This window comes from Ictalurus punctatus, chromosome 7, assembly GCF_001660625.3.
Source record: "Ictalurus punctatus breed USDA103 chromosome 7, Coco_2.0, whole genome shotgun sequence".
NCBI lineage: Eukaryota > Metazoa > Chordata > Actinopteri > Siluriformes > Ictaluridae > Ictalurus > Ictalurus punctatus.
Genome location: NC_030422.2, coordinates 21,450,687 through 21,594,865, shown reverse-complemented (window position 1 = coordinate 21,594,865; position 144,179 = coordinate 21,450,687). Strand labels below are relative to the sequence as shown.

General features: G+C 39.3%; 7 protein-coding genes across 17 annotated transcripts in view; 2 read left to right on the top strand and 5 right to left on the bottom strand.

The window, feature by feature from the left end:
• Positions 1-42,086, bottom strand: part of nhsl2 (NHS-like 2) — an 86,650-nt gene extending 44,564 nt beyond the window's left edge. The window contains exon 1 of one of the 5 annotated variants that reach the window (XM_053681414.1): positions 40,221-42,086. In XM_053681414.1, the coding sequence (XP_053537389.1) occupies positions 40,221-40,584 (364 nt within the window). In that variant the 5' untranslated portion in view covers positions 40,585-42,086. Of the gene's footprint in view, positions 1-28,379; positions 29,962-40,220 lie in introns of those variants that run through there. The other 4 variants (XM_053681415.1, XM_047156844.2, XM_053681416.1 and 1 more) reach the window with 4 other exon arrangements.
• Positions 42,087-45,251: 3,165 nt separating this feature from the next.
• rps4x (ribosomal protein S4 X-linked) lies at positions 45,252-50,302 on the bottom strand. The gene is given in 7 exon segments (NM_001200140.1): positions 45,252-45,415; positions 45,906-46,063; positions 46,292-46,463; positions 47,160-47,257; positions 49,358-49,538; positions 49,670-49,747; positions 50,292-50,302. Coding segments are annotated over 7 exon segments (792 nt in total). The 5' UTR covers positions 50,295-50,302; the 3' UTR covers positions 45,252-45,313.
• Positions 50,303-53,740: 3,438 nt separating this feature from the next.
• Positions 53,741-57,469, bottom strand: cited1 (Cbp/p300-interacting transactivator, with Glu/Asp-rich carboxy-terminal domain, 1). 2 transcript variants are annotated; one of them, XM_017471496.3, is made up of 2 exons: positions 57,209-57,469; positions 53,741-55,497 (listed from the first exon to the last, which is right to left on the bottom strand). In XM_017471496.3, the coding sequence occupies exon 2, from the start codon at positions 55,482-55,484 to the stop codon at positions 55,017-55,019; it is 468 nt and encodes a 155-aa protein (XP_017326985.1). In that variant the 5' UTR covers positions 55,485-55,497; positions 57,209-57,469; the 3' UTR covers positions 53,741-55,016. The 2 variants fall into 2 exon arrangements, with proteins under 2 accessions (XP_017326985.1, XP_017326987.1); XM_017471498.3 differs by lacking the exon at positions 57,209-57,469 and adding an exon at positions 55,976-56,723.
• A 5,566-nt stretch (positions 57,470-63,035) lies between these two features.
• On the bottom strand, positions 63,036-84,423 carry hdac8 (histone deacetylase 8). 2 transcript variants are annotated; one of them, XM_017471483.3, is made up of 11 exons: positions 84,168-84,423; positions 83,817-83,869; positions 82,379-82,509; positions 80,883-81,024; positions 79,538-79,650; positions 79,317-79,394; positions 78,062-78,170; positions 77,769-77,941; positions 76,907-77,001; positions 68,220-68,325; positions 63,036-63,780 (listed from the first exon to the last, which is right to left on the bottom strand). In XM_017471483.3, the coding sequence occupies exons 1-11, from the start codon at positions 84,279-84,281 to the stop codon at positions 63,758-63,760; spliced, it is 1,137 nt and encodes a 378-aa protein (XP_017326972.1). In that variant the 5' UTR covers positions 84,282-84,423; the 3' UTR covers positions 63,036-63,757. The 2 variants fall into 2 exon arrangements, with proteins under 2 accessions (XP_017326972.1, XP_017326973.1); XM_017471484.3 differs by lacking the exon at positions 84,168-84,423 and adding an exon at positions 83,958-84,074.
• Positions 84,424-84,429: 6 nt separating this feature from the next.
• Positions 84,430-91,612, top strand: cnpy4 (canopy FGF signaling regulator 4). Of its 5 annotated transcripts, none has more exons than XM_053681629.1 (7): positions 84,430-84,482; positions 85,182-85,228; positions 88,475-88,601; positions 89,112-89,208; positions 90,110-90,232; positions 90,482-90,599; positions 91,026-91,612. In XM_053681629.1, exons 1-7 carry the CDS (start codon positions 84,463-84,465, stop codon positions 91,133-91,135), a joined length of 642 nt encoding a protein of 213 aa, XP_053537604.1. In that variant the 5' UTR covers positions 84,430-84,462; the 3' UTR covers positions 91,136-91,612. The 5 variants fall into 5 exon arrangements, with proteins under 5 accessions (XP_053537604.1, XP_053537603.1, XP_017326977.1 ...); XM_053681628.1 differs by lacking the exon at positions 84,430-84,482 and adding an exon at positions 85,021-85,082; XM_053681627.1 differs by lacking the exon at positions 84,430-84,482 and adding an exon at positions 85,066-85,088.
• Positions 91,613-97,231: 5,619 nt separating this feature from the next.
• Positions 97,232-116,113, top strand: ntn5 (netrin 5). Its single transcript, XM_017472286.3, has 7 exons — positions 97,232-97,614; positions 105,968-107,361; positions 107,536-107,724; positions 110,663-110,812; positions 112,274-112,327; positions 112,533-112,613; positions 112,753-116,113. Exons 2-7 carry the CDS (start codon positions 105,981-105,983, stop codon positions 113,505-113,507), a joined length of 2,610 nt encoding a protein of 869 aa, XP_017327775.1. The 5' UTR covers positions 97,232-97,614; positions 105,968-105,980; the 3' UTR covers positions 113,508-116,113.
• Positions 116,114-120,988: 4,875 nt separating this feature from the next.
• On the bottom strand, positions 120,989-138,176 carry si:dkey-33c9.6 (active breakpoint cluster region-related protein). The gene is made up of 22 exons (XM_017472287.3): positions 138,000-138,176; positions 137,312-137,415; positions 136,317-136,421; positions 133,520-133,747; positions 131,919-132,026; positions 131,751-131,805; positions 131,620-131,672; positions 131,338-131,475; positions 129,223-129,344; positions 128,867-129,023; positions 125,924-126,049; positions 125,717-125,792; positions 125,495-125,590; positions 125,072-125,146; positions 123,967-124,064; positions 123,534-123,626; positions 123,216-123,382; positions 122,586-122,725; positions 122,061-122,195; positions 121,873-121,978; positions 121,424-121,565; positions 120,989-121,303 (listed from the first exon to the last, which is right to left on the bottom strand). The coding sequence occupies exons 1-22, from the start codon at positions 138,049-138,051 to the stop codon at positions 121,217-121,219; spliced, it is 2,463 nt and encodes an 820-aa protein (XP_017327776.1). The 5' UTR covers positions 138,052-138,176; the 3' UTR covers positions 120,989-121,216.
• Positions 138,177-144,179: the final 6,003 nt, after the last annotated feature.

Here is a 144,179-nt window from a genome sequence, read left to right as displayed (position 1 = left end):
GAGTGTCCATCAATCTCTCTCTCTCTCTCTCCACACACACACACAAACACACACACAAAAAATGATATCAATCTGAAAGGGATACATGGGCAGCATAGTGACACAAACCTGAGCTCTGGCTCACTGTGCAGAGTTTCTGTGCGTGATCTCCATGTGTCCACATGGGTTTCCTCCCATTTCTCTGGTTTCCTCCATCATCATAAAATCGAGCCAGTAGGTGGATTAGATACGCTAAATTGCCCCTAGATGTGGATGAGTGTGAATGGGTGCTATCCCAGAATAAGCTCTGGATCCACTGCAACCCTGCCCATGATAATGCACGATGAATGAATGAATGAATGAATGAATGAATGAACGAGATACATTAACATCACTGATGTGATATCTATGAATGACTGAGATGGAACAAAGAGAGAAATCGATACACATTGACAAATCAATCTAACGTTTAAGAGCAATAAAAAAATGGCATCAATTTTTAAAAGTTTATGATCAAGATCATGAACAAAAGACACCATTTTGTTTGGATAATTAAGAAGCCAGATTGTGGGGGAAAAGACAGATATCTAGTAAATCAAAACGCTACGATGCTATTATGATGACGTCCCAATCAGTGGACTGTTGAGCAGCTAATTTAAATTTATTGCCTACATATAGGCCCTGAATCCCAATCCGACACCATTTCACCCTTTTGTGTCTTTTGCGCAATATAAAGACGACTGTGTAAAAAATAGAGACACTTTACGGTGTGTGTGTGTGTGTGTGTGTGTGTGTATATAAACATGTAGTGTGAAGGAAAGCTCTGGGGTAGCAGCCATCTGGCCTGCAGAGATTATGGATAATTAGTCCCAAATTAATAATCCCACAATCACACACTGAATCTGTTGTTTTGTCAGAATAGATACAAACAGAACACATATGCTTAGAGTGAATACAAATAAGGGAACGTAACCTTAAATGTCTGTCTTAAATACACACACAGATGCTTACTATATGTGTGGCATGGGACAACTTTGGACTCACAAATTAATCTCAAATGTGCCATTGTCAGAGTTGCCTTAATAAACATGGCAGCAATCAGTCCTCCTCTAGAGACAGGGGAAGGAAGGGGCAGAGGACATAGCACAGGACAGAGCTGCTCCCCTCCCCTACACACCACAGGCCAGGGGCAATGTAGGGTCTCACAATCATACAGAGTGCAGTTATTTCACACACACGCACACACACACACACACACACACACACACACACACACACACACACACACACACTTTATTCTAAACAGTAATGTTATTGCTCTGAGGCACACAGTATTATTCCCCATGTCTGCTGTACCTCCTCTTTCTCTTCATGTGTTAAAACAGAGACATGCAGCTGTAGATACTCTCTAAGCTAACAGCATTGATTTACAGCTTTGTTCAGATCTGAAATTGTGGGAAAAAATGAAAGAAAACTGTGTCATACCACACTATTAGGTGGGAAAGTGCTAGTACACTCTGTAAGTAGGTGCATGGTGTAAATATAGCATATACAACAGAGCAACAGAAAACAGTGATCAATTAGAGATCAATTAGAGACTTCAGAAATGTATCACCTGTTTTCCAAAATCAAATTAACGAGTGCTTGATATACAGTATGTAGTAAAATATGTCATATGCAAACCATTTGTATTAGAGCAATGGGTTTTTATAATAAGCATAAAACTATCATGTATACACATACTCACTGAACGACAGATACGCATGCAATATCATTAATGACTGCTGTTTTAGGACAAGGGTTTCAAGTCTGCAATCCTTCCATGTCTCTTTTGTATTTTAGAACAATCTTTGTTAAATTGGTAACACTGTCGATTCATACTTACTTAAATATGAACTCCTGTAATGATGAGTTAAGGCACGTACTATTCACAAACTAACGAACAGCTAACCTTATCTATGACATGAGTCTTAGGAATTCGTGCTTGAATAACAACCACCTTAAAAATGTTAATACATGTTTGTTACTTAACGTATCAATTAACATGCGGGGATAAACAACATCAAACATAATCTATAAGAACGAATACGAATTCAACGTGCAGAGTTTCAAATTGTTTATACTGTATAAGTTGCCATATGCCATATCACTGGATGGTGCTCGATTACTTTCATAACTTACATTAATCCTATTTATCGAACATAGAAAGACACACTAATAATAAACACCAGTCATTTCATTACGACCCGTTTTGCATCATTCTCCATCCCTTTCCCTTCAAATCCCACTGCTCTGGGTGGCTAGGGCTCGGGGGCACTGCTCCTTTGCCCACAAGGATGACATTATTATAATAACATTTATTCATTTAGCAGATGCTGTTATCTATTAACATTTAAAGCCAGTGCTGAATTAATTTACCCCTACGTGTTAATTAATACATTACCTAACAAACATGTACTTAAGGTGGTCGTCATTCTCACATGAATTCATAAGACTCACGTTGTAGTTAAGGTTAGCTCTTCATTAGTTTGTGATTAGTACGTGCCTTAACTCATGATTAGTTCATATTTAAGTATGTATCAATCCAGGTATTAGTGCATGAATATTCACATACTGTTGTAAAGTGTTACCGTTAAATCTATACACTTCAAGTTTCTCCTTCAAAGGAATTTTGAAAAATGGGTGATCTAGGAAATAACCCAGCTTGATCAAGTATTTTAGGGGCCAAGCACCGAAGGTGTGTAGTTACACCTGTTATTGTCTTTCACATGCACCTTTTCAATGACTGATGATGCTGATGACGTGTCAACAAAGTGGGGATTATATAAATGAGCCCAATGCACATGAGATGTATGGAGAATTTCACCAAGTGCAATCGTTTGACACAACGGTCACTGATAGGATGTGTGAATCTACAGTCTGGGCTGCAAAGAAATCAGCCCTAGCCTCCACTTCATACCATTCAGGTTATATAGACGTATGATTGTTGGTGGTGCTGTTGTTCTTGGTTCCACAAAAGTAAAAAAAAATAATAAAATTAATCCTTTTTATTATTTGTTAAGCGCCAATAAGATGATGTGTAGATTTGATATATTTATGTATTTTTTCCCCCTTGAACAAGACAGAGTGTTTAACCATATTAACCCGTTTATATCAGCTGCCTCTGCTCAGTACCCCTTGTATACAAGATGAAATAAAACAGTCACATATAGTGGAGGTAGAAATCTGTGAGCCCATATGATTTGTGTCTCAGTGTGCCTGCAGTAGTGCGGTCAGTATGACAGAAAAGGCTGGAAAAAGTGCAGATGATTGATAGCAAAGCCGACTTTCATCTGTAATCTGGAGGCAAACAGGGTCTTGCTGAGGAACTGCGAGTAAAAGAATAAGAACAGGACAAACAGACAGATTAATGCTTTCAAAACTGATCACCTTTCCTGACTTCCAGAAGTAACGGCTCCGTGTTGTGGGTTACAATACAAACTCCAAGAAAGCTATCCTTCTCTCTGTCCCTGTTTCTCAGACTCACAAACTCAACACCGCATGGTATGTAGCAGCTGCTCTCACAGCTGCACTCACACTCTTGCTTCCAATCAAGCAATACAGTGTGGGAAAGTAAAGCAAGATCCCAAAGTGTGTATCTGTTCTGTCCCTCCCTTTGTTTCGCAGAACAATAACCATAATAACGAAACGAATCCCAGGACAGATTCTATCATGCGCTGACAAACTTAATCTGTTTGCACTGCACTACTTCTTTTCTTTCACCATCATCAAACTCTCACTATCATTTAGCCTGAAGAACGAGCTGTGGACACATTAGAGGCACAGACCAGCTCTTCTAGACACTGCCAAACGCCACACAGTAGCAGATCAATCACAGTTACCGTCAGCACCTTTAACCCACCCTGTTACAGGATGGACCATCAAATCAAGGGGGTTTACAGTACACACCACTCAGCCATTTAGTCAGAATCATAATGCATGGTCAGAACTTACATTGCCACAAAGGGGATATCTATGACAAGCTGAAATGAGATGATGATACATATCGCTAAATCTCATGATCAGGATTTACCGTCTTGGTGCTCAATCACAATCTAGATAACCATGACAGGTATCTTCTACTCATCGTGTGCTACAGAGATTATAGGCATAGTGTGTATATGTGTGCGGAGTTTATATCAGACAGGCTAGAAGGAAGCTCAAGAAGCAGCCATCTGGCCTGTGGATGAGGATTACAGATAATTAGTCTCAGATTAATAATCTCACTCCAGGATGGACTGCATGGAGCCTAGCAATCACAGCATGTATGTATATATATAAATATAAATCTCACAGACGGCTGGATTACACAGCAAAGCAGCTCCAACACTTCTCCAAACATCACACCATTCTCTCCTTCTGTTATCCCACTTTACCCTCACATTCTCTTCTCTCTTTCATCATGCAGTCTTATTCTGTCACACCCAGTCTATCTCGCTCTTATTATAGTCAGCCATGCAGTCGAGGATTAGGGGATTGCAATTCAATCCACAATGTGTGCTTTATTGGAATTAAAAGCTAGCAGAAGTTGTCTAGAAGAGCCAGAGAAGTTTAGAGAAGGGCATTTGGTCTGCTTTTCAGATTGTGTGATGATGTAGCAAGTAAATGTCACACTAACTCGAATTGAAATAATCCAACAGTTCAGCAAATGCTGTGAAGCTACATTAACCAGTTCACTGACGGATTGATTATCACATATGTTTGAGTTTAGGCCACTGATCCCCGAAGCTGAATGTTTCATACAGAAGTGTGAAGAGAGGAATGACCAACTGAGACCAGCTGCTCTGGAAAAGACAAGCTTTCTCATGAAATCAAGAATCCACACATTCCTCTGAGATCTGTACATCTGGACTCTTCTTCCAAGTCTTGAGTAAAGGAATGTTTACAACAGTTGAAGTGATCGGTGTATAGAAGGTGGTCCAGTAGTGCTGTTATATAAAGGGAGCTATGGATTTTTTTTCCCCTTTCCACACACACACACACACACACACACACACAGTATTACATAAACCCTGTGTGAGCAATGACAGACTCTGTCTTATTCGCCATGTCTTTGGTCGTCAGTGTCTCTCAGCTTCTGCTCTTTATTTCTCTCTCTCTCTCTCTCTCTCTCTCTCTCTCTCTCTCTCTCTCTCATACACACACACACACACACACAGACAAAATGTCTTTTTCACCCATCCCAGCACTTCTGATCGTCTGATGTTCCTGAAAAAACTTTCAGTAACAACAGAGGTGTCAAAATTCATTTACACTTTGATGCTTGCTTTAACTACATAAGTAAGTAGAGGATGTTTTTTTAATGCTCTAGTAAAATATTTACTATGTTTTTCAGCTGAGAACTGCCTTCTGAACTTTATTCCATTTTGTATGAGTGTTAAATATGTGTAAGACTGCTTAATGAAATGTGAAGACGCCTAATGAGTGTGTCCTGGAATATGCTGCCTAAGCTCTGTAATAGTCTGTGTTTCCAGGGGTATAATTAGGGCTCCATCTTGAAACTGGACCCCCAGCCAGGTCATTAGTCTAGCACCATTTACATACACACACACACACACACACACACACACACACACACACTTTTCCCCACAACCCTTTTAATCAAATGTTCGCCTGGTTAATCACACCTCAATCAGTGTGTAAGGTGGGAGGTAGATCTGGGGTGTGTGCACATGGGTAAGGAGCTAAAATTCATGAATTTGTCAAGAAGATCATCTATTTTTTATGAGTTTTACTCACAATGTGACCTTGATGAGCCACAAACTTGAACACTTTGTCAATAATACTCAGAGCCATATGCCAAGGAGCTGAACATTATCGCCATCTGGAATTTAAAGGACCCCTCATTCTGCACAAAGATAATATGATTAAAATGTTATTGTAACGTATCTACAAATTCTACACATATATACATTTTTTAAATACATTTCAACAGTTTATTAGTTATTAGATTTTGTATGTCCAATAAACTGCCAATTGCATTATAGTGCATTATTTTTGGGAACTGAAGCAATTTAGACCGCGATGTACTGCCTCGAGCCAGTGGGGAAAAAATTCTAAACTAACAAGCAAACTGATCAGTATTATCATATTTAGTGTGTGTAAATATGCTAATATCACCTTCAAATATGGTTTCTGCTAACAATCTGACTCATGAAATAAAGACATATTAAGTAATGTTAAAGTGTAGACTGTCACTGGAAAAAAAAAAAAAAAAGATATTGTGACCCAAGGGGCAAACAACGTAATGTGTGCGGTCCATTTAGGGTATTTAAATGAGTTTTAATGGTACTTTATACCCTCTAGGTCCTCTATCTATCTAAGACCCTACTCAGAGGGATAAAAATTAGTACCTTTATCTCTTTCACATCCAGCATATACTGTAATAGATCTGTTTATCACATAAGAATATGAAGAAGCCAGGTAAAACAATTCATTAACCAGAACAGAGTGGCGTTTCTATCCTGAGAGAAAGCCAGAAAATAAACAGACCGAACACACAGATGTGTATTAAAACACTCTGCAACTGTCTTACACTCTGTGTGTGTTTGTGTGACAAACGCGCATTACATGTGTTTTTCCAACCTGCTTATCTAGAATTGCAGACTGGAAATATTCATGCATTGCGATTTTTGGCACATTCAGTGGGGCTCGGTTCTGTGGTTCCCACAAAGGGACAAGAGTGGAAGCCAAATGCACCAAGATTTACCACGAATATATGGGTTAACTGTAACATGTAGTAATACACTCACGCAAGGAAAAAAAAAAAAAGACAGATGAAATCTAAAACTCTTCTTTCTTTCCTACTTTATGGAGGATTCCACACTTGAAGGTTTCAAGTATAATTCCTTTAGGAATTTAACCTACCTAAATAACCTACCTAAAGAACCTTTGAGGAGCCATTTACTTTCTATGAGTGTATACAGAAAGCGAGTGATATCGATATGTCATGCCACAGTAATCCAGTGTGATCTCCTGCATCTGATTTCTCACTTCTCTGATTTTCACACTACTGTAGCACTCCATCATCTAGATCATGTTATACAAACTCTTATCATTTATGAGCCATCTGATTCAGAAAGCTAATATATTAAAAGTACGCCCCCCACCCCCCACCCCAAAAAAAAAAAATTTTTTTAATTTTGCCTTAGAAATAACTGTAGAATCTGGTAACTGAGTCTTTAAAAAAATATTGGTTCTGAAAACATTCCTTCGGAGAGATGATTCTAGGTGCTTACACTCACCTGTGGCTAAAAGCTGAATCCACTTGAGATTAAGAGAGAGAGGAGAGAGGAGAAAAGTTACGTTCTGTCCTGTCCCTGATATGGAATGGTGGGAGCAGGGTGCAGACAGAGGGAGAATGAATTTGGGGGGCTTAGAGGGAAAAGAAGGAGGGGAGTGATGGGCAAGAAGGAGGGGAGAACAAAAAAATTGAGGGAAGGAGGAAAAGAAACCTTGCTCTTTCTTTTTTTCCCCCCTGTCCCTGACAGACTTAAAATTAAATCCCTTAAAAGTTAAATCCCTGTGGGAGTGAGTTTGTTAGAAAGACACTGACTCGATGTTTATCCCTCCTCTTTCCATCTCTTCCTTTTTCTTATTGTGTTCACTCCATCCTTTTTTAGCCACTTGCTGAGAGTACTGAGGGCAGTGCGTGTGTTTGTGTGTGTGTGTGTGTGTGTGTGTGTGTGTGTGTGTGTGTGTAGACAAGGGGTACAGTGATTCCTCTACCATTCACAATGAAGACAGTGCAGATGACAAAAAAAAACTTGACAGACATTCAAAGGCATCCTACATTTTGCTTTACATTCTTCCTCAACTGAAGGTAAAAATTACTTCTGCCTTCCAAAGTTCAAATTGATGTGCACCCCTCTGCCTCTGCGCATGCACATTTCCATCACTATAACACACCAGGGCTCTACCTTGTTGTTCTAAGACTCGAATAATATTATTTCACTGCGCTCAGGGTTTAAAGGGGAAAAAAGACAACAACTACAAACCCAAGCAGAGGAGGAAAAGAAAGACGGGATGCGTTTAAGCAGAAACAGATGAGAGAAAGGACGGATAGAGGGGTAGAAACAAGATTTATAGACAAACCATTCTATAGTAGCGATGGGGAAAAAAGTGTAACGAGCCAATCAGAAGTAGCCATCATGGTAAGGAGATATTAGCTACCAAGTACACCTCAGCTCAGTGATACGAACCTCACCCACCCTCACCCACCCTCACACACACACACATGGTATGTGTCTTCAGACTCACATATGGGGTATTTTTCATCAGAGTGATTTTTATGGCTGAAGAAGAGAAAGAGAGGGAGGTAGCGAGGGTAGAAGTGCAAAAAAAAGTAAGTTCTAAAAGTCTGTAGAGCATACTGTTTGAGAGAGAGAAAGAGAGAGAGCGAGAGAGAGAGAGATTGAGAGAGAGAGAGAGAGAGACTGAGCAACACAGCGTCAAAGGAAATTTGAGCTCAGTAAAGAAGCAAACTGCCTCATGGAAAACAAAGGGTGTCTCTGATCGAGCTGGGTTCTAGCAGACACATGAGAAACGTCATGGGTGGGCGAATGGAACCCAAGTCTGTGGGCAGAGAGCGAGTCAGAACCATGTTACGGTGCTCTCTTCTCCACCACAACTACACCTGGCTCTTTACTCAACCACAGAAAGTCTCAGTTGGCAGTAAAAGGAGGGAAATGTGAGAGGGGGTTAGATGAGGAGAGGGGGATGCATGAAAGACCGCCCTTTCCTTGGCCATTTGAGAGGATTAACATTAGGGAGGAGATTTCTGCCAAATCTGTTTTCCCTGTCTCTTGTTCCACCTCGTCCTCTTCCTTTGAAGAAGTACTCAGCGATTTTGGAAGAAGTTGGCTAATGTTGCGTCTGTGTCATATGGGAGTAGCTGTAATTACTACAGTTTATATCAACATCTAAATGGGATTGAGTTGGGAATTTGAATTATCTGAGCAAATACGGAAGTGAGAAAACGAGAATGTGCCATGCATCCAAGGAAGTAAAGTCTTAAAATATTTATAATTACAGTGAATTACAACTGATGTATGTTAATGCTAGCTCTTTTCAGGTGAAAACTGCAGTTGGCATTTAACCTAGTAAATAATGTGACATGGCAGGAATGCTTTTAAGAGGGAATAACAGGAAGTTTTCCTCTACTCCTTTTTAAATTTTTATTCTTTTTTATATAACCCTTACTTGTTTTTCTGAAAAAGGATCTAGACATATTGTTAAGATACATGGCATCATGGACTCTATCAAATATCTACAGATGTTAAATGAAAATCTGACTGCCTCTGCCAGAAAGCTTCAAATGGGTCATGGTTGAATCTTCCAGCAGGACAATGATCCAAAACATACATCAAAATCAACACAAAAATGGTTTACTGACCACAAAATCAACATCCTGCCATGGCCATCCCAGTCCCCTGACCTGAAACCCATAGAAAACCTGTGAGGTGAACTGAAGAGGAGAGTCCCCCAGCATGGACCTCGAAATGTGAAGGATCTGGGGAGATTCTGTATGGAGGAATGGTCTCAAATCCCTTGCCATGTATTCTCCAACCTCATCAGGCATTATAGGAGAAGACTCAGAGCTGTTATCTTGGCAAAGGGAGGTAGCACAAAGTATTGACTAAAAGGGTGCCAATAATTGTTGCACACCTACATTTAACAAAGAATTTTTTTTGATAAACCTATGATGTGTTTGCAAATTGTTTGTCATCCATGAGAGCAGAGTATTTTTGTGAATTGTTTTGAACAAAAGATCAAAAGGTTCAGCAATAAAGACAATATTTTCACAACCTTCTTTGCTCATATTTACCAAGGGTGCCAATATTAGTGGAGGGCACTGTATACTGTACATGCTACTTTGACTAGAACACCTGAATGCTAGTGCTGCAACTGCCTCACTGACTCAAGAGGCAAAATGATTGACAAGCAAGCAGAGACACCTCTTTGTCCTGATTGGTTGAACATTGGTGGTCCACATTATTATTTTTTTTCTCTTGATTACAGAGCCTGGGGCACCACGAAGTCTGGAGCTTTTTCCCCTCGTTTGTAATAATGCAATAAGATATGCACGCAGTAATTTAGTGATGGTTCCTTGCAGTACTTTGGTGCTATTCGAAACAGCGGGGTTGTTATAACGAGGTCGCTTGGGACTCGTGAGTCACCCATGCAAAGTCTAGCACGTGTTTACAGATTTTAAAACAACATAAGTTTACTACAACCCCGCGGTAAAGCTGTTTTAAGAACTTTGAGGGAATCAGGCATGTTGTTCGATGCACTCTTCTGTGTTAAACACATTTTATTGTGCTTTTGCCTTAGGAATATGAACTGTCTATTAAAACTGTAAAGTCCCAGGACCTGTATTTCCCACTCACCGTGTCTATTTAGTTTCACTGTAGTTTTTGAATAATTCATAGTCATTGTTATATAATCTGCTGTATTATGATATGGTGAATAACTGAATAATAAGCTTGGACTTTTAAGAGTCAGACATTGCCTAGTTAAAGAGCTGACAATGACCAATGAATGCTGAAAAGGATCTGTGAAAAAAAGCTCACTGCCCAAGGCTTCAACCAGCAGTGCTCTTCTGCCTCTTAGTGGACACTAGTGGCACTGCAAGTAGCATTACATCACAAGAAAACCTCATATCCACGTGTCTGGGCTTGATAATACAATGCAGATGAACAGATGGAGATGAAGTGTGATTCATGGTGAACTGTGTTCACTGTGTTCAATTGAAGCCAGTGCACTTATTATGCACATGTTGAATAGATCCATTTCTAGTTGTGGAAGCTGTGAAACTTTTTTGTGTTAGGACTCCAATCCTATCCTTTTAGGGGCAAAGACAGAGAGACAAGCATCGTGCGTTAAAGCAAGCAGCTGCAGAGAGACAATGCCAAATCACAAGCAACTCAACAGGTTTCAGCATTCTACATTCGAATGCACCCGTCCTTTATTCTTTCCTAACTTAAACAACTAACATCCTGGCCCATCTTTATTCAACTCATGAATGAAGCAAAAAAGAAAAAGAAATGCATAAATTAAAGCAGCTAAGTCAATTATTGCATATCAAAATACAGGGTGTCCCAAAAGTCTCACACACAATATAAATAGTTTGGAAGACATTTTGCTAAAGACGTTCATTTCCACTATGTATGGAGATTTTTGGGACACTCTATAATTAAATATCAAGGTCAAATAACTAGCTTAAAAAGGCCATGTACCAAGCATTGAACATGTGTACAGTTTAAGACAGACAGAAACAAAGCAAAGCCAGATTCAAAACATCTGATTTGACTGAGAGATAAAGTGATAAATCAAGAGAGGTGTAAAGTCACAAACACGAAATCTCCATCTCAACAATAGCCTCTTATTTACCTGTTAGTGACACTGTAAGGTGTTCAAGCATCTGTTCTCTCATCAAGTGCAGTGTGAGTGACGGAGAGTGTCACCACATGAATGCTGCTGAACATACAGTATCATGTGTTCTAAACAGATAAAGATACAAATAGGAGGAGCACTATGCGTTTGTTTAGTTTCAAAGTTTAGGGTTATAAAGGTTCAGTAGAGGTGTGCACGGGGACTGTGCATTGAGCGATGCATTTACAGCGTTCATTCAGTGACCATTAGTAACTGCCTGTTAGTATGCTACTAGTTTGTTTATATTTTGGAAATAGGCAAATTTGTTAGAAAATAGTTCTGACAGGTAAAAGGAAAAAAGATTAAGCCGTCCTGCTCACATCCTCAGTTATGACCTTGAGTGATGTAACTGAGGTGGAGGAACCGTCAGATCCACAATTCACATACCCTGCTGAAAGGGGTGGGGTTTCAACATCTGGGCTTTTTCACTGTTTTCCAATCTTTCCAGGGGGAAAAGGTTCTTTTTTTTTAATCCAGTTTGGGGGACGGACGGACGGACTCTCTCTCTCTCTCTCTCTCTCTCTCCCTCTCATATTTGAAAACTCCTGAAACCACCATATGGATCATGTATGCAAGAGAAACAACTTTGCCTCCACATCATTTAGTGAAAGAGATAAAGAGACTGCAGGCAACTCTAGATCATGTATGTGTGTGTGTGTGTGTATACACATGTATACACACACACACACACACACACACACACACACACACACACATATATATATATATATATATATATATATATATATATATATATATATATATATATATATAGAGTCTGCGATCTGTTTCACTGAATGACGTGGAGTCAAAAGTTATTTCTCTTGCCTACACAGGAAGCATGAAAATAGATACACTCACACTCACCTGTCCACACCGATGACACAATCAGTTTAAATCAGGACTGCATCCATCTCAAGACCTAAAGACTACAACAGTTCCAAGTCAATACACACACTCTCTCACACGAGCACTTATTCTGACACACTGAGTAAATGAGGAAGGACACATGAGATTATAGAACACACAGATACAGAGTCTGGGTGTCAGGCAGAATATATGTGCCGCCGCCTCCACATTCCCTCGCACACACACACACACACACACACACACACACACACACACACACACAAACATTCACACGCACACACCCTCTTCATGATGTCTTGTTTAGCTGGGTTTTGTGCAGGCTCCCAGCTGCCTTCTCTTTCAGAGAAGCACATAAAGCTAGCTCTATCTCCACTCTCAACTCCCTTTAAACTCAATTAGCCTGTCAACTGCTCTTTCTCTCACCACATCCGCCGCAATCCCGCTCTCTCTCTTCACCATTCTCTCTATCTCTCTCCATCTCCGTCTTTATCTCTTTGATTTATCTTCTTCTCATCAATTACGCTAATCCAGGAAAATAATAACAAATGCAATTGCTTAATTTTTCCCAGCTCTTTGAATATTCTGCCAAAACCACTTTCTAAACTGTAGTTTTATTCCTAGAATTTCCAAACTCCTCTCCTGGTCTAGTGCATAAATCAAAAAGTATGGCCAAGTGCAGTGCAAGAGATTAGCTTTCCACCAAGCAGCTTTCTAAAACATGTGGGGAAAGAGGTATGCATTTATATATGGAGTCTGTTCAGAGACTATTATGAGTGTAATTGTGCTGTGTCTGGGGGTCTTAGGTCTGTGAACTGGAAAGAAAGGCGGGAAAGAGAGATCCTCAGAAAAAAAGATAGAAAAAAAGTCTCACTGTCTCACTGAACATTCACAGGGGTACACCTACCGAAAAACCTTCAGAAACCTACTTCATAACTGACATAAACCTAAACATTAATAAATTATATTCCAATAGACAAATATCACCTCTCATAAAGACCGATTATGGCCATTTTCGTCATAGCTTTATGTTATGACACTTTCCAGACTGGCTTAAGTTCAAACATCATGACAGCTGACTTTCTAGGTTAGTACATTTACATTTATTCATTTACATTTCCATTTATTCATTTAACTGACGCTTTTTATCCAAAGTGACTTACAAATGAGGAAATTCAAGCAAAGTGATGTATCAAGCGGAGAACAATACAAGTAGTGCTACCATACAAGATTTTTTAATTGACTTCTAGAAAAGCAAAGTGTACAGAGTAGAGGTATAAGAGCGAGCGAAGGTTTTTATTATTTATTTATTTATCTATCTATCTATTTATTTATTTATTTATTTATTTATTTATTAGGATAATGTGGGGTTGGCATGTTAGGGATTAATTAAGTGTTCAAGGAACAGGTGGGTTTTTAGCTGTTTTTTGAAGATAGTGTCAGATTCTGCAGTCTGGAGTGAGGTTGGAAGTTCATTCCACCACTGAGGGACAGTTAGTGTGAAGGTTCTGGAAAGGGATCTTGAGCCACGCTGATTAGGCACTACTAAGCATCGGTTGTTAACCGATCGCAGATTGCGTGAGGAACGTAACCTTCAGGAGCGTGTTGAGTATACTTTAGATTATACTTTAGATTTATGAGTCACATAATGATTATAAAGTGAGCAAGCTTGCCATTTTGAGGTAAATTGGAAAAATGAACAAAAGCAACATCACCAAATTATTCCTCACTTGGCAGTAATATAATATTATTCGTCACTTCCTTACTTGGCAATAATATAAACATGAAAACCACATGTATTACACTGTAACATAGTGAAGGTTAGGACACTGACCCTCATTGCAGAGTAATGACAATGAGTTATGTATTTTTATTTGGCTCTTAATTAGAGGAGTTTATTCTACTATTTATAATAATAATTACTAATGACTAGATCATGACACACTAATGACACTTAGGTATATTTCCCATAACTAAAATGACTTTATTTTTACTATTTCTAAAATGTTTATAATAACTCATGACTACACCATGACACCAAAACGACAGAGTTATCTATATTTCCTCCTTCCTTCATTTAGCAGATGGTTTTATCCAAAAGCGACTTACAAATGAATACGTACAAGCAAAGTGATATATCAAGCAGAGAACAATACAAGTAATGCTAACATGCAAGATCTTTAATTGAGTTCTAGAGAAGCAAAGTGTGCAAAGTAGAGGTGTAAGAGCCAGTGTACTTTTTTTATTTTATTTTTTTTAAATAACTTTAAGGGTTAGTTATTTGTTCATGGTAGAGTGGGTCTTTAGCTGTCTTATGAAAATAGTGACAGGACTACATAAAGTATCTGCACTTTATGTAGTCCTATGTACTGTCCTATAGTATTGTTATGTGTTGCACCATGGTCCTGGAGAGACGACATTTCGTTCCAATGTTTACATGGAGGAATACAGCAGAATGACAATAAAAACCCACATGTAGCCTTATGAACACCACGCTAAGGTCAATACGAAATCTAATTGATTCTTTTGAATGAATGGCTATACCTGTTAGGTAACATACTTTAGATGTTGCTGTGTGTGTCTTCGTAATTTTCTTTATAGTTTCTCTGGTTTGCTGATTCTCAGGAACGAATGATGATGAGCGACACTCTTCTGCCGTATTTAAAACACACAAACATTAAAACACACAAACTGCTGCAGGCTTGAAAATCCAACACCATCGTCAAAAGTCCGCTGTTCAAACCTACTTTCAGAAATGGGTGATTTTTACTGAGATAACATTACTCAGTAAAAGTTATACACACAGACACACACACGCACATGTATGCATGCACATACTGCATTGCTTACCCTAATTCTGTTACTCTAACCACTTCACCCTGACCTACAGCTAATGGAGAGCCTACTGAGTGATGCCTTAAAGAACTGTGTGTGTGTGTGTGTGTGTGTGTGTGTTTCTTTCAATGTCAAGCCTCTGGGCAAAGACTGTAGCCTATCCCACAATGCCTCTCTCTACCCATACACCCACTCATATAACCCTCTGCTCTGTCACCACAGTTAAATCTGCTACAGATCACTTTGTGTGCATAAGAGAGAGTGGGGAAGAGAGAAAAAATGAGAGGAGAGAGTGGCAGCACTAGAGAGGCAGTGAATAAAATGATGAGGTCCCACTTTATATAACCGAGATAGTAGTGTAATATTTATATTATAGTGAAACTGGGAATTAAACATTATAAAAGATTGAGAGTGGGTGAAAATAATTCATCTCTTGTTTAATGTAGTAAGCAGATATGAAGGATGACCCGATGCACTCTGCATGTCGTATTTTGCAAACGGAATGCATGGGTTTGTATTTGTTTGTGCTCTTTATCTAAAAATAGATTAGATTTGCGATCAGATATAGTAATGCTATTCTCTGCCCAGATGCTTTAGAGTCCTCTACTGGAGCTGCCATCTACTGTACCACAGGCTATGAGAAACTCCTGCATTAAAGCAGCAGTTTGTAGTTGTTTAGCAACATCTGCTGCCTGTGAGGTGAACTGCAATTGCAATGAAAACATTTACAAACTTTTACCTCGATCAACCCCGGCTGCTCTTTTGAGTGCTCTACACATGTCATGTAAGGGGGCAGAGCTGAGACGTTCAGGGCGGAGTTCATTTCAAAGCTAGAGAAATGTAAACAGAAGCCTGAAACAGTTAAAGGAACTAGTCATTGCCCAGCGATATTCTGTATCATAGTTTTTAAGTATTTTTTGGAATTATATGATTATATTATGTATCTCTAGAATCACTTAAACACTACAACGTGCACATTTTAAACAATACCCACTGAATCCCATTTCCTAACTGCAGACTTGTGACATCACATTGTGAAAAATAATACGGCATTAAATAGTGAAAAACACGTTGACTACAGGCCCAACTCTGCTAAGACCTGGTAGTCTATTAATATTAATAGACTATTTATAATTTATCTTCAGTAACAGCTGTATCCTAGTCAAGGTTATGGTGGATCCTGAGCCTTTCTGGGGAATCCACAGGTGGGAATACACTCTGGATGGGTGCCAGTCCATCGCAGGGAACCATGTGAACACACACATTCACACATTCATTCACAATAGTGGCAATTTTGAGGTGCCAATCCAACTACACGCATGTTTTAGTAGGTTGGTGGAAATCAGAGAACTCGTAGGAACACAGAGAGAAACCTGAGGTCAGGATTGAACTGGGGACCCCGGAATTGTGAGGCGGCAATGCTATGAACAATCTTGATACTGATAATAGATTTTTTTCTGTGTGGATTGTGGTTGCAGATAAATTAATAATAGGTATATTTACCAAAAGACCAGTGTTCTGACATACCAATCAGAACATAGCAATGTGACATGTTCTTGCTTCTTAAACGAAGAAATCAGGCAGCAAAAGTAAAGTATCTACTGTAGGCAAAAGTAGCAGTGTATCTACTGCATGACTAACAGCTATACTAAACGCTTCTTTAGCAGGCAGTGAGTGTCGTGGGCACAGTTGCTCTTCCACAGCTGTGTTCACGTTCTCACTCACTTAGGTTTGGTTATTTGCTGATGTACATCAAAACTGTAGATAAGGTGCAGTTTATAATGTTTTCTAGACTTGTAAATAAATAAATCTTTCTAAAGCTATACTAATCATTTGCAATAATGGATTTATTCTGTTTACATTTTTACAAACCTAAAATTAGCTCTACCTCAGCTGGAACAGGTAAACTCTGCCTACTACTACTACTTCTACTACTACTACTACTACTACTACTACTACTATTAGCCTACTACTACTACTACTACAATTAGTCTACTACTACTACTACTACTACTAGCCTATTACTACTACTGCTGCTGCTATTAGCCTACTACTACTACTACTACTGCTATTAGCCTACTACTACTATTACTACTACTACTACTATTACTACTACTACTACGACTACTTTTAGCCTACTACTACTACTACTACTACTACTATTATTAGTGTACTACTACTACTACTACTGCTATTAGACTACTACTACTACTACTGCTATTAGCCTACTACTACTACGACTACTAGCCTACTACTACTATTAGCCTGCTACTACTGCTATTAGCCTACTACTACTACTACTACTGCTACTATTAGCCTACTACTAGTACTATTACAATTACTACTACGACTACTTTTAGCCTACTACTACTACTACTACTAATACTACTACTGCTATTAGCCTACTACTACTACGACTATTAGCCTACTACTACTATTAGCCTGCTACTACTACTACTACTACTACTACTACTGCTATTAGCCTACTACTACTACTATTACTACTGCTACTATTAGCCTACTACTAGTACTACTACTATTACTACTACTACTACGACTACTTTTAGCCTACTACTACTACTACTACTATTATTAGTGTACTACTACTACTACTACTACTGCTATTAGACTACTACTACTACTACTGCTATTAGCCTACTACTACTACGACTACTAGCCTACTACTACTATTAGCCTGCTACTACTACTACTACTACTACTACTACTACTATTAGCCTACTACTACTACTACTACTACTGCTACTATTAGCCTACTACTAGTACTACTACTATTACTACTACTACTACGACTACTTTTAGCCTACTACTAGTACTAGTACTACTACTACTACTACTGCTGCTATTAGACTACTACTACTACTACTACTACTAGCCTACCACTACTACTACTACTACTACTACTATTAGCCTACTACTACTACTACTACTACTACTACTACTACTATTAGCCTACTACTACTACTACTACTACTACTACTAGCCTATTACTACTGCTACTACTAGCCTACTACTACTATTACTAATGCTACTAGTACTAGCCTACTACTACTACTACTAATATATAATCATATACAAACAATCATCATCATCATCATAATAGTCAAGCATCATGAGAAAATAAGAGAAAGAATCAATAAAATCCAGAGGAAATTCCATAAAATTAAGCATGAGGGACGTAGGTTGGGCGATGATGGTGAGGTCAATTGCCACTTAATTTTTTTTTTTCAATTCACCTCAAAGTGAACACAAGGTTCTAAAAATTATAAACTGCTCCTTTACATACTGACATTAGCAGAGGTTGAAGTGAAAATATTGGTTGGTGTATACTGATAGTTCTACACACACACACACATTTAATCACTCACCATTACCACTGAGAATAACTACTACAACTACAACAGTTTTACCAAACCTGAGTAGTAGGACAATCTGGTAAACCACAGCTGAAGTTTCATTTAACTGAAGGTGGATTAAACAAATGAACTGCTCAAACTGGCCTTAAAGCAGTCGTTTACAGGACCACTGCAAATTAGAGTATGAAGGAAGGTCCAACAGCAAATCATGAAGCAATAGAGGAAGTAATAGAGAAATAAGATTGCTCTATGATGTGAGCTGTGTTCTTGGCAGGCGGGTTCCTGTTACCACATGGTTACATAAGCAGGCAGGGCTGTGGCCTCTCTGTAGCACTGTGAGGTGTGTGTGGTCAGTGGAGAGACTCCTAATGTGGGCCTGCAGCATCCAAGATCCGAGTTTGTGCCAGAACAAGCAGCTGTCGCCAGAACACACGCACTACAAAGGGCAAGTGGAATGTGCAGAACAGCATTTAGGTGCAAAACACGGGTTACGCAAACATGCAGAAAAGAGTAGTGCTGTATTTGTATTAAATAAATAAAATAGTAAAAAAATAAAAAAAAAAACACAAGCACAGGCACATGGTCAACCAAAGAATCACAAACCTCACTAACTAGGGCTGAATAAACGTAGGTGAAGTATGCATCACATTGACAGTATGAGCTAGCACAACAATGTGGCCAGTTTAAATCCTCTGGAACAGTTCAAAGTGCTCTGGAAGACAGAGCGTTTTCCACAGGCCTGCACCACTGGCAGACATCCACAGTCTGTAAAACTTCACTCGATCTTAACCGAGACCTGATTTCCGTATTATTGCTGTAAAGATGCAGCGTGTTAAGATGAAGACAAAAATGCTCCCAGATAGCAATGGCACCAGAGACAGCCTGTAAACATAAACCAAACTCTCTGAGTATGTAAACAAGACTAATGTGGAGGAAACAGTCTGGCTTGTTAAAGATGATGAAATATGGTTGAAGAGCTGCAGGCCCAGAGGTCTTCTATATTCTAAAGAGGATGAAGGCAATCTTGCAGACAATTCTACACAATAATGTGGTCCGTAAATTTTAAAAAATATATATATATATATAATTTTCTGAACACTTTTTAAAATTCTCCTCATTCTAGCAGCTGTCAGTACAATCTGATAAGAGTGAATACTCCAGTCTCTGTGGTACCCCAGGCTCTGTAAACAGGAGAAAACAGCAACTGACATGGACCACCAATGTCCAACCAATCAGGACAAGGATGCGTGATTGTCAATTCAGAAAGCTCTGTGTCTTGCACTAGCATTCTGACAATGTAGCATGTGAGGATATGGCTTCATTCAAAACAGCTAACCCCTGCCAAAGTTCCTCAGGCCGGCCTCTGGCTGCTCTTGAAGACTCGTTTCGCGCTGGAGTAACTTTCAGGCAAACGGAGAAAGGAGTATTCTCTTAGTGCAGAGGGGGTTTGGATAGTATTGCATTAAATAAAATAAAAAAAAGAAAATGTTGGTTTGGAAGAACGAACAGAGATTACAATCATTTCGGTACAAACCGGAAATGGAAAGATAGGTGGAGAGAAGGAAGGAGTGAAGAAACTCTGAGAAAACTGCATTGTATTAGAACAGTTTGCTCACTGATGGGTCACATGACTGTAGATTAATAAGAGAAGGGGGGGTGGAAAACATCTGCTGAGAATTATGGGCCACTTGGGGAGATCTCACACATCTCACCTCAGAGAATGACAACCCCTCCCACCCCCCACCCCACCCTAATCCTGTCCCCCACACCACACCACCCACCATCACACCCTTCACACACACACACACACAAACACACACGTACGCACATGCACCAGTCAACACAATACTCATTTCCTCTACTAAGGAGCAAAGTTGGGCCATCAGCACGATTCCTTAACTTCTCCTCACCTCACTCTTGCTCAACCCCTCTGCTTTTCTCCCTCCATATTTCACACCCATATACGTGCAGGAAAGCTAAATAAAAAACAGAACCACAGTGAGTTGACCATGGTGGAAAACCATAAGGTTTTCATAATACGATGAGATAACCCGAACCGCTCTCATCAAATACATTTAAACCAGCGCTCCGATCAATATGAACTCAGAAAGATGGTCAGTGCAAATGGTTTACGTGAAGAGGAGCGATGACATCACACCACATGGGGAAAGGAAGACAAGCGGCAGACCAGAAAAGTGCTTTACAGCTCTCATTACAGCTGTGAGACCATCATAAAAATCTGATTAGGGAGAGATTAAAATGTACAGTGAGACACCAATCACTCTGCTGATCACAGGACTGGATAGGAAGTGTAAGGTGTTTGCACTACTTCAGAAACATAAGTGGACCTCACTGATCATCTAACACATATTGAAAATTTAAAGGGATAATCCAGCACCTTTTTACCATAATCCATATTTATTGCATCTGCAGTCTACATGTGATTATTACTGTTCAGATCGTTTGACACATTTCCCTGTAAAGAGAGAAGAACAAAAACATGTTTACTTTAAACTCACTTATAATAGAAGACTTAGAGCAGTTCTTGAGTTCCACCAATAAGCAAATATGCTTATAAGCGCTTGGACTTCTATTAATAGTGAATTTTAAGTAAACTAAAACATGTCAAATCCTTGTCCATGATAATCAGACATAAACTACACATTCGGTGGACAAAGACTGGGGTGAAAAACACTGACGTATTCCATATAATACTCATCGTTCTTAATATTTAATACATTTCTTATGACCTTGCCATTGAATCCCTCTGAGCAGATTATTAGTCACCAGCCTCGGTTGGCATTTCCTGCAGTGAGTCCCTACAGAGCGGGAACAAGAGCCATCCAACTACGAAGCCTAGTTCAGGAACTGCAGGACACAAGCTGCCCTTTCTCACAAGCTAACACCACACCATAAATCCTCACCTTCATTATTATTAGAGAAACCTCACAGCACGTTCAGGGGAATTTTATTAACATGGATACAGAAACTATTGGCAGGGTCGAAGGTGCAGCTCTCCCAGTATGCGCCTGGCACGACTCCTGTCCCCAGGAGCAAAACCACGTCGCTGAGAGAGCAGAACAAAACCTGCACATGCAGAGTTACCTTCTCAGCAATCCGTGCTAAAAATAACACCGATAAACAAACAAACACAGAGCGAGCGGTCAGGTGAATCTGCCAAGTATGAGCTAATGTCACCACGCAGGAGGGCAAAAATCCTCAAACACACAGCATATAACATCAGCAGGTGTATATGAGTAATGCAAAATGTGTGGGTCCTTAAACTGATCCTTATGCAACGCGAACATTACAAAGATTTGGGCAGTGGGTGAAGCCGGACACACCTCTGTGAAACAGGCAGAGCTCAAATCATTTAAAGCCTTTATATGAAACAGTTCCGTAATCAGAAACAAACTTTTAGTGAGGTCCACATTACAGAAATGTGTCATAGTTAATATATCACTATGCTGAATGCATACTACATCAACTGCTGTTTTTTAATCAATTTCATGCTATCCTTCTACCAGTTGCTCTGACTCATTTTAGACCATATCATTTTATTGAGATAAATATTTTGGTTTACAAGCAGTTACTAAGTTACCAACATCTTAGAGCTTTTTACTAAATTTTGCTTTCCTATTTCTTATAAATAACCCAATGAATTGACTTCATATTAAAGGAACACATAGAATAAGAGGTCCTTTAATAATAAAAATAATAACAATAATATAACTGAGATGTTCTTTATTATATATATATATATATATATATATATATATATATATATATATATATATATATATATATATATATATATATATATATATATATATAACTACCGGTCAAAAGTTTAGATACACTCATTCTTTATTTTTATTTTTTTATTTTCCACATTTAATAATAAAGTCATCTAAACTCTGGAATAGCAAAAATGGAACTATGTGAATTATGTTGTTAGAAAAATAAATACATAATAATAAATAAATAAAAATTACTTAGTATTTTAGCATCTTCAAAGTAGACCCCCTTTTTGCCTAGAATTTCCAGAAATGTATTCTTGGCATTTTCTCGACCGATTTCTTGAGGAATTTCCCTGAGATGCTTTTTATCCAGTATTAAAGGATTTCCCACCTATTCTGGACACTTATTGGCTGCTTTTCAGAATATTTCTCTCCAAGTCGTCCATTTAAAAAAGATTTCGAATGAAAGAAATGAATACGTTGGCACAATTATATTTTTGTCCACCGATTTCAAACAATTAATCATACACCATGAGATCAGTATGTTTTTAAGATCATGAGAAACATTTCAGTCAAGTGTCTCCAAACTTTTGACCAGTCGTGTAAATAAAAAAAGTGTAAAACAACTATTCTAGTGTCTATATTTTAACTAAAACAGAGCTGTATTTTTTTTTCCAAAGCACCTTAGTGGCTACTGTTAAACGATATATACGATCGCAAAAAATAGCACAACATTCAGAAACTACCACAGTACAGACCTGTGTCCTCATAGCTAGTTATGGCCATGATATGAAATAATAGTTCACTGTTTAGACCATTGCGTTTCCCATTAATCTGTTCCAGCAGTGGAAACAGAAGAAGTGAAAGCATCAAAGAAGAGCTCAGTTGTATCACTGAAGACTAGTCCCTTGGACCGCTATCAGACACATCCGAGAACCAAGTTTCATGAAATATGGATCAAGTGAAACACTTGCACTCCACCCAGGGACCCAGAAACATCCTGTTTTCAAAGAGCATTCGTTTACTAATGAATTAAAGGCTTCAGTGCTACAGTACAAGAATATTATTTTATCTAGACACTGCTAACACTCTTGTTTGCTAAATTATTTGCAAAAAAATTGAGCCACAAATAAATTGTAAGTCAAAATGAGATCCACAAATATTTTCATGTTTTACAAATATGTTTGAAATCCACAAACACGTTCGCCTATTATTTATTTGTACAGTGGCTGTATTTTTTGTGGATTTTGGACGCATTTCTCATGTCAAATTGTACAAATCTGTCTATGAATATGTGCTTTTTCAATTTAAATTTCACAGGTTCGCAAGGCTTGGTTGCCAGGCCAGGGACAACATGCAAACTCCATGCATGTGTAGGTGGGTTTCAAATCCCCAACCCTGGAGGTGCGAGGCAAGCGTGCTAACCACTAAGCAACTGTGCACCCCAATTTATTTGCATATTATGCAACACAAATACTTACCTTACAGTCACATGAGTTACAGGAAAACCTACTCTATAAAGTAGAACATGTTTATTTTAAAATAAATAAAGATGAATACCTAGACATCCTTTTCAGCAGTGAAGGCGGAAGAATTCATAATATTCCGCTTAATGAAACATAACCTTTAAGTCTGGCCCTGTCATGTGATGACAGAAACAGAGCGACTCCATGCCCATAGGCCAAACGGCATGGCTGAATGGCTGAATGTCTTATTCTTCCATCCTCTCTTTCAAAAAAGAAGTGCAGATGTTGACTCAGAGTGCAGGCATGCAGGAAGACAGCACACATAGCTGAGTGTAAGGCAGGCCTAAAGTTCAACAGTAACAAACACATCAGCTCAGCTGAAGATTCCTTCTGCGCTGGCATTCAACCAATTCAGCTAGAGTGTAAGCTGCACACCGCTTTACAATTCACATCACCGCTTTCAGGAGACATGAGCCAGTTAACAACTATACCATGGAACTCAATATTTAATGTCCATATCTAACTATCTCCATTCCTCCAGTAGCCATACAGAAGGAAGCTGTATAGAAGCCTGTAGGTTGTCAGTAAACAGATATCACAGGGAACAGTTTGAAATTACAATACCAGTCAAAAGTTTATACACAATAAATATTTTTCAGTCATTTAAATATATGTAAAGATATTCTGAACTAAATTATGGTTGGAATTTTTACAAGACAAATGCATATAGTGAAGTTAAGGCCAATGTATAAGGTGATTTCTGATTCAATATGTATATATTTTTTTTTACTTAAAACAAGTACAATGCATCCAGAAAGTATTCACAGCGCTTCAATTTTTCCACATTTTGTTCTCTTACAGCCTTATTCCAAAATGGATTAAATTAATTATTTTCCTCAAAATTCTAAAAACAATACCCCATAATGACAACATGAAAGAAGTTTGTATGAAATCTTTGCAAATTTATTAAAAAAAAAAAAAAAAAAAAGCACATGTACATAAGTATTCACAGCCTTTGCTCTATACTTTGTTGAAGCACCTTTGGCACCAACTACAGCCTCAGTCTACAGTCTTTTTGAGAATGATGCTACAAGCTTGGCACACCTATTTTTGGGAAGTTTCTCCCATTCTTCTTTGCAGGACCTCTCAAGCTCCATCAGGTTGGAGAGCGTCGGTGCACAGCCATTTTCAGATCTCTCCAGAGATGTTCAATCTGGTTCAAGTCTCGGCTCTGGCTGGGCCACTCAAGGACATTCACAGAGTTGTCCTGTAGCCACTCCTTCGTTATCTTGGCTGTGTGCGTAGGGTCGTTGTCCTGTTGGAAGATGAACCTTCGCCCTAGTCTGAGGTCCAGAGCGCTCTGGTGCAGGTTTTCATCAAGGATGTCTCTGTACATTGCTGCATTCATCTTTCCCTCGATCCTGACTAGTCTCCCAGTTCCTGCTGCTGAAAAACATCCCCACAGCATGATGCTGCCACCACCATGTTTCACTGTAGGGATGGTATTGGCCAGGTGATGAGTGGTGTCTGGTTTCCTCCAGACATGACGCTTGCCATTTAGGCCAAAGAGTTCAATCTTTTTGTTTCTCATGGTTTGAGAGTCCTTCAGGTGCCTTTTGGCAAACTCCAGGTGGGCTGTCATGTGCCTTTCACTGAGGAGTGTCTTCTATCTGGCCACTCTACCATTCAGACCTTATATAGAGAGGTGTGTGCCTTTCCAAATCATGTCCAATCAACTGAATTTACCACAGGTGGACTCCAATTGAGTTGTAGAAACATCTCAAGGATGATCAGTGGAAACAGGATGCACCTCAGCTCAATTTTGAGTATCATGGCAAAGGCTGTGAATACTTATGCACATGTGCTTTTGTTTTTTATTTTTAAGATTTCAAACAGACTTCTTTCATGTTGTCATTATGGGGTATTGTTTGTAGAATTTTGAGGAAAATAATGAATTTAATCCATTTTGGAATAAGTCTGTAGCATAAAAAAATGGGGGAAAAGTAAAGCACTGTGAATACTTTCCAGATGCACTGTAGGTTTTAATTTAAAAATAAATTGCATTCCCAAATGAGTAGTTTCCATTTACATCTGGGAAGAAGTTAAGAAGTGCTGAGCCTACTTGGGAACTTTACGAAAAAACATCATCATACAGCTGGTTGAGAAGATGCCAAGAATGTGCTAAGCTTCCTTATGATTACTGAAAAATTATCCATCCATCCATTTTCTGTACCACTTATACTACTATGCACTTATACCGCCCCTGGATGGGGTTCCAAACTTATCGCAAGGCACAATCACACACAGTGGACAATTTGGAAAAGCCAGTCTGCCTACAACACACGTATTTGGACTGAGAGAGGAAACTGGAGTACCCAGAGGAAACCCCGAAAGCACAGTGAACCTGGAGTCTTTCCCAGGGAGCATCGGGCACAAGGCATGCTACACCCTGGATGGGGTACCCATCTCAGGGCACGCTCAGGGTGGAGACAGGATTCAATCCTCCAACCCCGCAGGTGTGACACAAACGTGCCAACTACTAAGCCAGCCCATTGTACACTTTCATATACAAATCCATATGTGCCATTTCATAGTGTTAATGCCTTTGTTGTAATTCTAAAATAGTATAAAAAAGTTTTTAAAAAAATAATAATACATACGGATAATGGCACTGAAACATGTCTCAAATGTGACAGGTAAACACATTTGAAAAACAATGTTTTTGTAATATTATAAACAGTGATCACATGTTAGGCTGTGCATATATTAAATGTCAATACACTCACAAAACATAGACTTTCAATGGACTCATTTTACAATCACTATGATTACATAATTCATGTATTCTCAGTTGCTGTACTGTGTGTGTGTGTGTGTGTGTGTATCATGGAACATGGGGCTGGATCATGGAACCTGCAACCTTTTTTAATCATAGTCCCATGTTTCCACTCATTTAACAGCTGAACTGTTTCATCATCAGTTGTGCAAGTTTCCTAACGCACAGTGTAAAAATAACAACTGTGGAGGAGTTCACAAGTCATACGTTTGGCTTTGAGAACAGATTTTACCATCCACAGTCCAATCGTTCACCATCTACACACAGCACAGCGATCTCATCATAGACAATTATTACTGCCGAACTACAGGCTTTTAGCTATTGCTAGTAGTAGATTAGAACTCACGGCAATGAAATTATGAACTATGCTGGATTATTTGTTATTTCTTGAATACAAACGCTTTATTCATCTGGCCAGTCTACCAAAAATGGTCATCCATCACCCATTAATGACATCACAACCAATATGTCAATATGTCTACTAGCGATTACATTTCAGTCCCATTAACATATTTTTACAAATTAAAATATGGTCAATGTCAATATTAGGTTCACACTCTATTAATTCTGAGTGTGTTACTGTGCAAACAAACTTTTGTTAGCATTGCTATTCAGCCATTTTCCTTTCTTCTTTAGACTGCTGATTCCTCACAACGGTTGATTTGTGTGTATATAAAATAATACAACTATGTTATTTTTAAGGAACCCTTAGAATACCTGATCCATAATATGCCAAGTTATGAATCGCACTAGCATCTTTATTTGAGGTTTCTGTTCGAATTAAACGAGCTGAGCTATGCCCATAGACACTCCCCCACACACACACACACACAAAACCCCACCCACACAGAACAGCTGCTCAGTCCTACCCCCTTTTTTAAAAAAATGCCATAACCATATGCAGCTGGTGGAGGCGGTGAGGGGAAGTAGTGAATGTCAATGTTTAATTGCAATTGTAAACGGAAAATTGCGCACTGCTCCTTTACTGAAGGTCATGTAGAGGTGTGAATACGTAAAATACTTCACAAGTCGCACGTTCAACAGGAAGCTGTATCATCCAAATTTCCTGAAGATCATGTGAAGAAGAAAAGTAAATTCCCTCATTCTTTTTCTCTTTTTTTCAGAGATTCTTTGATATTGCCTGAAGAGGACCCTTTCAACACACAACCTACTGCACACATTATAGACTGAAAGTAAATCATTCATTTAAAAATCATTAGCATGTTTCTAATGCTAATTGACCACAATCTATATATTCAATCATTCCATGCTAATACTCATTATTGCTATGCAGCTGTTGAACCTTGTAGAACACGAGATCGTTGTCTGAGATTAAATGCATATTTAAATGAGTTACATGGGTTAAATAACATCCAATTGTGGAATAGTCGGTTCCTGATCAGCAATGTTGGGGTTTTGGGATTTTTATTTTTTATTTATTTATTTATTTATTTATTTTTGGAGAATTAGCCCTTTTGTGCTTGGAAAGTGTGATAAGAGCACCAGCAACAGTAGGGGTGTGTGTGTGTGTGTGTGTGTGTGTGTGTGTGTTGTGTGAATGATTGATCACCACTAGTACTTTGAATGAGCAGTGTCTACTCTTGAGACAACACACCAGTCACCACAGTGATATTAGTTACCATTTACAGAATACACACACACACATACACACACATACACTCTAGCAAAAGCGCAGTAGTCAAAGCTATGAATCACTCATTTATGTTCTCACATGGATGCAACTACAGAATACCACTGACTTTTTCTATATCAAACATCTCAATCATACACACTGGGACTAACATGTTACCTCTGAAGAATGGTGCGGTGAATGAAGAATTCGAACTCTTTGCTTCCACCTGCCTCCCCTGACCTGGAGATCTCCTCCGCTTCCACCGCATGGCTGTATGCATCCGAAAACACACGCACGCTCACTCACAGCCTCGCTCACAGACAGAAACACATACTCACACACTAACACTGGCAGTTCATTTCCAATCTGCTCGATGTGTAGTCGGAAAAGAGTGTTTTATTTCCTCCTTTTTGCTCTGCAAAATAACAGAGTTTAAGTCACACAGCGAGGATGCGGCTGCATGCATCTCCCTCCATCCCGTTCTATCTCTCTCTCTCGCTCTCTCTCTCTCTCTCTCTGTCTCTCTCTCTCTCACACTCACTCACTCGGATCAGCTTCATGCCTATACATACACACTGCAGCAAATTCTGCAGTATCAGGTCGTTGCCACATCTCTCTCACACATACACACACTCGATCACTAGTAAAGGCTGGGACTCTACTCCATCCTACAGCAATTTACAATCCAGTACAAAAGGCAAATACGCCTAAAGCTTCCATAAACACACACCAAGAGTAATTGCAAAGGTGCTTAGGGTCAGTGTAAAAAAGCTGACTCTCTCTCGCTATAGTATTATTCGCTACACCAAAGGCATATTGCTGCAAACTCTTGGTTTATATTAGCATATCTTACAAACATATACAGAGAAAAACAGACGATAACAGTTCTCAAGCTCTCGAATTTTTTCTTCTCCACTTTCCTTCCCCGAACACCCCAGAGACTGTAAATCAGCAGGGCAGGAGCGATTTACAGGGAACAAATTTATAGGCTCCAGCAGTGAGTGATTTTGAGTTTGAGGTTACGCTTCTCTTCTAGAGGGTAATTCTTAATGAAAACAACGAAATGACAAGGCATTAACAAACCGAAAGCTGAGCAGCGCTCGTGTCTTTGAGATGTTTACCAACAGATTTAGCAGGGGAATGTGGAGCTGTGAGTGTGTCCATACGCCAGGTCCGGGCAGGGTGGGGCTGGGAGGCCTGGGGCGTGCTGGAATTCAGGGGTGCCTTCACACATACGGTCCCCATCATGCGAGCAGAATTAAAACTCAGCGTGAGCTTCAGAGGCAGCACTGTTTGTTCTCTTATTGCCCACTCACACCTCACTTCTCGTGCTGAGTAATGAAATCTGCCAACTCTGTGCAGCACCGTAACCGCATCCATTCCATATTACGTCTAGTGTATAGAGACACGTTCCAAGGTATTCTCAGAGGTGTTTTCTCATAAAACACAGTCGGAGCATAAGATAAGATGGAATAACACAGGTATATTAAATCAGAGCACCATAAAAAAGACATGGCTTCTATTTAAAGTACCAAATGCAGGCACTCATATAGGACTAATCAGAGATCAGACTGACCATGTTCCTCGTCTCTCCTCTATTCTCCTCTCCTCTCCATGTTTCATCTTTGTTTTGATTTCTTACTCCTCCCTCCTAACCATTCCTCCCTCTCTGAGTCCATAACCATCTGGAAATAATTCCCCAAATATTACAACAGGCAGACTTGGCCTGTTTGTTGATCTTGACAAGGAGTTATTCTCTAATTAAATATAAATTTCTTTCCCTGTTAATGGTATATTGATAAAAACACCCCCCCCCCCCACACACACACACACACACACACACACAACCCCAACCCCACAACAAACACATGCACAATCATGTCCAGTCATAAAAAAAAAAAAAAACCCTTTAATACTAGTATTCCTTGATGGTTCTTTGAAAAGATCATGGATCTAGATTTCAAAAGCATGATATACTTGGAAACTTTTCTAGATGGGAAACCCTCTGCTGTTCTTTCTTCATCTGTTCATCTATTCAATCAACTTCTAATCAATGTCTCATCCTCCAGACAGACTACTGAGCATTCGGAACGGTACGCATTATTTCAGACATCCTGCTAACAAAAGTGTTTTAGAAGTGAAATCACACTGAAGCTCTTTTTGCAGTTTTGCAGTTTCTGCCATTCGATGGTGTATTTCCACTATAGATACAGGCATGTCGAGGTGAGCATGGCTGTTTTTTCATTCTAAATAAAACCCGCTCAGCAGTTATTTCTGTTTGTACCCATGTGAGATATTTTCTTGTAAGCTTAAGGCCAACATTTCAATCTAGAAATTTCTAGGCCAACATTTTCTGAATATAGATAAATCTGTAGGAAATCTAACTATAATTGTAACTATATTTCACACGGCGATGGTGCTGCCTCTTGGTGGAGGAGCTTCTCCAGGGGCAGGATTCGAGAAAATCTTCTTAAGGAAGGTGTTAAGAAAGTTCTTCAGATAAATTCTAAGACGACTGTAAGAATGTTCCTAAGTGCAAGTCTTGACAAAAAATCTTAAGACGTTCTGAAATATTTTCTTGAACACATAACTTTTTTTTCTTAAAAACAAATTCAATATTGCCAAATAATAAATACCAATTTATTTATCTTTTTTTTTTTTTTTTTTTTTAAGTAGCAATCACTCCCTGATTATATAGTCGAATGTACAGGGTTTAAGATGTGTTCATTTAATGACATTAACCATTATATTAGAATTTACTTGCTGTAAAGTGGAATTTGTCTAATCTGACATGGAGGAGAAGAAAATAAATAAAAACTTCAGTAGGCAAGAGCTAAAATATTGTAGTGGTTATACATTATTTATTATATTGTATGTTACAAGTTTTATCATTTTCTAATGTTTAATATTAAAAAAACAATAAATTAATTAAAAACCTTATATTTTGGGGGATCCACTTTAAGAAGTTATTTACGAAATAAAAATAAGAATTGTTTTTTTTTAAGAAGAATTTTTTGGAATACAAAAAATAATGAAGTTTTTTCTTAAGTTAGAAAATAAGAAGAAAATGGTGAAGAAAAGATTCTTTTTTTTTTCTTAAGAATGTTTTGTGAATCTGGTCGCAGATTGTCCCGTTGAATTGAAAGTATTTGATATGTTTCTCGTTAGATGACGTGATTCTACATAGGCTTCCTTTTTTGAGACCACAACAAAAATTGTCAAATGCCAAAGCAATGCCATTTTATTTAACCGTACAACAATAAATGTGCACTTTTGCATATTACAGATTCTTGTTTACGACCGCTACATTGCTCGATGGACAGATAAGGTCCTCCTGTTCTGATGGACTATGAAAGCTCTGGGCTTTCAAAAGTTTGTTTCTATCAGCTTTCAGTAGCAGCTCTGGAGCGAGCCCTTTCATTGGTTCTTTTTCCCCAAAATATAACTGTAACCATACCATGAGATCCCGATGCACACATCTTCAGGCATGTACCAATAGTAAATTGTCTAAACATTTACTAAGGTTTATATTATCACAATATTGTTTTTTAAAAGTGATCATCATGTTGGGACAGCCTTGCCAAGCTTTTCATTCAGATGCCTTTCCATGTCTTTACAGATGACGTCTTATCTTAAGTAAACATGTATAAATATGGTTTCTCTTATATTAAAGAGTAAGCTAACTAATGTGTCTATTGTGTCACATGATACTTGCCAACACAAACATGACTGTTAATCAAAACAGTAAAGGCAATATAGACATGCTGTTCAGTTAATTAAGAAACATGCTGCAATTTGACAAATGACAAATGGCAAATTTGACATTTCTGTCCACCCAGAACATTTCCGTTTTCAAGAAATCCAGGAATTGCTTGTGAAGTGAACAGAATTATGGGCTTGTCTTCGCTGAAAAGACTACAGGCATAACTGCTTTCACAGTTTGCCAAAATAAAGTACTGCTGTCTTATGTTACATTCTAAATGAGATGGCCTTGATCTCAGAAGTGTATAATAATACTCTCTGAATAAAGCATGGTGATATTTTGTTAATATTTCATGATATTGTTACTGTGGATGAGACTGTAATTGGTGAAATGATGAATGTTCACAATAAGCACATTATGCTTGGTGTCATGTCACGGCAAACTAGGACTCCGTTTCCCAGAATGCACCACAAACTATAGTCTGCACTTATACAGTGCTTTTTTAACCCTAGCGGTTCCAAAGCGCTTTTACACTGATTCTCATTCACCCATTCACACATACACACTTGCAGAGCTGTCATGCAAGGCACTAGCTTGCCATCGGGAGCAATTTGGGGTTCAGTTTCTTGCCCAAGGACACTTCGGGATGTGGAGTCACGTGGGCCGGGAATCGAACCGCCAACCCTACGATTAGTGGCCAACCTGCTCTACCACCTGAACCACAGCCGCTACAAACATGGCCGCCAACGACTACAACTCCCAAACTAACACACAGAAGAGACTGATCATTCACTAAACCTTTGTGAAGTAAACGCTCAGTTGATCTGGTCTCTGTCATTATCAAGCCATTCTATTGTGCTGTGATTCTGGTACTGATTCTGTTTTGCCCTTGACTCTGATTATCTGCCTTTACCTGCTCTAGTCTGTTTGACTGATCATTTGACCTCTGCCTGTCCTCGTTGCCTTGCCCTTTGGATTATATTCTCTTCAATAAAAGCTCTTAACCACACTTGCATCCATCCTAAACCTCATTACATGACACATGGTGGTAGGGCGTGCTTGTTAAAGGGAAATAATCAACAACAGGGTGGCATATGTTACCACCTCAAAGTTTTATTTTCCTATAACAGTGTGCAATGAAGTGTTTTATTCTTCTTACACAACAGCAATTTACCAATGAGTACTAGTTAGCCCCTATATAGCTTATGTTATAATAGCTATAATCTGCCATCCCTTACATTAAAGTTAATTAGAGAAAATTATGTGAATGACTGCCAGCACTATTGTCATAGAAAATGACTCAACACATTCAAACCAATCAGATTTAGGAAATGTAGTGTTATATATTTAATATACTATGCCTCATGTTCAGCAGACGCCTTGTCAATACACACATTTTAAGAGCTAAGGCCAAAATAGTACAGTTCACTGAGCAATGTGTACAGCATAGCGCTTAATCTAATAGAATGTATTAACTTAAATCTAAGACATGTTTACGCATGATGATATACATTACACATCTTTGTGCATCTTGCAGATGAACACTATATTAACACAATGGAGCAAACTCTGTGTTGGTGGGGAAGGGGGTGTTGGGGGGTTCCTAAAGGAAGCATAAGTCTCATGCTGATGACAGAAATCTGAGGAGTGGACAGAGTAAACACTGAGCAGGATCCAATGTGTGAAAGTATGTTTTCCAAAGTACTGTCAAAATATGTAGAAGGGAAAAACAAAGGAAACAGTATTTGGGAAAGTAATGGAAAATCTGATACAGAGATATATCGAAAGTACGCAAAACATTCCCGTCCACCTGACTGTTCTGTCCGCCATGTATTTTACGGTATGCGTAGTAAGACAGGACTAGAGCCGCTAGTCAACTAATCAACAAAGTAAATTTTGATTAAAAATAGTTGCCAATTAATTATAAATATAAACAAATAAATGCTATTTGCTCTATGTTATGAATCACGCTGTGGTGCATGCTATGTCACTTCACACCATAAGTACTGAACCTAATTGAATCAATAAGTTTAAGTATCAAGTAGTTGAATCAATTGATTCAGCTTTTTTCAGCTTTTTTCTACTCAGTAGAAATATATTTTTTTATAAACAGTATGTTGTATGTCAAGACAACAAGTCACCAGCCTCACATTACTGGAAGTCGAACTTACAATTCCAAGCAGTGAAAACTTTAGAGCTAGCCAGTGAAGTTTGGACTTTTTGAATCCATTATTTTTCTTTTGAATCCAGGATCCAATAAATATGTTTGGTATACTAATGGATTATTCATTCGGAAATGTTCAGGGTTTCAGGCAAAGTTTGACAGGGGTGCTGTAGTTTGTCTCAGACCCAACAGCTACTTCTATCTTTAAGACTGTATATTACAAGAGCATAACGGCAGTCTGTTACATTGTTATAGCAATGTGTCAGAGTGCGAGTGGGAAGACGGCTGTGTTGCAGAACTACATGGTCTGTGTCATAAGATGCAGAGCCAAAAACTGAGCAGCCAAGAGAATCTGAGGCACTGCCCAGAGCAGGAACAGGAAAACCAATCACATACTGCACATGTTTAACATAAAACACACACATGGTCTCCCGTCTGTAAAAACGCTTGCGATTGGGTGAATACAAGCTCACAAAGACTGGACTGGACACTGCCGAGAGAAGCGTGTGTTGTTATGAAAAAGGTCCCTGAGGCGAAATGACTTCATGATCACACTAATGTGGTTACTGCTATAGTCAACATGAGAGTGCAGCCATGAAAAACCTACTCCCATCGTTCAATCCCAAACATGACTTTCCCACGGGATGCCTGAGTGAGAGAGAGAGAGAGAGAGAGAGAGAGAGAGAGAGAGAGAGAGAGAGAGAGATGTGAACCTGTTGCGTAACTGTTTCTTTTCATTTCAGCTGACAAATTGATTCCTTTTGTGCTTGCATCTTGTATCTTTGAACTGGACATCGGGAGAAGGGGAAATCCAAAATTACAGAGTAGAGTAGCTGGGAGAGTTTAATGTAGCACTGCATTAACTTGTTCTTGAGACATTCCTGTGCACATGATGCCTCAGTTCAGCTTGACTGGGTTTCTCTTGGCAGCTGGAACTTTGCCACGACAACTAAACTCCCAGCCAAGAGAGCAACAGAGGCGCAAAAAATGATTTAAATTATAGAAAAACGTTCTGTGGCGCATAAGAGGGGACTCAGGCACACGGCCAAGGCAGGAAGTTGTTAATAGTTTCTTCTGGATTTCACCTGAATTTATCTTTCCCACTAGAATGATTTCCCTCACTCTATTCAGACGCTGCCTAATTTTCCCCTCTCTCCCTCCTCTCTACCACTCCCACTGTCTCTCCTAGTCTCCGTCTTTCTTTCTCACTCTACTCTTTTTCTTCTCCTCTACTTTGCTCCATCTAGTATTTTAAAAGAATAGTCCCATTTTAAAACCTCAAAACTATATTCTATTGAGCGTTCAGAGTTGTTTTTCTTTTTCGCATTTTTAGTCAAATTCGTCAACAAATTATTTCCAATAGACTCTAATAAATCATATATTAGTCGCATTTTTTCATTCATATCTTCCACCACTTTCTGGGAACCATCATCAACCAGGACCTCAACTGAGAGCTGAACATCAGTTCTTTGCCTAAAAAAGCACACCAGAGGATGTACTTCCTGTGACAGCTGAAGAAGTTCAACCTACCAAAGATAATGATGGTGCACTTCTACACCTCCATCATTGAGTCCATACTCACTTTCTCCATCACCATCTGGCACGCTGCTGCCATTGCCAAGGACAAGGGCAGACTGCAGCATGTCATTCGCTCTGCTGAGAAAGTGATTGGCTGCAATCTGCCACCTCTTCATGACCTGTACACGTCCAGGACCCTGAAGCGGGTAGTTAACATTGTGGCTGACCCCTCTCACCCTGGACACAAGCTATTTGAATATAATAACTATTTGAAGCACTCCCCTCCAGCAGGAGGCTGAGGTCCATCAGGACCAAACCCTCACGTCACAGGCGCAACTGGCCTCATTAACAATACTCAGGACCCACCATGGTCTCTTATCCACCACCACAGACATTACACATTACGTTAATGAACATCCCCACACTGTTGTTCCATATGCGTTACATAACTTTCTCTCTTGGTTATTCTATTAATATTATTTTATTTCTTGTATTTTACTATTATTGTTAAGCACCAGTACACCAAGAGGAATTCCTTGTACATGTAAATCACTGTACTTGTCAATAAAGGTGATTCTGATTCTGACATTTGGTTAAGCTAGTTCACATATTTAGAGAAAATTGATGACATGCAGAAACATGCAGGTGCACAGCAGTACAACAATTCCAGGTAAATTTGTAGAATTTAGAACCATGAAATTAATAGCACAACTTTGGTATGTATTATGTGTATTACGTGGTTGCATTACCAATATCATGAAATTTCGTCTGTGGTGGTGAGGTCATTTCTGTTTTGTCTGTAACTCTAGAACATCATACTGGATTATTTTTCTTATTTTAAACACAGGAATACACTAAATATTTCCTGACTATATATATATATATATATATATATATATATATATATATATATATATATATATATATATATATACACACACACACACACACACATAAACCACCAGACACTCTGCTTAGCCAGACAAAAGTTATAGTAACACGTCTACATTATGTCCAGGCCTCCTGTCACATTTTAGGCCTTTTACTCCATGCATTATTAATCTCAAGGCTAGACTCTCTTTAAGCATGAATGGACTAAAGACTGTAAGTGCTTCGGTGTAATTATTCAAGGGAGAAAAACAATTTTTTCTACATTTCTAAATGTTACACTATAAGAATAATGAAGGCTTGCGCTGGTCATGGTACACTAGCACAAAGATATACTTTAGCACATGAAGAACAAATTTTCATATTAAAAGGGCATCTGCAATGGGTTGGCACCCCATCCAGGGTGTCCCTTGCCTTGTGTCCCGAGTCCCCTGGGATAGCTTCCAGGCTTCCCGTAACCCTGTGTAGGATAAGCAGTATAGAAAATGGATGGATGGATGTTATGGATGGATTAAAAGGGCATCTATATGGGTCAAAAATATAGTCCTGATCTCGCTGTCATCTCTGCATGTACTGTATATATGGTTTGTTGGCATGATTTGGCTCCATTTGTCCCCTTAGAGCAAAGACTCACTGCAAATCATATAAAGTTCTTCAGCTTTATCCTATGAGGAAACATTTCTATCGTGATGGAACAGAGTCTTTCAGGTTGACTCCACCCCATCAACAGAGCACGAAGGCTCACTGAATGGTTTGATGAGGATGAAAATGACTTACATCATTTAAGCTATGACCAGTTCACAGTCACCAGAACTGGTCGAACCAATTCAATGCCTAATGGAGATTTTGGACAGAAGGGTTAGACAGTATTTTCCACCACCATCATTAAAACAATAACTGAGGAAATATCTTTTGGAAGAATGGCATTCTTCATTCCAGTATAGATCCAGAGATTTATAATCTACCAAGAAGCTACACCTTATTCTGGTTCACAATCCCTCTCAACTGCAACATGTTAAATGTAGTCTCACTCCCACATGCCTTGATTTCTGCAAGGATACCTGATTCCAAAAAAAATGCTCTTTAAAAACTGAAGACTGGAATGGTAAGAAAAATTCATGGTATGATAACAGTTGATTCATGGTATGATGACAACAGTTGATACATCAAGTTATTTCACAAAGAGGATTACATAAAATGACAAAAGACTGCTGCTGTAAAAGAATTCAATTATTTTGGCATGGGAAGTTGCTGAAATATTTTTAAGCAGTTAAAATATTTTTCTTAAAATGGTCGCTCTTCAGTAGTGAACGTATCAAAACAATATAGAAATACTTGTCCTGAAAAGAATGAGAAAAACCATTTAACAAATCCTGGCGTTCATTTCAAAACGACTTTTTGACTCTTATTATTATTATTATTATTATTATTATCAACAAATATCAACACACCAGGAGCCCATCACACTCATAATAGTATCTGCTTGTTGCCACCCAAATAGTTCCACCATGAATAAGCAAATGTGCCTAATATAGAAAGTGTTTTGCATCAACATCAATGGCTAATCCTAGTCTAATAACACAATATAAAAAGTTGGTTAATATTAAGAGTCTATCAGTTTCATAATGTCTGATATATTCAGTCAATTCAGCGAAAATGATTCTGCAGCTCTGCTCAAGGCTAAAGATTTCAACACAAGGCATGTCGTAAAAGCTTGCTCTATCAAGCATGATCTGTGTTGTGGTTGTGACACAAACATTTATTTGTGCACTTGGGAGCCATCTACCAAACATACATTAATCCTTATTTGAATCCCTGCCTCATTTTTTCCTATCATGCCCTACATGGCTGTTTTTCTTGAAGGAATGACCGGCATCCGTAAAGAAGTACATTTCAGAGCCGTGTTTTTGTGTGTATGTTAAGGCTAAGTATAACATGAAGGGATAACTTTCTGAATTTAAGCTGCTCCTTCACCCCATGTCCTCGTCAAATGCTGGCACGCACTCTCCAGTTGGACCTGAACTCCAGTTACCATGCTCTGAAGAAACAAATGTCCCTGCCAAATAATCTGCTGCCTTTCAGGAACTGCTTCAGTTATCTTGAACTTGTCAGAGCAAGGGAATTATCGCACAATTAGGCCATGATCCTAAGCAAATACAGGTGGGTTATATATTAACAAAATAGTCTAGGCCTATGTACTAGAGAAGTTCGATAAGCTCATGGTGGGATTAAGGGCAAAGTTGGGGAGCTGCTTCCTCTGCTAAAACAAAAGGAAGTGGACAGAGGAAATATTCTGCTCTTCTTCAGCTTAGCAACACAAAGTAGCGTAGGAGGCGTCGTAGTGATTGCATGCCAAAACTGTGGAGCAGGAAAAGGAAAGAAGAATAAGCGCATGATTGATTTGACAGATGAACCTGATGAAGATGAATACGCTACAAGGAACATCCCCGTGCAGTTTGTTTGCTGTTGATTATTATCTGACAAGAGTCCATTCAGCATGATTTCTGGATAGCTGTCCAGTGACCTCGCTGGCCACACAGATTTGTCTTGTTCATCTGGGTGAATCTCTTGATTGTACTGAACTCTACTCCTATTCTAGGTCTAAATCTTTTGTGGACTCATAATACAGCCTTGTGGCATTTCACTCTCTTGGTCTGGAGATTAGTTACAATGGAAATCCCACTGGAGCCAATACATGTAAACAGTACAGCTCTTCATTTTCATTAACACCACTCTGTGACTGGACTCACCAGTTTGTTAGGACACTATTCATTCTGCTTATACCTCTTATATATATATATATATATATATATATATATATATATATATATATATATATATATGAAGTGTGCCACAGAAGTAAAGCAGAGATACTTAGAACCATGGTTGTGAAAGAGGGGGGTCCTGCAATCTACTAATATTGTTAGTCAGAGGAAAGCCGTAATGACCAGTCATTATGCCTATAAATAATGTCAACTGTCAATGTCTAATGCCAATCTAAATGTAAAAAATGGGTTGTTTGTGGGGAAAGTACCAAAAGGTTGAGCTATTAGGGGTCCCTGACTGTAAAAGATTTCAGAACGCCTGACCTAGAGAGTGAGCTTAGTAGTCTTATTTAAGGGGAAAGAAACTATTCTGGTGCGCTCACGTGTAAAAATCTGTTTGAGGCAATAGAATCACATACACACCCCTGTTACTCTCCTTTATGAGTTCCCTTTCTCAACAGCTGTGTGAACAGTCTATAATAGATCAACTTGTTGGGGTAAGAGAGGTAGCAATGTACTGCATATGAGTGCAACACAGACCTGCTGAAAGAAAAAACATACAAACAAAAAAACAATAGAAACCCTCATCAATTCATTAATAAGGGCTTTAATTGTTATAATAGGAAGTGTGTTGGTTTTAATCGGAACTGTAATGGTCCCTATTGGTTTCTACTGGTAATTTGTTGCCTTCTACTGGTGGCGTGTTATGTCTAGTGGATACCATTAAGGACCAGTTTAATGGTTAGCTGATGGTTTATAATGGTATTTGTAGTGGAAACCATTACATTTTCTGTAATGGTTTCTGTTGTTGTTGTTGTTTTTCCAGCAGGAGACTACAACACAACAGGCTCATTCTGTAAACAACAATTTGTAAACAGCAGTCATGCTGTACTGCCATAAAAGTCACGCGCACGCATACTTCTCCTATCTCACACGCCTGTGAAGGGAAGACATTTGACCAAGACAAAACCAACACCGACCTTGAACTCGGTTTAACGGCGTAACAAGTGATCCATCAGAGCTCAGAGGCGTCCGCAAACGCAAAGTAACAGAGCGCGGCTTACTTTGTAGCGGCGGCTTGCTGGCTGTGAGAACCGAGACGTGTCTTTGCAAGCTGAGAACTTTGTTCTCCAGTGTTCCCGAGCGATGGCAAATGGAGACGATCTCTCCTTCGAGTTCCTCCAGGATGCTGACGGACTGCCTGCATAAATCGGAGAGCTGTCTGAGGATGGAGCACAGGCTGAAGCCGCACACGTCCGCCAGGTCGGTGAACGGCGCTCCGCCGCTCTTCAGCGCGCTTTTGCACACGTCCTTGGGCGCGACAACGCGCTTGCAAAACGGCATCTTGTTCTCTTTGTGTTTACTGAACTGTTTGCAGTTTGTTGGAGGTCCGATCAGCGCGCGATTTCCCCGCGCTCAACTCCGTGGCTGGCTCGCGAGTACAGTGCGGGCATCTTTCTTTCTTTTCTTTTTTTCTTTTTTTCGCGCGTTGCTGCTGATTGTCCACTGCGCGGAGCTCTGTTCAGCCTGCATGAGTCCAGAGAGAGAGAGAGAGGGAGAGAGAGAGAGAGGATTCAGAAGTCAGCGGCTTTACAGGAGGATGCAGTCCAGCTACAGGTACATGAGCTGCGGCCAAAAAAATGCATACTACTAAACTAAATAGCATGTCAGGTTTCTGACCTCTGTAGTATGGTATTATGCGGTTTTGGACAGCCACTGGAGCTGCTGTATTATTTTGACACTGTTTAATACGGTAGTGTGCGGTTTGGATGCACACACACACACACACACACACACACACACACACACATCTGAAACTGTGCAATAGTCCTCGGCTGCTTTTCATGCCCAATTGAACTTTGACTTTTTGCGCGCCGACTTTACGCATGCGCGAATCCAGCCTAAGGTGACCGCTACGTTGTCTTTCTGCTTCGTGCTTAAGACTGTAGATGTATTGTGGCTTACAAACACCACAAAGCAAACGTTATCCTATTTGTAAAGCAGATGTGCAGCCACAGCAGTGCTGTAAAATGATGAGTCCTAGGGCCATGATGAAGGATTGTCAAGGAGAACAATGATCCAGGATGAGGAACCTGGTGTTTTTTTTTTTTTATTAGATGGTCCACAATTCTTCCTGGCGCTCCTGGTTCAGACAGAAGAGTCCACATCTGTAATCTCACACCTGAACAATTCTTTTTGAAGATCAGAAGAGTTTTTATTTTGGCACATTTTGCAGCACTCGATCTCAAGTTCGAGGAAAAAGTACGCTTTGGCGACTTTAGGTTTTTACAGCTGTACTCCAAGAGTGTGAGTTCTAACGCTGGTGGGGGGAAAATGCACCCAGGTTCAGCAGTAGGGGGAAAAAACAACAACCTACAATCCTTGCACTCCTTCCTCCAGTCCAGATGTTGGCCCCTCCCAAAGCTCACATCTGCTGCATGTGTGCACCCCCACCCAAAACCATAACTTGGCTCACCTACATGTTTTGTTCATCTATTCTTACATTTCCTAGACCTGAAGGCTGCAAAATGAGTTAAGCTAAACAGCACTGAAGAAGAAGAAGAAGAAGAAGAAGAAGAAGAAGAAGAAGAAGAAGAAGTGGTGTAGGTAGGTGAGCAGCATATCATCCAGGTCCACTCAACTCATCAGACGTTTCCATCCATGCATGACTTTATGGAAGTCCGTCATGCAGCACTATTGATCAGAAACATGTGGGGGAACCATGTCTGGCTGCTAGTAAAACATGACTGTCTCCATTGTTCCAGGTCTCTCCACCCTATTACACACAGGCCAATCACGCAGGCAGAAATATTCCTAGAGGACCTTGATATTGACCCCCCTCCCCTCCCCTCCCCTCCCCCCCTTTCACTGAAATGTTTTCCCTCTCATCTGGTTTGTCCAACCTTTTTCTTCTTCATTCTGTTTGTGTGCACACTGGCCAAATATGATTCTGAAACCATAGAGCTCTTGTGTAATCAGATCAAAGTGCTGTGTTTTATTTTGCACCAAGGGGAGATGTGAGCAGTGCAGGAGCAGTGCTGGAGTCTGGCAAGCTTCATGTTTCATTTTTAAAGGGCGCCACTGCAAAAATAAATAAATAACAAGACCACAGACTTGCTACAAAAGGTGTGTCAGGTCCATTTTGAAATTCTGCTCTCATAACAGATTACATCAATAATAATGCTTACACATTTAGGACACAACATCCCAAGAGTACATGTAAATGTGGTTGTGAGCACAAAGTATTGTTGCGGAATGAAACAAAAAGCCACCTAGAAGCATATACTGTATATGAAACTCAAGGACACGAGACACTGTGTAGGTGTGTGTCTTATTCTGGACACGAGCCCCAGCAGTGTGTTGGAGTGGGCTGATCCGAACCATGCTGCAGCGCTGTGGACCATCAGGCCAAAGGCTGCAGGACAAACAGGTTGAAACCCAGCAGGACCCATATGGCCTGGAGAATAGCCACAGCCAAGTGGAACACACACATTCACATGCAAGTATACATTCCTCCTGTGACGTAGCTCCTCGTGACTCGTTAACTTGGCACATACTGGGTCTTATCCAAAGTAGCGTAGTGATAGTTCTCCATGGAATACGTAACGTGCATCCCCACTGATCTCGGAGAAATAAACACACCTAGATTCTAACTGACTCATACATTTTATGGTTCCATAAACCCATATATAATACATCAGTGTCCCTCTTCATCTGTTTGGGTCTACAGTGGGTCACATCGAAGTTCCAATGGAACATCACCTTAGAAAATGGAGTCTCTGTGCATTTCATTCATTGTTGCCATGTTACCTTACCTTGTCTCACTTCCTAGCTGCTTGCTCTGAGGAAATGAAACGGACAGGAAGAATTGAGGACAAACATATCTCCTTTGTTCCCTGGAGCTGTTCAGTCATACTAATGTGCCTCCACTTATTGATGTAACATACTGTATCTGCACTTCTGGGCCACAGGCTGAGGGATGTAGGATCGATGAGCCGAGGATTCAAATAAGCATGAGGGTTATTGTGAAAGAGCCACTAATTACGTCCTATTCAGCCTCAATCACTCGTCTGTGAGCAACTGCACTTGGTGATACCAGCACATATGAGCTATTACGACCAAAACAAGATTCTGTATCATGTTGGGAATGGATGGTTGAGCTTCATTTCCTCTGGCTAGTTTTACAGCTTTCAAGATGATGCCACTCTCTTGAGCACATTTGAACACCGTTTACACCTCTCCAGATGTGCTCTCAACCTCTCAAATGTTATGGTGACCCATTCCATTTTATTTACTTTTTTTTTTGCTCAATTGTAAAGTGATGTTATTGTAATTTAATTTTCAACTTATTGCACAATAGCAGTACAACTGTTTGTGAGGATGACTTTTGGAATAACTTAAAATGTTGCCAACATTGATCTTTCTATTTTACCCTATTTTTTACTGCCTTATTAAAGCACAAGCTCTTAATACTTTTTTTCCAGATCCATTCGGTTTATACTGTAGTGGTGGTGTATATACACACACATTTAAAGTTTGTTTTTATTTGAGAAATATATATTTTATAAATCCACTCAACATGACAGTAATTTAAGTGATCATATTAGCCACTACTATACAGCTCTAATTAGTACTACACCATCCCCAAGTTTAGCTATGGCTCCATGTTGTGCATGGATCCTGCATGTAATGCAGTTAATCAACTTCAACAAGGAGCTTATTAAAATGAAATCTAATAATCCAATTATTAACCTTACACTGAGTAAGACAATATTGTGATTAAGGTGTTTACATGAGTCGCTTTTAGAATACTCCTTTAAATGTACCCGTTTTACATGTCATAGAAACATAGTTCAATTAACAGCACACATCATTACATCACCGCACCATGCCGTCCCTCCAGAATTTCACATATCAATATACAGTTTTGGGTGTTTATATAAAAAATTTTTTTTTAAATTTATGAATGCTTCAAGTGCAGTTAATTATTTGTCATACTGTATGTGCTAATAGACAACTGCTTGAAGCTGTGGGTGCGTCCCAAACTGTGCACTTACTGTCTAAATAGTAGCCGTGATGCATGTATTTCGACTGCTATGGGCCTATAGTCGGCAAGTATGAGGTTTGGGACGCAGCCAAGCTCTCGTTTGACGGTTCATAAAACAGTTGAGCACTGCCATGTGTACATGTCCTGCCGCAAAATGCAGTCAAAACTCTCACACGACGTTAATAATGTAATTAAGGTGTTTACATGTTTGTAATACACCTCGATAATGCGATAAAACAGGAGTAATCCACAGGTCTTAATTCGATTTGTGTTTACTTCAAGTATGACTTAAAAATTACTGTTTACCTGGTAGTTTCTTAATCAGAGTATCGTCTTAACCGGGTTAATATTGGATTATTGTTGTCCATGTAAATGTACTGATTGTGTCTATTATCAAGTTCCTTTAGTTACTCCTGGCCCAAGACAAACAGCAATTCTCAAGCTATTTAGAAAATAATGGTTATTAAATGAGTCAAATTTTAATTACTTAAGTCTTCACACATTTAATGTTAAATAGCCAAACATGTGTTTATAAGTCATTTTGTATTTAACTTCAAATACTAATCACAGTTTAATCTGTAAACTATTATTGTTCGTTTCCCCTCTATTCCATGACTAAGCTGACTGGAGCACTAAACAGGAATAATAAAATGACCCTTTAAGAGAAATATAAACTTGTTTAACCAGTGTAGATCAAATGTACATACTTTCAAAAATGACTGTACCTGCAATATGTTGACTCTTAAACAATTAAATTAAGTTTCATGGACCAAAACTATCACTACTGGATGTAATTTGACTTCAATTAACCTGGAAACACTATGGCATATACAAGAGCCGTGTACAAGTCAGACTGAAAATTGCACAAATGCTTAATTTGAATGGCTTTTCCAGCCAGCTTTCAACTTGTTCCTTGTCACCAGCACTAAAAGAAATGTGAATAATGCAATCTTGTGCCATTATTGTTGTAAATTTTTTTTTTTATTATTTGAAACCAGGGTTTGGGGGAGCCAGTCCTAAGTGGATTTAACTGCTGCTCTGCTTGGCAGCCAGTCTCTTGTCTCTCTCCTCGGCAATGGTCAGACGGATACCCTTTCCACGAGGAATGGACACCCATGCCTTGTTACCCTGGTTAAGTGAACAACCACACAAAAGACATCATGTTTAAATCAGCATCAAGAGTTCATTGTTCACAGGGCTGTAGATACTAATAAGGTACTTGTTTGACATCACAACTGAACTTGGTTCTTTCATTTATTATTTATATATACACACATATGAGCCTTTTTTATGCAGATCCTTAAAGTTGCTCAGAGTAGGATTACCCATGAATGACTCTACTTTGAGAGTTGTTTACATTTTGATACCGCAAATTATCAGCTCTTTTGCAAGTTTAAAGTCTGAATAAAATGCATGCAGTGAAGGACATTAGACCAATGGGAAATCCACCAGCCAACAATAAGAATTTACAAGAAAAGATTCATGTTTCACTCTCCATCTGAAGTCCTTACTGAGCCAATTTTGTACAAGAGCAAATGTAAGCAATAAAATAAATCTCGAGTGTGACTACAGAGCATTAAGTAGCTAGCAGGAGAAGACGTGTACGTTTCTTACTCACCTTGCCAATGACAAAGATGTTGGAGAGCCTGGTGGCGAAGCTGTTGCCCGTGCTATCCTTGACGTGCACCACATCAAAGGAGCCAGGGTGCCTCTCTCGGTTAGTGATGACACCAATACGACCCAAGTTAGCACCGCCTGTCACCATGCACAGGTTACCTACACACAGGAAGAGAGTTAGTACATGTGTCACCCAAGTAGAACATCAATGCATATTAAAGCTCTGTGGCTTTTACAGGAAAAGTTCACACCAAATAATTCTAACAGTGATTACAGTGCAACTGGTTGTTGCCACTTTGCACAAGTTTCCATTGGCTACCTGTATCGGTACTGTTTGGCTGCAGCACCCTGGGGGGGTTTAGGGAGAAACAAAATAGCTGTACTGACCGGTGTCAAACTTGATGAATTCTGTGATTTTGCCAGTCTCCAGGTCAATGCGAACCGTGTCGTTGGCCTTGATCATGGGATCAGGGTAGCGTATGGTGCGAGCATCGTGGGTCACCAGGTGAGGGATTCCCTTAGTGCCAATGAGGATTTTCTTCACCTTGCACAGCTTGTACTACACACACAGTGGGGAAGAAGGATTTTAATGCAAAATCAGAAACAAGAAGATGGAAATGGTGGATCAGCTGTTAAGAGCAGTCAAGCTGCTTGTTGCCACTGTGGTGTCTTTTAGCAGGACCTTTAACTCTTAACTACTTAGTTGTATCCAGTCTCAACTTTATGTCAAATTAGCAAAACATTAAAAAAAACTAACAAAAAAACAAAAAAGCCAAACGAGAAAGGAACTTGTAGGACCACACGAAAAAAGTCAGGACAAGTTTACTTCCAAACCAGTTGTCAGAACTCAAGGCTAACATTAAAAGTGCAATTGGCTGTGTGATTAAGTTGAATAGCTCAACTGACAGGCAAATTCAATAAACAAATTAGGCCTGAACACCCCTGACATGTTGAAGCTTTAACCCAGTTAAATCCACACTTATAGCACTTAGTCTAAATGCTGTAAATGAAAACCAGGTTTGGGTTTACAGACACCACAGTTGGCTAATGTTACACTAAAGTAACTCAGAGCAGGGCTAATTGACAACACAACTGCCATCAGCATGGCTTAGTGTCAGTCAGGACTCGATTTCATGACCTTTCAATAAAGTAACCTCTTAAATAAGTCCCCGAACGAGACCTTTTACCTCAAGTATAAACAGCATCTTCCCCAATTTTGTTTCCCCCTCCAACATGAAACACAGAGACTGCTCACCTTGGCCTCCTCGTTGGTGATGCGGTGGACGGTGAAACGGCCCTTCACATCATAAATCAAGCGGAAGTTCTCTCCAGTCTTCTCAATGCTGATCACATCTGCAACCCAGAATACAATACTGTAACAGTGTCTCAGCTGTTCATACAACCTGCTCAAAGTCCCCCACAATCAGCCCAGGCCTTATAGAGCAACAAGCTGGTTGCTGTTTCACAAAGATTGGCATCGTGCTACATCACCAGGTTTTGACAATGAATCAGATTAGATTTAATATCCTCTTGGCAATTTTATCTGAACTCCCACTAGGTGAATGACGATGGCTCCATTAAAACACTCCAACATGTGCCAGCCTTGGAGGAAGGACAGCTAACAGCTCATCCATCTGTTAAACTGTGCTCTCAAACTCAAGCATTACACACAAACCATTGATTTCAACATGGCACCAACACACTGCTAAAATGTGTAAACAACTGCGAATGGATTATAAGTAAGAGTAAAACAGTAATCCTGGATCTGATGCATCATAAAGCTACTCCACACCTCACTAATCACCAAACACCAACAGAGACTGGACAAATTTCAGACACCACTGCTGAACATATTTGTAATCACAGACGGATGCAAAAGTACTTCCATTTTAAATAAAACACCACACCCTCAACTACACCTTTACCTAATCAACAGTAAAATTAACTGATAAATACATTTAGACATTTATGTGTAATACTTGCACTCTACTTGTTTCTTTTTCGCACTGCACTTTTGCTATGTTTCTCATCGTTTGAATTGGATTTTTTTTTTTTAAATGTTAATTCCCCATGTGCACACACCACTGGTTTGAGATTTCGCCAACAGAATTTCATCAAGTCAAACACAATGACAAAACTCTGAATCCAATAAGAAAGAACTAATGTTTCTGGGAGGATCTGAAGAATAAGAACAAAACCTCGTTTCCCGAAAGGACATTACATTATCTTTACCAACACCTCAATTCAGGAGGACATGCGTTGCCTGGGATAACGTCATCGGTCATTTTAAAGAAGACAAAACAGGACTTAAAAGATTCCAAAGGAGTGCATGCATAGTCCTTTACTTCAGACAGAACTAAATTCTCAGACTCTTCAGTAATAATTACGAACCCTCACCTCCACATGTAAAACTGGTCCAATTTGAATAAGTCTAATGACTTCTAGAGCAAATCTGAGATCTGACCTGTACGTAACCACATAAAAGTTCAACTCTTCCCAACTTCTAAGATCTTATGAGACCATAAGGTTCTTAAGGATACCATGGTTGGGCAATGAATTTAAAGGAGTGCCTATAGCAATCCAAAGGGTGCTACTTGGATAAGAAGTGAGGGATAGTCCACAGCAAGGTGTGCAATACATGATTTTAAAGCATGACCTGGAGGCAGGGAACCACTTGCTGTGAAGCAGAGTGCATTAAAATCATGTAACGGATTATCTTGCTTATACCGTGGCCACCTGCCAGCATGGACTATGTTTACATGAACAGCAATAATCTAATTACTGACTTTATTCTGAATAAGACAATAATGTGATTAAGATGTTTACATGAGTTGCTTTGAGAATATTCCTATCATGTTCAGGTTTTACATGTTAAAAAACATAGATCGATTAACGACACGTCATCACGTCCGCACGCCACCCAACCTTCCCTCCAGAATTTCACGCATCAACTTACATTTCATCTTCATTATGGTATCGTATGCATTTTGGGTGTTTCATTTTTAATTTTATGAAAGCTTCAAGTGCAGTTAATTATTTGTCATGCTATACGTGCTAACAGACGTGTACTTGAAGCCATGGGCTGCGTCCGAAACTGAAACATACATGTAGATCTACTATATAACAGGCAAGTAGCGCTTTTGGACGCAGCCATGCTCTCGTTTAAACAGTAATTCATTAATTATATAGTTACTAATGACAGATTGTGTGTGTGAGTGAACTACCGGTGTCTGTGCCCCACCTCTGCTAATAAAGGTGAGAGTTTAACTACTGCATGTTACTACAGTTACAGTTGTTTATAGACAGTGTGTAAATTTAGAACAGCGATTAAACTAACTGGAACTACAAACACCTTCCTGCCAATAAGACACGAGTATTCAGACAGACCATGGAACACCACCAGAGATCAGGTATTTAAACTCTACACTTACTACTACCACCACATAGACTCACCCATAAATCCAGCAGGGTAGGTGATGTCAGTGCGGACCTTGCCATCGACCTTGATGAACCTCTGCATGCAGATCTTCTTGACCTCGTCTCCGGTCAGTGCATACTTGAGCCGGTTCCTCAGGAAGATGATGAGGGGCAGGCACTCCCTCAGCTTGTGGGGACCGGTGGAGGGCCGAGGAGCCTGGGAGTGACAAAACACAGCACCACATCACAGCCAGTTCACATTCCTTGCCACATTCAACCATACACACATCAATATGGTCCTGTAGAGCCGTATGTGTGTGTGAGAGATGGGGAGACGAGAAAACTCACAAACACTCCAGTAAGTTTGTCAAGCATCCAGTGCTTGGGCGCTGCGACGCGCTTCAGGTGCTTCTTCGGTCCACGGGCCTTAAACACACACAAAAAAATTTAATTTGCGTTTAATTTTCCAGAAGAATCTTACACGGAGGAAACCCCGGCTAACATGCTTCGCTTTCTTAGCGCTACAAAGCTAATCTATTAGCTTCACACACACTAGCCGAGGCCTTCAGTGACAGACCAGAGCAACGCTCAGTACAATTACACTACATTCAATAACGGCTCGGAGTTTTTCTTCTTTACAGCAAGAATACAACTATTAAAACTCTCAAAAGTAACAAAATGAAATAAACAAATATCCGAGTTAAGGGTCTAAAACCCGCCTTAACGCGCCATGTATCGCCACGGCGGCGGCGGCAGCAGCAGCAAAGAGACCGACTGTACACCGAACCCGAGCACTTTCCCCAAACATTTTTAATAGACCAATCTAACTAAACCACAATAATATAAGGATTTCTAAACACACGGCGAGTGAGAGTGGGATATTTTAGTGCTTTGATTGATTAATAAGGTGTAAAAAGTCTGATGATTGCGGATGAACTCTGAAGAGAATCTCTAAAAGAAATCTGCTCACCATGTTGGAGTCTGCGGAAAAGGGCCACCTACTTCCGGGGAAAGAAAGATATGTTGCGCTACGGCTAGTAAAGAGGGACAGATAGAGCGCAATGTGAGGACTGTACGCGCTTCTGCCCTCTAGTGGCTGGGCTCGCAATCACACGCAAACTCAACCCACTTTTAATGAAGGATACAGTACTGTTTAAAAACGAAACAAACCGACAACGGAAATAAACACACTCATGGCTTCAACCTAAACTCGAAGATTATATGTGTTTGTGTGTGTGTGTGTGTGTGTGTGTGTGTGTGTGTGTGTGTGTGTGTGTGTGTGTGTATACATATATATACAGCAGGCAATAATTTGAAAAAAAAAATTAGTACGCGTTGTAAAGATTAAATTTTTTGTACATAGGCTTTTATCATCTCTGCTGGGAAAAAAACCCAAACAAAAAGAATACAATAGAAAACCTCATTTTGTAATTTGTAATGGTTTTAATGCTTATAATGGACTTGCATTGGTTTTAATGGAAACTGTAATGGTCCTTGTGGGCCTCTACTGGTAATTGTGCTGCCTTCTGCTGGTGGCATGTTATGTCTAATGGATACGTTTAAGGGCCAATAATGGTAATGGTTTTAATGGTTAGCTGATGGTTTGTAATGGTATTCGTAGTGGAAACCGTTAGCATTTCTGTCATGGTTTCTATTGTTTCTTTCAGCATGGGTTGTTAACCCTAATGTTCTGTTCATCTCTACTTCTCTAACAAATATCTTTGAAGAAAAAAAAACGTTTAAAAATCTTACTAAGATGATGATCTGGGTAGGAGTAGTAAGGGAAAATAAATAAAAGTAAATATGAACCATAAGGTTAATGTTATTAAATGTGCTATGTAAATGTTCTTCTATCTCTTATTTCTGTTCCCACCTGTACACCCACCCACACACACACCCACCCCCACACACACACACACACACACACACACACACACACACACACACACTTGCCATTAAGGTGAATTATGATATATAGGTTATTTTAAATGAATGATATAACTGTATTTCTTTAAATTCATGACATTGCTCAGTGTAATGAACTGAGCATAACAGATAAAATGTTCAGGCTTATTCCTTACCCAGAAACTATAAACGTGCATAAATGGGACTGACTTGATGAATGTATACATGCTGTGAAGTTTGACCTTAATTCTGCAGATATTTTTGCTGCCCTTCAGCTTTATATGTCACCCGAGAATAATCTAACATTTCATCAGGGTATATACAGTGTATTATTATTCTACAGTATTAATAACATTATAGACTAGCACTAGAACTATGACACTGCCCTTTCAGAGAAGGACATGTGTGTGAGCCTGCCTTCAAATGTATCCGGAGCAAGGAATCAAATACAACAATCTTTATCTCCAGAGGACAACAATGTAAAATAAACACTTCCCAGAAATAAATATTTCACAATACAGATTCCTACCTATGCTGCCTCCTTTTGAATGACTCACAGGTAAAGTGTGCAGGAAATATTGTGATATTTTGCATAACTTACTTGACTCAAAAATGACCAAAAAAAAAAAAAAAACAACTTTGTCTGATGTCAGTTGTCAGTGAGAGTGTAAAAAATGAGGAAGAGTGTTGAATTCTGATATGGGATTTTAAAAATATGTATATTTATGGCATCTTGCCTCAGATATGTCAAGCAAGTGCTTTAATGTGTAAAAGGTTTTATTTTTAGTCAGATATCTCTTCTTCATGAATGACAATCTCATTCAGGAAATACCAGGCAGTGGGACAGAACAGCTTTGTGTTTATGATAGAAGATAAAGTGGGTCAGTGACTTATCTGTTAACGATGGCCTGCACGTTTGACTACTTTCCTCATAGCTAATATGAGTTTTGTGTTTGTCTTCAGCGCTTGAAAGCTGACAATGCCACAATGCCACACACTTATATTCAGTATGTTATATACTGGGAGGTTATGTACTGTCATTTATGTAGCCTATACAGTTGAGGTCATAAGTTTATATACACATTGTAGAATTTGTAAAATGTTAATAATTTAAAAATATATTTTTTTTTACTACTGCTCTGCCCTGAATAAGCTATTTCACATAATAGATGTTTACATAAAGTCCACAAGAAACAGTAATAACTGAAATTACTATTTGTGATAGTTGTTCATGAGTCCCTTGTTTGTCCTGAGCAGTTAAACTGCCCACTGTTCTTCAGAAAAATCCTCCAGATCCTGCAGATTATGTGCTTTTCCAGCATCTTCTACATATTTGAGCACTTTCCAACAGCGGCTGTATGATGTTGAGATCCATCTTTTCACACTGAGGACAACTGAGGGACGCGTACACAACTATTACAGAAGGTGCAAACATTCACTGATGCACACAAAAAACAACATGATACAGAGGCAGGGAGGTGTAAACTTTTGAACAGGATGATTAGTGTAATTTATTTTGTTTAAAGATTTTTTTTTTCATTTAGTACTGCCCGTCAGAAGCCACATATTTACATGTTTCCCAGAAGACAAAATAATAATGTGAAATCTGTTATGTGACATAACTTATTCAGGGCAGTACTAAATAAATTTTATATATATATATATATATATATATATATATATATATATATATATATATATAGAGAGAGAGAGAGAGAGAGAGAGAGAGAGAGAGAGAGAGAGAGGAGATATTGTAGATTCTGCAAGGCATATGTAAACTTAAAACCTCAACAGTATGTATGTATTAATATATAATAAATTTTCAGTGGGTGAACTGCTAAATGTTTTCTTCTTCTTGCTTTTATTTATTTATGTTAAACACAGCCTAGCATGTGAGTGGGTGGCTAGTTTCCCCACAGTACACGATTAGTTACAAAGCTAAAAATGTGCCATTTTCACTTTGTACCGAGATTGGACGTGGAAGATTCATTAATGTCCACTAGATGGCGCTATACAGTTTAGCTTGAAATTTGTAAACGATTTAACAGGGTGGAACCGAGTAAAAATTTCCTGCATGATCATTAGTGCCTTAGTTCGTGGCAGGTATGATGCAGGATAGCTTTTTCAATGAGATTGATAAAACACTTTTAAAGCAGCATAAGTAGTCATTTGTGTTATTTATATTTTAAATATGGTTTCAAATTGGGACCAAGCTTTCAGCACTTTATCAAAAACAATTCAGAAACTCGAATTGGACTTCTTGACAATTCAGACATCATCTTTAGCTATAACAGTAAAGATTTAATATTTTATCATGGTATACCATAAAACTGGTACATCATTACACCCATAGTCTCACCAGAGGGGGATTCACCAATAGTGGTTCTCCAATTAGGCCGTGAGGAGTTTCATCAGTAGTGTGTGTTGTTTATTTTGCCGTTTTTTTGCTGGGCCTCATTTTGGGTTCCATCCCATTATTATTTTTAGAAGCAATAGAAATTGCACAATTTGGAGTAAAGGTTTGAATTCTGTACTTTTTATTTACGTATATTTTGCAAAACAAAAATAGCAGAGTACACTCACTTAAATATAACAGTAATCACATCTTTTGTAGAAAAATACACAAGACGGAAGGAAAGTGCTAAACAAAAACAAACAAAAAAGCACAATCACCACTTATGATTTATACAGGACTATTAAACCAAAATAAAGAGGAGATTACTCCATTATTTTATCAACACAGGTCTGCATTAGTCAATGCTAAAGACAGCCATGACAATAGAGTCTTTTAGATCGTTCTAGAAAGGTTTCTATTCTTATACAAGACAAAAACAGACACTTGATTAAACATGTACAAATATAGTGCTTTTGTAATAGGGTTCATATTCGAAAGTATTTAGTTTGCTTGAAATAATCTGTCAAGTTTCTGCTGCTGTTCACAATCTTTCTAGACTTAAAGTGGGGCTACCAGTAGAGGAAATGGACACGTCCATCATTAATATATTTAACCATGGAAAACTGTCTGATGGATCAGGTTACCCCAGTGGAAAGCAGTCTTGCGATGACATGCATTTTGGAAAAGACTAGCCCATGCTGGTTTCAGGATCACCTTCCATTACAGAACAGAAACACCACCCGGCTGCTCGTGTGGATAGAACCCACAGATGGCAGGTAGCAATAGATGAAGTAGATCCACTAGAGACGGCATGAATATCTTGTCTTTCAAAAGAAATGTATTGTGGATTGACAACTTTTATTGTAGCTTGGATTTCAGGTGGTGAAAATGACCACTGAAGTCAAAAAAGGAAAGAAAGAAAGAAAAAAAAAAAGTGTCATCAATCCAACAAGGTTACAAAAAATTGGCCAGTTTCTGTAGTAGACATGAACAAAAGGAAAAAAACCCATGTCTGGTAGTGCTCGTGCTGGAGGTCTAGTCCATATGTGAAGCTTATGACTTAACTCCATGTCTGGTGACTTGTGAGAAATTCTTGCACCACTTTGAAACCAGAGCTTGGAAAGGATTATAACAAGCAAGACCTCAGTGTGAATAGAGAGAGTTACCGACTTTTAGTTTCAAGAGAGCCTCTCTGCTAGAGTTGTCCAAGTAGTCTTTTGATTGTGAGAGTACAGTCACCTATACTTCTGCAGCTTGAACTAGAAGAGTCTTTACACATGAAAAAGTGTCTTCAAAAAAATTCTCACATGTTTCATGAGCCATCCAACAGTGTCTCAGGTGCAAAAAAAAAGAAGGAGGCAGCCAAAAAGTGATTGGGGATTTTCTTTTAGGAGGTCAGCACCCAGCAGGTACATCTGATATGAAGTCAAACTCATTCTGGCCCAGCCAAAGCTCAGGAAGTTCATTAGCCCTGTCCAAACCGAGCTCCACTACCAGAGACATCAGGACGTCCTCGTCCACCGGATCAGAATCTATGATTCCAGACCCTTGAGCATTCCCGGGGCCAGAGATTTGTGCTGGACTCATTGAGGCACTGCTGAATCCCCTGTTGGGTCCAGAAGACACCGTAGAAGAGGCAGTCAGGGTCTGATAGTGACTGTTGAGTTTCTGCAGCTGCATGGAGGCTATGAGGTGCTGGCTGGACTGCAGACAGAAGGGCTGGGACTTGGTGAGGCCTGGGGAGGGAGAGTGGAGATTAGGAGGGGGGTACTGCGGGCCTGTTTTGCCAGAGTTTGTATAGTGCAGGAGGGTCAGAGAGTCACGGTCCTTCATGCTTGAGCTGGAGAGCAGCAGTAAGCTCATTACCTGGTGACACCTGTGACACACACAAAAAAAAAAAGAAGTTGTGCAAATAGTGAACCAGGCAGTGTAACTTTTCTCAACACAGATTAACCCTAAACCAGAACTTTCAACAAAGAATCCTGGTTAACACTGATATTTAGTCCATCACTAGACCAAGGTGACCAGAAATATGTCTCTTTTTATAAATCCCAAAATGCATTTGCTAACCAACAAGCAGTCATAGCTTGTCAGTCGAGTCATCTTATTATGAATCATGCTTCATCAACTAAGTTACAAATCACTCGGCCAACTCTGGTAATTACTAAGCTGCACCTGTACATCCTTAATGGCCAGCAAATTATAAGCCCCAATCAGAGAGAAACAAAAAGGAGTATTAGGTAGAAATAACATTATTAGCACACCAATTAGATTTTTTTAATATAGATTGTAGCACACTTTTAGTACAGCTGTCATTTTTGAACAGGCTACCTATTAACATGTACAACCTGTACCATGTAGTGTGTTCATAGTCATGAGGCAGTCATAAAGCTGTTCAGGTAAACGCTTAAGAATCAGTCCCCTAACAATTTGATAGTATTATAGAACAGAATATGCTGGTGGACCATTTATGAGCCTGTGAATGTGGTAGTGAAGTCATGTGACCCTGTATCACTCAGTGTGAGAGTCATGAGGCTGACTTTGAGGCACTTAATCATTTAATCATTCACACTGCCCCATTTCCCTGCATTCCTCTTTAGGCTCATGTTTAGTGGAAAGGCATAATTGCAAAAGGCTGGCATGCAGCTGTAACAGGCCTCTAGCAAGGAGTGAAACACACAAGCACATCTCATCAGCCCTCCCTGATGCCGACAGCTGTGGGGCATTCAGCTTAGGATCTTCATGATAGAACATTGTGTGCATTATTCATTGCCTGGAAGCAATTACATATACGTTTAAGCCTACAACTTCATTAGCATTGCCCAAATAGACGTGTTGGTCCAGAGGGAGAATTTTTTTGGTCACTTGTCTGTCAAAGTCCTAAAATATTGCCTTCATTATAAAGCATAAGATATAACCTTACTGACAATTTCATGTATGTTAACATAACAGAATATTATTTTACTTCAGCACAGGTGTAGATTAATTGTGATGAGGGCTGACAAAACGATGCACAATTAACTCCTAATTGCATTTCTTGTAGTCTTTTCCCAAAGGAAACAATTCATAGTGTCACAAGCAAGACATTGTTTTAAGAACTACTCTACTACAAGCCAAGTCTCAGAGTCAGTCAGTCAGTCTCTCTCTCTCTCTCTCTCTCTCAGTATCAATAGCCAATGAGATGGTTGGGATTAGCCAGTCATTAGTGGTGTCTATTACAAAACTAATTATGTTACAAGTTAGTTGAAGTTTGTTTCATTCACCCAACTGAGATGGATACTATTTTTGACCAATGGATTATGCAGTGAAAATTGAGAAGACCTACTAAGGAGGAGCAGTCTGAAAATTACACATGTAGTGAAATGAAACATCATGACTTTTCTATCATATCCTTTCATCACCAGAAAACTTTTGCAAAAGACACTCTTGCATTTTCCAGCATCTTAACCTCTCTGCTTAAAGGAAACATCCTGATAACATAAAGCTGAAAATTCCAACTGGCAAATATCTACAAACATAGAAAAGGTGATACATAAAAAAAAAAGTCAGAGCTTCCTCACAGTTTATTTCTATTTGTGAGAATTTACCTTTGAGAAAGTCAGCAGTGTCTCGTTTGCGCTTGTGGGTTCAATATCACGCCGAATTCAAGGCTGGCTGCTGGTCATTAAATGATTAAATATCTGCTGGATAAAGAAATAAATGATGGGGGAAAATGCGTTGACAAGTTCATGTGAAAGATGCAAAGCGCGGTATGTAATCTTCTGAAGACTTGTCTCTCTTCCCTCAGCACGATCAGTGAGTCCTGCTCCTCAATCAAACGCACTAAGCCTAAATACACACACTCACACACATACACACACACACGCACACACACAGACAGGCAGGGAGCGCATTCAGTTTAGTCGGCTCATTAATGCGGAGCGGATTCTTGGGACTGGACTGAAATCCCATGAACAGTTTAATTAGATTTAAACGGTTGAGCATATTGTTACTGAGTGCAGCCTATTTGGTTGATATTTGCTATAATTCTATCATTTAAATGATCAGTAAAACAGACTACATTTTCCATCCATCCATTTTCTGTCCCACTTATCCTACACAGGAGCCTATCCCAGGGAACTCGGGCACAAGGCGAGGGACACCCTGGCCGAGGTGCCAACCCCTTCACAGTGTGTGATAGATGTAAATGCCTACATGTCTTTGGACTGGGGGAGGAAACTGGACTACCTGGAGGAAACCCTGGAAGCACAGGAAGAACATGGAGGCTCCACGTAGAGAGGGCTGAGGCGGGATTCGAACCCCAACCCTGGAGGTACGAGGCAAACATGCTAAACACTAAGCCTCCAGGCTACATGTGTGTACATGTACCCTATGGAATTAAAGCGTAATCTATAGGCTAGTGGTTAGAAGCTAGATAGGCTACTCTGATTTCCATACAATATATTATATCCAGGGCGCACGGTGGTTAGCACGTTAGTGGTTAGCACGTTCGCCTCACACCGCCAGGGTCAGGGGTTCGATTCCCGTGGCACTGTGTATGCGCGGAGTTTGCTCCCCGTGCTGTGGGGGTTTCCTCCGGGTACTCCGGTTTCCTCCCCCAGTCCAAAGACATGCACGGTAGACTGATTGGCATGTCCAAAGTGTCCGTAGTGAATGAATGGGTGTGTGAATGTGTAAGTGATTGTGCCCTGCGATGGATTGGCACCCTGTCCAGGGTGTACCCCGCCTTGTGCCCGATGCTCCCTGGGATAGTCTCCAGGTTTCCCCGTGACCCTGAAAAAGATAAGCGGTATAGAAGATGGATGGATGGATGGATATTATATCCACCAGGGATATATCCAGTATCAATATATCCACCAGGGAATCATTGATGTACTCTTGTAGCTTTAAAACGTTGTGTTTTTTTGTTTGTTTTTTTTAAATATTGCAGCCTTCTGAAATATAAATGCATATTGCAAAGGGCAACATTGCTATTACAATGTATGTGCGGCCTGCATGTGGTCCTAATTCTGATGTTTGTGTATGTGTGCTTTAGGTTTATTTTTAATGATTGTTTTCATAGGAAAGATCGACTTTACAATATTAAATAGCATGACGTTGAAATAGTAATCCATGCCAATACAGATGTAAAACACTACTACATCTGACTTCAGGTTCAAAGTCCAATCCAGTGCTCTCTCCGCGTTTTCTCCACGGCCGCTGTGAAAGCGAGCTAAGTGGACAGATGCTGGCTATTCACACACACACACACACGCACACACACACACTCCAGCAACGGCTCCAATAATAACCCAGTCAATAAGTATAAATTCTCGAGCGACAAAACAAAAAAAATCTTCCGAACAATTCACACTGATTATACACTCATGCACTGTTTTGATGCACAAAACACTTTATAACGGTGGATTGTTTCCCCTCTCACATTTGTATGCCTTGTTTATATCACTGTAACAAATACCCTACTCCACTAAAGCACTGGACTAGATAATGGGGTTGCAAAAATTAATGCAGCATCTATTTATGCATTATTTGCAAAATAGCTCCTAAACATATGATTATGTCACATCAGGGCATTGCTGTATTACTGTATTATAATGATTTTAAACAACTTGGTGAACTGGAGCCTAACAGATTGGAGGTTATTATTGGGGTACCAATCACTGTGGCAAGGTTTATTTTACCCTGTGGACACGCCCCTTGGACACAGTCTGATATTCAGAGCTTGGGGTAATCTGATGAGGATGCAGTTTATAGGTAGCTACATTTATTCCAAGCTGATGAGAGACAAAAAAATTTTAAAAGAGGACGGCATATTTTTCTATTTAGAATTGTTGCTAAAGTTTAGTTTAGTTTAGTAAAGTTAGTCCTTTAGGCTCTGTCCCAGTTGCTGTGTAATGTATGTCAAGATAGTGTTATTATTAGAAACATTTAAAGTAAGATCTAAACTGCATAAAATCAGCTCTTGGTTGTTTTGTTTTCCCATAATGCATTGCATAACGGCTGTTTTGACCCAAACGGCACGTGCTTTTAATTGTTCTGAACAACCGTTAACTTGAATCAATCCTAATAGGGATTTCCCTAACCAACACTGTGTTTGGGATCCATCCTGCAGCTTGCACTTTGACTCCTGTAGTCCACACAGTTCACATGTAGATTAGGAGCAGAATGGGGTCTCCTTTAGGCTACTCCTCTGGGGAAATTGGATGCAAATAAGAGAGACATTTTACCGTTTGTTTGTAAACGCCCAAGACGTGAGGAGACACACAGGATACTGGGCACAAAATCAGGACAGATTCTAGGAGAATGCATTTGTTTTAATCTTTAAAGCAAACTTTAGAGAAAAGAAAACAGGGTGTATGTGTTGTAATTGTTCTTGATTGGGCATAACTGAGCCTGTGTGTGAGAGAGAAACAGTTGATATGTGTGGGAGTAAGAGGCTGTTGCCCTGTAATAGAGCCAGATGAGCACTTTGCATAAACCCGTTGGGAAGTCAAAAGAAGAGCGCGAGCAGGTGCGCACAAATTGGTGTGTGTGTGTGTACAAAAAAAGAACAATGCAAACCTGCAAAATAAATTGCCATTAGGCAATGGGCTCATGCATACGTGGAAATTTAAGAGAGGGGGAGGACAAAAGCAAATAATATTTCAAAAAAATAAAATATAACAAAGGCAATAAAGTATTTCAATTTACTAACAGAGACAAATTTAGCATTCATTCCTTAACTGTCTCCATTTCATTTTCATCATGACAAAATTAGGTCCTACTTCTTCATAGAAGTCATTACATTACTTCTGCTGTCTGTTTTCTGTAATATCTACTTTATTCAATTAGTGTCATGTCGTCGGGTTTATTCCAGTGAAAAGCACGTGAATTATGAGAAGTTGTTTAAAATTAGGATGGCATGGTAGTGCAGCAGGTAGCGCTGCCATCTCACAGTGGCCAGGGTCTCCGGGATGAGCCTGAGCTCAGGTTGCTGTCGAGTGTGGCGTTTCACATGTTCTCCTCTTATCCATGTGGGTTTCCGTGGGGTTCTCCCATTTCCTTCAACTGTCCATAAACATGTTGTTGGGTGGATTGGCTATTCTTAATTGCCCCTATGTGTGAATGAGTATGGCTGGTATATCCAGGGTATATTCTGGCATAGGATCCTGAACAACTGCAACCCTTACTAGGATATAGATGTTACTGAAGAAAAATGAAATGAATGTTTGAAAACTGATTACACAGGTAGATGTTGACCTGCTGTGACATTACTGGCTGTCACACTTCCCCCTGTGCCCGCTCTTCCTTCAGCCTTGCCACCATGCCTAATGCAACCTAATACAGGCCTCCCCAGTGACTAAGGCTGTAGTGAGCCCCACTGGCAGCGTTAATGCATACTCAGTGCCACTGGTTCCATATGGTTTCCTCCTGTTATGCCTAATACCACTCAGACATGCTTGCCAAACACAACCAGAGCCATACAGACCTTCTCAGTGACTAAGGCTGTGACAATCCCTACTGGCACCATTAATACATGCTCAGTGCCACTGGTTCCATATGGCATAGGTCAGCTGCAGGGTCGTCAGCCGGTGTTTCACTCAACAGTGTTTCGCTCCTTTAACCCCAGAACGTCTCCTGGTGGCGGAGCAGTGGCAGGGACGTCTCTCTGCGACCCCCTGCAACTAGACATTGGTTAGATGTTACTACCACAATGCTTTTCCTCTGAAATTAAGTAGTGGGTAGCACAGCTGCCTCACATCTCCAGGGTCCCTGGCTGAAACTCAGGTTACTGTCTGTGCAGACTTTCACATGGTTTCTCACTGTCCAAAAACATGCGGTTAGGTGAACTGGTGACCCTAAAATGCCCCTAGATGAGAATGTGTGTGTGTATGGTGCCCTGTGATTGACTGGTGCCCCATCCAAGGTGTATTCAGACCCAGCACACAGTGTTCTCAGGATAGGCTCCAGATCCAACACAACTCAGGGTGAAGCAGCGGTTACTTAAAATGATCAAAGTGAGACCAGGGAAAAAAGAGATTTTTTAAAAATGGCCTTCCTTTGCTTTTTTTTTTTTTATACCATATGGTAAAACCGAGTCAGTTAAAAAGGTCGAGAAAGTTAGGCTATTTTGCAGTATAAAAGTGAACTAGCTTCTGCACAATTCTGTGACGGTGAAAAATAACCTATCCCTCAGCAGGGAATGCTGACAGACATTTGTCCAAGATGATATGTCTGTAGACAGCAGACTGGTGGGTGAGTCTTCAAGCTGGACTGATGGGCATAAACCCATACATGAACTCATAGGCACACCCTTCATCTGTTTCTCTTTCATGAAGCACCCAGGCCTCAAAAAGAATTTTGTAAATGCTTTCAAAAGGGAACGTTTTCTCAAATATCCTGTCACGTTTGTTTAAAGGCGTGTGTCAGTTGCATTAATTTATATTAAAACAATCTAAAAGTGGCCAAAAGTATGTGGGCACCTGACTATCACACTCATTTATGCCTAATCCAAAGCCATGGGCATTAACAATGTTGGCAATCAATCAGGTGACACTTAAATAGAACTGCTAACAAGATGCTGGCACACTTTCTCCAGTTTGGAATGAATAAAGTCATTTCATTTCCTCCACAGTCCTTTTGCAGTTTAAGACCATGAATATCAATGTATAATGAACAATGGTGCCTGTCTTACACTCTCAGAAATAAAAGGTACAAGCTGTACCGTTCCTTGTGACTGTGGTGGTACCATCAATGATACATCATTTGTACCTTTTGTGTTTTCCCTAAAAATGTGAATATAATTTAAGGTACCTGGAGCTTAAGGACCGTTCATGCACCTTCTTAGATAAAGATACACAATAAAGGTACAAAGCACGTACTCTTGATGGTACCACCATGTTGTAGGTTTTCATAATTTAATAGACAGACAATGTTAATATTCTGCTATACACATAAATTACATAGCTCCATAGTATTTTTAACTAATTATGTTTTTTTTGTTGTTGTTTTTGAAAAAGGTTACTATATACATTTCCAGTACATAACTATCTTTGTATCGTTCCTCCTTTCAACCCAATACCACTTTGTCTTTCTTTTAATCCTAAAAAGTTGACCATCTAAAGTTGAATGTAATTCCATTTGTAGACTGTTTTCCTTGCGGTATTTCTAAAAGCAAAGATCCCAGAGGCATCGAGTTGTAGTCTGCTCTTTTTAGCTGTTGATTCATTTACAGCATCGCGTTTCTCTGTGCTAATAAACAAGTTAATGAATCACACTTGCAGTGCCATTAAATGAAACCACAGCCACTGAGAAAACTATAAAGATTATAGGTGAGGAAAAGCAGAGTGCTGTTCCACATATGGCCATACCAGACTAACACACACAAAGCTATGAGACAGAGAGGACGGTCGGACAGACAGACAGACAGACAGACACACTTAAGATTTTATTAGGAAAGGAATATTTACACTGCAATGTTAAAATCCACAGAAAATAATTCTTAAATGGGGGCGACAGCATCAAACAGAATAACCATGTTTCATTGACCTACCCTCTTCAACCTCATCCCTCTATCCTTTCTGTCTGTCTTCCAGGTTCTGAGAGTATGCTTGGGTGGAGCAGTTTGTTGTGTTTTTGGAGAGTATGAGTGTGTGTTGGCAGCATTATATCCTCAATGACTTCATTTCATCAGGGACCACTGAGAGGCATACCACTTAAAATAATACATAGAAAATAAAAACAAGCGAATATCTTTGACAACAGCTTCACATACTAAACATGTCTTCCAACCTGAAGCACATTTCGGACGTGGATCCATGACGGTAACAAGTCCTGACGTTCTTTCTTTTAGCCTAAGTGTATAGGATTGGCCAGGTCTTGGTCAGGTCTTGTTTTGCAATTCAAAATATCAATGGAATTTTAAAAATATGATAAAACCCTGTGGACTGTTCACCCTGTGACCCACTCTGATTATGAGCTTCTCGCATGTGGCAACTCTGTCCAGTTCATTTTCCCATTAAACAAAAGTTCCTCGGAAACATTCGAGTAATGTTTTCCGAAGCTCCGCTCCGTTCCGTTCCGTTGATGGCTCCCACATACTGTCTTCATTAGGAGAGCAGGGTCTGATTTGGAAACATGAGCTTAGAGCCCACTGCTTAAACAACATTCTTCAGATTCCCTGCAAACAAGCAACAAAAAAAAAAAAAATGAGATGGAGGATAAAGCAAAGTTACTGTAGAAAACAATGAACATGATCATGATTTGTTTTAATGTCACACCAACAGTGGTGGAATAGTCGTGAAAACACAAACGTTTTGTAACATAAGTACTTATTTCAGTTCAAACAACCTCTGAGGAGTTGACTCTTTGACTCCATTTTTCTCCCCAAATGGAAAAAAACCCCCATCTCATTCCAATGCTTTAATCCCAATGAAAGACAGACCATTTCAATCATAAAGTAGGTTAATAATAGTTTTAAAGGTTACAGTGCTGATCTGTTACTTACAAGAATTACAGTATATAAGAAAAGACTATATGGTGACATTCTAGTTAAGTAGCAGCATGTAAACTGCAGTTGATCTTGCCTTATCTCACACCGACACTGTTTCAGAGCCAAAGTTCACACCTTGTCAGAATGGAAATATCCGGGTTATTACATTTCCTGGGGAGGCAAAAAGGCATGCAAATATGACTGCATGTAAATCGACACTGTTTGAGCCTCCTGTTTTGATTTGCATGATAACACGTATTGAAAAGGACATCCCTGTTGCCCTGGCCCGCTGGTGTTTTCATAACATTATGCCTGTCTAAGCAATGAAAAGCAGCTAACAAAGCTAATATGAAGTCCTGTGTTTAAAAAAAAAAAAAAGGGAGAACACTTCCACATTTCTGACTGTGCATCAGAGGTGATTGGCACATCCTGTTTCCTATTACTCACAAGTCATCTTTGTGTAAATTTTTCAGGCGGCTGTTTAAGGCTACATGACATTATTGGTTACGCATGAGACCACAAATTCCTTCAGCTTGGATGCAACATTGTTAAAAGTGTTTAAAGTGTGCTAACCACACACTTACTTTGGTTTGGGTTTTCATTAGTTAGCTCAGTGGGGCTTTTAGTTCTTTGATTTGTCTGAGCCAATATCAGCTAAAAAAAAAAAAAAAAAAGAAGTTTGGATTGATTTTTCATCTCAACTGCTTTCTGAATACTACAAGGAGTTTGTGTGCTTTAGTTGTTTTCTTCATTGCAAGTACAACACACTATGGATCAATTTAACTCTGGGAATAGACTGTTAAAAAGGGAAGCCATAGAATTATAGTTTCATGTTTTTTTTATTGGACACATTATTTCCTGTTTGTTTTGCACAGCCAACATTTCATTGGTCAGTCTTGTTGTTCTAGCTTATGCAAGGCCACAGTCAATAGGGATTTCAATTGCTCTAGCAATGCACTAACTGTGGATTAGCAATAATCAACCATGTGTGGTGTTTAAACGCTTTTTTGTTCTCTTCTCTCCCCCACCTCTCTCTTTCATATTGTGGAGGGCTCAGAATCTCATAAAAACGTTCCCCAGATGTTCTCGGAATCCCTGCTAATGCGTAGGGGCTGAGGGCCGAGCCATTTATTACTGGTGTTAATCAATTGCAGTTTTTAAAGAATTGTTTGGCTATGTACAAAACCACTTAGTACCACACTAAATACATGTAGTTTGCCCAAAAATAGCACCAGAAGCATACTGTTTTGACATTTGTATAGTGGTTTTGCATTATTGGCCCCTTGGATGAATGAATAGCCTGTTTGCAGAGCATGTGGGCTAGTGGTTATCTCGTGCTGCCCTGCTGCGTGCACTAATCTCACGGGTTTATTTTCTCCTTCACACTCCAGGAGGTGGTATTTCACACCACCTTTGTGAACACAGCACACGCAACATAAATGAGATAATAGATAATAAATAAATAAATATTAAAAAATAAAATCCTTCTGTAGCAGAGGCAAATCACTTACAGATCTTTGTTTTTCCAAGAAGTGGTCAAGGGACAGGCAGATGGAGTGATACAGAAGTTGGTAAAAACACGTACAAGTCGAAGTTGATTTATAAAGCCTGGAATCAAAGGCGGCTTATGATAGTGTTGCAATGCTGCCACCTCCAAGGCAACACCTTACACCACCCATGACAGGAAAAAGAAATAAATAAATTCACAAAAACATTTAGTGGAAGAAATGTTATGGAAGAAACTTTGGGAGGGGCAAACAGTACACCACAAACTGCTAGGCTTCAACCCTGACACTAACTCAAATGGCTTCTATTTACTCCATGATCTCATTAAGCACACTCAACCACGTAATCCATTTCATTTTCTCCCCGACACAGTGTAGATTCCACTGCCATGCCCAGCACTGGCCAAGCAGCAGTCCATTATTCTTTAGAAAAGCTCTCAGTCTTGTTTGAGGTTTCTAAGGGCGGGGAGGCTCAAACACTGGCATGCGATATTGCCAACCTACTCTTAGCAGGGACACAGAGGCCAGCTGTTACACCACATTCTGCTCGCCTGGCACAGGAGATGTGTGAGAAACCCGGGTCCATACCCACATGGTGCAAACTGCATGACCTGTACAATCGCTTAGCCAATCAAGCTCTTCCACTCAGACTCACTCATTCAAACCTGTTAGGTGTTTCCCTCCCACACATAATCCGTGTATGTACTTCATCACTGAGGAAACTCATTGAGAAATTCTCATTAATAGCTTTGTATTTGACACTCTTCATATGCTCCATTTAAACTATCTAAATGGATAGATCCTACAATCAATGTATGTATCTATCTATAGATACCCTGGTTAATTCAAAGCAGCCACAAAAAGTCTAAATAGAAGACGTGAGGGCATCTGACTAAAGCTAGAACATGGCAATACTGCAGGGGCGTGCCCCAAAACAGACCAAAGATCAGCATCCAGATCTGTTCATATAGGATATGCACAACATGCCATTTCTAAAGCTTAAGAAAGAAACTGGAAAGTCTGCAGCTTAAGCCCTTTTTAATTAGTCTCTGGTGGCATGGCAGGGAGGGAGCACAGCCGCTACATTGTACACATACCACATGGGTACTAAATATAAGCAGAGGCTGGCACTGATGAAAATTGGCTTTTTTTTTTTTCTTTCCTGATCGGAGTTTATTTTTGCTGTCTAATAATGCTCAAGCTTAGGAGCTAAAGTAGTAACTTCATCCATAGTGGATCCAGCTGTCTGAAATGTAAACCATACAACTCTTGATTCTACAACTTTTAGTTTCAGTTATAAGATTTTAAACAAAGCTTTAAAAAAAAAATAAATAAATAAATAAATAAATAAATAAAAACAGCTTAAAGTGATCTAAAAAATTCCGACAGTAATAAAACGGAGAGCTTTGCCCCTTAGAGTTTGGTCAATGTTATTGTGGATTAAAAATAGCTGGGCCCAAAACATAATGCATAGATGTGTAACATACAAACATATCAATAATGCTAGTCATCACACAGGTCCAAGTGGTAATCTACTGCAAGTTCTTGAAGGTCACCTGAAGTTTTAAGTGTGCCTGTGACCTCTGCATGACCTTTAGCTTAATAAGTTTAAGTAAGATCTAACCTGTGGGCAGACATTAGCCAGAAGTGAGCTGTGAGTGAGAGACAGAAATACAAAGGCATACAGTGTTCGGTTAAAGATGGGTCAAATGAAATCTATACTGAAGGTAAAGCAGATGATACCGTCACTGCTGAAGTTTGTTCTCAAACTGACTTTTACTGGCATAGACAGCCTTTCATTTCCATTTTCAGGCAGTTGAGATTCAAAGCCTGAACCCAGGCTACAGTCCAAAGTGGTTTAATTCCAGTCAGGCTGGTCCCATAGGGAGTGATGTGTTCAAGACAAAAAAGCATAATGATGTTTGTCACCCATCACACACACACGCACACACACACAAACATACACACACATTCCACAGGAGAAGACAAGCTGGAGCAGGCATTCCTTTCTCCTTTCACACAAGTTAACCACAGAGCAGTGGTTCAAACCCAGCTTGGTTTTATACACCCAAAACACTCGTTCATGGAAACAGAAAATATCACGGTTTCAATTCTAAACATACACAACAACTATGCCGACCTTTAAGAAATAAAGAGAACAGAAGAGATTTAAAAAGGAGTGCTTACGTTTGAATACCCTACTCTCTCTCTCGCTTGGTATGCTTAGGGTCTTGCTAAGGGTAAGCCTTGTTTACTTCCTGGGGACATCAAGCCTAGATATTTGATTTATTTCCTTGATTGACCGACACTGATGGTCGTAATTGTGTGGGTGGCCATGGTTAGTTCAGAAGATTTAGAACAGGGTGGAGGATTTTTGAGTCAGAAGGGACAGCTGAATGAATGAATGGCATATGGAAACCGGCATTACACCATTCAACCGAGCATCAGTGACCGTCTACATAAACAGAACAAACGTTCTGGACTTTAAAACCAATTCCTTTGAAGAGGCCAAAGTAATACCATCTGTAGAAATGGCACTGCTCTGAGGTGTGCAGCAGGGGTGTAGGGTGGGTCCAGAATAGTTGTGTTTGGTGCCGTTCTGGTCGTCATCAGAACAATTACCTTTGATAGTGCTGATGACCCGCTCCAACTGCTGGCTCTCGTTGCGGTCGGGTCGGCAGCTCGGGCTTATCTCCAGGGTATAATCCGGACCGTATTCCGTAAAGAACTGCATGAGGAGGGAAAAAACAAACAAACCAACAACTGTTGCTCAGAAAGCAGAACATTCAGTCTGAAAATCCGCTCACATGTTCATTCAAAAAACATTATTTTATAAACGCTTCAGTATGACTGATCTGAGATCTTCACTGATGCTTTTCATGCTCCTCATAGCAGCAAGTATAAATGCCTCATGTATCTGTGGTCTGTGTGTCTGTCAGTAACCCAATAGATACAAGTGTCTGCTTATATCTCCATTTCAGTTTTAATTTAAATATAAACTCTGTCTAAAATGATAACTTGTTACTAATAAAATCCAGCTCTGTCAAAATTGAACTAAACAATGGGAAGGAGTTAAGCAAACAATTATCCAACGGGTACCGAGATTTACATGTTAGAGTGTGTATTTCAATACCAGCCTTTTAATGGGATTTACGAAAAACAAACTCTTTTTTTTCCCCCGTCAGATATCCCTTTGCACACAGATACCGAGAAACACGCACACATTCCAAATGGCCCGTAGATGGCTGTGCTCTTTGTCCGCTTTGTCTTGGAGATATATTTGGCATTTGTATTGGACTAGCAGCAAAGGTTGTGTGTTAGTTCAACTCTGCTTTCAATTATCTCCTGCTTGTTTATCCGGCTTACCTCCGATCCCAAGGCGCTTCGACATGCAAGGGATTATAGAACCTCAACAACGCACATACACACACACACAAAAGGTATGCACATACATGTGCACGCACACACACACACACACACACACACACACACACACACCTTATAATGTGCATACAAATCCACAATTTTTATGAACACATACATACTTAAAATATCAAAAGCATGTTAATTTACATATATTGTAGCTATCCCCATTGCCACTTGCTAAACATGCACGTACACACACACACACACACACACACACACACACACACACACACACACACACACACACACACACACACACTCCTGTATTTTCCCATGAACTCAAGCTTTCCCATGTAGATCAAGCTGAGACAACTCTGTCCACTTCACCGCTGGACTGTTTGGTTTGGACCACATCAAGACCACTTTAAAGAACAAGCCGAAGCACAACAAACACACATAGTATTTGCAGTATTTCTGAGTGAGAGTTACATTTGCTCCATATTTGTGTCTGGTATCGTCTTTAATTGAGAAAGGCCTACAAAAGCAATAGTGAAAAATCTGTCATTTCTATCCATCTGTAAACCTTGACGGAGAAAAGAAACTTTTGACATGCTTCACAGGATACAGGTTCACGGAACACAACAAAGGTCAAGTTTCTCTTTTCAACAGGACGAGTCACACAGGAACAGCTATGGGGAAACCCACACAGAACCCAAGAACAATACATTTAGCATAGAGGTCAAAACCCTGCTCAAAATCTCATTGTCCCTCATACACTTGTGCAAAGTGAAAGCTGGTTTAATTATCAGTTCTTGGCTTTGGACCTCTAACCCTCATATCACAACACCAGTCCTGCTCTGTAACTGACTTCCTCTAGACTAGTTTCCTGCATTTATCCCACTCCAGGAATTATAGGAGCCAGCCATTTCCCTAACGGGATGGCAGAGCTTTCCAAGCCACACAGACCTGTGTGCAGATCTGAGGTCAGATGGTGAGCTACAGTGCCTTTTCTATTAACAGATGCGAATGGATTTACACATAACGGGTATTAAACACTTTATACAACTTTGTACAGCCAAAGTTTACAGTGGAAACAAACACCTCAAACAAAAAATCCTTGGAGGTGATCACATGGGTGTGATGAACATCACAATGTGTCAAGCTTCCTCTCTCCAGACAAGACCGGTAGGGGATTCAGAGACCTGATTCTGACTGTCTGTTTCTTAGAGTTCCTTGTAGTTACCTAGTATTCACACTGCACGCGATACACGTAAAAATGTCTGAATAACCTAAGCAACTTGTGCTCCTTATGTGCTTCCACCACAACTATGATTTAAGTAAACTTATACCTGTATAAACTAGAACATCACTGAAGCATGGGTGGTGGGGACAAATGAAGTTGGGCCAGCTGTAATGACAACACAGTTCACTTGACAACGTGACACACAAGACAGTGGGACAAACAGAACCAACCGATTATGTGTCTTTATTCTAGTTATCCAGGATGGTCTAATGCAGGGTTGTCCAATCTTATCTGGAAAGGGCCGGTGTGGGTGCGGGTTTTCACTCCAACCAAGCAGAAGCCACACCTGAGTCTATTGAAAGCCAAGATCAACTGATTAAACAGGTGGAGTCAGGTGTGCCTCTTGCTTGGTTGGAATGAAAACCTGCACCCACACCCTTTGGACAAGATAAGATTGGACACCCCTGGTCTAATGACTACTATTACTTTACACACATTTCTCATAACACTGCAGTAGATTATGACTATTTAACACTAACACACTACTGGGCTGTGGTTCAGGTGGTAGAGCGGGTTGTCCACTAATCGTAGGGTTGGCGGTTTGATTCCACGCCCACATGTCTCCACATACCGAAGTGTCCTTGGGCAAGACACTGAACCCCAAGTAGCTCCTGGTGGCAAGTTAGCACCTTGCATGGCAGCAGTGTGAGAATGGGTGAATGAGACACAGTGGGAAGCCCTTTGGATAAAAGTGCTTTATAAGTGCAGACAATTCTCGATTCTGATTGATCAGAAGGTGTTGATTGATTTTCTATAGCAGCAACTCTTGACAGTAGTGCCAGCTATAAGGCAAATCACGGGTTTATTTTACTGCGTTCGCTCGAATAGGTTATTGTTTCAACGTGAACAGGGATTTGGTGTACACAGGTGTATAGTGAACATTCCATATAAACATCAAACGTCACGTGCAGTTATTAATATGGTGACGTTTTCTGTAAGGTGACTTATTTAAGATTTTTGGAAGGAGTCTCTAGTGTCGATGCTTTTCAGACACACAAAGTCTTCAGGACAGAGAACACTGCTTTCTGGTTTCTTGACAAGCTGCATTTCTTTGTCTTATTAACATCAAGTGAGGGGGAAGAAAAAAAAAAAGAGATGCTGTTGAGGCAATGGTGTGATAAACTAAGTAATAAGAGGAACTAATTTGTTTCAGTCATTCCACAACATTAAGCATTACAGTAAATGGATAAAAAAAAATACGACGTCATTCTTTAATAAATTAATGATTAGCGTTGGCAAAGTGCTGTGCTTATAAGCGGAATAAAACACTTCAGGAGATGTCGTCGCTGATTATTTTCCTAGTACGGCGTGCTCCATTCTGTACAAATAAAGTTCATGTGTGTGACGTAAATCGATCTCTATGAAGAGAAAGACAACATAGTGAAAAAAATTAAATACACAGATTATCTTGCATTTTGAGGCACACGTGGAGTCACGTGGACTGAAACACTGGTTGAATTGAAAGCCTAGCTGCTATGCGAGACAACTGCAAATGCTTGAGAAGTGAATTAGCGTTTACAACTGAATACAGATTCATGAAGAAATTATATAACTATGTTCATGCCCAAACCTTCCTGACTACAGAGAACGCGACACATTTCATCCTCACACCTGCAATTAGACCTGTTAAAGTACGCGTTAAACTACTGCTGCACAGTACATTGTTTGTATTCGGCACATCCCACAGGTTTCAGATAATGTTTCTCTGGGTGTTACAATAAACCTCTAAAAACCAATAGATAGAAACTAATTATGATCAAATTATCACTGGCTAATCTTTGACTGTTGAGAGGCATATTGCAATAGCAATGTATGACATTACATTCATAGTATGCAATTCTTTTCCAGCTCTACTTTCTACATAAACCGAAAAACAGGAAATCAAACCATGTTTAAAGGGCTCAGACAAACACAAAAACATCATGTCGTCTAGTCTTACCGCCTTCCTCTACAGCACCACCTCTGCGTGGCTGGCTGTATGTTTGTGCGAGTGTGAATTGGCATGTGTACCACAATACTGTGTGGAGACAGACTGGGAGGTGGAGGAGCGGCAGAACCGTCGCCAGAGCTTGGTGGAGCTCAGAAAAGACCAACCGCTGACAGTGAATGCACGCAAGCACACAGCCGCATGCACCGCCACACGTACGCAAGGTACAGAAATAAATGCTGAAATGTTATCACAGGTTATATAAACAACTAAAAGAGGATGGTGTGAGCCTCTTTATATCAGTAAACCAAAACCTGGGACGTGTTACTGCCATACTGTCTTCTTTATCTAACTGCATTCCAATTATTCAACACATACAAATGTACCACGAGGGTAAAACGGTCAAAAGGATTTCTTTGTATCTGCAGCTCTCACACTCTATTCACACCTAATTCTCTTCGCCTAAGATCCGGCACAAACACTAGAAAGTGCGGTCTCTTTTATTCTGCGAGCTCATCCCAGGAGGGCCAGACCCCCCCGACCCCCCCAACCCCCTTCCAAATATCATTCACATGGGACAGGAGTGCTTCTAATCCATTTAGCAATGTTTGACTAGCATAGCCACAGCTGTCTTCCAGTGTGTGTGTGTGTGTGTGTGTGTGTGTGTGTGTGTGTGTGTGTGTGTGTGTGTGTGTGTGTTGCATGTATATAACCTCAGCATTCATTTGCACCATGTGTGCTAACTGTATGGTTTTCTGTATGAGGTTGACTCCTCAGTCTTGTTAGAACATTGATTTGTGTGTGTGTGTGTGTGTGTGTGTGTGTGTGTGTGTGTGTGTGTGTGTGTGTGTTAGCACAATAGAGGGAAATGGTGCGGATTGTCCAACTCCCGGTCTCCAACACCCTCAAACTTATATCGGACTCCTCCCAAACTCACCACAAAGTGAATGGAGAGAATGCGAGAGCATGAGTGTGCATCTGTATCTAAAAGAAAAGCAGAAAGAGTGTGTGTGTGTGTGTGTGTGTTGTGTGTGTGAGAGAAGGACAGATAGATACGGGAAAGCAAAGAAAACATACATGAGTAAACGGTCAGGGGGAAACACAGGGCTCGCTGTTTGTTATTTCACTGGGCTGTGCTGGGAACAGCTCAGCGGAAACAACTGAAAACAAGGCCTAAAAAAAGGAGGATAGAGGATGTGCACACACGGACGGCCCGCTGAACAGCAACGGCCATTTCCACCCAGGGGTCACAGAGCAGTGCCTAACGCCACGGGGACAAAAACATTATCTGCTTCTCCCACTTATCACTGATAAGGATAGATAAAGACAAAGCTCTGTCGAAGTTTGCCTGGACGGTCAGTCAGCTGAGGCTTATTTTTAGACTGACCCGAGGAAGGCGACCATTTCCGCGTTGTAAATTTATTCTAATTACAACCATTTAACCTCTTTCATTTTGTGAACCTCAAATGAAATATGAAAGAATCTAAGCTGAAGTTCAGGGAATAAAATAAAATGACAAACGGTGCCTCTAAAGATGCCCTGGAGAGGGCAGAATCTTCTATCAGGGGACTTCTTTAGGCTCATCGAGAGAGAAAGAAAAAAAAAAAAAAGACCAAAAAAAAACAACAAAAAAACAACAAACCAATGAAGGGAGAGAACTGGATTGCTGCAAAATTGAGGCCTACTCAGCAATGCTGCCACGCTGCTTACTCAGGCCATATGTATGCAGAAAAGCATCCAAACATATCCAATACTGCCGCCTTCTGAGACCCTTTCATCTGGTTGAAGGCAGGATAAAGGCATCCTTCATTTTCCTACATGTCCCATAGACGTGAAGCCTAACTCGAACAGTTTCCTCACCATCATAGACATCAAAGTTCTGCCTTCTAGGACACCACCTTATAAGACAGCACAGAGAGTAAAGGATCAAGGCAGCTACACCTTCTGTTTTGGACACATCTTGATACTCCAGCTCTGCCATAGTTCAGATGCACATAGTGCATTATGGGAAGTGTCTGAAACAGCAGGGAGCCAGTAGGAGTTGGTGTTTGTTTGTTACAGGAATAAACTGATGAATTAAGACTTGACACTTAGAACTTACAAAAATGTTGTAAACGGAAAAGCAGACATTTGTCCACATTAACTTTAAACCATAAAGTATGCGTGAGAAAATGCTTCATCAAACTCACGAGCTATTGCCTAAATAAAAGGAAAAGAAAAGACAGTTCTGTCCTCGGCTGGGGTCTAGACATATAACCCTCTGTCAGCCTTCCATTTGGTCATCTGCCTGAGTGTGTGGAGCTTGACTGCTTGAATGAAGCTGTTGTATTCCCTACTTGAGTATCTCTGCCTCTTATTGTTTCCACTGTTGGCAGGGCAAAACATAGGAAGAGTTTCCAGCACAGAAAGAAAGCCGAGCAAAGGAGAGTTCCATGCTCAAATAGAATTAGACGTTCGGTTAGTTCTTTACACTTTAGATCAGCTTTATAAAGTCTTTCTCTTTCACCAACTGTCCATCTGAACATCTTCTCTGAACTCATACCACAGCTAAAGAGTGTTTTGTTTGGCCTGGATGAACACACAATAGTGGCAGGGAGAGGGAGTCTGTGCATGTGGTGGGGGACTCTTGCTGTGATTTGAAAGACTGAAGGGAAAAAATAAAAGAGACTATGGAGGGGGGTGGATTGGAAATAAGGAGAAGAGAGGAGACATTTAGACAGGGGTTAAAGATAGTTTAAGCAAAGGAAAGTCACCTCGAATGGGAAAACATCTATAGGGTTAAGGAATATTATAATACATATATAATGAGACATGAGGCTGGACTGTCTTAAAGGGACAGGGCTTAAATTTTTCCCAGGATACAGCATAAACCCATTGTCCCATCAGTGTTTCTCGATACATTACCCAATAATTAATAAAATGATTATCTCAGTTGCATATTAGTGCAATAACGCTAATAGCTGCCTATAACTTATAATGTCTTTATCAGCTGATCTTGAGATTCATGTTGAAATTGAATCAAGGTGGTTAATGGAAATTATTCCACAGCATTCAGTTATGATTAGTCAGGTTAATTTTCTACAACAGCACAGCACAGCTCTGACAGTAGTTCTGGCTGCAGGGTTTATATTAACGCACTACTAATGCGTTATCGTTTCTATAGTAAGAACTAAAGTAAGAAAAGCTGTTCCTGTAAGTTTCTCGATGCAGGAGAGTATTAGAAGACTTTGCCCTTTGTGGCTTCTTGTTAATGTGACAAGCTATGTTTTTTTGTCTTTTTAACTTTAAAGAAGAGGAAAAGCAGGGGCTGGTGAGGGAACATCTGTTTATAGCTGCTATAATAAGTAAGTGACAACAGGAACTAACTTGTTTTGTGGATGCACTACAACATTAGACATAATAAAAATTAATTAAAAAGCATGATCCATCCATCCATCCATCTTCTATACTGCTTATCCTTCAGGGTCAAGGGGAACCTGGAGCCTTTCCCAGCAGGCATGGGACACAAGGCGGGGTACACCCTGGACGGGGTGCCAATCCATTGCAGGGAACACGCATACACATTTACACACCCATTCACACTAAGGACACTTCGGACATGCCAATCAGCCTACCATGCATGTCTTTGGACTGGTGGAGGAAACCGGAGTACCCGGAGGAAACCCCCACAGCACGGGGAGAACATGCAAACTCTGCACACACAGGGCACCAGTGGGAATTGAACCCCCGATCCTGGAGGTGTGAGGCGAACATGCAATTGTAATCAGTGACAAATCGATGTGGTTATATGAGGAATAAAACACTTCTGTTACTGGGTGGGAACACATCACACCATTCCGTCATTGATTATTTTTGAATAACAGCATACACAGTTGTGTTTTATTCCTTACATTGTCACATGATCGGGTTAAGCACATCAATCCCCAGATGATTTCTATTCCACTCCACAGTCAGTCCACATTTATGCAGTCTTATTTGAGGTGCTTGGCCAATAATGAGGTTAAAGGTCAACCTCTTGCCAGAGTTCAGGTTTGAAGAAACAAGAGCATCTTTTCTTCAGCTGACCATGAAAGCGCCCTCTATAGTGCAAAAAGACCCTCTTTGTGAGTGTGAGAGAGAGAGAGAGAGAGAGAGATATCAACCTATCACTGTACATTCAAAAAGCTCTTCCATCCAACTACCCTCCCCTACAAACACACTCTCTCTCTGGGTCTCTCTACTGAAGAAGCAATTATGTGGGAATTTACAATCCTTCTTCTCCAAAAAAAAAAAAAAAAAAAAAAAAAAAAAAAAAAAAAAAGTCCAGCCTCCAAAAAAAAAAAAAAAAAAAAAAAAAAAAAACCCCTTCCTTTCAGTATGATGTGTGCACACACATGCCCTCTCTTTCTCCAAGGAAAGAGGAGAGAGGGAGAAAAAGGTTGAGGAAAGAAAAGCACAAGCCCCTCTCTGTCAGGCGGCAGGGACAGAGTGGTATTGTTAAGACCCCCTTCACACTGCGCACGCACACACACACACACACACCCCTCCTCTCTGAATCACATGAAAACAAATGCGTTTATTGAGAGGCGCTCTGACATCTTTGATTAGAGCCAGTGACTCAGCAGAGACAGAGTGAGAGAGTGAGAGAGAGATGGAGTGAGTGGGGATGGAGGGTGGAGGGAAGAAAGAAGATTTTCATGGAGTGTTGAAAGGAAAGAGGGCACGGGGTCTTACCTCATGGTCTGGTATCTCGGAGGATAGAGTCTGATCCAGGACTGTCCCTGTCAGATAGGTCCAGCAGCGGGCAGTATTGGCAAGGTTATACCCACCTGAGAGAGAGGAGAGAGCGAGCGAGCGAGAGAGAGAGAAAGAGAGCAAGAGAGAGAAACAGTGAGAGAAAGAGAAACAGAGCAAGAGAAAAAGAGAGAGAGAGAGAGAGAGAGAGAGAGAGAGAGAGAGAGAGAGAGAGAGAGAGAGAATCTCAGCAAAGGGCCTTATTGTCCTGCTGTAATTACTACCTTTCTTCCAATGCTTAGTCAGGCAGGTCTGGAGTTCAGAGCTCCTTTCAAAATGGACTAAAATCACAAAGTTTACTTTCTTACCCCCTCATTTAATCACACACTAATAAACTTTTTGGCCAAGGCTTCAACCTGGCAACAGGAACAACAGGCAACCAGCAGGAACGGACGAACACACTCTGCGTCTGACATGAGCTCGTCTTTGAGCTTCTCTTACGCTTGATCAACTTGACTGCTTAACACTAGTGCACTTAAATGGACTTCCACTTCATCAACACAAATAAACACACTGCTATAACATCATGTGATCGTGATGTGGTTCACGACAGTTAACTATGAATCGCCTGCAAAGATTTCAGTGCCGTCTTGAAGCCCACTAGACCAGCTAGCGGCATTCAAACTGATGGACTCGCCTCCATTTTGGAGGTGCTGGGACAAAATAAGCAGACTGGACTTTTAACTGAATTTCTTCAATAACACAATTTGTTTTACGTGCTTATATTCTGTGTTGATTTGGTGTAGCTGGTACTTGAATGGTGGATGTATAAGGAATACCAGTGTACTAGACACACACTGACCTCCTCCCAGCAGCAGTGTAGGTAGCTTCCACTCCAGCACATGGCTCAGGCACTTGCTCACCCCCACTGGAGTCATGTTAAAAGAGCACATGGGGTCGCCAGCCATGGTGTCCGCCCCTAACTGCATCACTACTGCTTCTGGGTTAAACAGTGCTTTCACTTCCTGTATGACACTGTCAAAAACAAAAGTTTCAAGAGTTTTCCATAGCAGCTGCTCAATTCAATCTGCAGTTACATGCACACACTTGTAGATAAAATAGCACTGCAGTTCTCTGTGAGGAGCAGCAGCAGACCTGGTGAAGACCTGGAGGTAACGATCGTCTCGGATTCCGTCCTCCAGTGGCACATTGACAGCGTACCATCTGCCCTTCCCAAGGCCTGTGTCGGACACATCACCTGTACCTGTGGAAACACTACTATTAACACTCACAGTGTATTGTATTGTGGAGCATACTTCCTGGATCACCAGTGGATGATGCTACTCACGATCACACCTTTTCAGTGGCATGTTTGTTGCCTGCACAGGCAATCACGTGTGATTACAGTGACGTTAACAATTACTATAAAGATTTTAAATGACAGTATTCTACAGCGGTGCTTGAAAGTTTGTGAACCCTTTAGAATTTTCTATACATCTGCATAAATATGACCTAAAGCAACATCAGATTTTCACACGAGTCCTAAAAGTAGACAAAGAGGTCATATTTATACAGAAATATGAGAAATAAGGGTTCACTAACATTCAAGCACCACTTTACATTACTATAATATTTTGTTAAAAATTTCTTTGTTAAAAAAAAAAGTCTAATTCGGTAGCATTTCAGGATGCTCTTCAATCGTACTTCACATCCACTGTGCTATCAAATTTCTTTCAAATGATAATTTCCTTAGAGCATTTTGTACTTGAAAGCAATGTTCCATTATCAATCAATCAAATGAAATGTGGATTTGTACTCACTATTATTAAGGATTTTATTTATTTATTTATTTATAATTATTCTGAAATGGAAATTTGTTCTGACAGCTGTATTGTGAACATGACATTTGTTTTCTCAAGTTACATAAAAACCTATCTAGGCACTTTAGATACTGCTTGATCATTTATTAAAGAGCGAGCGGTCTAACACAGAAACAAAGACTTGAAGTGTCCGTGATAATATTGCGAGCTGAAGACATGGTATAGTGTGCCATTATCAGTACAAGCATGCTGGGCATGATGGGTGGGATGGTTTATGGAGAATAGCATTGGGTTCAGATTATATTCTTTCCAGTGCCAGTGCAATAACATTTGGTAACTGAATGTAAGAAGAAAAAAAAACCCACATTAGCTCAGTGGCTGAAATGCTGGTGCTGGCCCCTGTTGCGCACTATTCTCCTCAAGTCAGCAAAGCCATTGTGTCGAACTATCGGATCGGTAATCAGACTCTACGGGCACTGATGTGGAGCTGGCTGCTCAGAGCTTGGCATCAGTTAAAGCATGCCTGTCAATTTAGTGAATTAAAAGGCAGGCTGATCTGCGCTGAAGCAAAAGAAACATGCTGAACCAACCTGGGAAGAAGCCAGGCGAGAACTTATGCAGAGACACAGTCATCACTTTGGAAGTGAAGCTGAAAGCATCTTCTACGCCTGCACATCAGACCACAGATCAGATAATGAGGACACTGTCCATTAAAAAAAAAAAGTTAGACTTACTGTTAAATATGAAACTTGAGTTAATTAATAACTTACACGGAGATAAAATTGTGCATATAACAGTGATGAGTTTTTACCGTCACCATGGTGAAGGTCCACGTCTACATAAAGCACCCTCTCGTACTTCTCCCGCAGTTTGAGGATCCCCAAAACAGCATCGTTTACATAGCAGAACCCTGATGCCTCGTCCCTACACACACACACACACACACACACACACACACACACTTTATTTAGCAGTGACCTGTGCCATCATTGCATGTTATTTTAGTGTTTTCTTGGCTTATAATTCAAGTCAAATGTTTCACTTTGTTAAATTTCAAAGATGTTATATGTTGATGTTTAACAATTTAAATGCTTAAACATACACACACTAATATATCTATATATAATGTGTTAGAAGAAACAGTGAATGAAGTCATAGATGGCACAGGACACTGGCATAATATATGCAAATTGGAGACCTATACAGTATTAACGCACTTTATAATTTTAACAGTAACAGCTTACACAAAGATTTATATATGACACAAGGCTCAGCACAGTCAGAGGTAAAGGAAATGTGTTTTCTGGCATGGGAAAATCTTCAGGATGCAAGGCTTTGCAGTTTCTCTGTAACCCAACAAGCTGCATTTTTTTTTTTGTCTTATTAACTTCAACAGAGAGAAATAAAAAGACAAAAACTGGGGAGGGAACAACTGTTTATAGCTGTTATAATGCAAATGAAACATTCTTAGCATTGGAAAATTGCTGTGGTATAACTGTAATATATCACCTCAGGGTGATGTATTATTACTATTATTCAAAACTAATCAATGACGAGATGGTGTGATGCAATCGAATGCAAACAAACAAACAGAGGATGGCATTCAAAGGTCTTAGTATCAAAGCATTTTAAATGCCTAAAGGTTTTTATGATTATCTCCAGACCTCCAAGTCTATAACAAGTTCAAGACTTGATCTCCAAGTCTAAGACAAGCTCATGACAAAATGTAGAAAGTATTTTGATTAGAAGTCGTCGAATATGTTGTACTACACACAAAGACCAGTCCACACAGTCTACAGCTAGCACTTGAAACGTCTGAGCACTGTTAATCTTTTGTCTGAGTGCTGGAGAGCTCGCTGGGGCATCTCAGACCCGGTCAGCCAGGGCAATCAAATGACTGGCATAAATAAGCACAAATTAGAGCTTGATCTTTTTTCAGCGAGAGCAAAGTAGCAGCGAAGCATTTAAATGGTGAGCTACAGACTTTACAGAGCATGTTTGAACTTTTAATTGGTTTTGACATTCAAAATAAAGAAATCTAGACATACATGTGAAAACTATCCGTGGTCTTTACTAATATGCTAGGGAATACCGAATCTGTTGCCACAGTAATTGTTTAAAAGGTTAACAAAACAAGGCTTGCTGTGTCCTCTTACTTTTTGGCATGGTGCCAGCCTCCTGCCCAATTGATGGAAACTTCACACTTTCCATCCAGCAGACACTGAGCGGCCGTCAGAGTGGCTCCACCGACTGCAGCCGCGTACTCGAAAATGCCCTCCACCACTGGACAATCATACCCTGGGGGTGGCAGGGAAACAATAACCACAGAGTTGCACTCAAACAGAAGATCTGGCACCTGTACTGTTTTTTCTTTGCTATAACAATAATTTTTATTTTTTTAAAGTTTCCATCCACACAATGAATATGAAATGCCAGCATGTCAAAAATCTTAAGCACACATGGAGAACATCCAACATAAATTCAAACTGACTGACCTGAACTGAAAATGAACTGGTTTTAAAGTGTTTTTGGAGTATACTGCCCTCTGGTGTCTGACATGGGAAATCACATGATACCATGGATTTATTTTTTATTCATTTTCAGTAATTACTTTGTCCAGGTCAGTGTTGCACTGCGCTGGGTCTGGAATCTAAATGGGAACACTGGGCACAAGGCAAGAATGCACCTTGGATCACAGGAAATTGCAGGGCAACACACACACACGCAAAATTTACTAATTTACACCTGGAGAAATTATATGTTTTTAGGGGGTGGGAGGAACCCGGTAAACCTAGGGGAAACCCTAGGTAGAAACCACACAGACACAAGGGGGAACATGCAAAGTTCCATTTAGATTGTACCTGGACCACAGAACTAACCCCCAGTAATCACCATGACAATCCAAATAACAAATAAAAACAGAAACATCCCAAATGAATAAAAAATAAAATTAAATAAAAAATTGTCAGCGATAGTTTTTATTTCGCCTCTAGAGGTTGAACTCACAACGGATGCAACCAGGAAATTCTCTGATGTGGATTTTTGAAGATAACTGATATCTACAGCAAGCGGTTAACAGTGCCGATTAATCAGCGAAACCGATCAATTGGTTGGCCTCTAACTTCATCTATTGGGGTTAAGGTTCAAATGCAAACCTATTATATTATTAAAGCCTGGGACTCAAGACAAGAAAATAAGTGTCCTTCTTTGTCATGATGCTACAAAAATGCACCAAACAATAATGTCTAAATACATGGCCTTTGATACGGTTCCCTATTGACGTGACCGCTATCTTCCCATAGAACAAAAACACAACACCGACTGACAAATTAGTTCCAGAATCGCTAAGCAGATCACAAATATTTCAATATAAATATATTTAATGTGTTTCAGGGTGGAGTTTTCACGTAGCCCATCTACTACTAAGCACATTTCGTTATCCCCGACTACCCTGTTCATCAATCAATATGGTCCGTTTCTGATGAGATCAGGTTGATGGACAGGGCAGAGGACAGTCAGATTTGGCGAGTGGGTTGTTAGTACTATCTAAGACAGATAGGTAAAGGTGTTCCAGACATTAAACAATACAGAATTTTTTTTATTATACAAAATAAGTAAATAAATATGCATATAAATAGGCAGGAAGTCTTACCCAGTCCAAAATCCACTGACTGAGGGTCATCATTGTCTCCATTCTGGCTGATCTTGTGTAGGTGCTCAAGGTAAGAGTGTGTATGAAACACTGCCATCTCCTCCATCGTAGCCACACGAGGCTTAACCACACTGTAATGTTATTCAGAATATTACAGATACAGGGTAAAGTGAGTTTAACCATCTCACACTGCAAAACAAAATGACATCTTAGCGAGTGAAAGTATCTTGAATATAGTCAAATGTATTCGATTACAATAAACCAAGCATAGGATCATTAAATGTATTTCTGGACATTATTACTCATTTCAAGCATGTAGTTGTCTTACTCTATTGGCAGATTATTTTGCTTCTGCTTTAGAAATAAATGCTTAAAATGAGTGAAATGATCTGTCGATAGAAAACAAGACCATTTCAAGCTTGAAATGAGCACAAGTGGCTTGAAATAGGTTTCATAATCTTAGATTTGGTTTACCGTAATCTTATCATAGGAAATAGTTAATTTGACTATATTCAAGATTTGCTTGTATTTCCTTATTTGTAAGTCACTTTTGGATACAAGCCTCTGCTAAATGAATAAGTGTAAATGTAAGATATTTTCACTCAATAAGATGCCATTGTTTTGCAGTGCACACTCAGTAAACCAGGCATGAAATAGCTGTACCTCTCCTTATCACTGGTGTTGCTTTTTGTACCTTTACTGTGTATCTTTTTTACATGCAAATAATTCATGCAGGGTGCCTTTAAAATCCATCCATTTTTCATACCGCTTCTCCGACACAGGGTCACAGGAAGCCTGGAGTCTATCCCAGGGGACTTGGGGCACAAGGCGGAGGACACCCTGGACGAGGTGACAAATCATGGCAAGGCACAATCGCACACACGTTTACACACTACGGACAGTCTGGACATGCCAATCATCCTACAGCCAAGTCTTTGGACTGGGGGAAGGAACTGGAGTACCCAGAGGAAACCCCCAAAGCACGGCGAGAAAATGCGATCCCCACGCACACAGGACGGAGGCGGGATTCGAAACCCCAACTTCAGAGGTAAAAATGTTAACCACTAAACCACCGTGTCCCCTCAGGTCCAATTATGTGTCTTAATGCATTTAAGGTACGCTACAGTCACACTACCACTCTAAAGGTACAAAAAGGGGTATCTATGACTGTAAGGGCAACACCCCCGTGACCAGGAGAGGCAATTTAGTACTTTTTTCTTTTTAAACAGAACATGCACAGACTCCAAACTTAATTAAACTAATGTTAATATTTCTAAATGAGATTATCAAAAATAATAACAGTACTGTTTTTAATCTATAACCAAAAAGACTAATACCAAAATGATAACACACTACAACTTCCAGTACAAACAAATCTGGACACTCTCACACACGCTCACTCTCTCACACACTCTCATTCTCACACTCTCTCACACACCTCATATGATTTAATAAGCCATAAGCTTCAATCAGGGAATGCACCATACTCGCCTGTAGAGATAAACACAGAAAAACAACGTTATCCTTTTAAAAGTTTACACAGAACTGACAAACTAAACAATTATCAGCCTTCATGTACAGTATAAGCAACGTGTGAAGTTAGGAAGCTACATATCCTGGAGTCAGGAGTAATTAAGCTTGCATAGACTGCCTGCACTCAACACTACATCAAAACTGGACGTAACTTATGACAACTCGTACTACTTTGGCGCACTATATAGTGCGGTGCGATGCGGTTTAGGACGTTGCCATGGTGCTCACAGTGAAGGGGTGATGAGATGCTACTCACTCGGTTTGGGACTTTTGATAGAGAGTCACAAGTCTCCACATAGTCCGGGCTGTAAATATACACCACGCTGCGTCTGGTGGGATTCCCATGATCTGAGTCACCGTTGTCACACATTTAACACTCAAAACTAGTGAAGTCAGGATTTTAAAAAGAAAGATAAATCGGTTGTTGTCTTGAGATGTTTAAATCGAATAGCATCAATTTCACCGACTTCCTGTAGGCAGTGCAAGAGGACTTCAAAATAAAAGCCAAGCATTTCTTACAACGCAAAAAGGCTAAAAATGCTCTTTGAGCCATGCATGAAATGTTTCAAATGTACAATTTCTAACTCAGTTTTTTTCTATTAATTTTATTATACACATTTTCCATAGTAACAATGTGTATTAATGCTAGATTACATTCAAAAGGCAACAAACATTTTAATCTACTTTATTTTATTTTATATTTTTATAGCACTTTGTGGTCTAAAATCGGATGAAAACTCTTAATAACTAGATACACATTTTTTTCTGTGAGGGAATTTTATATATTTATTTTAATTCTTAGGTTACAATTTTAATGAAAGAATAGCACAATAACACGTGGTCAGCTATGGCTATTACTTTGCTGCAGGAAACGGACTACTTTTTTCTTCAATATGTACTTGAAAAATTAACTTTGCATAAATCTATAGGATTTATTTTCTATATTTGATTATAAGCTTCTATTATTTCGTAATGTAAGATTCCCATTGTCGGTAGAGTATCTCATATTTCGGTAATTTACTTGAACTAGAACTAAGTACCCTCTATAGTTTGTATTAACAGTTAGCGTCCATTTTGGCGAAAAGACTGAATCTGGCAACCCTTCCCTCAGCCTACTGTCTGCAATGCGCATGCTCAGTTTCATTCTTCTTGGCTACTTAAGACTGTCGATGTGGCTGTAGTTTTTTTTTTATACTCAAGTATTTATGATTTTAGTACTAAATAAAGTCGTCATGGAAGTTTTATGTTTATTTGTATTGTTTATGTTCAGCTTTGCAGAGGCGGAACAGGAAGAAAGGCTTCCAAATAGATGTGAAGGTACAACAACGACCTGCTGAGCTGCTTTCTGATCAGTAAGACATTGAGTTTAGAGTTGGTGCTGAAAGATGGAAATAGAGATATCATATTTTCCCACGAGACACAGAGATTTATATATTTTTTGGTACTTAAACCTAACATGTACAGCAGTATAAGATTGTAAAACTCACAGTAGGTTTTGTAGTGATATTATTTTGTGCCACAAGACCATTATATTTTTATCTGCCTCCCAACTTCTCTCAACCTAGCAATACTCATTTGCTCTTTATATATATATATATATATATATATATATATATATATATATATATATACATTGTTTGATATCTTCAAACAAAATACAACATAAAACAAATGCATCCTGAGTAAATGCACAATACAATAGTTTTTATTTAAAAAAACATTATTGAAGCAAAAAAAAAAAGTTATCCAACACCGTTCACCAATATGAAAAAGTAATTTCCCCCTTAAAACTAAAATCTGGTTGTGACTACCTGCTACAATCTCTCCCTATAGATGTCCCTCTTTCTTATTTCAAGCAATTTGAGAGTATAGCAAAGTCTTTTATTTGGAATGGTAAGCGTCCCAGGTTAAATTTCAATAAGTTACATAGGTCGGTTGACAAGGATGGGCTAGGCCTACCCAAGATTCTGTTTTATTATTATGCATTTGGTCTCAGACATTTGGCTCATTGGTCACTTCCACCTGAGAGAGCCCCTCCCTGGTTCTGCATTGAACAAGAAGTTCTTGCCCCTATTTTGCCACTGCAAAGCCTTTCCATTAATCTAACCAGAGAAGTTAAATCACACCCCGTTATTTCACATCTGCACTCAGTGTGGACAAGAGTGTCCAGAGTGTTTGATTCTGATATTTATCTCAATGTTGCCTCGAGCCTATGGCTAAACCCCAAACTACGTATTAATAAGTCCCCTTTTTGTTGGTCAGAGTGGATCATGAGGGGGGTTAATACACTCGGTGATCTTTGAGAGTGGTGTGATGATATCTTTTGAAAAATTGGTTAAACATTTTGGGATCCCCAGATCTGTTTTTTTGGTATCTTCAACGACGCCACTTGCTCTGTACGATTTTTGGGAGTAGCATGCACCCCCCTAAAGCAGCTGATACTCTGGGAGAGGTGATTTCTGCTTTTGGAAGAGGGCATGAAGCATCAGTGTATTACTCCTTACTGATTCAGAGTCTAGGGGATGGAGTCTCGACCACTCTCAAGAGATTATGGGAGAAAGATTTAAATTTGGAACTGGGGGAAGGAGAGTGGGCTAGGATTTTAAAAAATATAAAAACTGCATCTAGAGACGCAAGGGTGCGCTTTATACAATTTAAGATTTTACATCGGTTCTATTGGACACCCTCTAAATTGTATAGGCTCGGTCTTAAAGACACACCCACCTGCTGGCGATGCCATTCAAGAGATGGAGACACTACCCATGTTTTTTGGGGGTGTCGTAAGATCCAAGAATTTTGGTGTAAGGTGCAGAGCTTTGTATGTGAGATGTTGAACACAGATCTTGTTTTGCCCTAGACTCTGTATTTTGGGAGATGGGGAGGTCACAAAATTGGAGGATGGGTACAAAAAAGATTGGGTTTTGACCAGTGTGATTGGTAGACAGGTTATTTTAAGGGGATGGAAATCAGATGGAGCGCCCTCGTTTCCAGAGTGGTGTGTGGAGATGGGGAGGGTGGCTGCCTTTGAGGAGGGGTCGAGCAGAAGGATTGGAGTTTGGAATTCTTTCAGGAAGAAATGGAGCAGTTATTTGGCGTTTTTGGGGGACTCTCGAGGAGGGGCAGTGGAGAGTATAATTTAGAGTTTAGTCTATGATTATACCTGATTATTGTATTTTCCTTTTTTTTCTTCTTTTTTTAAAATTGTGATTTATTTATTTATTTATTTATTTATTTATTTATTTATTTATTTAGGACATGTGAGTTTATATTCTATTGACCACAGGGGTGTTCGTGGGGGGACCAGGGTGGGGTGGGAGGTTGGTAGGGGGAGGGGTTATAGTGAGGATTTATGTTCAAATAGTTTGATTCATTATTTATGTTCTTTGTCTATTTGTGTTAACTTGTGAATCAATAAAAGTGTTAATTACAAAAAAAATCTGGTTGTGCCACCTTTAGCAGCAATAACTGCAACCAAACGCTTCCGATAACTGGAGATCAGTCTTTCACTTACTTCTAGGACTAGGATTTACTCCTATGTTCTGGATCATTGTCTTGCTGCATAATCCAGTTGTGCTTGAGTTTCAATTTACGGACTGAAGACTGGATATTCTCCTTTAGGATTTTCTGGTAGAGCGCAGAATACATGTTTCCCTCAAAGCATCCCCACACCATCACACTTCCACTACCATGCTTGACCGTAGGTATGATGTTCTTTTTGTGGAATTCTGTGTTTGGTTTACGCCAGATGTACCAGGACCCCTGTCTTCCAAACAGTTCCACTTTTGACTCCTCAATCCACAGAACATTCTCCCAAAATGTTTGAGGATCATCAAGGTGTGTTTTGCCAAAATTCAGACGAGCCTTAATGTTCTTCTGGGTTAGCAGTGGTTTTCACCTCACCACTCTTCCATGTATGCCATTTTTGCCCTACTGTCTGTCATACTGTCTTTCTGATAGTGGAGTCATGCACAGTGACCTTTATTGATGCAAGAGAGGCCTGTAGTTCATTTGAGGAAGTTCTTGGCTCTTTTATGACTTCCTGGGTGAGTAGTTGCCATGCTCTTGGAGGAATTTTGGAATTTTCTGGGAAGGTTCACTACTGTGCTGAGTTTTTCCATTTGGAGATAATGGCTATCACTCCTGGTTCTTTGGAGTCCCAGAGCCTTTGAAATAGCTTTGTAACCCTTCCCATACTGATGTATTTCAATCATGCTCATCCTCATCATTTCTGGAATTTCTTTCAATTTTGCATAGTGTGTAAATGGGTAAGATCTTTTAACCAACTTCATGCTGTTGAAAAGTTCTACTTAAGTGTTGATTTGATTGAACTGTAATCAGGCCTGGTTGTGTCTAGTCCAGTTGAACCCCATTATGAATGCAGTTCATACTAATACGGCATTAATACTGCAGTTCATACTAATACTTTGTGTAATACTACACACATATACATACATATACACAGTGCTGTGAAAAATTATCCTTATAATTATCTAGCTGAATTGTTTCATAATGTGTATCTTATTTGCACCCCTTACTTATAGTTGTATTCTTTGTCTTTGACAGTGTGCAAGTTTTTGACAGTAGAGCTGCAGGCGACTTTGGAAAAGACCGGCCGCTCGAAAGAGGTCCTGGAGCTTGGAGAAGTGCTGGACACTGGAAAACGCAAACGCAAAATTAAGTACAACACCTCGTAAGTGAACCATAGTGTCACTGTCTACAACCCCTGGCACAAATTATGAAATCGCCACATGACTTATGAAATCGCCGTCATAAAAGCTGGAGGTGGCGCAACAAAGTACTAATTTTTCCTCCCTTGATCTGGAAAAATATTAATTATAATTATTTCATTTAAATTGTTTGAGGTAGGTTTCATGAAGCCAGAATATTCAGCAATTAAACAAAAACTGTTTTGTGTCACATCTGTGACTTGTTTATTTGCTACGAAGTAAAAAAAAAAAAAAAGCCGGGTGAACGTCCTCTTAAGTGTGTTGATTCCATAATTATTGCTAGGGGTTGTAATGTGGAAAAGCTGAGGAAGCTCCGCTAGATGAAGGGCAGATAGATTGACATGGTTTTGGGTTGTTAATTACATCCATTTGTAATCTATACTGAAAGCATAAGAGTGTATTACTGGTGCTCATCTTTTGATTGTGTACGTGTGTGTGTGTGTGTGTGTGTGTGTGTGTGTGTTTGTTACAAGGGAAACAAGATTAACAGAAGCTGTGGACAATATCTGTGAGGGAATACTGCAGTACAGTGTCCATGCTGAGAGACCTGGGAGCCTTCGATATGCCAAGGTGGTTTAACTCCTCTTATTGCCACATCCAACACAAGGTTATCTAAAATGGAAGAATTTGTATACAGCTGAGTCCAGAAGGCTGATACCACTAGTGAAAGTGCTTCTATTTTTGTAATTCATTCATTACAAATGTTATTAGGAACAACTTGAGTGAAGATTAGGATATTTGGTACATTCCTCTTTTTTCTTTCACGATAAAGTGTACCCCAACTGCTGTGGACTCCACAAGTCTTTGTAAAACCTGATGATGCAGGTTAGATCAAATTCAGCAAAACATAATACTACAAGATATAATACTTGAGGAACATCCGGTCTTTTGTACAAACGAATGAAAATTTTTAACAATATTACAAACTGATATGCTACAGATCGAGTGGATAGAGATTGGAAAATACTGGAATATTCCTTTAAATTTGCAGTCAACAGTCTGGAAGGCACAAAACAATTACAATCAGAGATAATGAAAAAGTCTTTAATATTTTTATTTTATGTCAACAAGATGAAATTATTTAAAAAGGAGAAATTTTAAATGTAAAAAAAAAAAGAAGATTTTTTAAATGGATCGAAAGATCTCACAAAGATACTACGATACCAACAATCTCTCCGAAAAGTGTAATGTGACACAATGCTCACAATACTAATATTGTATTGTAATATTGCCCAGCTCTAGGATATAATTTTTCCCATACTGTCCTCAAATCAAATAGAAACTCTCATGACTCAAATAGAAACAGCAGGTTTATATCATGCACCAGTGGTGAGTCACTTTTTCATCTCCAGTGGGCGATGAAGGCTGATATAAACAGACGAGAGCCACAACATTCTCTTTCCATCAGTAAGCGATAATGGATTTAAGAGTTTGTGATGAAAGTTGTGTCATTTGTGTGTGTGTTGCACAGGGCACCAGTCAGACCATGAACACACTGAAGAACCTGGTTAATAAGGGGGTGAAGGTGGAGCTAGGCATCCCCTATGAGCTGTGGGATGAGCCGTCAGTAGAGGTGGCAGAGATGAAGAGACAGGTAATAACCGGCTATTGAAAATCCCTCAAGTGAATGTGTGTTTTAGTTTGTTTGAGAGTGTTTGTCTGAGAAATGTGTGAAATGTAGAACAGGGTAGTGGAAGTGATTTAGTAACCCACAGCATGTGTAAGCTCCAATGTGACAGCATGAGAGAAGGTTTGTAACCAACACCTGTATATATTTCAACATGAGACCATGTTATAAGCTGATGGGGATGTGTAGAAGGTAACACTTGCTATTATGTTTCAGTGTGAGACCATGTTGGAGGAATATGAGGAGGTGGTAGAGGACTGGTACTTCAATCACCAGGGGGAGAGACTGGAGAAATTTCTGTGTGAAGCTCACGTCCTGACAGATTCAGAGTCAGGTGAGAGAACTACATACAGTAAACACACACACACACACACACACACACACACACACACACACACACACACACAGAGTGTATTGAATAACTGGGTGAAAAGATTTTGCATATAAAACAACCAAATAAAACAACAAAATAGTCACTCTGGATTTTTTTTAAGCATGATGTTATATTTTGTTATTTGGTTAATTATTCTGAATGAACATTTTGCACTTTATTTCTCTCTAAATTATTTTTCCATAAAAACCTTAAGACAAGTGAGATATAAGAGTTGAAGGATATAATATAATATTTAGGCATATAAATAGTTTTCTGAACTCCTTTACACTGGAAATGCTATACAAAATAATATATATACAAAATATAGTCAGATATTCGCAAGTGATTTTTTTTTTTTTTTCTTCTGCCTACTCCACTCTTTATCAGAATGTCTAAAAGAGGTGTGGAAAGGAGACTTGGGTGTGAAGGGATCAACTGTAGAGTCGGAGAGCAAGCGAGAGGAAGATGGTCAAACACACGATGCAGGAGAACTCTAACAGCAGAAACATGGCTGACAGATTCTGACAGCTGGGCTTTTCAGTCTTCCGTTTAGAATGTGTCCTGAAAAAGAAAAGTCATGCCAAGAGACCAATGAACTGCGAGAAGTGTTTACAGGAACTTCTTCATATATATGCTGGCTACTAGTCAATACTACATCGCTTTAAAAAAAAAAAGAAATAAATAAAGCATCCACCTCAAACAAAGACAGTGACAGTGTTCTAGCCAGTAAAGTGCTATACCTCAGTGTGGCCACTCATTTGTAAAGCAAGGACTTTTGTTTAAAAAATGTTTATCATGCAGTGCTGCCAATAATGAAGTCAATCCATGCATAATGCCTTTGTTATAAACTGACTGTGTTGTGTTTAAGATCTGAACATACACAACCCTTCATGAGGATTTGTATTGACTTCAGTGTGTAATCGAATTCTGTGTATTTTATGGTTTCAAATAAAGTAGTTTTTATCAACACTGTATACATTGTCTTAGGTTTTTCCTTGATAATTCCAGCTATACTTAAAAAATTCTATATAAATATACTAGAACACAAGTTTTAACTTCTTTTCAACCCTGACTGAAATCATTTCTTTCTTTCTAAAATTTGTAATTGGTGACAAGGTTACATTTCCTAAGAGTCTCCAGGGTGGAGTGGCTTAGTGGTTAGCACGTTCGTGTAACACCTATAGGGTTGGGAGTTCAATTCCTGCCTCGGCTCTGTGTGTGCCCAGAGTTTGCATGTTCTCCCCGTGCTGGGGGATTTCCTCTGGGTACTCTGGTTTCTTCCCCCAGTCCAAAGATTTGTATGGTAAGCTGATCAGCATGTCCAAAGTCTCTGTAGTGTATGAATGAATGTGAACGAATAAGTTGTAATTGTTTGCAAATTCATGTGATGTGAGAAACAAAACACTTTGGGTGGTGCTGATAATGGAAACGTAAGGGTGGTAACACATGACTCAACCATCATTGATAAAACCCTCCCCCCCATAACAACATGCTGTGTTGTGTTTTATACCTTATATATCTGATCCTTTGTGGGGGGGGAAGAAAAAAAAAGAAGCTGAAATAGTTGATGTCTCAGGTGAAACAGTGTGTTCAGTGTAGCTTTTGCGCAAGTGGAAAGTATTTCGGAACATCCCTGCTATGTGCTTCTTGGCCACCAGGAGGCAGTAGTGTCCTAATGATTTTAGAATTTTTGCCCTTCCATCTGATCCAGACAGTCAGAGAGCACTTCCTGCCACTTGCTGCTCCTGTGCATATGTTTGGGGAAGTGAGTGGCCTTATCGTGGGACATTTTATACATATAGAAGCAGACTGACACTCGACACTTCATGTCTAATGTATTGCACATTTGTGTTAATACATAGACACCTGGCATTGCCACTTGCCCAGATAGGCTTTCATTAAGAATAATGGGTAAGTGCATGGCATCTTTCAGCATCAGCTCTGATTAAAGCAACCTGTTACTGCTGAGAAATGATTTATTTGGAAGACGAGATTCATGATGAATTTGAATATTTTTAATATGAAATTTATAGTAAATCACCTTGCTTCACCTATCTGGATGACTGTTCTCCATTGAAGACAACAGGCTGCACTTTCAGGTTTCATTATACAGACATAAATTTCTTGGCTATTTATTCTTAAATATGCCTCATAAAATAAGATATAAGTATTTTATCGTACTTTATTCAAAGAAATGTTTGTGTTGTTTTTTTGTATAGATTTGTTTAAAAAATACATGTAGTTATAAATCAATAATGGGTAATGCAAATCTAAATATTCGTTATAACTCTATATGTATAAACATCCTACTGACTCAACAGTAAAGCACTCAATGTTTAGGTTTTAGGAATCCTTCCCTGCAGAAAGGGTGCAGTCTGATTGCCTCTGGGAAAAAAGATTTACAGTACCACTTGATGTGCTTGCTTTTACTTACTGTCATTGAGTTCGCTCATGTGGAATAACATCTGCATCCTATTCATTGTGTCCTAGAGTGACACGTGCTCTTACATCAATGAAAGGTAGGAATATCATTTCAACATTTCCTGCATACCACTGAATATTTGTTAAAAAAAAAAAAAACAAAACGCGTTCAGTTGAAATTTGAACAAGAAGTGTGGCTTCATCTACTGTTAAAACATTCCACTTCCTTTCGCTCAATCTCAATAGTATATTTTCTTCAGATCACTCAATGTTATCCTTCAGGGACTGGGGAATTCCAGTTCGTTTTTGTGATGAATGAAGCTGAAACAATTTAATCCCTCACCCCCAGGGAAATCTGCTACATCCATCTCTCTAGACACATCAGTAATTTATCTACATAATACAAGTGACACCTGCCAGATTTGTTTTGGAATTAATGACAGGAAAGGACAGAATGATTTGCATTGATTGAGTAAAACCCTCACTAATCCTAACCCTAGAGGTTTAGTCCTTTCACTTAGTGTGTGAATAGGGATATCATGAATGAGTCTCTAGAACTGGGACTGAGCAACAATGTGTTACGGAATGTGTTACAAAAGATTTCTTTGCATTTTCCTTTCTAAGCACACAATTAAACGGACTAGTGCTTAATTAATTGTATCAGTGTTGCTCATGAGTTTCACAGTGGCACAGTGGGTAGTGTTTGTGCCTCATAGCTTCAGGGTTCCCAGTTTGATCCTGAGCTCATGTTAGTACCTGTGTGGAGTTTCACATGTTCTTCCTGAAGCTGTGTGGGTTTCCTCCAGGTTCTCTGGTTTCATCTCTCCCAAAAAAACAACATGCAGTTTGGTGTAATGCCTATTCTAAATTGCCCCTTCATATGACCAGCAATGGATGTATTCCTGTCTCATGTCCAGTGTTCCCTGGATAGACTCTGAATCCACAACGACCCTGACCAGGATAAAGCAGTTACTGAACAATAAATAAATGTTGCTTATAAGTTTCAAGACTGCAGTGGAATGTAATGTGTTTACAGTTGAAAAAATTAACTTCTTTTTAACCCCTCTAAGATCAGGTGGAGATCTGTGGAATAACCAAAATGTATTTGACCTGTTACTACAATAATTTTGTTCAGATTAAGCCAGGTAACAGGGATGAGATGGGTGGTTGAGCCTTTTTTTTAGGGTTCTGATGGGATCGGACTGTATGGTATACCATAATGTCCTAACCAGAAAATGCTGAATCTGTTTCCACATGACTCCTGGACCTTTGGACCGAGAGTGAATACAGTATCTGTGTAGCATCAGTTCTCACGTGGGGGCATTTGTAATTGGGTCTTCATTGTAGACAGAGTAAAATAGGATTATGGCAAATAGATTAAAATATAGATTTTTGTTGCAGCAGCACACTGTTTCTGCTCTTGTTACTGCTTTTAGAGATCTCTGGTTGGAGACCAGACTAAACGTATTTCAGTACACTCCAATGCCTATAACATAGATAGGCCTAGCCTCAAGTTATATGCATGAATTATAGGTGCTTATAAGCGAGAGGAAAAAAAGCAGTATTTCTGAATAGACAAAACACAAATTTCACAGTTAGAATGCTTAGATGCTTCTAAAGGGATCTCCAGGACTAATAATCTTATTTTCCCTTATTTTCTACATCCTCACTCTGTGAGCTGTGTTAATTTGAATCAATAGAGAAAACGTCGCATTTGATGCATTCAATAATTATTTATACACCATAGTTTTGCATGTTTTTACTTAGAATAAAAAAGGCTAAAATAAAGCATTACTGGCATGAATTTGTATGAGGTCTTCTTCATGTACTCACACTTTCTTGGAAACGAAAGTTGCATTCGAATAGAAGCAATTCACGTGCTCACTGAAAAAAAGACAGCAAGAGGAACTATCTTGAATAAACATAAACGTATCTAGCATTTCATTAACTTTACGTGATTGAAGCAAGAACATTTATGTAGTAAGGATTTTATCATTTTTTCAAGCATTTACATCTTTACAGATGTAAATTGTTGAAATTTCAAGTTTGGAATACAAAACATATTTGATAATGAACTGAATAATCTTACATTTGTTTGATCATAATCTTATCATTAGACATTTGATATAAATTCAACTCCGTTCAAATTGATATATTTGGTGATGTTATTTTACAGTGCCGATGATTATTGTGGAATTGTACAACGTTTATTATTATAAAGCAGAAAAAAACACCAACTGTCACCAATTGTCAATACTTTGCAAACCTACTTGATGTAACACAGCACATACTTTCTCTTTCTCGTATCAGCTGCGTCATTGTAATTAATAATTCTGTGAAAGTTGGTTTTACTGGACAATGTTATGTACAGTACAATTTCCAGTTCAGGGCAAATCCTACAGGAGCAGGAACAGGAAACACCAGCATATGACATTCATCAGCAATTAGCTCTGGCTTTCTCCCGTTTCCCTTTTTTTTACAAACTACACTGGATCAGCTGTCCACTTTAGTGATTTACTACTCACTTAATTACAGACCTTAACTTCCATGTGTGATTAGGTGTGATTTTAATTGACTGGAAAGCTTTATTTGGAGGTGCCACTACAGCCGACTCGATTAACCTGCAAGAACACATGATTTCACCAGAATATGCCTGTTTTACACATATCTGCCACCCACTCAGATTTGTTCATGATGATGAAAAGTCATACCATCTAGAGTAGGCTATGACATGCTGCTGTGATGAGATCTTCTGTGAGTCAGTATGAATACTGCCTTTCTACACAAGTTTGTCTTCAGAAGAGAATGTACTGTGAAATGCAATTCAAAACACTGGGACATTGTTTTGTCAGTCTTCTGCAAAAAATAACACTAGAGGGCAAGCTACAGTACAAGCGCATGCAAAAAAAATAAATAAAACAACCTCCCTTTACTTTCCCTCTAGCAGTGTTTTTGCTTTTCTCCATTCTTCCTATACTGAGATCCTCTCCTATAGGCACCCTGTGTATCTGTACGGTCTTTTGGATAACGTTAAATTGGAGTTAGGACTGAATGCCAAGGTAATTGCTCTTAGATAATGTTTTCTTTGTCTAGGCATGGATTTGTTTTGATATCAATACTGTGGAATTTCCCTTCACATGTTGCATACTTTCACTGGCTGGGCTCGAATGTTGTGAGAACGTATCCATGTAATTAATACTAACATGCTTCACAATGCCACTCCAATCAGCAGCTGCCCGCTACAGATTCACGTTGTCATTTGCCGTAAAGAAAAATGAGGCTCTCATTGCATTGCTTGTTCTATAGCTGCACCTTGTTAGGGCATGAATAAATTTAAAAACAAAATGGGATTGAAAAATGAGCATCACAAAAGGTGATAATGAGATTTATAACAAAAAAAAAGAGTAAGTGAGTGTTGGGATGGTGTTAGAATTATCTTATGAAATGAAATAAAGCAACTTGGAATTTTTTCATGAGATTTGTTTGGACCACTCACTGTTAAAATTACGCACAAGGTATTTTGGAGGCAAATTGTGCTGGATAGGAGAACCAGTTTTGTGATCACAAAGCTTTTCTTACTACACTGCTCTTAATATGTTCGGCTCACAGACCAGCTCCAAGAAAGTCGCGACGCTTGGCTTAAATATCTGGTGTTTAGTATCATAGTGACCACAGTAGCTTTCATCTTCACTTGTGCTTTCATGGTGCTCCAGACTTTCTCTGTCAGCCTCAATGTCTGGACTTTCTCCTGCTCTTCTCCTCCATCACACAGTGCACCTTATTTCCACACACCCTGCACACTATGGCTTGAAGCTCTGCCTGGAACCTAGCTCAAGCTTAGTAACAGCTTCATGTGATGCACAATCAGTCTGCCAATTTAGCACAGTTATTATACTTGTCTACTGTCCAAGGATATCAAAGTCTAAACTGCACTGCTCTCTCTCTCTCTCTCTCTCTCTCTCTCTCTCTCTCTCTCACACACTCACACACACACACACACACACACCTGGGAAACAGTCCTCAAGGGAAGTCATCAATCAGCTTTATGAGACTGCTCTGGGAAAGTGGCTTCATCTCTCTTCTCTCAGTTCATTTGTTTCTCTCTCTCTCTCTCCCTCTCTCTCTCTCTCTCTCTAGTGTATGAGCTTCAATCATGTCAGCTAACTCCAAGGATTGCACTGTTTCCTCAAGTGTTCTTTCAGTCAGTTGTGCGTTTAACTGACACCAGAATTAATGACCACGCGCCTGTCGCTTCAAAATCATGCCGTTGTGCCGTCCTTAAAATTATCTTACACACTTGTCCGTGAAATAGCTTCGGGTAAAGCGCAAATTATTCTCTGTCGAAACTGGTGGCTAAAATTGCGCGCTTTTCGCGTCCACCTGTTTAAAACGCGCGCCTGCAACTACACAAGCATTAGCAAAGGGTGTGTGTGTGTGTGTGTGTGTGTGTGTGACGTCACATCGACAGTAATGGGTTCGCCGCGCGCGTTGCTTGCTGTGGCACTATTGATCAAAGACCCTATGAGACGCAGGCGAACCAGCAGCGCGGCACATGGTAGGAGTCACTATTTTCACTGTTTTTCTTATTCCTTTTTTAATCACTAACAACTGCTGTAGCTGCTTCATGGCCGGTTATGGGCTTATAGCATTATAGCAGAGTAGAGACTTTAAATATAGAAGTGCAGGAGCGAGCATTGACCAGTTGATTGGTGGTGAAGCAGCAGTGGAGCTGAAGTGTCTCCCTGAAGTGAATCTAACTCTGACAAAGACTTAGACATAGCAAGGTGGATACACAGGCTGGATGATATATATATATATATATATATATATATATATATATATATATATATATATATATATATATATATATATATATATATATATAATCAAATATTATTAATATATATTAATATTAATATATTAGATATATATATCAAACACTTTCTAACGAAGTATATGGACGTGGAAATCAGGTGATACTGCTCTGAATTATTGAAGAATCCTCGGATTCAATATAAACCTCGGATATTAATATAATCTTATTAACCTACTTAGAAAATTAAATGTCTTTCAAATGTCTGTGTCGTTTTCATTGCGATTGATTTTAAAGTAAACAATACAACAACAAAACAATAACAAACAACAACAATAATCATAATAATAACCATACTGCTTATTATTGTTGTTGTTGTTGTTGTTGTTGACAAAAAATCGAAGCAACAAAGCCTCTCAAATATTATTTTTTACTATTCGCGTATTGTGAAATCAACAAAGCAAAACGCAGGCTTATAATTTGTATTAATTAAATATAATTCATAGTGATTGAGTTGTGATTAATAAAATTAAAATGTGATGAATTATTCTGTAGGCTATGTTAAAAGGATTAGGCCTAATTGTTGTGTACACACATCTGAAGGTTTTGATGGTTTCGCTTAATTTTGCTCTATAGCCCATGTATTTATTTATGCGTAACGGGCAAATTAGTTAAATGTGGCACCGATTATTTTTGGTTAAATGAAGCACTCTGAGACACATGTGCAGGGTGAAGCCGTCATTTTAATGTTCATTTGTTTCATTTTAGACCTGGCAAATTCGTTTTCCCTAATCTCAAAATAGGAAGCACACGAGATAATTAAATACCTATTTGCAAACTAGCATGAAGGTTATTTCGATGCTTTCTTCATCAGTAAGCTATAGTTATATTCTTAGCTTGATTTAGTGCCCTAATTATGAAAGAGTTGTTTGAAACTATTTAGAGTTTCTTGTCAGGAAATAACTAACCTCAAATAATTCCTGTTACATCAGATTAATGATGTTTGGTTTGGACACCATGTGGAGATTGTTTATATAATCTGATTAACTGTGATTAACTGGTCTCACTTTAAAACTATGGGATAAAAAAACAAAAAAACAAAACACACACACACATACACACAAGACAAAAAGAAGTCTTTGGCGACCTATGGCCTGTGTAGGTGGCCAGCTGCGAGAGGCTGATGTTCTTATTAAAAAGCGCAATTTCCGTTTGCCTTCCTCTGGCTCACTTTTCCACAACGACACATGTCGGGTCACCTGATACATCCGACTGGTTGTGATTATATAGCCATAAAGCTGAGTTTTTCATTAAATGATCATTATAATGATTGAGCAGAGTTACAGTTAATTCAAATCCCAGAGCAATATCAACGGTTAAAAAAAAAAAAGAAAAGAAAAGAAATTGCTGTAAGTGTCTGAAGACATGGTTTTGACGGGTTTTATTGATGATGTTCTAGCTATTAGTCGGATGAGCTTTTGCGGATGGGTGTGATTCCACAGTTAATGATGCTTTTTGGAAAAATGTCCACAGGACCCTGTTCTGAGTGTTATTAACATTCAAGATCGTAACTAGCACATGTGCCTTTAAGCGTAAATGAGGTGGAACCGATGTGCAGGTCTGACATCTCGGCCTGATTTCACTGTGGAAATGTTGTGCTTGGCATTTATGAAGGAAGCTCTAGGGCGATTTCTCGTGCATCTGTTTTTCAGTTTTTCAGCAGTGACAGTGGAGCGAAAACTCCCAAGCAAATTTCAATGCCAGGGCGCCTAATCTAGCGTGGGAGAGTGTGTGATCCTCTCTCTCTCTCTCTCTCTCTCTCTCTCTCTCTCTCTCTCTCTCTCTCTCTCTTCCATATGGTTTCTCCTTCAAACTTGAACCAGGCCTTTGTTTGGTTAAACTTATGAACAGTATAACTCAGTATATCGATGGCATATGCGGATTGAGAATAATATATGTGCCTACAGCAGATGAAGGTTAAGGGTTTGTCTGAATTAGGACTTGTGAGACAGCACGAGCATCTATTTGCAGGTTGTAGATTTATGAGTCTCATGTCTGGACTTGCCTATTAAGAACATGAAGCAAATCTGGATCCTCTATGAGGTTTTGGCTGATATGAGAAGTGTTGAAAAGGGGACTTAATTACAATCGACATTTTTCACCCTCCTAATAAGAGGAAAAACTTCGGTTTGCGGTTCAGTGTGGTTGCTATTCAAACAGTATCAGCGCCGTTAATGCAAACCATTGTACCATTTATTAGGAACTGCTGAGGCCACAAGCGACGTGTGTGTCTGTATGATAGACGGAAGCCTCCAGCTAAAGATACGAGCGGCAATAATCCATTTTCTGAGGCCTGTCAGTTCTCTAAAATTAGATTAATGCACCTGATGCACAAAGTGGCCACTGTACTCGGACCCCGAAGTCCTCTCGAGTTTAAACTTTCCGAGGACAACTAAAACGATCAAAGGTGTTGGCAGCAATGTGTGGTTATTCATATGTTTAATTATAGAAGGCGTTCTCTCTTTTACATAGGCTATATTTCTATGTAGGGACTGCCATGTGCGGTGGCCTTCCTCAGTTTACCAGTCGTCAAATAACGACATGTTTCCCCCCTCATCTTTAAAACTTTAAAGAGATTTTTTTTTTTTTTTAATGAGATGTTAATTTGGATCATTTGGCCTGTATATTCAGCCACATTAAAACGTTAGGCTCTGTGAATTCTCTCAGGGGGGGCATATAGAAATGTACAAACGACTGCAAACGTCTGCATGCCCGATGGGTTTATGGGTGAACAGATGCAAAAATGTAAAAATGCACGCATGTTATGCAATATGTGTACAAAGACTTCCAGGAATCCAGAAATTAAAATGTGGGTGCAGTCTGTAATCCAAAACAATAATCCAAAACATAGAAAACAGAGGGAGGGGGAAAACATTGTTTGGAAAGTTCAACGCGCTCCAGATCAGATTGTAAGAAAACTATGTAGGACATCTGGTAAAGTTTTAACAGATATATCAAGAGAATGGGTAAAGATGGGCAAATTAGGAACAGAAATGTCAGGACGAATCGAAGGCCAATGCTACAGTATAACGGAGAGTATTCATAAAATCTGCTCAAAGCAGGTGAGCATATCATTTATTAGACAATATTATATCGCATTACAAAATGGGGCTGCAGATGTCCAAAGAGATATACCAATAGCTCGGTGTTGTTTTTGTTTGTTTGTTTGTTTGTTATTACCCAATAATATCTGACCATATATTTGGGTATTTTATGTTATTTGTGATAATCACGGAACACACGTGAAACCTAACTCAAAGTAAATGTCATGCTGCATGGTTAAATTGACCTGGTTATCTTTTTCTTTTGCTCCTATAAAGTCTGCACAAAATAATAAATAAATAAATAAATAAATAAATAAAAATTCACTCAGCTGAACTTCTGTTTTGCTCACTAAATAGGTGTAATGGGACTGAAATATGTCAATTATTCTTGTATGTATTTTTCTGTTTAAAAAAAGAGAAAATATTAAACATGCAGTGATGTCTTAGTACCAAAGTGTTTTTCCAATCCATCATCCAATTTGGAGCTTGCAGGACTGTGTTGCAACTCCCTCTCTGTCCCTGCGCCCTGCTGCCAGCACTGCGGATCAGCTCAGTGGCTCCATGACGAGTTATGTTAAAGCTGGACAACAGCGCCAAATCTCAGCAATCTGTCAGACAGCATGAGCTCCCATTTAGCATGGGAAGACCTGCAGAGAGCACGGAAACTGACAGGTATCCAGGTCTGTTCAAGTTCAGCCAAAATGTATGTAAAATCGATTTCAGGAAGATTGGGCAGGAGAGGGACTTGTGCAAGACCTCAATCTCGTAAATGAATAAAATAGCATATGTGGGCCTGAATGGAGCTCGTTAGTGGTCTAGAACTATGTAACCATCTTTAACTATTCTATAAAGTGGTCTTTAAACTCTTGAAGTTATGCCTGTAAGCCTCTGGCGAAAACGTGCTTTTGTATCAGGGTATAGGCTAAGCTTATAAAAGAAAAAGAAAAGAAAAGAAAAATAATGTTTATGTTTACACAAATAAATAAAATATAATGTATTGTAGCATTAAATTAATCTTTTTTTTCTCCTTCAGATAGCATGTGCTGGTTTATGGGTTCATAGGCCTATAGTCAAATTAAAGGCTGGGTAGAAAAAGAAAGAAAAAAAACATCCAAGGTGATTTTTAAACTCTTAATAAGCTTTAAATGCAATTCGAAATCAGTTCAACGTTAATGAAAATGAACTCTAAAACTAAAACAATCCAAACCATAGTTTGTAACACGATAAACAAACATGCCTGCTTTATGGGGCTAATTTTAGGCTTAACTTGTGTGGCCGACATATGACTTTTCTGTATGTCTGAAGAGAAACAAAACCATTTTGGCTAATTTCTCCTTGACGTCGTGATGACACTTCGTGGCTCTCCGGCTACAGAAGAAGCCCCTCTCAGCTTCAAAGTCAGCTTCGAAGTGTCTCAAGTATCTTTCTCCCGTCTCGCACAGAGTGTGAATTTATGGAAAGTGAAGGATAAATTGTTGAAACCACATCCGCACTGCTGGAATGGCCATCAGGCGAGACCATACTAAAACAGTGTGTATGTGGCCTTCAGGGAGTGCAATGAAAGTCCACACTCACACTGTTAGAGCACTACTAATCCATCGAGTCCACTGAGACTAATAAACAGTATTTCATTAATCAATCAACAATTTAATAGATCCGAGTACAGGGACAATATACACAATCATGCCCTCCACACATAGCCTACTGTACACCCGCGCATTATGTCAGCTGTGTACCTCAAGCCGTGAATAGCTGACATTTTCAGTTAGTGCTCACTTTCTGTCCTACTCACAAGGCTGCAGAAACAGAGACGCCACTTAGATATCCGATAGGCCTAGTCAATTAATCAGACGGTCAATTAAAGGCCGATGAGTTTGGGACAGCGGTCTCGCGTGTTTCCCTCCGGCCAGGTCTCAGCACGACACATGCAGATGGACGATGGACACTGTTGCCAGATCGAGAGGTTTAACATAGTTTTGTTAACACAATTGCACAGTGTGTGTGTGTGTGTGTGTGTGTGTGTGTGTGTGTGTGTATATATATGTATATATATACACACACACGTACACACACACACTTTGTGTACAGACGTTTTAATATAATTTCAGGATAAACAACAACAACATTTCACCATCTTCATCATCAAATAGTTTGTATTAAGATAGTAATGTTGAACAAAAATTATATTGGTTTAATGCTTCAGCAGTAATTTTAATTTTCAAAACATAATATTAACATATCGCCTTCTGTAGAGGTCTCTGTTGCTGTTTATACAAAAACATGCACATATACAAATTATTTAGCTGAAGGTGGTTCATTCGACCAGAGTCTAGATGCGTTAGCTCAGAAAGGAGAGGGCTTTAATAGACTTTCGTCATTTTTAAAATTGTTATTTAGGCTCTATAGACATGTTAGTTGATCTGGACTTTTCATGAAGCTGGACCTTTTTAAGTTTTAGTTTAATACCCCTGCTTTAAAGGTTTCTGTCTGAGTTATAACTAATCTGTAATCATTTGAATAATTGAGTCTGACAGGGTACTGTTAGAACTGTAACCCTTTTTTATGGTGACTTTTATTTTTGCGTTGATTTTGACATTGTTTTTGATTGCTGATTTCCCTAAATAAGGTCAAACATCTGGCAACCATACAGATGTCGCACACTCTCTCTCTCTCTCTCTCTCTCTCTCTCTCTCTCCTACTGAGCCCGTTTACACAGGCCTGCTGACTCTGCTGTCAGTGTCACACGCTTGTTAGGACATTAACACCATTTAGGAATAGTCCAAGAACGATAGGAGCAGCTGATAAGGAAAGAAAGCGAAGAGAGAAATCAAAAGCCCTTCGTTTTAACATAACTTTGTGGCAGTGTATTCAAAAATGTTCCAAAAATGAGGAATCAAATGACTTATTTTCTTCCTATCTTATATAATAAAATTATTATAAAATTAAAATGATAGGCATATATATCAATAATATCTTATTTTCTAACTACTTCTTTGAATGTTACAACTACGTCTTTGTGATTAGCTATTTTTGCTTGAGAAAATAAAATTGCACTGGGATATTTACAGCCAAACATAGATAATATATAAACCTTTGCCAGGAGTTCAAAGACAACAACAAATCTGGGAATTTCACAAAAGCAAGTATTACAGTATCAAGTTTTTTTTTTAAATAAAAACGGGGAGATCCAGGACTCTCTCAGTTTTTAAATAATAATAATAATACCACACAACAAATATTTGAAATAATTTCTTGAGGAAAAAAAATGTATAAAGTACACATTTAAAAAAAAATTGCACATGATTCTAAAATGTCTGAGAAAGTTGTATATACATATTTTCTTTTAAAATAATAAATAATTAAAAATTATATTGAGAATTCCTAGTATTTGAAAAGCAGTGGGTAAATCTCTATGGAATTTCTAAGAAGTCTGTTCTTAAAATATTAAATACAACATCCACAATATCGGTTGGTGTCTGCTATATATTACATGTGCCTACCCTACGCAGGTTAACCTATAATGTTAAAATGATCTCAGTTTGTATTATTCTGAATTTTTAAAATATATTTCATAAGCTTACTGTTTTATAAGCAGTCGCATAAAAAGTTTAAAGCAGTGTACAAAGAAGTGAACCATGCAGAAAAAGAACAGAAAAAGAACATACTGCAGTAATCCTATTAAATGTTTACTATTTGATGTGTGTGTTCATCAAAATTGATAAAAAATTGATCAAGGCTGTACTGTTAAGTGTAAAACAACCAGTTGAGTAGTGGTTTGGTCTCAAACTAGTATATTATGGGAAAATTGGCTTCATTGTATGTTATACTGCAGGTGGTAAGTTCTTAACGAAATAAAAACCAGGGATTTCAGAGTTAAGTAGGATACAGAGACTCATTTGCACAGAGACGATAACTGCACCATGTTCTGCTTTAAGAGGTGGTGCAGTAAGTCTTACATGCTTTTTCACATTGAGTCACTAAATCTGCCACTCAGTTTTCTCATTTAATCTCCATTTCCCCTCTTTGTCCCTTGCTCCCCGAAGCCAGCTGTCCAAGTTCCGTGTTGTCTTTGCCTGTTACCATTTCCTCATTGACAGGCATTGCAAAACATTTTAATAAGGCATGGTAATATAACCACAACATCTTGAGAAAAGGACACCAAAATATGTCGACTGTATTCTTTCCAAAATTCATCTTAGACAGAGTAATTTAGGATTTTTGATATCAGTATATTATACTAATTCACAAGTTCATGTTCTGGACCTAGAATGTTAAACAAATGCCAGGCCATTTCATTGCCTCTGTATCCTGTGTTCATAAGTGTCTCTTATATTTACTACTTTTAGAATTGTCTCTGTTATTTACCCTTTTGCACCCTCTTTCTTTCTTGCTATCTTTTTACAGCTCCCATTTCTGTAAACTATTCAAACTCAGCCAATTTCTTACTTCCCCGCTCAAGCATTCACTGTTTTCTACATCCCTTACTTTCTGTACCCCCAGGTTTGGATTCGGAATGGGAAAGTGACTATAAATTTGATGTATTGCTCAGGGGTTGTGCTCGTAAGACAGCTGCTCCTTGTGCTTTTTGACATTTCTCACAGAAACTGCCTTCATGCCTCACACATTCACTCGCCCTCATTCCTTTTTCATGGGATCTTTTTCCTGAAATGTTGAGTCAGATATAAGGCTGCATCAAACTAGAACCCACGATGCAGAAGGAAATGAGAGACGCCCCCCACTGACACACCGACCACTGATTGGTTGGTTAGCGTTTCCTGTAAAATGGTCGACTTCCATTTTGTGCCATGAATAGGGATGTTTTCAATTGGGGCACAGATGGTGCAGGTGGAGAAAATGGATGTCGTAATGCTCTCACTCTTATGGTTTTATTCTTCTGTCAAATAAATCCATTATAATCCTTTCCTATTATAATCTGACTTCGTCTTTGTTAAAGAAATCCCTTCTTTCTTCTGTTGCCTTCTCTGTTGCAGGCCTGATGACATCATGCTCCAGTATCACTCCCCTTCCTCCCTAGCCCTTTCTTTTCTCTTTTCCCTCTTTCTCAGTTTCTTCCCTCACTCATTTCTCTCCCCCTCCCTTTCTCAATCCCCCCTTCGCTGGAGCTCACCTCATGACCCCTGCTACCACCTGGATGGGCGTGCACGCCACTGCCTGTCCGATTTTATTAACGCTGCCTACGGTGTGCCTGTACGGGCTGAAGACCTGCATCAAGGGACAGAGAGAAACATCAGCACCCTGACTGACCTCCATAATCCCCATAATCTGACCTGCTGGAAAGCCTCAGAAGGTTCAGTCACTGGGGATTGGACCTTTACTGTTCCCCTAGGCAGACGCTTTGAGGTCACATACATCAGCTTACAATTCTGCCAGCAGGTGGAGCCCACTGATCCCTTCTCCATTTCTATCCTAAAGTCAATGGACTACGGACGCAGCTGGCGTCCCTTGCAGTTCTACTCCAGCGACTGCATGGGGAGATTCGGTCTACCTGCTCAGTCTGTCGCTCTTAGTAGACATCAGGAGACTGAGTCTCTGTGCTCAGATCCAAGGCCTTTGCAGAAACACCGTGGTGGAGTTGTTTTGGCTTTTTCCACTCTGGATGGACGTCCTTCCTCCTCTGATTTTGAATACAGTCCTGGTCTCCAGGACTGGGTGACTGCCACTGATATCAGGATAGTGTTTCATCAATCAAAGGGTAAATCAGTCAAGCAAGACAAGAAGCCAGATGAAGTGAGTGGGGTTCTGAAATGGCCTGTGAGGTCATTTGATGAAATGACTCAAAGTGAAAAGCAAAGATCAGAGAATGCATGGATTAAAAGTACTGAAATGAGGAGACACAGGAAAGAGGAAAAACTAGCAAAACCATCAAGAAGAAACCGCAATAAGAGTTCCTCACAAGAAACTGGCCACAATGTAACCCGCAAACAGACAGAGACTCAAGAAGGCAGAGGCAAAGGACGGGGCCAAAAGAAAGACACACCTCGGTGGAAGCCATGCCAGGATGGTGTGTGTGATTGGATGATAGAAAGTCAGGGGCAAAACTCTAAGAGAAATGAGTTGAGGAAGCGGAGGAACAATGCAAGACGTGAAAGGTCTCGTACCAGATTAAGAAATAAGGTTGTCCATCACCTCTCACCATCTTCTCTCTCGACCCCACCCACACTTCCTCTTGCTCTCTCTGATGTCCAGGTGGGTGGCAGGTGCAAATGTAATGGCCATGCGTCTCGATGTCGCCGTGATGATAACGGTCATGCATTATGTCAATGTGAACATCACACAGCTGGACCAGACTGTGATGTCTGTGAGCCGTTTTTTTATGATCGCCCTTGGCAACGAGCCACACCCACCCAGCCACACCCGTGCGTCCGTGAGTTATGATTGCTGTGTGTGTCTATGTCTTTGTCTACCATGATCTCGTTGATATTGGTTTACTGCTCTTTAACTTGAAAATCCACTAATAAGCTATATCAGTAACTCATTACCCTCCTCTCTCTCTCTCTCTCTCTCTCTCTCTCTCGCTCTCTCTCTGTCTCACTCTCAGCATGTCAGTGTAATGGCCACTCCAATAAGTGCAGGTTCAGTATGACAGTTTTCCAGCAATCTGGCCGGGTCAGTGGAGGAGTGTGTTTGAAGTGCAGGCACCACACAACTGGACGCCACTGTCAGTTGTGTCAGAATGGATACACCCGTGACCACAGCAAGACCCTCAACCATCGCAAGGCCTGCCAACGTCAGTGTGTGTGTGTGTGTGTGTGTGTGTGTGTGTGTGTGTGTATACCTATACAAAGCTATACTATGGTTAAATGATCATCATATAATCTATGCATGTAACAGAATACAATTACATTATTTGGAATTAAGAGTTAGCATGATCTACACAGATACAAATACAGATGTGAATAGGAGGTGCACTATTCGGTTTTGTTTTCTGTTTTTTTTTTTTTTAAAGAAATGTTCACATGGCATCTTGGCTGAGATTAGACTTTCATGCAGGCGAGCAGTCAGATATGTATGAAGCTCATGGATGCGGAAAACCAGATTCATTAACATGAAAATAAACAATGCGTTTACAACGATGCATTTACACAGATGCATTTAGTCATCTTACTGACTGCCTGGTCAGGGTTTAGTCCTATATTCTGGGAAATAAAACCAACTAGGGGTTGGCTGTGGCTCAGGTAGTGGAGCGGGTTGTCCACTAACCGTAGGGTTGGCGGTTCGATTCCCAGCCCACATGACTCCACGTACCGAAGTGTCCTTGGGTAAGACAGTGAACCCCAAGTTGCTCCCGATGGCCAGTTAGTGCCTTGCATGGCAGCTCTGCTACCATTGGTGTGTGTGTGAATGAGACACAGTTTAAAGTGCTATGGATAAAAGCGCTATAAAAGTGCAGACCATTTACTATTTAACTAAAAATAGCACAGGCAGGTACAAACAAAAAGAACAACTTCACGGTCAAGATTATAAAATGTCCAGATCACAATTTTTTTTAAAAAGGAAACAAACCCCAGCCCACTTCAGGCTTAAGTCTGACAGATACAAATACAGATACAGATATGAATAATTGGAGCACTAAACAGTTTAGACCATGCCCACTTCAGGCTGAAATCCAAATTCTGATACAGATGCGAATATTGGGAGCATTAAACAGTTCCATGCCCACTTTTGGTTTAAGTTCAAATACTGATACAGGTACAGAACTATCTGGAGCAGTTAGCCAGCACAGATCGTGGCATTGCATTACCTGATGTTCAGACTTGTGTGTGTAAGAGAGAGAAGCATGAGAGTTAGTGTCTATGTTATGGCTACACTTTGACTGCAGGAATGTGCTCTGACATTTGGCCTTTGCTCTCATGTTCATGGCATGCTTATAGGAGCTTTTAGTCCTAATATAACTTCACACTGTGGGAGGCCTTTGTGTGTAAACTTCATGTACATATCATGCTCCAATAGGTTCACTTCATAATTTAACAAGAAAACTCATCAGAGTGTTGCATGCAACATCTAAAGCATAGGCATGTATTTTTTTTATTTTTTATTTTCAGATTGGATGAACTGGGTAGATTTACACTGTTGTACTCTTGAGGCTGGCCTGATTATTGAAAACACTTTACATTTTTGCGAGGCAGTTTGTTTGAATGAGTGCAGGCTGACAGCGCTGCTTGGTTATGTCTGCTGTTTTTATAGCCACTTTTATTCCTGCTTCCTTTAGGTGGGTTTATGTTACATTGTTTCGATTTATCAATCTCCCACTTTTATATGACTCACTCATAAACTCCTTTCTTAGGAACGGAAGAAAAATGTGGACATGTGGAAAAATATCTTATTGCACAAAGCAGGTCACATTTACACACTGCAGACTCTCACATAGGGATGGGTATCGTTAAGGTTTTAACGGTGTTACTACTCGGTATTACCGGTACTGCTTATCGATCCGGTACGTTAACAGTATTCTTATCGGAACTTTGTGTTGTTTTTTTTTTTTTTTTTTTTTTTTTTTATGAAAAAAAAGAAACAAATTGAGAACAGAATTAACATTGCTTTATTTATTTTTTTATATATAAAATAAGTTTATAAATAAGTAATTTTTTTAAAAATGATAAATAAATAATTTATATAAGTGATATAAAAACCAGTGTGAAGGCATTTTTTTTTTAGTGTTTAAGATTTATATACTGCAGAAAAAAATACTTGAAATATTTATATGTAGGCTATTTGTAAAGTAACTGAAAGTGATATGCATTTAAGAGCCTAAATGTTTACATAGCCCACTGATTTATTTCTTTATTTGGGATTTTAAAAACAAGTAGCGAATACATTGAATGTGTCATGTCGTTTCACCCGAATGAAATCAACATCATTTCAACATAAGGTAAGTAAACCAATTAGGGTGATTTTACATTTATTGTAAAAGACGTGAACAACGTTGATCCAACATGACTTTTAATGAGCAAAAATATGTTGGATTAATTAAATGTCGGAGATGAACGTTGTTTTGATGCCTCGAGAGACCTCGATTATGCAAGGATTATTGATTATGCAAGGATTATTATTGTTATTTGGAAAGGCTGTTAGCACACATACCTGACATAGATGGGCCAACCAGAGACGAGCTAGCTAGGCAGTATAAAACTTTGCATTGCTCTGTCTGCACATAATGCACTTTTGAAAGATGCTTTGACAGATTGCTTGTGTTTCCCCCCCTTACAAGCATCAACTCTAATGAAGTGCAACCACACTTTTGAACGTTTGGTTCTCTCCACCATCGTCACTCCATGTATTAAGCAGGAGCTTTCATGTTGCGTGTGACAGACGGCCTCTGCGCACGAGAGATCTCACTTCTGGATTGCGAATATTGAAAATGCAGACAAATTTCTTAATATTATCGAAGATTAGAAATGGTTGGTGAGATGAAATGTGTAAGATAACGTTTATTTACCAATAATAAATAGGAAATAATTTTTCTTAATTTTCTCCAGTACCGAAAGCAGAACCGATATCGTCAGAGCGTATCAGTCTTTCATAATTTAGCACCGGTGCCTGTTTACACATAAAGTCACATAATCTCCAAGGGAACAAATGTTTTAGTTTTGCAATCATTCCGGATGATTTGACTCTGACCTTTTTTCTGTCTCTCTCTTTTTCTCTCATCCTCTTCACTACTCCAGCATGTCAGTGCCATCCTCTAGGTGCAGTGGGCCACTGGTGTAATCAGTCCACAGGCCAGTGTCTCTGCAGGGAGGGAGTTACAGGACAAAGATGTAACCGCTGTGCTCCAGGATTCAAACACGGCCACTCACCTCTCCGGCCCTGCATTCGTAAGTGCCACATAAGCTTGGACCAAACCTATATGCTGTATTTTAACACAGGGCCAAGCTTTCACTGGATAGGCCCATATTTAAGGGGGACAATAGAGTTTTATCAAGTAGATTGCTGCCATGATTGTTCCCAGCATACGCTCTTCTTTCAAATGACTTCGATATATGTGTTGACATTGACTGCTCTTGGCCTAATTAAGATAAATTGTTTAATTCATGTATTGGGCACCACATCAATACAGTATACTGTCTTACCCCGTCGTTTGTTGATATGGGATATAAAAGAAATCCCAACAAGTTTCCTGTGATTAACTGTGATTCCAGACAAATCTCTAAACTTCCTCTGGCCTTTGTTAGTACGCCCGAGCTCCTCTCCACCTGGTAGTCAGCCTTTGCTGGATTTACAAACTCTCCATTCTTGCTGATGTTAGCCCAGAGAGTGATAATCTGCATGCATTGCTCTGCCAAAGCTGAGCAGTGGATGTGGCGACACTTTTAAATCTCCTCTCAGGTGACAAATACAGGAGGCACCTGTTGCAACACTCAGGCAAGCAGCCAGTGTCCCTTCTGGCTTGGCAGGCACATAATTCTTCACTAGTAAGGGCTCAGTGAAAGACAAGCTTGTTTGTTGTTTTACTGGGTAGGGTCCGACTTGGTTATTTATAACCAGAGGTATTCTCTTAGGCAACAGCTAAAAACTAAGTTAAGGCCAACACCCATGAAACATTTGCCACTTAACAGGCAATGTCCTCATCGTTCAGCACTCGGATTTTGCCCTGAGCTGTATTATTAGCGTGACACTGTGGGGGGTCTTTATCTTGCATGCCAGTAGTTGTCCTTAAGCGTGCAGAACATTTATGGCACAAATCAATATGTGCAGTTTTTTGTTGTTTTTTTTGTTTATTTTTTTTTTACAAGGATGCAAAACCTCATTGGTGTAAGGCCACTGCTAGTGCAAGGGTCATCAGTAAATTAATTATATAGTACCTACATATCTGAACTGACTGCATACACATCCTGTGTAGTGAATTTAGCCCATGACATGAACGAGCAACTAGCAGAGGTTACAGTATGGGGGCCGAGGTGAGGGATAAGGTGTCACTGTCCCAGTTGTGTCAGAGCTATGGGCAAAAGGACAAGTCTCAGTGATAATATATGGTTGGCCCAGAGTTGCAGGCCTTTTATGACTAAAGTGTATCAATGTGTGTGTGAGATTGTGAGGGAACACAAGAGATAGAGAGAAGTACACAGAGAGAACAGCATACACACATCCTCATTCTGGCATCTGTGCAAAGACACAGACACATGAAGATGCATGATCAGTATGTACTAATGAGCCACCACTGGGATTAGAGAGCTCACACTCACAGACGAGGTGCAAAAAAGCTCAAAGACTAAATCAAAGGCACACAAATAAACTTGTCAGTGCTTGCTATAATGAGCCTCTCTCTCTGTCACCAGGCATCCCAGAAGCTGCTCCACCAACCCCAGTTTACCAGTCCCAATATAGCATAGGTGAGCTATATTTTGTTTATATTTGAATTGCTTAAGGATCATATGGATATAGAAGTTTTGTGAAATATATTTAGTTTGTTCTGTTTCTAGGTCTTTAATTAAAAGTCTTATTCATTATTAACTGCTGCCACCTTGTGGACTGAGTGTGTCTTCTTCTGTATGAATCTTTCACTCCATCTTTCTGTCTTTCATCCACTTCTGTCAGCTGAAGAGTGCCTCTCTTATTGCCAGCCTTCTCAAGCCAAAGTCAAAATGAATTTAGAGACATTCTGCCTCAAAGACTATGGTAAGAGTCCATGGTTGAGGAATAAAACATGAAATTAATGAAAAACAAGATACTTTTCTTAAGTATCAATGTCAATGGAACTCTCTCTCTCTCTCTCTCTCTCTCTCTCTCTCTCTCTCTCTCTCTCTCTCTCTCTCAGTGCTAAAGGTTCAGGTTAAGGCTAAGGAGCGCTCTGGTCCCTGGTGGCAGTTCTCCGTGTGGGTGCAGTCTGTTTTCCGTGTTGGATTGTCTCAAATTAAAAGAGGTCTCCAGACCCTCTGGGTTCCTGATCGTGATGTCAGCTGCAGTTGCCCCACCCTCCAAGTGGGCAGGACCTTCCTCTTGATTGGTGCAGAGGAAAGTAGGAGGGGCTGGGCCCCAGGAGAGAGGCGACTAGTTGCTGATCGGTCCACCATGGCCCTACAGTGGCGAGAACACTGGAATCCCAAACTAAGGGGATTTCGTGGCCAGGACAATAGAGGCAAATGCCTTCCACACACAAACTCCACAACCCGGACACACTCCTTCCTGCACACACACGAGGAATACATCCCACCACATCTTGAGAAAATCCAGCCCGAAAGGCTGCATATTCACCATCGACTGTCTGCAAAGTCTGAAGACACTGCCCACACACACTCACACAGCAATGCTCCGAACACACATGAAGATAGCACAGATACACAGGACATACAAAGACAGCTTGGTCATGACAAAGACAAATTCAAGAATGAAGATACCCAGATTTTTTTGAAGGAAACACAGCATCCTCCATCTGATGCTCCTGCACTACCTAGCCCATCTAATGAGCCTCAGCAGCTCCACACAACAAGTTTGCCTACATCATCACCAGTGCTTTCTGTTACACATGGACAGAAAGAACAAAGCTCAACAGAAACAGAAAGTGCACGTTAAATAACTATGATTGAGTTAGCTATACCTTGCTCAAAGAAATGTCATGTTGTCACTTTGGCTCTCTACTAGAAAGACCATTACTACCCCAATCCTAAAAGCTGGAAGACTCTTTAATACACAGGTTTAGTTTAGCATAAATATAGTGATACTTGGTTAATTCATATAGAACTAGGGTTGACATTTGTCAGTGTTTTAAAGCATATGTTAGACTGAAAGAATTTGGTGTGATATTTGATTTTATACCAAAGAGCTGTTGAATTCTTGAACATGTTTTATCAGAAGGTGTTGATTAATTTTCTATAACAGCAGCTCTGACAATAGTGCCATCTTTCATTCAAGTCACAGGTTTATATAAATGTACTTATCCCAAAACATTATCGTTTCACAACACAGGGACTTGTATGGCAGATGCTTCACATAATCTAGACCTAGTAAAAATGCATTTAAAAAAAGTTATGTTCTTTAACAAAGACAAATCTATAATTAATGATATGGTGCAGCTTTCAGTAAGGAGAGTTAATTTAACATTAATTGAAAGAGTCTCCAGTGTTAGTGCTGTTTTCCACCATGGGAGAATCTTCAGTACAGAGAACTCTGTGCTTTCTGGGTTCTTGCTAACATGATAAGCTCTGTGTGTGTGTGTGTGTGTGTGTGTGTGTGTGTGTGTGTGTGTGTGTGTGTGTGTGTGTCTTGTCTTTTTGTCTTATTTTGTCTTATTCAGGAGAGAGAAAAAAGAGAGGCTGATGAGAGACTGTTTATAGCTGCTATAAAGTAAGTGCTAACAGAAATTGACTTGTTTTTCAGACGTTCCACAACATCAAATGTAACAATACTGATAAAAATATATGTTCTTTAATTAATTGAAAATGTAATTGTTGGGAAATTGCTCTGATATAAAAGGAATAAAACACTTCAGGGTGTGCTGTTATAGGAAAATAATCAACTTTGGAATGGTAACTACATCACACCACCCTGCAGTGTTTTATTACATATTACCCAGTATCAAATTCAAACTTGTAAGAATGTTTATTGTGTTTGCTTTGTTGCCTCAAGAGATATCTTGTGTCTTACTGGAGCCCCAAAATCAGCCGCATCTGGCAGGCCAGTCTTTTTATTTTTTATTTTTAATGAATAATAATGACAGCACAAACTAAAACATAGATTAAAGTAGCTTTATGTGTGTGCATCAGGGTCTGAGTCAAAAATAGGAAGCATTGGGGAACTAAAAGAAGTAAAGTAGGAAGTGTGGGGAACTAAAGGGACTACTTAGATGTTAAGAGGAGTCCGATAGTCAGTGGGAAGGAGAGGTGTTCTTAAAGCCTTGATTACAATATCTGTCGTGTGAAAGAGATTTGATTTGCCGATTTACTAAAGTATAAACAGCAAATTTTAAAACATTTCTGCCTTTTTCATGTCTTATTAACTGTGAAATCTCTCCAGTTAAATAATTCAGCTGGTATGCACTATAGTGGGTGAATGTGCCAGAATGTTTCAATTCTGATTAAACATTATTTATTGTAGCTATCCCCAAATAAATGTATACACTTAATATAAGCAGTGTGTAAGTCCTTAATACACCTGTATGTTAATAAAAGCTGTCTGCCTATGAGTAGCCTACTGTTACTTGTAATGTTAGCAAGCTAAAGGGACATATAAATTAATCACATGCACATTCATTAGAAGTGACTTACTGTACATGTTGATACATAACATGTAATTTAGCATAAAACCAGATTGTCAGTTGTTAGCCCGACTCTGAGGTTGCATTTTGTCCTTAATGTCCAAGAAGAACTCAAGACTGACACGCCAAAATGTACGGTGATAGTCACACACAGGGCCAAACGTGTATGTGACTTATTCGACAAGCCAGTTGGAACACTGAGATGCTTTGCTTGGCTTGCAAAATCACCAGACCTCAATCTTGATTCACAGGAATTATCTGAAGACAATGGTGGCATCGTTATCTGACAAGATTGGCACTGTTATTTAGGTGAGCTGAGACATAAAAAAGCATTAGGAAATAAATTATGAGAAAGAAATGCCCAAGGAGGGTTTTTTTTTCCTTCTAACTGATCTCACAGAAGCTATTCTTGTCTTGTTAAAATAAATAATCTTGTAAATTGAAATTTGTGAGGGAACATGATGGGAAAAAAATGGACATAAATTGTAAATGAATCATGAAATATAAAATCTTAAAAGTTATTTTTGCATTTCAGGCTTGTCTTTTTGGTGGGGAGGCATTAGAGGCATTTCAAAATGGTTCACTATAGAGTTCATGAAATCCCCAAAGCCTCTATGTCAGTTTGAGAAAAACAACAAAATTCATAGGTCCTTGGTAAAAATCACTAAGATAACATGCAGTTCTGCATGACTTGGCATTTACAACGAACATATTCATCAAGATATATTCAAAGGAACATTTCACCCAGAACCTTTCTATGTGGCATGATTATATCTCTATCATGCGAATTAGCCACTATTCAGTATGAAAGATTTTTGGATTACAAGCTGTTATTAATCCATAAGAGTGCACAATGTGACAGAATCTTTTTCTTTGAACATATGTAAAACACTACGTCACAATAAAAGATGCAAATACGCATGTACACATGCTGTATGTTTCATCTATTTATGTTTGGTATTCTTTCCATGTAATGTCTTAATTAAATTTGCATTAAATTGTTGTAGCTCATACTACAGTATAAATCGAGCAATGGTACAGAGGAGAGTGAAAAAATACAGTCTAAAGCACATTGAATATGTTTCTATGAGATATAAATGAAATATGTTTGTATTGAAAGATTTGAGTGCAGTTATAATGATATGCCAACCTAGTTACAATGATTTTACTAGGTGAAAATATTTAAATGATCGCAAATATAAGTGATTAGTCAGTATTATAAGTCAGATTAATGCTGTTAGCTCCTAAAAACAATAGCGCAAGAGCTTCTTTACTTAGTCCCCATTTTCCATTGACATTCAATGTCATATCAGTGTGGAAGTAGTGGAGACTGCGAATGTTGGACTCAAAGTTCCAGAATGCAATGCAGCTACATGACACATTTTTACATATTTACATTTACCTTTATATTTATGGCATTTGGCGGACGCCCTTATCCAGAGCGGCCTACATTTATCTCATTTATACAACTGAGCAGATGAGGGTTAAGGGCCCAGCAGTGGTAGCTTGGCAGCCAGCACTGCTGCAACACTCTATTTAGGTAGACGTTAAGCGAGAGCTAAATCCCACCAGGACCACAAAGCCACAAAAAAGCCACAAAATACATCTTGGATGCCATGTTTGTGTTAATTATAAAGATTAATATGTACATCACGGTGGGTGTTTCATTTAAGAAAAAGACCCTATGTATTTGTCCAGGCAGCACCTGTCTTCACTCTGCCTATGATGAAGTTTTCTTTGCTGCATATACTTAAAGCTCTTTGCTCCTGGCACTGCACAAAAATGTCTGTTCAAGTATTATTCACACACATGCATGCTTTTACACCAACATGTTCGGTATTTTGTCTACATGCCAACTGTGTGTATCGGATAACACATACTTTGCACCAACTGAGCCCCCAAACATATACTTGACTATCATCAAGTGTGGTCTTTCAATGCTCTGTTTTCTGTGTTTGAACAAGCTAGAGTGTGTTGCTACAGACAGATGAACATGCCTCATTATTGACACCTACTTACTCACACACACAGGGAGGACGTGTGTGGGATAAACACCATGTTCTGGGCTCTATGTTTACTGCCTAGAAGTAACTTGCGCTCTCTCTGTCTCTCTGTCTCTCTCTCTCTCACTCTCTCTCTCTCTCTCTCTCTCTCTCTCGCCTCTCTCTCTCTCTCTCTCTCTCTCTCTCACTGAATACTGACACCAAAAGTTAAACCTCAACATACTCTGACATCTTTCCCACAGTGTTTCGAAAACATACACTTATACTCAGACAGCCACTCTCCCTTCTTCATCCACAGACACACTGGGCTAACGCCCAGGGAACCAGATACACAAGCGGCTTCTGTTAACCCGAGAGCAAGGGGGTCAATCCACTTGATCCCAAGCATGAATACCGTTCATATGAATGTACTGCCTCCATAGCAACAAAACCCCCACCCATCCCCTGGCCCCCTCCACAAGCCCCACATAAACTCCAGTAAAAAAGCAAGGCCATCTGTAGTTCACAATTTCCTACTCTACAAACACAGTGTTCAATTTAACCAGTACATTAACAGTTAATAGGTCCAAAAATATCAAGTCTAGAAAAAAAAATGGGGGCAAATCAAGGTCTCTACTTTTACCACAGCAGCTGCTTAGTAAATACAATTCAGGAACGTGACAGAAATGAATGTTAAGCATAAAGATGAAGACCAAGGTGCCTGCCAATTTCACTATATCTCTGCACAATGTTGATTTTTGTGATTTTATTGTGTTGGGGAAATGGCTACAAGGTTATACTGAATTGAAAGCTAGCACATGGTCACCACGTCTGGGGGCCATTTGTGTCTATCACTGTTCCTCTATTCTACAATAATCAGGTTTGATTTCATGAGCTAAACTCTGTTTTCTCTATCTACTGCCATTTGATCTCTTTTCCTGAGCTTACAAGAGCCTGTAGCAAGATAAAGCCAAGTTAATGGAAGCTTTGGTCTTTTTTTTTTCATTCCCATTCCCTCCTGCATGCTTGTAGTTAATCATAGAAACCATAGAACTGCTGATTTATTGACGCATACTTTAATCTGACATTCATTGTTACCATGTCGATGGTTGGACCGCGTTTCTGTGCATATATGACACCAGAAGACTTTTTTCCTCTGTCTGGTGTTTTGGGAATTTTGGGAGCAGGAGAGTTTTCTGCCCCAGAGTCAGGATTACAGATCAAAGGCACAAGTGGAGGGAGACAAAATGGGTAGCCTACTCTAAGCAGGTGGTGTGTGCATGATGAAAGTTAACACCCTGCTGTACGAGCAGAGATGGATCAGTACAGATTCTGTCGTGTGTGTGTGTCCTCCAGATGTCTTGCAGGATGTAATTCTTAGCTTGGTCTTGTTGAAGTGAAACCATAGCAGATTGATTTGTTTGGATGGTGTGGGGAGATTTGTGTAGCGATGGTAGAGAGATTATTGGTGACTCAATAGTGTATATGTTGGACAGTTGCCGTAAACCCTAGATCTGCAGCCTCTCAAAAGGCAAGAGTTTCTCTGTCCCACCTAGTGGATCAACTGTAGTAATGGGATTTAGTTAGTAGGGGAGCACTAATTTGTTCATGGGTGCCAACAATGTGGCACACAGGGCAATTTAAAAGTTGAATTGTAGGTTTTAGGGATATAGCTTGATGGTATATTTAAGCCTAGCATGAGGATTTTTTTATTTAGATGGAAACTAGAAAGCACTTCTGTACATCGCTCTGTATAAGGACATCTGCCAAATGCTGTAAATATAAATACATTATAAATAAACATCTTTCTACCATAAAGAGTTAATTACCTCATTACAATTAAGTATACCTGGATGATAGTTTCTGTTGGAAAAATACTTGTATGTTGCTTGTTTAAGCTGGGAAATATTGGTCTTATTGCTGGTTTAACTGGTGATTCCGTTGAACCAGCTTGACCTATTGACCTTCAACTTTGGCTTCAAAGTAATATCAAAATATCTTCTGGTTGTTTTCTGGCAAAAATACAGCACATGATAGCATTAAACTAGAACAATCAGAACTAGTATTTTATTTTATTAATTTTATTTATAGTTAGTTGTTTCTCTGGCCATTCAAATCTTGTGAATCTTTTAGGGTCATTTCATCTCCAGTGGTCCAGTGCAGGTTGCTTGAGCATTTTTCATTTCCTAAATTTATTTGAGTGATTATATCTATATATTGGCATTGCAAAACCACCAATACTAATTTTTTTTTTACTTGGTTTAATTATGACACCCATCTTCGTGTCATGGCACACAATAAATTTTGCTGTTTACGGAAGCCTCAAGTGTCTAGGTTCAGTATGGTCCTAGCTCCTTAGAACAAAGACTGATCTCCATAGAACACATTACAAGGTACAGATACCTTGGTACATCACTGTGGTGTTGTTTCTCCTGTCATAAAAGCAGTAAATGACTTCTGAGCTGTAGTCACTTTCTGCTTTTATTGCAGGAGAAGCAACACCACAGTTCTGTTTATGACACTGTTCAATTGTAAAACACCCAACTGAACACTGTACTTCCATATGTGGATAAAACTCTATTCATGCTTACAAACCGTAGACCTGTATCTACATGGTAGACCAGGCTAGGTCTTCAAATCTGGCCCTTGAGGTCTACTGTCCTGCAGAGTTTACCTCCAACCTCAAACTCACAAATTTTTATAGCTGTTTGTATCTGGTCCCCCAGCAGTGATAATCAACCCAAAAGTTATGGGAATTTTAAAAAATTGCACTCTCACCTCCATACAAAAAAATAAGAGAAGTCTCAAAACTGAAATGTTCTGCCTGCACACTATACCTATCTAGGTACCCCCTAAAAAATTAAGACTGAGATTTGAACCCTTCGCATTATAAATTGACCCTAAAAGTGGAACTGTGAGCAATCTTGAGCATTACATTTGGACTTACGTTCTAAGTTTAAGGAACAAGAAAGTGCAAAATGTGTATATATGTACACATACCTTGTGATGAGGAGCTAGGCCCATCGTGAGCCGAGATATTGAGGTTTCCATAAACACCTGTATAACCAAAATTTGTTGTGTGCCATGATACAAAATGGCCATTGTAGTTAAACCAAGTAAAATAAAATGAAAAACTGGTGATTTTGCAATGCCAGTATAGACATAATCACCCCCCAAAAAAACTAGAAAAATTAAAAATGGTTCAGCAACCAACTTTGCAATTATTGGACCACTTGAGGTGGAATGACCCTTTAATCAACTCTGTGGAATTGAGGCTCTGAGCAAGTTCTCCTCATTTGTAAGTCGCTTTGGATAAAAGCATCTGATAAATGAATAAATGTAAATGTAAAAGTATGCTGTTAACTATTGAGTAGCTCTGATTAATCAAGGCAAACCAACAATTTTTGGAATAACTAAAAATAATGAACTATAACAGGAAATACACACAATGGCAATAAGCTAGCCTACTTAAAGTTTGAGGCATATTTACATATTTTCTGTAACAGTCTGAAATATGAAACAGCAGGAAAGATGAATGAACCCCCCAAATATTCAAGTGATCATGGGGCTTGGTGAACTCTGGTTAGATATCAGAGTTTAGCAGTTAGATATCTAGAGTTTGTCAGTCAGAGCGATTTATCGAATGGAATTAATCAATGGATTTCAGAGTTTAATATTAATATTAGAAATGATTAAGATTTCCCTTAAATTATAATACGAAAGCTCTGCTCTGCTTACCATTCCACAATCTTGTAGCTCTGTCCCCTTTGTGTTAATGCTCAGAACAACCTCCAAATGCAATAACTGTTCTAACAGCATTATTAATCAATCATTTTTTTTTATTACAAAAAAACAAGTTTCCTGTAATCGTACAGGCAGCATACAAGGTGTTACAATGAATCTTTTTCAAATAAATTATATAAATATACATGGTATATATTTCCTTTAAATTGCCTGTGAACTTTGACAAGAAGATACTGTGCCTAATATTTGCTTGCATCATGTATTTGTGTATGTTTGTATAACACACAGCACTAATTTAACGTTCATGGGTCTTCCTCAGTATCCAGTGGTTCTGTAGTGAGAGCTTCTGGAAGATTCGGAATCTGGAGGTAGAGGTAAATCACGTGGACCTGAGGAAAGACACAAAGGCAAAGACTCCAGACATCCACAATGTACTGCTTCTATTCTTCTAGTGTTGCAGACAACTGTAGTAAATTTCACATTTTGAGACACAATGGCAGCTAACTGACCTGAACATCAACCTCTTGAGAGATGTCCACTGGTGGAGCACACCGATCTAGACTGGCCACTGGGGGGCGCATGAGAGTGGGGCCAAACACTGTGGCCAGATTACTCAGAGACATTTTATTCAGTTCCTCCTTCACTGCAACCCTAATACACAAGAAAAGAAAGAAAGTGTGGGAGGGTTACAGAGAGTCAGAGAGTTAAAAGAAGAATGGTGGTGGTTGAGGAGCTTTCCCCTTCATACAATGTAAAGCTCTTTGAGTGCCTACAAAAGCGCTATATAAATCTAAGGAAAAATGGAATTAAATATTTACTTTAAGATACTGTTTACTGACTAAACATGACAGGTCCCTGGAAGTGAAACCTAAATATCCAGACAAGCCATACTCCTACTGCATTAATAAAATAAACATAGTTTTATAGGAGTGGATATAATTAGAAAACAGGAAGTTACCTTTTAAGGTGATGTAAGAGGAAGAGAAGTGTGTTGCGATTGACGTCAGGGAAGGATCGCAGCTCAGACAACATGGTGCTCGCTCTGAGATTTGGGTCAGTCAGATCTGTTTGAGGTACACAAACAAATCAGTTTGTGTGTGTGTGGGAGGTGGAACGATTGGGGAAACGAGAGAGCAGGAAACTCACCCATTGCTTTAGAGAGACTCTGAAAATATGCAGCAGGAATAAGAGGCTCAGGCAGTTCTCTCAAATACAGCTTCAGCGTGCCAGATACTACATTCACATCCACATTTCTCACCTTACTCATAGCCTCCCAGTAATCTGAGGACAGAGAGAAACAGTGAAAGACTCGAGCAATGAGATAGAGGGACATAAAAGTTATATTATTGGACTCCCACATGGTTTTATCTAATCTATGAAAGACTGGTTGATATATTTCATATTTAACTTACAATGTCTTCTCACAAGCAAGTATCTCTACTATCAGGCATACAAATACATTTTCTATACTTAACTGATTTCTTGTTATCATTTCAGTGTACAAAATGAAGAATTCCTTTAGTTTTCTGTGCACAAAATAACATCTTAACAGTTTTTTTTAAAATATTGGTTATTTGGTTTTCTGGTGAGACATTTTGTGAGACAGAATTAATTCTGTGATTAAAAATGACCATCAGATCAAATGCCACCTCTTACATTACACACACTTACTGGTATTAAATGCATGTTTTAGAGCCTGAATCTCATTGCTGGCTCCTGAGAGTCTGTAAATGCCCTCTTCTTGCAGTCCTCTCCTCTCAACCTCGTCCACGCAGGCGCGCACTATATGAGGAACCAGCACACGCTCATGTCTGCAGTGGACAAACGAAGACACACACACACACAAGTTTACATAACTTGGTAACATCTATGAACAAACATCGATAGCCCAAAAGAGGATTTTTGCTCAATAAATCATGCAGGAAACAAACCCTGAACATGACAGAAAGTGTACTTTTACTTTTTGCAGAACTTCCCATGTTGTAATTTTCCAGTCTTACATAACTAGACTTCCTTTCACATTTATCACCGATCAGTCATCTCTCACGTTCTGTTTCTCCAAAAAGGATAAATGAATTGCTGTTCTTTCTCAATGGTGCACAGTATGACACAATCTGAGAAGATTAAGATTACGTTTCATGTACTGATTTTGTCTCTGAAAAAAACAATGAGGCTCCATCTATTTTTAGGCTATTTCTGTATAGTTTTGTTTTTTTCCCCTCACAAAACCACAGCATTATCTTTCACAGGAAAACAAAATGACAACAGTTGGACCATTAGAAAAGAAGAGAAAATTCCAACCTTGCTACATCTCCAATCAGCACACAGAATACAGGCTTGTGCTGGAGAGGGGCTGGGCTGGGTGGCTCAAGTGGATGGGGTGAGTATTTGATTGACAGCATCACCTCTATGGAGCCCAAATTCACGTTCATTTTCTTCCACTTTTTTAGCATATCAACAGGATTTAACTGGGACAAACATACACACAAATTCATTCTCATATTATATCGGGTGAGCCAAAACCCCCCAAATAATACAATTCTATAATTTATCCTTATGGTCTGTGATTATGTTAAAGAATCTGATCATAGCACAATTCCAAAAGAAGCTACATCTTACCTGTATCATAGCTCTGCCCATAATGCACTTCTCTGGCTGCGAGACACACAGTAGGTGGAGCTGCTGAGCTCCATCCACCTTCAGCACCAGCTCCTTTCATACACACACACACACACACACACACACACACGCACACACACGCACACACACACACACACACACACACACACACACACACACACACACACACACACACAGAGAGTACAGGGGCCATTTGACCTGCAGCTTCATGGTGGTAAGACCAGCTTAAGGTCATACTCACTGTAATAGCGTCATCTGGAGGTTTCATGCTTTAGGGAAGCTTAGTGTTTTTCAATGCCTCATTTAAACTCATTTCAATCAGTTGTTAAGTGCAGATTACATAAGTCAATCAAACTGAAAAGAAAGGCAATGTAAAAGAATGCGGTTGTGTTTGTGCGTGTTAAATCTATACCTGATCCCACTGTGGCGTCAGACTATATGATGAAAGACAAGTCTGAGCTCTTCTGTCAAAAATCTCAAAGCCATCAACTTCTACACACACATAGGCACCTGTGGTCATGAAGATACATACAGACTTTACTTATAGCTGATTTTTCAACTCTGAAAACGTAATTATGGAAGGTTTATACGATTTCTTTAATGATTATAAAATCATATAACAGTAGCAAAGTTTATAAAGCATTATAAAACTGATTATAAATGAACAACCTTGCTGCTGAGAGAATCTAATAAATATTCCCTCAAACATTATTCTAATATAAAAATGCATATTCTTGTTTTAAAAAAATAACAAAATACCGATACCTACAATATATAGTATGTAATATAATAATATTCCTTTCAAAATTCTGAGCTAGAAATTATCCATGACATGATTAGCTATTTCTCTGTAATTTATGCAGCAGCTAATAGTTCTAAATTCCATTTAATTATTATTAGTAATATTTACTTATTTAATAATGTTTGTAATTAATATAAAGAAAGAGATGAGTACTTTCGACAGTTTTTGCTGGCAAGAATTTTTCATTCCTATTTTCAAAATGCTTCACAGACCTCTGTGGATTAAAAAATGATTTCCCACCTCTCAATACAAAAGAATTACCAAAACAAAACAATTATGGACTAGATTTCTTTTTCACATTTGTTACTCTAATTACTTCATACGAAACAGAGTTAACATATTTTATATGGCACAGTATGTGAAAAAGAATGAAGTGTTTACAAAAAACCCCCACAAATAATTCAATAAATATTAAAAGGAACAATGCGAGTCACAGGTACATGAATTATTGGTTTAGGTTACTCGTTTTACTTCATTTAGGCAGACGTCTGATCTTTATTATATTATTATTTTAGCCAACACTCGAATGCAAAATGGATGTCAATAAAAAAAAACAAGTTCAAGGAATTTGCATGCTTTAGGACAGTTTGAGTAAAATGTGTTTCGAGTGTGATATTTGTTTTCAGAAATTGTGTTTAAGCTATTGAAAAAAATGTTGTAAACATCAGTGCTGTTGTGTTTGAACATGATTGTGACTATAAAAACCAAAACTTACTGGCTGGCTGCTGTAGCCCACAGGCTGTATGCACAATCACACATACACTCCCACACATGCTGTTTACTTCATCGTCTGTACGAGAGAGAGGGAGGGGGAGGAGAGAGAGGGGGAGGAGAGAGAGGGGGAGGAGAGAGAGAGAGGGGGAGGAGAGAGAAAGAGGGGGAGGAGAGAGAGAGAGAGGGTGAGGAGAGAGAGAGGGGGGGAGGAGAGAGAAAGAGGGTGAGGAGAGAGAGAGAGGGTGAGGAGAGAGAGGGAGGGAGAGGGGGAGGAGACAGAGAGGGAGGGAGGGAGGGAGAGAACTTGAAATTTCAGTTAAGGTTGCGGATGTGTGTGTGTGTGTGTGTGTGTGTGTGTGTGTGTGTGTGTGTGTGTGTGTGTGTGTGTGTGTGTGTGTGTGTGTGTATAAATGAAGGTACTGACCAGGCTGAAGGCAGCAAAGGGGCAGCTGTTGAGTCATTCTTAGTTTGACACAAGAGTTGGTGAGAGAAAGTAAATCCGGTGGCACTGTCTCTACATCTGAGATTCCCACCAAGCCACCGAAACACACATGCACACGCACACACAGGGTATAACAATTAAAACTATATGATGCAAGTAAAAACACAGATATTCAGTATGACATTCTAGATGAAGTAGACCCACTCTCTGCTTTGCACTTGTTAATTGCTTCTCTCCACTCGTCCAGCTCATACAGAGAAGGCAAGTGAATGGTGTGACTCTGAAGGGAGAAAGAAATAGAGAAGTGCCTTAAGATACTCTTTAAAAAAAGATTTGCAGGGTTGAAACAACTTCATGCAAACTATAATGCTTGTGTATTTATATTAATTCATGTATGTGACAAGATCTTGCCTTGCTGCTGGGGCTGTGAAGTTCTAAGATAAAAGAAGGTTTGTGGGTGAGAAGCCAAATTTCACACGATTCGAGCTTCCTTCTACACCGATCCACAGCACGAGAATCAGACCCTTTCTTCTCTTTCTGTAACACACAAAACCTTTATAAATGCTGTACATGTCAAAAAAATGAATCAAGAGCTTACTTAGATGGATGGGTGGACAGACAGACAGACAGATAGAAATACTTTACTTTATTTGACTGATTAAAAGGAGATGTTGTGGATTAAAGTTGCTGTTGTTGTTAGGGTTAGCATCACATGGAAAACCAGCACTGTTACACCATATGGCCAAAAGTACAGTGCTGTAAACCGTGTATTTTGTAGTGTGTATTTGCCCCATCCTGATTTCTTCTGTGTGTGTGTAAATCTAAGGGTGGCTTCTGGAATCCCCTGCCTCTTCAATATTATATATATATATATATATATATATATATATATATATATATATATATATATATATATATATATATATATATATATATAAGACGAAACTGCAAACTTCATTTAACTGTAGGGGAATGTACAGTTAAAGACCCAAGGACAAGTTCAGATGAATGAAGACCATTAGTCAAGAGATGCAATCAATTGAAGAAAATTTTACTGAAGAATAGTTTCATCAAGCAGAAGTCAGCATGACACTCAGTACAGCCACAATGATACTTCACTCAATCACTAAGCTAGACATTATGTCAGGTTGAATGATTCTGATTGGTTAAGGCATATATAAATTTTCACATATGGAAATAGTCCATAGGCACATATAGATTGAGGCAGGGGATTCACCCAGAATCCAACCTTCATCTCATACTGAATAGTTTTAGATTTTCAAATGAAATACAACATAAAACAAAGGCAACCTGAGTAAACACTCAAGACAGTTTTTTTTTTTTTTTTTATTGACGCAAAGGTTGTGCCACTTTTAGTAGGAACAACTGCAAACAAACGCTTCCGATAACTGGAGATCAGTCTTTCACTTACTTCTAGGACTAGGATTTACTCCTATGCCTTGGGTCATTGACTTGCTGCATAATCCAGTTGCGCTTGAGTTTCAATTTACAGACTGAAGACCAGACATTCTCCTTTATGATTTTCTGGTAGAGCACAGAATACATGTTTCCCTCAATTATTGCAAGTTGCCCAGAGCCTGAAGCAGCAAAGAATCCCTACACCATCACACTTCCACCACCATGCTTGACCATAGGTATGATGTTCTTTCTGTGGAATTCGGTGTTTGGTTTACGCCAGATGTACCAGGACCCCTGTCTTCCAAACAGTTCCACTTTCGACTCATCAATCCACAGAACATTCTCCCAAAAGGTTTGAGGATCATCAAGGTGTGTTTTGGCAAAATTCAGATGAGGCTTAATGTTCTTCTGGGTTAGCAGTGGGTTTTTTTTACCTCACCACCCTTCCATGGATGCCATTTTTCCCCAGTGTCTTTCTGATAGTGGAGTCATGAACAATGACCTTTATTGATGCAAGAGAGGCCTGTAGGTCCTTTGATGTTGTCCTTGGCTCTTTTGTGACTTGCTGGATGAGTAGTTGGTATGCTCTTGGAGGAATTTTGGAAGGTCGGCCATTTCTGGGAAGGTTCACTACTGTGCAGAGTTTTTCCATTTGGAGATAATGGCTCTCACTCTGGTTCTTTGGAGTCCCAGAGCCTTTGAAATAGCTTTGTAACCCTTCTGAGACTGATGTATTTCAATAACCTTCTACCTTATAATTTCTGGAATTTCTTTCAGTTTTGGCATAGCGTGTTACTGGGTAAGACCTTTTAACCAACTTCATGCTGTTGAAAAAGTTCTATTTAAGTGTTGATTTGATTGAACAGAGTTTGCAGTAATCAGGTCTGGTTGCGTCTAGTCCAGATGAACCCCAATATGAATGCAATTTTATAGATTTGGGGAATTAGTAACTATGGGGGCAAATACATTTTCACACAGGCCCAATTGGTATTGGATAACTTTTTTGTTTCAATAAATAACACCATCATTTAAAAACTGTATTTTGAGCTTACTCTGGTTGCCGTTGTTTTTTTCTTAGATTTTGTTTTCATTTCTGAAACTATTTAGCATCAGATATACACAAAAACAAAGGAAATCAGCATATTGATACAAATACTTTTTCACAGCACTGAATGTAGACTTCTGACCAACATATCCATATCTGCTTGCTGAACATCTCATTCCAAAGTTCCTCTATGCTTTTGGGAAGGCTTTCCATTAATTTGTGCTCATTCAGTCACAAGAGTATTAGTGAGCTTGGGCACTGATGTCCCGTTGGGCTTCCAATTAATCTCAAAGGTGTTCAGTGGGGTCGAGGTCAGGGCTTTGTGTAGGCCACCTGAGTTCTTCCACCCCACACTTGGCAAAGCATGTCTTCATGGACTTCGCTTTGAGCAAAGGGGCAATTTTGATGTTGGAACAGGTTTGGGCTTCTTGGTTGCAGTGAAGCAAAATCTTAAAGCTACAGCAGACAAAGATATTCTGTACAATTCTGTGTTTTCAACTTTGTGGCAGTTTTAGGATTGCCCACATATGGATGGAATGATCAGGTGTCCACATACTTATGGCTATATAGTGTACTTAACATAGATGCAGATAGCTCTAGATTCGAGTCATTAACAGCACCATGACATATTTCTTCAGTTAATGGCACCCTACATCCAGTTTGCCTGAATCATTTAGACCAGTTTTCCAATTTTCAGATTTCTTAGGTACCCCGTGTTTTCATTCATGCTACCCAATTTATTTACAAGAGGAAAGTGATTTCCTCAAGCTGTGTTTAAATATATGAGATGAGAATGGCAAAAATGACTTAACATAGAAACACACACAGACACACACACACACACACACACACAGCTTTCATGCGGACACAAACTCAAATACACACATTACCATGAACTGCCGGAATGCTCGCCTCAAGTGGAACACCTTCACTCTCATGTTGCTAATTTTAAGCTGAAGGTCAGTTGATGCTTCCTGCTCTGCAACCCAGTTCATCTTGAGTCCTACTATTGGCATATACCAACAAAACCTGTAGTGAGACTGCCTCCTGACACACACACACACACACACACACACACACACACACACACACACACACACACACACACACACACACACACACACACACACACACACACACACACACACACAGGACCAGTGAAAACCATTTGCTAAAAAGTGTTGAAAGCAACTAGTATTTAACAATGGCAATCTGCTTTTCTGAAAGAATTATATGTCTCCTTCACCCCATAGCTCCACACTTCAGCTTGACACACAGCAATAGATCTGTGTAGAGAAAAAGGTGTCTGAAGCTCCGCCCACCATCACAGACATTCACCACAAATCCATCACGCACAAGTTGTCGTCTCTGTGAGAAACACACACCAAACATAATGTTCCTATGGTGCTGCTGTGGCCCTGTTTCTATCAAAACAAAGCAAATTTGTATTCTTCAAGTTTGTTTATGAGGTTTTAATCATGTATGTGTGATCACACTCTGTAGCTTTTACACTGGTATGTAGCTCCAAAATTGAGTATTGTGCATGTTTACGTGAATGTACATTCAAAGAAACGGCACATCGATTTGTACTTGTAATGATACTCATAGTTATTTGGCCCGAGTTGTTTGACAGTATGTTTAGAACAACACAATTTTATGGAAATTAAATACAGGTATATTCATTCATTCAGCATAATCTACTATGCAATTAAGACCTTGCATTCAGAAATACAGTCACTGGCCTGTTAAATAGGAACAGATATACCCCTGCTCATTCAGTGATCCAATCAGCTAATCATGTGGAATCAGCCAATGCATAACTATCATGCAGATACAGGTCAAGAGCTCTGGTTATTTTTCGCATCAAACATCAGAAAGGGGAAAAAATATGATCTCAGTGACTCAGTGCTGAAGAGATCAGCAGTTTCTGAAATACTCAAAACAACCCTAAAAATGTTTTGAAAATGTTTGATTTAAATTTATATAGCGCTTTTTAGTTTTGGGTCAAAGAATATACATAGTGTTTAACATAATAGATTTAAAAAAGTAATTCTGATGAAGCATATTAAATCCCTCCAGGATTGTGCAATTTTGCCATCCCAGAAATTAACGCAAAAGCAAGCAAATAATATTCAGAGGCGCTTGTAATTTTTCTAAATTATAGCATATTTACCGCAGATTTGGGGCAAGATGTGTCATGTGATTTCACAATGCCAAAGTCCACTGCGATTTACGTGCGTCAAGCATGAGTACAGCTAAAAGGTTTCATTTACCAACAAACATCACTGAGAAAGAGTGTCATTTCTCCAATTCAAGTCATTTCCCACAAAAAGTACAAAAATATCCGCAAGTTGCATCACAAATTTTGAAAAAAAGCTGCAGCAAAATCAAACATTTTTGGCCACAACAATCACACACACACAAAAAAAATCAAAGAAATCCTGTATGGACTGAAATACATTTTTAAAAAGACCCACAGAGCAATAAAGCATTCCCACTGTTATTTAAAACACTATTCCAGAATTAATACAAGAAAAATATTTTCTACCAGCTGAAAAGGCCTGCATCACCCTGGATGAATAATCAGCAAGATATATCAGAGCTATACTATTTGCACATCAGAAGCAGAACTGTGTAATCAAGGCAAAACTGCATATGATGAGAATGCAGATTGAAGAAGCTTTGATTCACCCTGATGCTCTACTTCTGCTTCCACTCATTTTATACTGTTTTGGATGGTCCAACATGGGAAACTTATAGGATAATCTCACCTGGATACTGTAGACTTATACCTATGAAATGGTGTACAAGAAATGGTGAAATCATATACAGTGGCTTGTGCTCACCCCAGGTCGTTTCCGGGCAGTTTTTCTTGTCACTGTCACCTCTGATTTGCTCATTAGGGATCTAAATATAAATCTACATTTGTATTTCTGAAAAGCTACTTTGTGACCATGTCTATTTTTAAAACAAATAAAAGAGAATTGAATTGAATTTATTTAGACTTGGGTACCATGGGGACAACAGCCGCCACACTCCGAGCAGAGTTAGCCTAAGGAGACAGCTAGTAACACATTGCACTAGTCCAGTGTAAAGATCATGAAAGCATGTGTTACTTCCTCAGCATCACATTATTCGTGTTATGTTTCTTGAATTTTTGAAATGTTACTCATATGGGACTCAAATGATTTGTTTCAGTGTTTACAGGTACTTAGCGGTCACTTTTGGTTTAGTAGAATTTGCAAGTTATTGATTTTGTGTGTGTGTGTGTGTGTGTGTGTGTGTGTGTGTGTGTGTGTGTGTGTATGTTTGTGCACGTGCGTGTGTGAGTGTGCATATGCTTGTGTGCATGTCTGTGTACCTCTCCTCTGCTAAGAGTGACAGATGTCTTGCATTGTGATCCCTCATTAACCCCAGACAGGAAGCTGCTTGAGACACGTAGGGCTTCCTGTATCACCACACTGTCTTGATGATCAGCTGGAGTGTGTTTCAGCAGATCCTGTAAAGGAAGGAGAAACACATGAGACCTTAAAAAAGAAAGAGCACTGAACTACAGAAATAAGATCATATTTTAAGCATGGAATCAAGATTACATTCTAAGATAATTATAACCGACATTATACTTGAGATATAATTTTCTTACATGCAGTACAAGAGTAGTCTTAGTCACTCTGTCCAGAGGCTTGTATAGGAGAGCTGTGACATGAGACATGGTTGAAATTGACAACCCAAAATGATGGAATAACTGAAAAACAACCCGCATTCTTCTATTACCTTCAAAGGTGTACATAGCTCTGGAATTGTCTGATCCTTTGGTGGACTTCATGCTCTAAATAGCAGGGAAGTGAACAGGAATGTAATTTTGATTTTCTGAAAGAGCACTGCAGACAGATTCACACATGCACACGCACACACACTCAAAGTGAAGAGCAGCATACCCACCTGTGCAAGAGTTCGGAATCGTAGGTCTGATTGGGTGCATTTCTTCACAATCTCTACAGCATTCTCATAATTATCAATGAATCCTCGATATACTCCTAACTGGCTCACCTACACATCATATGGAAAAAATCATATTTTCACCTGATTATGTAAGTATTATAGTATTGTAGGTATTATATTCATGTGCAAAACATGTAAAAGCGTACTGTCAGGCCCATTAATATTTTGATATTGACACAGTTATTGATATTTTAGCTGTCTAGCACAGTATATTGGAGTTGAAATTAAATGATGAATATGACTGACCAACCTCTTGGGCCAGATGTGTGACTCCCTGGTAATTTCATAAGTAATCAGATAAAAGTTTTAGAGATGATTTTGCAGTGGTTTGCTTCACAGTTACTGCCAGTGAAGAAAGCCATCATTAGGCTGAAAAATCTAAAGAAACCCATCAGAGCGGTATGGACAAATGAAGTATTTGGTATGCTCGTATAAAGAAAGAATACATGGGTAAGCTTAGGAACACCAAAATGCCTAGAAGACCACAGAAATTAAGTGTGGTGGATGACAGAAAAATCTTTCCCTGGTAAAGAAAGATCCTTTCACAACAGTTGGCTATATCAAGAACAACCTCTAAGAGGTAGGCGTATCTGTGTCAAAATCAACAATCAAGAGAAGACTTCAGCAGAGTAGACACAAGGATTTACCATGAGCTGGAAAGATTTGAGATTACCAAAAATATTATATATATATTAAAAAAAAACATCCTATATACAGACAAGATCAAGATCAACTTGTACAAGAATGATGGGGTGAGAAAAGCATACCACTTCTTGTGGAATTGGTTTAGTTTGTATTTATTGATGATGTGAATGCTGACAAAAGCAGCAAGATGAATTCTGAAGTGTATATTTTCTATATTATCTGCTATCAGCCAAATGCTTCAAAATCCATTGTATGGCACTTCCCTGTGCAGACAGACAATGACATGAAGTATATTTCAAAAGCAACCCAAGGCATTTTTAAGGCAGAGAAATGTAATATTCTGCAATGGTAGGTCAATGACCTACAACAATCCAACTGAGCATGCTTTTCAGTTGCAGAAGGTAAAAACGCCCCAAGAGCAAGCAGGAAACAAGCTGAAAGTCTGCACTTCAAGCTCATGCACTGTGGTAGACAGCTAAAATAACAATTTATTATTATTGTTATAAAATATATTTTATGGACCTGACTGTATTTACACTTAAGATTGCATGTAAACACATGATCATATGTGAAAATTAATGAAACTTGGGGGGGATCATAAAAAAATAATACCAGATGCCTTACATGTGGATAAATTATTGTGAAAATCAACTGTGTGTAAAAATCACATGTTAAAGGAATTATGGAATTATCTGAAACATCACCTGTGGAAATAAAATTTAAAAAATCACATGCTGTACATGTGAAAAGTCCACTACATGTGAAAAATGTGTGAAACCCAACATGTGCAGTCAAAAACCCAGTCAAACGTCCCCATTCATGATCAACTGTTCTGTAAGGGGCTCTCGGACTGAGACAAAATGCCTGCTGAATGAACAAGGAAAAAAAAAACTCACAAATTTGATGAAGAGGTCTCCCACGGACAGGTCAAGGTTCTCATGGCACAGCTGCAGAGGAAGGCCCAGGTCCAGATCTAAATACAACTGTAGTTTAGCTTTGAGGCTGCTATAAAACTCTGTGTGGAGATCTAAGAGCTCTGGCAGCTGGTAGAACACTGTCTGGACCTGCTCAATGGACAACACAGGCTGGGATGTACCAGCTGAGGCCCTGAGAGCCTTCAGGGGCTGGGAAAAAGAGAAAGAAAAGAAAGAGAATTGAAGAGAAGTGTGCAATGTATACCTGCGATAGAATCTTCAGAATCATGGAAGGAACTGACAGCAAAATAGTAGAGCAATGCAAGAGACTATATCTTGGTAGTGGGGGCCTGATAGCCAGTAACTGTATGCCTACAAAGTTTGTCTATATAATAAGTTTCCTAGATAAAATGACAAATTAGTCTAAGTAAAAGAAAAAGTTTACTTCATAATGTGGCAATTGAGTGTACATCAGATGGCCTGTGGGTGGAGTATCTCAAGCTAAGCCCCAATGCTGTTCATTCTATTTAAAAGATTAAAGATAGTCCCTTCCTCTCATGCTAGAGACAAGTGAACTGAAACACAGGCATCGCCTTGCTAAGTGAAGACGCAAAAGACAACAAGCATTTTGGAAAGAAACATTAGAATTTACAACTATTTAGCAAGTTTACAATGGTGCGCTCTCTCATCATTTTTAAGTTCATAAAAATGATTTTTATCAAGGCCAGTATTATTGCTTTTACACCCATCTTGTTCAGTATGACACGAATAGAAACAAGTACTTCACTTTCTACTTATGACTGGTAGGAAGAAGTTTGACCATGGAAAAACTGAAAGGGGAAGAAATTTGTTTTTTCTTCCATTTATAAAGTATACTACTGTGGAGAATAAGCATGAGCTAAGCACTAAGCAAGCAGAGTACTAATAATATAATGGCTTCCTGGACATGTATTTATAAATTCACACCCCTCTAAAAGTAATGAAATGGCAAGGCTAATTTTGCAATTCACTAAAGGCATTTGTGTTTGAGATCAAAATATAAACATGAAAAGTTTCAGTTTTCATTTCTTGATATCGCTGATGTTTTTCCAGGCTTGTACCACAGATTCAGGTGATTTAGGTGTTCTTTGTTTTGGGTGGTTTCTGCCTTCAGTCTTCTGTTCAGGAGGTGAAATGCATGCACAATTGGGTTAAGGTTTGGTGATTGACATGGCCTGTCTAAAACCTTCCACTTTTTCTCCTGGTGAAATTGTTTGATGTTTTGGCAGTGTGTTTTGGGTCATTGTCTTCCTGCATGATAAAGTTCCTCCCAATTAGATTGGATGCATTTTTTCCCATAAATTAGCAGACAAAATATTTCTGTAGACTTCTGAATTCATTCTTTTGCTACCATCATGAGTTACATCATCAATACAGAATAGTGAGCCGGTTCCATACGCAGCCATGCAAGCCCAAGCCATGACACTACCTCCACCATGCTTGATTGGTTAACTTGTTTGTTTTGGATCATGAGCACCTCCTTTCTTTCTCCACATGTTGGCTTATTCATCACTTTGGTAGAGACTAATTGTGGCTCATATCTGTATTTCTTTGCGAATTCCAATCTGGCTTTCTGATTCTTACTGCTGAGTAGTGGTTTGCATCTTGAAAAACATCTATGTTTTTGCTCTCAAAGTCTTCTTTGAATGGTGGATCGTGATATCTTCACCCCTGCCCTGTGGAAGTTATTAGTGCTGTCACTGACTGTTGTTTTTGCCACTCTCGCTATGTTTCTGTCATCAACTGCAGTTGTTTTCATTGGCCGACCTATTTGATATCTGGTTGTTAGTACACCAGTGGTTGCAACACTTCCAGATTATTGTATTGGTTATGCCCAATGCTTATGCAGTATTTGCAGTCTATGTAGGGGGCAGTATTAATGCTTGTTTATTACTCACTCATTTCAGTAAACATTTTAATCCTGGTCAGGGTCATGGTGGATACAGAGTCTATTCTGGGAATCTATCCTGGGCATGAGGCAAGAATACACCCTGGATGGGATGCCAGTCTACTGCAGGGAACCATGCACACACATATTCTCACACTCATTTACACCTTGGGGCAATTTATCTTAGCCAGTCTACCTATTGGCATATTTTAGTAGATGGAAGGAAACAAGAGAACCCAGAGGAAACCCATGTGGACACAAAAAAACATGTACAAAAACTCTGCTCAGACAGTAAACAATGCTCAAGATTGGAAAGGAGCTGTGACAAGGCAACTCTGCCTGCTGCACCACTCTGCCACCTCACTTAATTATTATCTTCATTGAATAGCATGATAACATTGGTACATGCCTTAAGTCAGAAATTCAGCTCTACATCTACATTTCATGTAAAGCTGCTTTGTAATCATATCTATTGTTAAAATTACTATACAACCCGTATCAGCATGGGTTTCACCCAGGTTCTCCAGTTCTCCTCCCTTCCAAAAAACATGCTAGTAGGTAGATGGGCTATGCCACATTGCCCATAGGTGTGAGTGAGAGTGTGAATGTATATATGCATGGTGCATCCCCTCCAGGTTGCATTCCTGCTTAGTGTTGCTGGGATAGGCTCCAGATCCACCATGACCCTGACCAGGATAAAGGATGAAGGATAAATAAATAAATAAATAAATAAATACATACATACATACATACATACATACATACATACATAAAGAATGAATGAATGAATGAATGAATGAATGAATGAAATAGCAGAGTCTAAAAGTTTCTACGTGTTGGTGTTTGTATTACCATAAGCAAGGTTTCCAACTCATGCAGGTAGGTCTCTTCACTGATTAAAATCTCTCTGAGTAGCTGCAGTCTCTTGTCCAGCATGTCCTCTGGGCTTTTACAGACCTAGAACAATCGATAATGAACCAATGACAGTCATACTGAGAACTATTGATATTAATACCAATACTGAGGAGTAAAGGTATACAGAAATACAGATCTCATGAACTATTGGGCAGAAAAACAGCAGACTAAAGATTTCTTGAGTGTCTGCTATGCTGATGACACTCAACTCATTCTCTACTTTCCTCCCTCAGATACTCATGTTTCTGCATGGATTTCAGTATGTCTAGCCAACATCTTGTCATGAATGGCAGCTCATCAGCTGAAACTAAATCCCAGCAAGACTGAGCTGCCACACATTCCTAGCGATGCCTCCCCATGTCAAGATGTTGTGATCTGCCTGGGGTGCAGTCAACAATCCAATTCATCCTAAAGGTGTCACTGGGGTTGAGGTCAGGGCTCTGTGCAGGCCCCTTGAGTTCTTCCACTCCAAACTTGGAAAGCCATGTGTTAATGGACCTCGCTTTGGGCATTGTCATGTTGGAACATGTTTGGTCCTCTTAGTTCCAGTGAGGGGAAATTGTAATGCTACAGCATACAAAGACATTTTAGACAATTGTGTGCTTCCAACTTTGTGGCAACAGTTTGGGGAGGAACCACACATGGGAGTGATAGTCATGTTTCTACAAACATTTGGCCATATTGGGTCATTTCTGAAGCCAGAAAATATTTTATTCCTGAAATTTCCAATGACAGAACATATTAAGTCTAATTTGTAGGCTGTGAGGTTTGGGTTCAGCCCATTCCGATGTGTCCAGTTACACCGGCTAAAGGACTCGATAATAAGTATAAATACTTTGATAATCCTGGGTTGTTAACTCTATCACTGTTACAAAATCAAAATGAATAACGGACCCCACTTTGAGAGCCACTCTGATAGATGATCGACTCACTGGTGTGTCTGGAAATGCCTCCTCGGTGTTGTTAGGAATCCAGTCGTTCTCATCCCCAAACACATCTTGAGAGAATTCTGAATCCACGGCTTCATTTTCCTCCACTACCAATATAGTCAGAACAAGATGTACATCAGTGTTTGTAGTTTTTTTTTTTGTTTATATATACTTAAAACTCTTTATTGATTGCATGTTTAATATTGCACTGCTAGCAAGAAAGAAGCTTCAACGTGGAAAAAACACTGAACAACAGCCTTCCTCTTTTAGTAAGAAACTCACAGCCAAAACAAACAATAAACAATAATAGTTTATTTGTGGAAATAAACAATAATAGATAAGCCAGAAGTGGTGGCAAATCCATTAAAAAAAAAAAAAAAAGAAATAAAAGATATATAACTTAACAGGTCTCAGTTTTAACTTTTAATTACAAACCATTTTTCTCTGACAGATGTTAAAAATGAAATTTAAAAATCCTATCATAGATGGCAATAAAAAAAAGAAAAGAAAAAAGAGAGAGAAAATCTTTGACAATAATATTTTTCAGAATAAGATATCTCAGGATTGCAGACTGCAGGCACTTTTATTCAAATAGGCTACCAAAGGTTTCTAAGCGGAGCAAACCTGAATTCCAGGACAACATTAAATGGTGTACAGTATATGATGTGGGATTTTGAAACCGCGAACCTACCCGGTATACCGGAGGATATGAGATACTGCAGCGCCTCTTCAAAAAGCTCCATCAGCAGTCAGCAATGGCGCAGCGACCAGAGTCAGCAGGGAACTGAGAGAAAGTGTGGATCCAAACCAATCTTAACTGACTCTTCTCATTCCTGTCAAGACAATATAAACCGTTCTTCCTGTTTCTCTGACCAGAGAGAGAGAGAGAGAGAGAGAGAGAGAGAGAGAGAGAGAGAGAGAGAGAAAGAAAGAAAGAAAACGAACACAAAAACTTAACTCGGAAGTGAAAGTGGCGGTTATTCTTCTGCGTAAATGATTATTATATGGATGTTCTCTTTACTCTGTCAGATAGAAAGCTCATGTCAGATAGTAAAAGCCCATTTCATTCTGATTTTGGTATATCCTTATGCTATAGGCCTAGATGAAGTAGATTAAATCATTTGTGCTCGTTTGCAATGGACTGGTGTCCGAAGTGTACCTTGCGCCCTCACCGGACCGACTGGATCCACCTCAGCCCTGACAAAGCAGTGACTCAATGGATGAATGTTTTTAACCAAGATTATCAGATTATTAAACAATTATTACGGTGTGTGTAGTTGGTTAGGCGAGAGTTGATCTGATCTACACGACCCCCCCCCCCCCCCCCCCCAAAAAAAAAAAAAAAAAAACCCGGAGAAAAGCCCCACTGCCAAAAAGAGGCATCGGCGTAACAGATGCGTGACAAAGAATAAATGAACATAAAATGTCTTAGTGAGATGTTGGACCACCACAAACCGCCAGAACAGCTTCAGTGCACCCTGGCACACATTCTATATGATGGTGGTGGTGGCGGTGAAAGCACCGTTTAATACATCAGTCAAAAGATCTGCCACAGGTGTTCAGTTTGATTGAGAACTGCTGACTGATGTAAAAGGCAACTGGACAACTGGAGGACAACTGGACCCTGAAACCGATCTACCCGTTCAGTGAGTTTTCGATTTTGCGCATTGATTCTCGGAGAGCTCAGAAAAAGCACTCGGATTGTTGAGGAAATAAAAATCACATAAGGAAGTTTCAAGAGGAAAAATGTCAACAACACTGATTAATAGCTATAACGGAAGCTTAATGGCTTTTTTGCCTTTGAAGAGCACTGAAGTTATTCAAAGGGGCGGTGACTTGTGAAAAAAATGAAAAGTGCAGGTTTATTTGGGATTGTGTGTATTTTAATTCAGATTTTTGGCACATCAAAAATACCATATTCATCTGTGTAAGCCTGTATGTGAACCTAGGCTGGATATTTAATTCAGTCATACTATACAACCCCAATTCCAAAAAAAAAAAAAAGTCGGGACGCTGTGTAAAATGTGAATAAAAACAAAATGCAATGATTTACAAATCTCATAAATGCATGTTATTCACAATAGGATATAGAAAACATATAGAATGTTTAAACTGAGTAAATGTAGCATTTTAAGAAAAAAAAGAGGTAATTTTGAATTTGATGGCCGCAATACACCTCAAAAAAGTTGACAAAAAAAAGTCTCCTTAGTTCCCAGGTGTATACAGATTGTTGTTAAAAGAAGAGGGTATGCTACACAGTGGTAAACATGCCCCTGTCCCAACTTTTTTGAGACATGTTGCTGGCATTATTTTTCAAAATTACCTTAGGTTATTTATTTCCTTAATTTCAACATTTGATATGTTTTCTGTGTTCTATTGTGAATAAAATGTGGGTTTATGAGATTTGCAAATCATTGCAGTCTGTTTTTATTGACTTTTTACACAGTGTCCCAATTTTTTGGAATTGGGGTTGTAATAAGGAACTATTCGAGACAGTTATTCACCACGTCTTTACCATATTTAAATTATTTCATCTGCTGTGAGTTACATTTATTGCATTTAATATCTCGAATCTTTAGTACTCCGTACTTTGACTTGTGCTACCCTGTCACCTAGTGTTTAGAAGCTTATATTGACATAAAATAAATAATGTAGGCTAGTTGTGACTACTTTCCCAACAGGGGGTGCAAGAGAAACAGTAAGAAGAGGCGAAGTGGTGAAAGATGCACACTCGTTCCCAACACCAGTTGCACTAGGCAGTGGGAACATTTACATATGCAATGCTTTTCAGATGGTCTGGGGTCGAACAAATTATGACTGAGGTGTGTGGGATCTGATATGCTTTGAGCGTTCCTCATATGTCTCTTTGCTATTGGTTGGGGCAATTTAACAAATAAATGAAAACTCTCTATTTTTCCCTTTCATTGATGAGAGCCTATGAATTCAATAAAATGGAATTTATACTATCTACCATCGTCCCTTAACTCCATGCTCAATTTCACATTCTATAGTACACAGAACCTTATCTTGTCACCGAACCTTATTTCCAAATCAGGTGAAAGTACACAAATGCCAAAGCTACAAAATGAATCCTATCATGGTATTAAATTGTCTTACAGGAAAATGTGCTCATGTTTGTGGGGATGAATGTAAAAGTCTTGGGAAAAGATCGGTTCCAGAAAGTAGGACAGAGTATATTTGTCATTGTTGATTAATGGAATTAAAATCACTATGGGAATTACATTTACAGTTACATTTATATAGTGCTTTTCTAGACACTCAAAGCACTTTACATAGTATGGGGGGGAAACTCCTCAAGCACCACTAGTGTGTACATATCATCATCCACTTGGATGATGCTATGGCAGCCATATTGCGCCAGAACACCCATAAATGTTGTTATGTAGCCAATTCAGAGATGGGCATTATTAGAAATGGGCATTATTATGGCCATGATAGAGAAGGGCCAATGTGGGAATTTTGGCAGGACACCGGGGTTATACCCCTACACTTTTACCATAAGTGTCCTGAGATTTTTAATAACCACAGAGAGTCAGGACCTTGGTTTGACATCTCATCCTAAAGACGATGTTGTTTTTACAGTATAGTGTCCCCATCACTATACTGGGACATTACACACAGACCACAGGGTGAGCACCACCTGCTGGCCTCACTAATACCACTTCCAGCAGCAACCTTAGTTTTCCAGGAGATCTACCATCCAGTTACTGGCCAGACTCAACCTAGCTTCACTTCAGTGGGACACCAGGTGAGAACTGCAGGTTGATATGGCTCTGGCAATCTCATGTTGCCAGACATGAATTGCCAAATGACATGAGGCATCAGTGGAACATATTCCACAGCTATTTGCACAATGCAAATTAAGCATGTGTTTATCCAAAGCTGAACACAACATGAGTGACTACCTGAAAAGAATTGTTGCTGATATAAATCATGTGATCATATCTAATACTAAGGAAATGAAACAGACCATACATCAAAAACACAGAAGTGAACCAGTGGTCAAGAGGCTGTTAATTGTTTGTGTGTAGTCTCCCTCTAAAGATTCTGAATGACAAAACTCTTGAATCAGAAAATGTTTAGATATTAGGTTTAACAGAAAAAAACAAAACAAAACAAAAAAAAAATGTACGGAAAGAAAGTTCTTTGACTTTGTCACACATGTAGCTGATACTGGTAAATCACAGCTTATCAAATGTATCTACATGGAATCATCAAAGATACTTTGCAAACTACCCAGAATTTCAGAAGAAAATGACATATCCATGCCCACTATTTTACTCACAGTGTTCACTAGCATAACAGACTTTAACATCCAAGGTAAAATCCTACATACCAACTCCCAAGAAGCCTAAAGCCCTGTTCACAACAGGACAATTTTAGCAGCGCAAAAAATGGTCAGTTTAACGCCCCAGTGTCTGTCCATGGGAGTGTTCACATTCAGACGTAAAACATGTGGTGTCAAAACATTTAAAAAAAAATGTTCATGTTGCGGGCATTTAAAAAAAAAAAACAACAACTGGCAAACCAATGAGATTCGCGTTTTGGTTCACATGTGCAGGGCTGCTGAAGTTGCATAAACGTACAACTTGATGGCACTCAAGTACAAAACTGTCTTACCAATGAAGAAGAAGGGTTAAGAGTGAATTTACACTTTCATTCATCGTGTCGCCGGCATTGAACGCCTGGGTGTGATCACAAAAAAACGCAGTGAAAAACATCCAAGGGGTGTCAACAAGCCCTTATTCCATCATATCAAGGACTGGCAACTGAATGATGACATGAGAGCAATACTTTCTAATGAGATAATCATGATGAAGTGTCTATGGTCTCAAAGATATTCTTTGCTTATATCAACTGGAGGCTGCAAGACATCAAAGGTAGCAATACAACGTTTGAAGGCATGTCAGTTTTAGCAGTGAAACATGCAAAAAGTAGCATTAGTAAATGCTCCTCAACCACTACTCCACTGTCTTCCAGTATTAAATTCTCCCTTTTTCACTCTTATTCACCACAACACAGTAGGACTTTCTTGAGACGTGCCTTGCAGATATCCTGTGCTTCACTGAAACTCACCCTTTCAGACCCCTTTGTCCCTGACAATATCCAATTAGGCAACTATCAAAAAACATACATATTTCATGTTTCATGACAACTTCTCAACCAATTCTGTAACCTGTATTGGTTACAGAATTGTAACCTGTAATCACTGTACCAGTCATGTATACAAATAATAATATTCAAGCAAGTCACACATCGTATATACAGAGCCACCTTGATTCTTTGGTAGTAAAAGTTATACCAATTCAAGCATTATTTGCAGTAATTGTGACATCTATTCCGGACTATTCTTTTCACACCAAAAGGCACCCACCCTCTGACTCTGACACAGTCTGACTCACAAGGACTTAAATGTCATCGTGAAGACATTCCTCTGTGTTTGACCTGTTTACCCTTTACTTACTTTTGCCTTTGCCTAGTCCCTTTGTTCTGAACATGATCTGATGTTTGTTATTTTGAGCCTGTCGTCTCTGATGATTCTATTTTTTGGATGTGTTCGTTGTTACTGGTAATTTGTTTACCACAACTTTTTTGATTCACCACAATAAGCCTTGTGCAATGGATCCTTACTTTGTGTCTCTGAGCCCTCCATTGCTATAATATTCAGATTATAGTACTAAACAATTTTTTGCCTAATCTTTGGTTGGATTCTTAAAAAATCATAAGCCATTATCTGTGGAGATTTGATTGATGATCTGCTGTCTGGCAGAAAAAAGACCATATTTGACTTGTTCCATTCCAGTGGTTACACACAAATGATTCATGTTAGTTTTATCAGTGGGAGAATTATACTAGTTGTCACTTCCACATAAAGTGAAACTTCACTGTGTATTTGAAACTCCTGTGCTTGATTCCTGCCTAAACTTGTTGCCAGTGGTAATTCTCATGAAGACCATGTACCAGAAAGAGGACATTGCATTTACTGAGATCCTAGCATTAGTGAAGTCAGACTTTGATGTCGGGAAAGGAGGCCTGGGGTGCAGTCAGCATTCCAGCTCATCCCAAAGGTGTTCAGTGGGTTTGAGGTCAGTGCTCTGTGCAGGCCACTTGAATTCTTTCACATAAACCTTGGCAAATCATGTCTTTATGGATCTTGCATTGTGCACAGGGGCACTGTCACGCTAGAACAAGTTTGGGCACCTTAGTTCCAGTGAAGTGAAATCTTCATACTATAGCGTACAAAGACCTTCTAGACAATTTTGTGGCAACAGTTTTGGGAAGGCTCACATATGGGTGTGATAGTCAGGTGTCCACATACTTTTGAGCATAGTGTATGACCACAGTTGTCATGTATATCAGAGAAGGAACTCTGAACTCCCAGCAGCCACTGCACCTCACTGCATCACAGACACATGACCACCTGCACCTGAATCACGTCATGTTAACAAACACCTATGTGTACATAGCCACAGTTTACACTGTACTCCTTGTCTTATGTTTGTCTTTCTTTGTCATTGTCTATGTTGCTGTGTTTATGGTCTTTGTTTCATGGATATTCTTTGCCTTAGTGTTTTGCTACCCATTCATAGTTCTTGTTTTGTGTGTTGTTTTGGTATTAATTAAAATCTATCTGCACTTACATCCGTCTCCGCCTTGAAATTGTAACAAAGTAGTTTCACTAGGGTTCATTTTTGAACCTGGTATGGCATATTTTGCTCTCAGCAGAACTGCCTGAAGTCATGGACTACACAATATTATATTTCAAATATAAATAGTATTATTATAAAGAAAATTATATATTTGTAATATTATATTTCAATGAACTAAAAATATATGCAGATCCAGAAAT

What these genes read in the sequence shown, in the direction of transcription:
- cited1 (XM_017471496.3), bottom strand. Translation starts at nt 55,484, where the DNA reads ATGAGCTTACTGCTGCTCTCCAGCTCAAGCATGAAGGACCGTGACTCT.
- hdac8 (XM_017471483.3), bottom strand. Translation starts at nt 84,281, where the DNA reads ATGTGTGACAACGGTGACTCAGATCATGGGAATCCCACCAGACGCAGC. An exon ending in GGCTGGCACCATGCCAAAAA is followed by an intron (nt 79,651 to 80,882) that starts GTAAGAGGACAC and finishes GTGTGTGTGTAG; the next exon opens with GGACGAGGCATCAGGGTTCT. An exon ending in GGACCTTCACCATGGTGACG is followed by an intron (nt 79,395 to 79,537) that starts GTAAAAACTCAT and finishes TCTGATGTGCAG; the next exon opens with GCGTAGAAGATGCTTTCAGC.
- cnpy4 (XM_017471488.3), top strand. Translation starts at nt 85,117, where the DNA reads ATGATTTTAGTACTAAATAAAGTCGTCATGGAAGTTTTATGTTTATTT. An exon ending in GGAGCCTTCGATATGCCAAG is followed by an intron (nt 89,209 to 90,109) that starts GTGGTTTAACTC and finishes TGTGTTGCACAG; the next exon opens with GGCACCAGTCAGACCATGAA. An exon ending in TGGCAGAGATGAAGAGACAG is followed by an intron (nt 90,233 to 90,481) that starts GTAATAACCGGC and finishes ATTATGTTTCAG; the next exon opens with TGTGAGACCATGTTGGAGGA.
- ntn5 (XM_017472286.3), top strand. Translation starts at nt 105,981, where the DNA reads ATGCTCCAGTATCACTCCCCTTCCTCCCTAGCCCTTTCTTTTCTCTTT. An exon ending in ACCTCTCCGGCCCTGCATTC is followed by an intron (nt 110,813 to 112,273) that starts GTAAGTGCCACA and finishes CTCTGTCACCAG; the next exon opens with GCATCCCAGAAGCTGCTCCA. An exon ending in ATTCTGCCTCAAAGACTATG is followed by an intron (nt 112,614 to 112,752) that starts GTAAGAGTCCAT and finishes TCTCTCTCTCAG; the next exon opens with TGCTAAAGGTTCAGGTTAAG.
- si:dkey-33c9.6 (XM_017472287.3), bottom strand. Translation starts at nt 138,051, where the DNA reads ATGGAGCTTTTTGAAGAGGCGCTGCAGTATCTCATATCCTCCGGTATA. An exon ending in AGGCATTTCCAGACACACCA is followed by an intron (nt 136,422 to 137,311) that starts GTGAGTCGATCA and finishes CGATTGTTCTAG; the next exon opens with GTCTGTAAAAGCCCAGAGGA. An exon ending in TGACGCCACAGTGGGATCAG is followed by an intron (nt 123,627 to 123,966) that starts GTATAGATTTAA and finishes TGTGTATGAAAG; the next exon opens with GAGCTGGTGCTGAAGGTGGA.